Here is a 144,179-nt window from a genome sequence, read left to right as displayed (position 1 = left end):
TTTCCTTTCTGAAAAAGAAGGATTGTTTTTGCATAATTACGGTTATCTAATATGACGATAAGTAAAGCAATTTATACACGTATTAAAGCAATTTATAAGAAAAGTTCCAAGCATTATTGCGATATCCTTATTAATTTCTTTTTTAAGTTCATTATTTAATATTTTATCTTTCTTTAATTAATTGCATGACGTAATTTATCTATTTATGCGGGATTAAATTTTAAATATTCCACGCTGTAAGCAGAATTTTTGCTTCGTGATGGTTTCTAAACTTTCTTCGCTAGCATTGATAAAGTAAACATGTAATGCAGCGATTTTAGTATTATATAATATCCGTGCCTTTAATAACTAACTAACTAACGGTCCATGTTAGACTATGACCTCACTAACAATGTTTCTCCAAAGTCGCCTGTCTCGAGCTCGTCGTTTCCAGTTTCGGACCTTTATAATCTTAAGGTCTTTCTTCACCTCATCTAACCATCTCTTGGCGGGCCTTCCTCTTTTCCTTTGTCCTTGACATTGCCCCTTGAATATCTTTTTAGTGCCTCTGTTTTCCTCCATTCTCTCAAGGTGTCCAAGCCATTGAATTCTCTTTGCTTTTGCATAATTGATTATATCTTTTTCTTTAAATAGTCTTGAAATTTCGAAAATGTATCGCCTTCTCACAAATCGCTCTCTTTGACAGGTCTAAAAATAGTTCTAAGAGTTTTTCTTTCCCAGGTAATCAGCATTTTTTTCTTGTTTTGGGATTGGAGTCCATGTCTCTGAACGATAGATAACGGTTGGTCTGATTATAGTTTTATAAACCTGAAGCTTTGTTTTCCTCGTTATTACGTTTGATGTAAGCAATTTCTTAAGTGCGAAAAAACTGTGATTTCCAGCATTTAGTCTTTGCTTAATCTCTGGCGAAATATCATAGTTTTCAGGGACAAGTGAACCCAAGTACTTAAATTCCCTAACTTTTTCAAATTTTATCATTTCATTAATTTGTAGTTCTGTGTCCATATCCGTTCCCTTACAATCCATTATCACGCATTTGGCCTCTAATAACTATTCTCGAAAATTATGAGTTAATTTTGTCAAAAATAATGTTAACTATAAAAATTGAGGATTGTGATAACAAAAACATCGCAACTGTGTCCAAAGACAGAATTCAATGGAAAAATTTATATCCCTACTAAAAGGGAGAAATCAAAAACTCTGCACTGCTTAATTCGCCAAAATTAAATGTAAAATTCTAATATCATAACTTCTCATTTACTGGAAATCCCTTACTCATTTAACATGTAATCCCTCACTTATTATAATGTTATTTTACTTGAAAACACGCCGAGTGAGGTTTATTCCATAAATATAATAAAAATTTTTTGTATAATCTTTTAATCGGATTTGATGTACTTACATTTGAAAACAGGACAATCCCTCCTGTTAGTCTTACAACTCCGTCCGCATGCATGCCTACTCCCTGCACTTTAAAGAAAGAATTTTGCAGTATGATTGACGATACACATTATTGCAGTTTTAGATATTGAAGATAAGATAACTTCCATAACTTATATAACCTTACAGATCTATTGAATAAAAAATGATTCTCAAAGGGAGTTTATTGCTCGCTTTCACAAACTATCTACTCATCTGATGTTTCTTATTTCAGGTGAGCACGGTGGATCAACGTGAATACTTTTCCTGGCATGTAGAGGTGACATTATTGAAGTAGTACAGATTTGGAACTGCATATTAAACTATTAAGCACTTTATTTTCTTTGCTGATCACGCTCACTCACGGTTTTGAAATATTTTAACTTAAACTTAAACTTAAAAAGTTTTAATTAAACTAAAATTAACTCTTTATCTGTTTTACTGCTATTTATTGTTCTATCTCTAGCATACAGGTAATTGTAACAATTTGCTAGCATGCAGGCAAAACGTAGAGCACAAAAGCAAGAGGAAATGACTAAACAGGAACGCAATATTGCGTCAAAGCAGGTCATGGTTAAAGAAATAAAATTGAGATTTTTTAATAATTGCCAAATCATTAGACAACTAAATAACACGAGTTCATATCTAACACGGGGTGAATAATATTATGTATATATAACTCTTTTTTAGGTAAAACATTTTTTGATAAATTTAAAAATGCAAAGACACTTTGATAGGCAAACTATAATGGAATATCCAGTTGCAAGCAAATTCAACAATGAAATTTGTAGCAGGGCGAAAGTAAATAATTTTTAATATCGGGAACTATAATTATAGTTATAAAAATATTAGTTCCAGAATTAATTATTTTCAGAAATATTGAGCATGACTCTGTTAACTATGGACTCACATAAATTAAAATTCCAAAAGCAAAAAATGTAAAGTTATATACTTTAAGCCAAAAATTTATAGCACGGCTAAAAAAATCGTTTTTGTCTACTGAAAATTATAACAAAAAAGTGATACCATTCATTTATCTCGATTATATACAAAGCATTTAGTACATAATGTTCTCTTTTTTTACTTTGCCTGCTAGCAATTATTACAGAATAGTGATATAACTTATTTATCTTGATTACATACAAAGCATTTAATAAATAATGTTTCGTATTTTTTTCTTTTTTGCTCGGCCTGCAGAAAGTTATGACATAATAATGATTTCAATTATTTATCTTGATTGCATACAAAACATTAAATCAATAATGTTTCTTTTTTCTTTTACTTTTTCTGCTGAAAATTTAACGAAATAATGATATCTATAATTTATCCTGATTACATAGAAAGAATTTAATCGATAATATTTCTTTTATTACCAAGTAACCCAGGTTGGAACTTTTAGTACAACTAAATTTCGCCCATAATTTACATATATAAAGTAATTCAGTATTATGAACTCTTGGTTTACTTTTAGTATTTTTACGTACATTTACTTGAATATAATAATAGTGAAAACATAAAATAGTTCAAAAATTTTGCATGGCAATTTCCTAACCAAGCTTTTTTCAAAGTAAGTATTTTTAAGTTCAATTACAAATTTAATACTTTAAAAATTAAAAAAATATTGATTTTTTTAAAATGAATTAACATTATTATATCGTAGTACCCTGGATATAATATGCGTGGAATATTGTTTTTTTCGCATGCTTATTGTCTTGATAAACTTATATCATATAGAATAATCAGTATTTAAGTATACCATAGGTTTCTCGCTTATTTTCTTTAGAGATTTCTAATTACTGTTTAGTTAAATTATAACAGAGCAGGAATTCGTTTTTCTTTTATATTTCTCCGGTGTTTATTTTCTATAGTTCTCTTTATTTTCATGGGGGATTCGCAAACTTTCCGACGTAATTGCAAAAGTTTAACATTAAAGCTCTATAAAATCCTTTAAATCCAGCAATAGCTTTTTTTCTTGCAAAATCTTCTAATCCTTTGAAAATTATCTGTGCTTAGAAACTGATCTTATTTGATCTTTGTTTCGTTTCTAAAGTGTTAAACATTTAGTTTTAAAAAAAAAGTAAGAAATATTACAAGTTTTTTCTAGTTTTACTACTTTCAATCCGCCTACTTGAAAGTCCTTAAAAGTTCTTATAGTTTTTGTCTTAAAAATTAAAATTCAATACCTCTAAACATGCTTAAACTATAATAAATAACTGCATTATATATTGAATAGTTTGAGTTTTAAATAAATTGCAAAACAATTCAACTGGAAACTTGACTGTTGAGACAAGAAACACAAACTGGACTAAAATCATTATGGCGTAGTCAAAACTGCCTCTTTTTTTTACAATTTATGCATAAAATGTATCTAGTTGCGTAGCCAGATTACATTTATGATTTTTAACTTGTCTTGAAGTTTTTGTACACGAGGAATATTTTTAGAGCTAAACTTCAGTAAACAACATATTTAAAATTAAATCTTAAAAACGACTTACTTAAAAATAGAAACTACTTCCTTAATTATAAAATTATTTAATTTTAAGATCGTCGTAAAGCAGCTGACCCAATTTTGGGATTACGACTACGAATGTTCAACTCCGTAGCCTTGTAATTTTGAACCCAATCCAGAAGACAAGAGAACACTTGGATTAAGAATTGTGAGGAATGTATACTTCGTAGAGGACATTTTGATGAAACTAACCAGCATTTGCGTAACATGGAGAAGAAAACCACGGAAACCTCCCACGGTTAGCCTGATGGCAAGGGGATGACTCTAACCCGTAATTCGTTAAACCTGAAAATTTTAAACGTCAGCACTGTGGTCGGGGTGAACCTGTTGCGGAATTCTTATCGACTGACAGTCGCAGGGATTCGAACCCGGTTCTACTCATTGAAAGGCGAACGCTCTATCCCCTGCGCCATCACAGCTCATTATAAAATTATTGTACTAAACAAAAATCCAATAGAACACTGAAAACAAAAAAAGTATGGTCAGAACTACTTAAATATTGTAAAATACATCGTGTTTCTGACTCTATGGGAACACCGAAAAATGAGGTAATATTTATTTAAGTGCTTTGGTAATGATTTTGGTAAAATTAGCAAGAAAATATGGTTTAATAATAAGTAATAAAATTTGGAAAATGTGGTAAAATTTTGTAATTTCATCGGATCTTAGAGCATGGCAGAAACACCATTTATTCGATTGAATTTATCTTTCAGTTTTGTATTTTTTGTTACATCTGTGGTAATAAGAATTGTAATTTTGAAATCCAAAATTTCTTGTAAACCGTTACCATATGAATGGAAAAATTACCAAATTATTTAAATACTGTATATTTTGTTTTTATTAACCGAAATTGTGCTTGTTTTACCAGAAATGAATATAAATAAAAATTAAAATACTTTAAACTGAAAATTTTAAACTTTGCCCTCCAAAGTTAATCGAGTACCTCAATAATGCATTTATTCATAAAAATTAACCTTTTTAAAAATTGCAAAAATTTTAGACAAATAAACATATTTTAACTTATTTTGTTGCAGATTTAGGCCTTTAGAGTTAAAAATTCTCCTTAAATACGATATTGAGCTGCATGAAAAACCAAAAATTATATTTGGGCTAGAGTAATATTTATTAATAAGAACATTACAAAATTGCTATATTTCTTTAGAAGGTCCATTATGACCAAATTGATTTTCTCAAAAATAATTATTAACCTATATATATATAAGAAATCATTAAAACTTGCCCATCTTTGATTATATTCTAAGAAAAATATACAATATCACTTTCTCCTTTTTTATCGTAATTCCTATAAAAAAAAAGTATAAAAAAATATTCCTTATTCATAATCATACAAAACACGATAATTAAATTCGTGCTCTCTGTTCTTGGAATAATGGAATATCATTCGATTAATGCATAATTATTAATTACGCCAAACAAACAAAAAACAGGCCTTTTTTTTACAAACAATATTTACTTCATTTTTCAGTTAGAAAGATTAGGTTTATAGCAAAATTAAATCATTTAAATAATTATTTTTTACGTAATTAATGTAATTGGAATCATTTTCTATGCTCTAAATGAATAAATATTTTCAGCTGTGAGGCAAAACAAACAAAACAATTATTGGTTTTCCATTTCCATAAATAACGGAGAAACAAACAGGGTGGAAGATATTAGAATTTCTTTAAAAATATATTTAAGCATTTTGCATAAGAAATAATAATATAGTCAGACCTCGATATAAAGTCACCCTAAGGGACATCGCAAAAGTGACCTTATAAGCGGGATGACCTTTTAACCGATTCAATAGCAGTTCGTAACTAACCACGCAAATAGTACACATTATGATTTTTTTTAAAAATGGTAATATAAACGAAAATAATCTGCCATAAATTAAATATTTAAGTCAATAAATTTTAACAGTATAAGTAAAGAATTAAAGGAAGTTAGATTTTTAAAATTTTTTTTTTAAAAAATAAAGCTGTTTGCAAATTTCCTCAAAGTGAACATACATACATTACATCTAACTTTATCTAAAATAATCATTTACGCAGGTCTGTCTCGTTTTTGGTTTCATTTTTCGAACAATGTTTTCTAGATTTTGTAATTTTTCAAAATGCTCCTTAGTTCCCTCATGGTATGTAAAAAAATTTCGTTTGACATTTTTTGCATTGAAGGCTTCCACTTGCGTTACAGCTCAGTCTCAGGATCACTGTCATTGTCCTCACTGTCTACAACTAACGAAAATTACTTTTTTGCGTGTTATTGGACAGCCAGATCTCCAGACCTCAACCCTATAGAGCATATCTAGTACGCTTAGGAGAGGCAAATTGCAACACCCCTTTGAAAACCATCGTTCAGTGTCTGAAAACTGTGCTACTGGGTGACTGAGACAAAGTGCTACAAGAACTCATGAACTGCCTTATTTACAAAATAAGACCACGGAGTGAGCCCTGTATGTCTGTAATAAAGGGCCATACCCCCTCATAAACCATTTTTTTCTTTACAATTTTGTAGCCAACATTTAATACTGTCCGACTCCTATGAGTTGATGGCACCCGACGATAATGCTGGCGTATTATAACTGTGGAATGGTTATTATTTTTGTATTATATCAATCTGTGTTCAAACCATATTTCATTAAAATCAGTCCAAATAGTCTTGAGACAGTCGATCAAATATAAAAAATTTTCTTAATTGTGTCACCATTGTATAAACCCAAAAATAATAATGAGTGTCATTATTTTTACAGCTAAAAGCAGATAAAACATAAATGGATAAAAAATAACAAATATGTTTTTAAATAATAAAATATTTATAACACATTATAAATCAGATTATTGAAATAACACAACAAAATCAAAAAACCTAACTACAGTTAGAAGGTTCTAATTGAAATTTTACCACAGTTTTCGATTATTTTTTCTGCTCTCCAAGTTTTTCAGTTTCGAATTCTCCCGAAATTCCAAACAAACAAAAATAGATTTATATTTCAAGATAGATGCAGTCGTCGGTAAATCTGAAATTGACATCTAGCTATATATAGATGTTTTTTCAAGAGCTCCATCTTAAATCAGCGAGTTTATCGGTTTATTATCAAAAATAAACTATCAATATAAAATTCGATATTTTATTCTGAAAGTTCATTTCAAATTATTTGTAAAAACTGGAATACAAATATTTTTATAAGTCTTGACTTTTTCTATTTTCAAAAATGCCCATTCCTTCTTCAAAATTTAAAAAAAAAGTTTCATTTTTATCAATTATTTTATTGCATTGGCTTTTGTAATTATATATATTTTAAACTATAATTTGGAATAAAAAATAACTTAACAGAGTGAAATTGAACGCAATTCTGAAGATATTTATATCACATTGTACAAAATCAAAATTAAACGGATAAAAAAATTCCGGAAAAATCACTGTACTATATGGTAATGACATTTCTGAGGACAAAAAGCATAATTCTGCTAATACCAAAGTATATTGTAGTTAAATCACTCGTTTGGTAATGGTTTGCCGGTTTTTCCGTTCATATGGTAATGGTTCACCGGTAATTTTGGTTTTCAAATTATGATTCCCATTACCACATATTTAGCTAAAACAACAAAACTTTAAAGTAAATTTTGCAGAATAAATGGCTTTCATGCCATGATCTAGGATATCAAGACAAAATTACTGATTTTCACCAAATTTTTCTACATTTACCAAATTTTATCACATATTATAGAACTATAATTTATTGTTACTCTTACCAAACTCATTACAAAAACATTTCGGAAAAATTACCGGACTCTTTGGTGAATGAAACACGGTAAATTTTGTCATATTCAGGTATATTTGACCATATTTTTTCCTCAGTAGTCCATGTATTCTCTGATTCGCACAATGATCCTATAACCAAACTACAATAGAAATTCAATTTCGTTTCAATCATTTCTTTTCAATCATTTCGTTTTTGTCTCAAGATTATCCGTAATGAATTCTAGTGAAATACCAAGCAAATCTAAAACTAAATTTTATTTTAAAATATTAGAGATAAACAATAAAACTAGAAATAATATTCAAACTATATGACCTTTTCATCAAACCCTTAACAAGCTTGACAGAGTTTGTTGTTGAAAGCAAACTATTGAAATCAAAATCGAATTTAACGTGAAAATAGTAATGATATCAAACAATATCTATTTTCAACAAACCCTTATCAAATTAGCAAACATTCTATTGTGTATTGATGAAAACAAACAATCTTTATCAAAATCGAATTTTGACTAAAAATTACGTGGAAATTCTCGAATGTTTTGGAATAAAAATATTTCTATTCGATCCTAAGGTTTGTTTTTCGTGAACTTATCAACATAAGGCGGGAAATAAATTTGATTCATTTTTACTAAATCTATAAATCTTTGAAATATATTTAACTAAGGTATTAATTAGTTTCACCTTGATGACCTTTTCATTTGCTCTATTGAAGCTATATGAAGCCTTTTTATTAAAGTGGCTACTTAAGCTTCATTAAAAGAATTTAATTCGCTTGTGAATATCTAACTTCTATTAACTTTCTAGTTAAGAATACGTGTTTTCACAAACTAACCGTTAACCAGACATAAATTAAAAATTATCTCTGGAAACAACTTTCAATCAATTCGATATTCCTCTTTAAGTAAAGATGTAAGGAACTATGGATATATATCTCCATAAAAAATGAATTTATTTCTCTGTTTTTGGAGAAGGATATATTACATCTATTGACGAAACAGCCACGAAAGTTCAGTTAATTTTCCGATTAAGAGCTTATGAATAAAAAACAAAGAACTCCCCCGTTCACCAACGGACAAAGGTTCAACATTTTTAGCACTGATTCAATCTTATTTTAAACTCTAAAAATCTTTCACCTAGTGATGACAAATTTAATTCCAATAATAATGTCGGGTAAGTAATCAAGCTTTTGTAACCAAAGAACATCAAATATACGCAAGAACAAACGTATTAAATGATAGAAAAAGAAGTAAATGAATATTTTCGAATTAGTAACAGTGCAGTAAAAGTAAGGGGGAAAATTTTATCATTATAGTAATATTTTTATGAACTACCTTACGCCAGTGGCCACGGGGTGACTAATTATATTGATGATTAAAAGATAATCTGCCTATCACTATCAAATTGCTAGTTTTTTTTCGAAAAATCACGTAACGCGAATTTTATTATTATTTTCTTTAATGAATATGGAATTATCATACAATATTAATTATCATTAGCCTCAATAATAATAATGGTGTTTTATTTTATGATTATCGGCATCGAATTTTTGAACAGTTCCTTTAAAAAGATAAGTACCTTTTTTTCTATTAATTTTGCATTTCTATATAAGATATTTTTTTATCTCTATTGCTAGTGATTTTAAATTATTTAGTTTAATAGCGACACGTTTTAAAAGCATAACTATAAATAAAGTAAACATGTGGTTTCAGATAACATTTAATACTAATTTGGTAACGTAGTCCGCCTATACTACAATGATCACAGTGACAGATAACCTGGCATAACAAATACAAAATAATTATATAATACAGAACGCATAGATTAGAGCTATTAACTAGCAAACATAAATGATGTTCTCTTCAAAATATTTGAAAAAACAGAAGTATATGAAGTTAATTTTGTAATACCAAATCATTTCACCATATTAAACGAACTTAAATATTCCTATATACACAAACAGGTGAGCTAAAATGGTAGCTACGTTATTCAAAAGTGCTAAACATTAATTAAAATGTACTTCTTTACCAAGACAGCAATATAGAATGTTCAAAGTAATAGTTAAAATCTCCGTTTAAAAGAGTATTTTCTTTAAGAAAAATAAAAACATTATTCATGAAATTTTTTTTTAAATAGTCAAAGACGAATAACTAGTCGGATATATATATATAAATATAATAGAAATAGTTTATAAATAATAAATGGAAAAGAAAGCAGCAATACCTTTCATCTTCCATTTCTTTGATTTTATTTTTTGTTGTTTTAAAAATATTTTTTATATAATGAAAGAATTTTAGGTCTTCTAAAATGAAAGTCAATTTCAGAAGAATTTCTTTGGTGCTCCTCTGCGTTTTACCTTTTATTGGCTATCGAGTACTGTTAGAAGAACTGATAAAATTTTAAATCAAATACTTTTCTTTCAAAGTTAAAAGTGCCTCGAAATTTAATTAAAATATGGGAAGTTGTTTTCTTTCTTTGTAAGAAAAGTTTACTTTTACCCCAATGTTTTAAGCTTTTTAGATCTCTGTTTGGTGCTACGGTTTGTATAACAAGTTTAATTTTCCGCATCATCCCATTTTTTATTTCTTTATTTTTAAGATTTTGATAGAAGTAATAAATATATATTTTTTAAATTTCTGGGCATTTCTAACACTAATGAATAATTTGCATGTATTTAATCAAACTTACTTTTTAAAGATAGATTTTTAAAGATCTTCAAAGATATTTTTTTCTAAAATATTCTTACTACTGTAATTTGTTAATAGAAAATTTGCTAATAGAATAACAGAATAGAAAGGCATTAATAAGTCTAAAAAATATACAGTACTTAGAGCTTGAAGAACTAAGTTGGAATTAATTAAACTATTATAATTTGATAGTTTAGGAAGCAAGTTAGCAAGTTTAGAATGGTATTATTTGCGCTATATTATGGTTCATGTGGCCATTGTATGTGGCTTTACTAATAAAATATATTTTCTAACAATTCATTACTTGAATTTTATTTCGTGTGATTTAAGCTAAAATACTTCACTGCTAATTTTTTAACCATTAACAAAATAATTAAATTAGGAACACAAAATTTAGAAAAAATATTTATAAAATTTAATACTTTTACTAAAAAATAAAATAATAATTCAGTTTCAATAATTCATGGATCATAATATTCCCATTCATACACTTTCTTATAAAATTATGGTATAAAATACCAGCACAGTGTGTTCGTCATCCGTAAAATCCATTTAAAGTAAAACGCATTTTTCATGTGAAATATTTTACCATCATTTTTACATAAATATTTATTTAATTAGAGGGATTCATTTATTTCACGGTATTCTTACCTCAAAAATTACGTTGAATCAGATTTTTTAGTTATCACATTTTCTGATCCACATATTCCGATAAAAGTGCATTTTACGGTAAAAGGCATCCGGCATCCTGAGTGCCAGTCTTTTTAAGCGGAATTTGATCCGGAATTTTTTACAGCACAGCACACGCCACATTTTAATTTTTTTAGTAATATTTCGAAATAATTTACTAGAAATTAAGTGGGTCGCTATAGATTCGGTTTCTAAAAAGGAGATTACAATATTTGAAAATTCGGGAACCTCAAATTTATGATTTGAATCCACGATTAATAAAATAAGAAGCTTTTTTTTTCAATTACAACTTGAAGCTTGTTGATAATATTTTTAATAACTCATGGATTAATAAGAAAATTGAAAAGGCAGTAATAACTGCGCGATTAATATAGAATCAAATTCATAATACGTACCACATTATTAATTATTTTGCGATAATTAATAAAAGTAAATATGAAGATGGAGAAGGTTGCAATAAATTCAGTTTCTAAAAAGGATATCACATTGTTTAAAAGCTTGAATCTTTGTATTATCGTTCACCTCAACGGTCAGTATAGGGAATACCGGGCACTTACCTTAAAAGCATTTACCTTAAAAAAACAGTATTGGATATTCTGGACAAACCTATAACGAGCAGTGGTATTTAACCTTAAAAAAATCATCAGTGTACGATACGCAAGTGCATACCGGGCAGTGGCAAATGACCTTAAAAAAACATCAGTGTAAGGCAGAGGTCGCCAAAGTGGTCTATATAGACCCCCAGGGGTCTATTTAACAAAGCGGGGGTCGATCTGAGACAGGGGGTCGAATGGGGGTTGATCCGAATCGGAACGGTCGATTGTGGGTCGAAAAAAAAAATAGTTCTCAATACGCAAATCACACATACCAAATTAAGTACGTAAAATGTGTGAATTTTTTTTATAATTGAATCAATATCAGTTTCTTTATAAAGCACAAATTAATAAACGTATATTTATTGGGGTGAAACAAGTATTTACGTACCACCGCGCAGTGGCACGAACTCAGCGCAGTTTATAAGTCATATGCATATGTGAGCTTGTCCAAATGTCACGTGTGACGAGCATTGACGTTACAAATGCAAATATCATACGCAGTTTCAGCTATCTTTGCAAACTGTGTTGAATATGTGCAGTGTCATTATTAAAACTTTTATAGCTTTGGATAATTAGTTATTGTTTCGATAAAACCATTCGTTTGGTTTAGATATCAGTTTTAATTATCAATGCACTAAAGGAAGGTAAGCATTAATAATATGGATTAGTACACCCCGCGACAAAACTATTGCACACTTTGTATTTTTTTACGAAAATTACAAAATAGACCAATTTTGACGAAAACTAAAATTGACCCATTTTGAACCCAATATAGCGAACCTTGCAAAAAATACCAGGCACACCCATCTCATTGATCAAGAATCAGTAAACCTTTAGTTACTTTACTTATTATATCTACTTATGCATAATTACTTATTATTTAATAATAATGTATTTAAATTTCAATATTAATATATTTTTCCTAAAACTATTGTTACACAATGTACTATTACTTTAATAAATGTTTAAAATCATAAAATAAATGTACAAACACAGTATCTAAGAGAGTTTTATTTTAATTAACAGAAAATTACTTTTGTGGGGGTCGATGGAGATTTCGAAAAATTATATAGGGGTCGATGATCAAAAAAGTTTATCGACCCCTGGTGTAAAGTATACTGGGCAGTGCCACTTAACCCTAAAAGAGTCAGTGCAGCGTGAATGGGTTGATGGGTTGATTAATCAGGATATTACAAAATAATAAACAGTGACTATTATCGATTGAATAATATGTTTGATGTTTGGCCAAAAATAGTTCAACCATCGCTTACGGCCCTTTTCAAAAAGGTTAAAACTCGCATTAATTTTTTAATTGAAAATATCAATTGCAGAAGAGATCGAAATGAGATATCATTTTAGATTATGCTGATGTAACTGTCTTACAATTTTTTTAAAGACTTACGAGAAATTGAAAAAAAATACAATATCTATGCCATTTCACAAATAATATCCCATGAGAAAAAGCTGAATTAACGCACAATTAATAATAGCTTTTTAGCAAGGCAACAATCCCCGATCTAAACTGCCCAAGAAACCTCTCCACAATAGCTAGGCTACGTACTAGACATTTCAAAGGTATGAAGATCTCACGCTCGAATATAAAATTCTATCCCATCTGCAAGTTCTGTCCTCATTTGCAACTAACTCCAGATCATGTTTTTGACTGATAGGCCATTATCGGCTCCCTCTTTCAACTTGGAGCACCCGCCATCGAAATTCTCCATGGCCATCGGTCTCAAGAGCTTGAAAATATTGTTATCAAGACTTTTGGAAGACTCTAATTTTTGTACTAGCACAGTATGCATAGACACGGCAACAACAACGCACAATTCTCTAGATATTTACTGAAAAGATTTCAACAATTTAAAAAAAATAAAAGTATTTCAATAGTAAAAAAAAAAACTCGTTTCAGATTTTTATCACTCTCAGAGGGCTTTGGTATTACCTAGGTTTTTTACCGCAAAGGCTTGGTAAAAGTCCGAAATTAAATCGCATTAAAGAATACATTGAAATTCTACCAAGTCTTTTCGGAAAATCCTAAATTTTTCCAGTAAAACCTACGATTTACCAGACTGCGGGCTTTTACGGTAACAGTAATATTATAATGAAGGATTTCAAATTTTCGACTGTTCTCCAAACTCAGTAAATCAATATTTTTCTTCAGATTTTGCGTGATTATTAATTTTTATAATTAGGAATACTTTGTTCTTCTACTAAAATTAATTAATATACATGCATTTTTCATCAATAATAAAAAGAAACTTTTGATGGGATACTGGTACAAATTAAGTTATGTAGGGGATAATGGTACAAATTCCAATCATTTATGTAAAAAAATTTTAATCATTTCATCACATAGTCATCTGACTACATGATATATAGTATGTTAATGGATCCGTCATTAACTGATTTTAAAGCGTATTCGTGACGAAATTAGTCATTCAGTATTTCTAGTCAAAATCCATTTATATTCTACCTTCTTTGAATAATTCATCCATGAATATTTTATCCGTTTGATTTCCACAATCAGACTAATTTGCTTAAGGAGATTAGAATGATCCTAATTTAAGTATTCAGTTGATGTAGAAAAGAATAAATTTTTCCCTTCGTTTAAGATAGTTAATACTATCCAAGCTATTAAATTCCGAATGGCTTCTTAAAATAATTCTATAAGACTAGCATGAACAATAAAAAATAAAGTGAATTTCAAGTTTCTTTATATTTTTCTTCTCTGAAACACGCCATTATTAAGCTTTCAGGCAAAATTGATCTTAGACTGTTTCAGAAACAGTATAAAAGTGATTTATGTATAAAGATAAAAATAATATTGTTACTATTAATATAATATGATATTAAATGATATAGTATATAATATTAAATAATATACAAAATATTCATCCTAAACAATTGCTTTGCGATTTATTGCATCTTACTAATTAACGATTACTGTTTCTAAATCAAATATTTTAAATAATTATATATATATATACATNGAAGTAAAAAATCCTATTTAAATGGACAATGCACTTAGCAGCAATATAAATATATATATATAGATAGATAGATAGATAGATATATACATATATATATATAATTATAAATATATATATATATATCCCTAACTTATAATGAGGAGCACAACATTTCGTGACCACTTTGATAAACGCACGCTCTCTGTCTCATAATTAATAATTACCATTAAAGTGAAAAATAAAAGCAGACAAAAAGCTGAAATATTTCTTTAAAAATAAAATCTTTAAAAAAATGGCGAATTTTGACGAAATTTTTTATTTAAATAAAAATGCTAAATACAATGAGCAATATTAATTATCAGCATAAATTCATTAATCCAAACTATGTAGCTTTAAAATAACATTTAAACTCTTTAAAGAATCAGATCAGAAACGTTATTCATTTTCTCAAAACTTCGATCTTTCTTTTATCACATTTCACATTACGTTCATATCAATAATAGACAATGAATGATAAAGTGAATTAACGAAAACTAACTTTTCAGAAATCAATAAATGTTAAAAACTTACATCAATTGTAAAAACAGCTTATCATTTATTTAATATGCTGTAAAAACTGTGATGTAATATCTTTCCAAATGTGATGTTGAATAACCCAAAAAATTGTGCGACAGAACACTTTTTTACGAGTTAACACTACATCAAGCGTTCATATTTACGATTTAAAAAGTATAATTTAAATCTAAACACCAAAATTTGGATTATATTATACCAAACTCTCGCATTTTTACTCCTTTATTTTCACTTCGGAAATCACCAACGTTGGTGCCATTTCAATTTAAGAAACTCCAAAAAGAAAATCGTGTTTACAATGTACACTGGTGGACAAAATTAAGAGATGGAAGACATTTTCCCAAATATCTCAAAAAATACTGAATATAAATAAATGAAATTTGTTATGGACATAGCTAATTCCATGATAATATAGTATGCAAAACAAAAATGAAAGTGCCATTCACTAGCAAGACCTATTGCCAATAAATCCAATGTAGTCTGATGATGACAATAAAAGTGAGGCTGAAGATGACAATAAAAGTGAGGCTTGTAAAGTGTGTGTTGCCTCAAGTATGGTGTATGGTTACCCCTGACAGACAGACAGCATGCACAACGAGTATGCATGCTGTTAATAAAGGAGTTAAGGAGGACTTGTGGAAGACCCTCCCTTTCATCCACCAGAGCAAGTTTTAACTCCAGAATGGTTCAGGGGGAGGTTGGCGCATCGCAATAGCTCTCCCAAGAGCATCCCAAGCATGTTCAATAGGATTCAGGTCAGGGGATTTGTATGGCCAATCCATTCGTTGAATATCCTCGCTTTCCAGAAACTCATCAACCATGAGAGCCCTATGTGGTCGAGCATTGTCGTCCATAAAAATGAACTCAGGGCCAACAGCGCCCCTGAAAAGACGCACATATGGCTCTAGGACCTCCTGCCTGTACCTCTGGGCATTCACGGAACCATTGTCAAAAACATGGAGCGGCGTGCGGGAATCTTGCATGATCCCTGCCCAAACCATGAGTCCTCCACCAGCATAATGGTCCCTTTCGATAATGTTGATGGGATGGTATCGGGTTCCAGGTTCCCTCCATATCAATAACCATCCAGAATCAGGTTATAGACTGAATCTGGACTCATCAGTGAAGAGAACATTAGCCCATTGAAGCTGTATCCAATTCTGATGTTCTCTTAATTTTGTCCACCAGTGCAGAATAAGTTACAAGAGTCCATTTTCAATGCATATATTCATCAACAGAGACAAAAACTCGTCTTTAAATATGCATGTATGCTCTTTATTGTGTAATAAGAATAATTATATTTTAATTTTTAACTCTCAGAGAACTGCATTAACTGATTTTATAATGTATATATTCTATCCGCTTCCATTCTGTTAAGCCTAGTTTGAATTTGTCTAAAGTTTTTCTCCCTGATGTTTGATTTGCAAACTAGTTTTATTTTAAGAATTAGAGAATAGATGCATTCTAAATTAATGATTCTTACCATGTATTGAGTTGTAAAAATAACTTTACTAGCTCTTATGTGTATCTTATCTTACTATAATTATAAATTTTAATATCATTGAATAAAAAAATTAGTGTCGACTATTTCGCACCAAATTTTGCAAAAGAACATTGGTGTAATGAAAATCTAGAACGAAGAGTTAGGCACAGCATTCCACTTCACCACTATAGTGTAAAGTAGTTGCCACCTTTTTTGGCGTTGAGATACACTAAAATTTTTTACAGTGTAGCGTTATTTCAGGTGATGACAGAGCCTTCAAAGAAAACTTTAAAAACGCTTTCCTGAAAAATTTAAGACTGTGGCATATCATTACACTGGCCTGTACTCTTAAATTAAAATTCTTTTTTAAAGAATTATTCAAAGCAAAAAGGTAAAATAGAGCATATCATTTTCGCTATCTACAATATCAATCATTCATATCACTCTTTAAAGAATTAGCATTCATACATCCCATTTCTATGCCTAATTAGAAGAATATACCAGAATTAACGAATTAGGAAATCTAAATCCTTTATTCTCTAATTCAATATTATCGTGGTTTCTGATTGAGGACAACTTTGCTATAAAGGAAGTAGTACTACATTGTACACATATGCTATACATTAATATTCATTATCTGTACAAGGGATGCCAACATCAAAGGCATTGTATAGTCAACATTGTAGTATTGCGTCATTCATCAGACAACATACTATATCACATAATTCTATAAATGCACTATTGTGTAATTTGAATGACATATAACATATTAGTTACATAGAATGTAAAGTGATGCATTTAATCATGCCTTTGTAACCCAAACAGTTCACATGTTATGGAACGATAATATTTTCTTACAACCAGCTTATTAAAAAACATTTAGAATCTGCTGTTTTACAACTTTAAAATCAACAGTTAGAAATCATGGGGCGTGATCAACCGTAATACCGTTCAAACTTGCTGTACCCTTAGTATGGTACTAAGTTGAGCTATAATAAAGTAATTATTAAATTATTTTGATTAATACTATGGCTAACTTTGAATGGGCCCATATTTTAATTTAATACTTTATTAAAATTGAGACGCATTCATACCAAATTATGATTCAAGATACCGATATTATGGTACAGCATTGCAAGGATACTTTTGAATGTGTTTACGTTGACAGTATTTTAACAAATCCCATGTTAAAACTACTTTTCGAATTTCCCTTTTAAAAGAACTGATTAACTGTAATAAATATGAATCTCATGGAGCTGCAATGACTTGGTCCTCAGTAGTGGCTTCCCACCCATCTGGGAAATAAAGGTGGCCAGTGCGCAATGCTGACTACAATCTTGCCTTTGGTTACGAAATTGTGGAGCCTTAACCTACATAACCCCCCTGGCCCTCAACAGGCTGCTGAAGGAAGGCTTTACTTTTTATTGATAAGATTTCTCATGATTCACAATCTCTATAGTTTGAAGGATGAACTTTAAAAAAGATAGTTCGCTAAAACAAACTACATTTTAAGTTATAAATTAAAAAACCCCAAAAGTTCTTTTTCTGAATAAACAGAATATTTTTTAATTTGTGCAATATGTATTTTTTTTTCCTTAGAAATTTCTGAATTATACGTAATCTGATAAATGTCGTTTCAGGATTATAGTGATGAAACTGGACCAAAAATTTAGCCCTTTTATGATAATTATTTACCATATCTCTGTAAATATTTTACCGAAAGAAATTAATAAATCTGTGTTTGTTCATAATTATAAAACCCGTCATATAAACAGGTCGACAAATAATTTTCGTTTGTCTTTTTAGCCTCCAGACACACTAGGAAATTACAAAAAGACTAAAAAACAAGCTAGGAAATTCAATAAAGTAATAATAATTCAGATAATACAGAGTTATTCATAATTCCCTCCTCCTGCAAACACCATTTTTCTTTACTACAACTATCTTCAGTGGTACATGTTACTGCCATCTACCGGCAACTGCTTAAATTAAAACTTGAATACTTTAGGAATAATTTCATATGTTCTTTTTTGCCATATTCGTCTTCGTTTTTTTACTATAACGCTTCGAAACCCTGGAGGGAATTATGAATAACCCTGTATAATAATAAAAAATGAGCATATTTTATCCCTTATTTCCTTTTTTTACCCATTAAAGATTTAAGATACATAATTGGTGATCAAAAAAGAGGGAGAAAATTGGAGGATCGAAAAGTGTATACATATATAAGTATGTAGAAAAGTATATTCATGTTTATAAATAATCTTATATATTTTCGATAACGAAAATCTCCACGAATTGAAACTTTTGACTCTCGTTTTAAATTTAAATTTTAAATATTTTCACTTTAACTTTCCATTTAAACTTTTTTGTATAAATTGTTTTTAATGCGTCTCGGTGCTGCTGAAATAAAATTCTGCAGCAAATAAAAGTAGGACCTTATTTTGTGATCTATTCAGCAGATTTAAAGCTTTCCTAATGGGCAATTTTTTGACTATTCTACAGTTATTTATTTATATTTCAACATAATCCCACTTGGTCTAGTACTTTTGGCAGAGCTATACTGAACAACAACTTCAACAAATCGTTATTTAAAAATCGTTAAAAACGTGTTCCTAGACTTTACTAGTCTCATTCTAACTAATATGACAGTTGGCAGTAAACGTGTTTTGGTAATAAACAAAGTGAAACAGTCAATTGCCATTCCCTTGGGGTACATTGAAACAGTAGGTGTCCTTCTAAGAAAATCCAGGAAAGAAGTTTAGTATGTTATTTGATTGTAAACTTGACAGTAAGCTCTTTGTTTGTTAAATTGGGGAACAATAAAATAAACTACGCAAACTCGCTCACTCGAGGAAAAAATTTAAAAATAGACAATTGTATTATTTTTTGCTATTTTCTTTCTACAGAAATGGAAAATACTCTGCTTTAAGGATTTATTGTAATGTTATGTTTTATTTAGTTAAAGTTCAGTAAAATAACGAGAGTGGAGCATTCTTGAAGATCTGGGATTTTCCACATTTCCTAGAATAACATCAAAAACCACTGATTTCCTCATTAACGCTCAGCGTTCTCGTCTAAAAATAGTTCTTTTATTTTCAAAAATGGAAAAACTAGTTGTTCAAACACTTTATTAACGACTTTTAAAGTAGGAAAGGAAAATATTACTTACTATACTCCAAAGCATCATACAAAAATTCTTTTAACATTTTAATTAGTTCGTTCGAGAAAGACGTTTGAATTACTCTTATTTGTTTAGCATTAGCTCTTGCATAATTTATTTTAGCATATTTAAAAGATAATGTTTGCTAGCTTACATTTCTAATCAAAAACAGAGTTTATTGCCTTTTCATCTGTAATTAATTATTTTTTATATTTTATTCAGTTAAGCTCAAGCATCATTGTGTATAGCATCTTAGAGATACGTCCCCTTATTAGTATTCCTGAAAGTTATGCGAAATCACTTGTTTATTCCATTTATAATTAAATAATTGACAATAATCACATGGGTTATGTGTTATCACGTAGTTGTTCATGGCGTGTTAGCGTTACAGCTTTAAAGCTTTATTTTGTCACAGTTAATGTTACAGCTTTAAGCGGGGACTCCACCCTGAAATGGAAAAATATTAACGTGATCCTTGAATTTTTTTTAAGTAATAAAGACAATGCAGAGACTCCTTGTTTTTTTAATGTTATTTAGCTACAATTTAAGTCTATTTTTATTTTTTTTATTTTACAAAATAATAAAAAATAAGTTGGTGGCAGCTCCGTGTGTGGCTGGTCATCAAGAAGTAGCGCCTCACTGGACTCATGGATTTAGAAGTCCTGAAACATAGGAAAACGATTTGGTTTAGATTTTCTGAAACATAAAGACATTATCTAAAAAGTAGCATAGCGGTTTTTTGATATTCGCAAAATTAACAAAATGGCAACAACTTAAAAAAAAGTTTAGTTTTTCATTAAAAAAATATTCATTAAAATATTAATATAAAATCGGAATATAAAATTATCAAAAAAATCCTAAGCTACTTTCTAAAGAATATATTTTTACGTAATTTGAAATAAAGAACAGCTTATTTCGTTGAATGGATCATGAGAAAAACGTTAGGCTAGGTCAGAAAACAGCGTTTTGAGAAAAACGCGTTTAAAGTTTTGACTTATGTTCAAACTAATAAATTATTAAATTAGTAATGACTAACCTTTATTCTGCAATTCCAGGTCCATATATCGTCAACAGAATGGATGAGACACAAAAAGAATGTCGCCCCTCCTAATCCGGCCAAACGGGCCTTTCTGCCTGCTTAGCGACAACTCTCTACTTTCCGGTATAACTTCCAAACGAAGTTAGGTACCGAGCACACGCTTTAGACAGACATTAGGAAGGGTACAAAGATTCGAAAAATGCAATAAAATGTTTTTCGAATTTTTGAAATATTCAGGGTGGGGAAACATAGGAAAAGCTTGAAGCTTTATTTTGTTACAGCTAACGTTACAGCTTTAAAGTTTGAGTCACGCAATTTCCGAATCAGATTTAATTGGATACCTGCAAGTAACGTGACGTGTGTGTGTCGAAACTGATTGGCTTAACTTACGCCTGACATCGCTTTCAAGTATTCAATTACACTTTTAAGACTTGTTTCCACAATTCTGAATTAATTTATTAATAATTAATTTATTAATAATTAGTTTATTATTTGTTCACTTATTAAGCCAAAATTTACATTATAGGAAATGATGATAGGAATCATGTAAAATGGTACTTTTTTGACGAGTGTGCTTTTCCTTAGAAAACTAATATTAATATGAATGTAACTTATTTAATTACATTAGTATTTCGCAAAAAAATGAACCACGATGGCTCAATGGTTAAGACACTGAACTGTGCGAGTGAAGAACAGGGGTTCAATCCCCGGTTGCCGCTTGAAGCCCACTCAGCTTCAAATCAATGGGTACCAGCTTGTCTGGGAAGTAAAGGTGGCCTGTGTGCAGTGCTAACCACATTGCTACAATCATACAGTGGGTCTCGAAATAGTAGAGTCTTAACATCTACGACCTTCCTGGCTCACAACGGGCTGTTGCGGAAATGTTTTTTTTATTTCTCAAAAAATCTATATTTAACTACATAGATGGAAACGCGTATCTCATTTTTTACAAAATTATAGATTTTGTCACTCCATTTTCTCTGTACCAAAAATTTGTTGTATTATTTGTTTTATTTATTACTTATTTATGCTTATTTATAAGAGATTCCTCTTAAAACACACTTTTTCTACACCTCTTTAATAACTAGAAACTATGCAATAGTGTAAAGCATTCGATTAAATAATTTTGCGACTGTTGAAAATAATTCATTTCACTTCTTCTTCGCAGCAGTTAAATTTAATCGTTTCTTTACTTAAAAACAGCTTTTAATTTAGAGCTTTCAACTTGTTTAATTTCAAAACATTAAACAATTTTTATGCTAAACTCTTAATCAATTAAACTACGTTTTTTTTATATTGAAATAAAGGTCTGATATATGAAACTTACTTTTATTGAAAAATACAAAAATAAATAAAGCTGAACCTTTTAATCTCATGTGACAAATAATAATTATACTGAAAAAAGAAATAGAAATATTTTTCCTTATAATTGTTTTAAAAACTCTACTAAATAAATACCAATTACGTTTTTTAAAGTCAAGAAGTATATATTTTGTTAAAATATACTTGAAAAAATTATAAATATATATTTGAATAGTTTTGAAACTTTTTTTAGATAATTGTTTGGAAGTATTAAGTTAATTTTTAAAGAAATAAAATACTTAACAAAGCAAATATTTACTTCAGCATATAATATTTTTTGCTATATTTTATTCAATCGCACATTCAATTCAATTAGCAGAAGACTATTTTCGTCCCTATGCATCTTGAATTCAAATTTGAACACCGTTAACATTTTTGTTTTAAAGTTAAGGATAATTTGTAGTTACATAAATACGGAAGTATTTTTATTTTAAAAAGAAAATTAATTACACAATTAGCAAATGACTTAACGTTTTTTTTTCCTAGTTGCATTCAAATAAAAATTGTTTTACCTTACTATGAGCAAAGTCAAATATTTATTTTGAAGTTCTGTATAGTAAAATAAATAAGGCAAATTTGCTTTGTTTTAAAAGTTTAATACTTTTTAGTTTGAAGGAAGACACTTAGTATTTATCTATTATAAAATTAAAACATTTTTTAAACACCAAGCCTAGTTTTACAAATTTTAACCTAACACAAATTGAGGAAAAAGTGAGTACCTTTTATTTAGGTTATCAGTGCTTGCAATATAAGTACTACCACGTACGATTGGCATTTTAAAAAATTTAAGAAAACTACAATCTTTCTACAGTTTTGCACGATTAAGAAAGAAATAGGATATTGATTGTAACTTATAAGAATCGATTTGATATAGTCTCAGCTAATTTTCCAGATATCACATTCATTTTATATAAAGTTTATCTTAAAATATGTTCCAAGAATTTCGTGAAAGTTTTTAAAGAAAATACATGAAAAGTCGGTGGTTTATATTATCTTTCCATTGTTATTCGAAAACCTGAGTCAGAACCAGAAAACTTATACCTAATAAGGCATTTGTTGGTCATTTTTTTAATAATCCCCCAAAATAATATTTTAACTTTTCAGAATTAAAGAAGTGGTGTTTTATATGTATTATTTTTTATAAAATATAGTTAAATTCGAATTTGAATAAATTCCAATTTGAATTTTTTTTCTTAAAAATAGTAAATTTTAATTAATTTTATTTTTACTGTATAATAAAATGGTATTTGATTATTTATATTGCTTTTCAAAAGGGTGATGTTATAGATGTTATTGATGTAACTGCTAAGTATAAAACTGATATTTGGTACTGATTACAAGACTTAATCCATTTCGCTCTCAAGATCTGTAGTTAAAATTATGTATGTATATATATANATATATATATATATATATATATATTCCATTAAATAGTTTAAAATATATGTGATATCTGAAAGTACCGCATTTGATCAAAACCAATATATATAGATTTTTAGGATGAGAAAAAAATAAATTCGATCTATTTTCTCTCATAAGTAAACCTTAAAATGCTGTTTTTAAGGTTTGTCAGGAAGTATTTTTCATGCCCGTAAATTTATCTGAAAGCGTAATGTTTAAAATCTTTGTGTTTGTTATAAATATAAGGTATTAAATATTTGCTCTAGTGATAAAATTACTTTGTGTTTCATTAGTTAAGACTTGCTCAGAAAATGTATTTCTTTAAATAGACTATTTTTTAAAGTAATAATTTTTAAGTAAGCTACAAATTATGTTTTCAATGTTACAGTTAAAATTGAAATAAAGCTCTATTTTAACAAAGATACAAATACCTAAGATACATTTTTTGACTAAACAACAGTAAACGTAACTAAAAACGTAAAATAGGCATAATGCATAAGTAGTTTCAAACGGAGATATCTCGAGAAAGGCTTCTATGAACAAAAAATAACTAGTAGTTGTAGTTCTTTTAAGAAGTAGTAGTACTTTATTTAATAGTAATAAGTACTTTGCACGATGAGAAATTAGCGATGGTTTGGGAAGCATTCCTGAAGATGATCCAAAGACATACCATCACAATTGTGATCCCCTATAGAGGGGATGACTGTCCTGCTTTGGTAGCCCGATGACCTGGTTTCAAATTTTGTACTCAACGGTAAAATCATTTAACGAGCCATTTAACCAATGCAGCAGTCTCGCGGTCCTTTCGCAGGCGGTTCAAAGTGGTTATCCACTCTCTCGATGCTTCACTTCATTAATTTGCTGGGACTCATATCTTGCAAAGAGTCTACTGAAGGACTATGTTGTTGTTTTTGACGTATGCCTGTTTAGGCAGAGGGGGTGCCATTGCTCTTGTTTTCCAGTGGCGCCATCTATGACCAAGAATTCGACTTCTGCCACATCATACGTCACACCCGTTTATAGGGCGAACCCATTCATACGTCCATTCATTCATCCACAGATCGTAATTTTGACCTAAATCAGAGAGCGATCGATCTCCAATCCAGTACCCACAGAGGTTTTGATTTGTTATGGGAACATGGAGGACTTTTGCGACTCGACAGATTTAACGTGCATTAGTCACTTTACTACACGGGGAGTTTTCGGCCGGGGGGATTCAAACCCACGAACTCTCGGACATGGGTCCAGCGCCCTACCGACCAGGCTATCCCGGCCCGAGGGACTGTGTTACGTGTGACACCAAACTCCACCATCATCCTAAAACTAGAATATCTTCAAGATCGGTGGAGAGGGAAACAAGAGACGAGGCTAAAGCATCAAGTTTAAAATAATTGCCTCCTTATCATTTTAACATATTGCTTTCGTGTATCTTTGGATCTGTGATCTGATGCGTATTCTAATCACATGCATATTCTTTGAACTTTCGGTATATTTAGAATTGATTTTTTTTCTTCTTCCTTTGAAATTTAAAAGAAAAGAAAACAATTTTACCAAACATCTGCAAAATGATGGAAAATTATGTAAAATAATGTTTTAGCGAAATTAACTGAAACCTTATCCAAGAATTTCAGCACTTTAAAGTGAAATTTTGAGAGTAAATATTTTATTGTATAAACTAAATAAAGTTCGCAAGATTTAAACATCATTAAGTTTAAATTTTATGGCCGCATTCTTTTTAGTTAATTGCAAATTTCCATCGGATAAAAATATCATAGGAGGTTAAAAAAAATGAACTTGTAGAAAATTTAAAGCCCTTAATTAGCGATAAGAGCAAATTTCTTTTCTGTATATTTTTATGCATTGTATAAGTTTCCTTTAATGATCAATATCTAAATCAGCTATTTTAAAGAATAACGATAAAAAAAAAGGCAAAAAACGAACTTTTATCATAAAAGATTATCATAAAAGAGTATAAAAAAATATCAATATATGAAAAAAGAAAGAAAGTTGAAGAATAAAAGTCAATTTAGAGAGTTTATTCCCTCATAAGCTAATGGTTTCAAAAGCCTTTACTATTTGTCATTAATTACATTTTCACTGATATTAAATAAAAAAAAGGGACTAGTTTACTTATTATAATAAAATTAGTTGGTAGGCTTAATTAAAGAGCTATTTTTCAGAAGCTCTTTCATTAAATTTGTAAATTGCCCATATAATAAAATTTATTTTTGTTTTCAGTTATATAAAAAAGTATTACGCAAAAAACCTTTAACGTGGTTGGTATAAATGTCTTAATATTCTTCCGTCATATTTGTTTATTCTCAGATAATTATGATATAAAATCATAATATTTCAATTTACATTGCTAGCGTCATTAAACAATAAGCAAAAAAGTACAATAAGAACAACAAGTAAATATCAATCTCCTATGCATTTTGGTTTAAGTACATGAAACCTGCAAGAAAAAAGTATTTTGAGCAAGAAAACCTTTAGAAAAGACCATCAAAACCTGTCCCAACGGCCGGGCAAACCACTCCCCCAAATAGGGAAGGGATCAAATAAGGAAACGCGAAAAGATTCCAAACCAAAAAATATTAACAAAACAAATAAGCAGATTAAAATGCATTCAAAATATTGTAGGGCTCCTATTGGGTACACATATTGGGTTAGGCTCACGTGTAAGCTCTTTTTGACCATCTCTGAGAAAGATCTACAATCTCGTGTTGCAGTCAGAGTGCACCAAAGACGATGCTATCACTGATTTATTTTTAGATTTATTGGGCACACATATTGGGTTAGGCTCACGTGTAAGCTCTTTTTGACCATCTCTGAAAAGGATCTACATTCTCGTGTTGCAGTCAGAGTGCACCAAAGACGATGTTATCAGTGATTTATTTTTTAGATTCAAAAGATAAATTAGAAATAAAATTATTTTAGGAAACATTAAGCATCTCAAGCAAACAAACTTCTTCTCATTTTTTAAAGCCAGCTAATTTTCATGATATAAAATCAAATGCAAGCTTAAACAAAAAAATATAGTTGTTTATTTATTTAAAATAGCTTTATCATTCATAATTATGTGTAAAGGAGTTACACATTATATCAGTAGATATCATTTTTATTAACCCTTAATTTTATTCATCAATCCGGTTTTCATGACGACAACACAAGGGATATTTCTGCACCCAGAAAATGACACTGACTAAAACTTAATTCTTGACTAAAACGAAAAATAATCTATAGTTCGTTCACCGGGAGTTGGCATTTGGCTCCACTTTCATCACGTGGTATCCGACTATACTATTTCGCTATTTTTGGGAGAAGGAAGTGAACAATATTGAACAAGGTTGCTATCTGTCGATCGTATGACAAAAATATTTATTTCGCAATATTTATGTGCATTTTTTTAACATTAAATATTTCATAAATTTGATGATATTTCTCTTTTTTGAGTGAATAGTTTATCCTTTTTGAGACATTTTACTGCAATATATTTAATTAGCTAGAGTAACGAAAGGTATAATATCAGATGATGAAGCGAAGTAAGTGACTAAAAAAGAATTCATTGTTTGCGTTTGACTCACATTAAGGGTTGTCTGAATTTCAAACGCGGAGACGTTTCTCCACCCTTGTTGAAATGAACTCTTCGTCCGAGGAGGTGGGGCCAAGTGTCAACTCCTGGTGAACGAATTATACCTTCGATAACAATTTGAAGTCAATGGAGGCTTTACTGAGAATCGTGGGTTACGAGTTAAAACAAATCTGATTGGCTCACGGGTCTGCAACAGCTAGGAAAATTGAACTCAATCCAATTCTTGAAACCAGTGCGACGGCGATCGAGAGCAGGGAAGAAATGCGCATGCGTCAAATTTCTGCAACATGCGATTTGTGGCTGTTGCAGTCGGTATGAAGGCCTCTTAAGAGGACGCCATACAGCGGAAGACAATTTTTGTCGCAAATTATCTTACTCCTTTATTACTAATTTAAAGGAACGAAAAAGAAAGTTCAGGCAAACTAAGAGTAAGTCATGAAGTTTCAATAGCTGAAAAAAATACTTCAAAACATTAAAATGCAAGCAAATTATTAGAAAAGATATTCTCCGTTACGTAATCACAAGTTATCTTCTCATAATTTATTTTCAGTCGCATATTTTAAAATTTTCTTTTCAGTATTTGAAACTTCATGTCTTACTCTAGGTTTGTCTGAACTCACTTTTTCTATACTTTAAGTTTTAAATTAGTAATGAAAGAGAATTTGCGGCGGTAATTATCTCTCGCTGTATGGTGTCCTCTTAAGAACAACCAACCTCCATTAACTATATGAAACAGAGTGTGCTCCAGAGAGGATTCACTGTAATAATTTTTGGAAAAATACAAATACTATTTTTAAGGAAGTTCTAATGTTAAAAGAAGATTTAGTTTTGAGTAAATCAAAAATTTATTTTGAATTAATTTTCTTTTTATTCAAGCAAGTTTTTATTTACTTCCTCAGCTAAATGACACCCTTTACTTTCTCATCAATTTTAAACGAACCCTCATTAAATCTCAGTAAAAGAAACAGTTGAGTTATAACTTTCTCTGGAAAATTTCCTACAATTTAAAATCAATAGAAAGAAAAATATAGGTATTTTATTATATTTAAGTTCGTCTTTCCAGCCATTATATTTAACACTAAAACGGCTGACATTTTTATCTACCTAGAACGACCATTACTGTCATTTTTACCGGAATAAGCAGATTTTGCGGTCATTTTGACCGCAATATGAAAAATGAGCATAAATATTTGATCTGAAATTCAAATATAATTATAAAAAGTTAGAAAAAGTCATTTTTAATAATTTTAACATTCGACTCTATTTTTAATGATATTATTTGTAATACATGAAAAATTGTCTTTTTTCTGGAAAAATTATTAATTATAAAGCATTTGATCGTTGAGCTACCAAAACGAGGGAGCCATCCCCTCCTCTGAAGATAAAAATTGTGATGGCATGTTTTCGGATCATCCTCGGTGTTGTTTCCCAGACCGAACAGCCCAATGCGCTGCTCTAGTTCGACATAAATAAACAAATGCAACTATTAAAACTACAAAAATAAATACATTTTAGTTGTAAGTGTTAGCTTTTGCATTTTTTATTACCCTCATTATGCAAGTGTTTCTGACTAAATATTAGATGTATGCTTGTTTATAAAGACAGATAGATATTATATATGTAGGGAAAAACTATGAAAAGATTGAAAAAAGTGTATAGTTGGGTTATGTTTGGGAGAGTAAAATACTCTCGTTGATTATGTTTTCCAGAAAGTAGTGTGTTGTTTGATTTAATTTGTTTTCTTTGCTTAATGTTTTTCTTGTAAATTCAAAGATGAGTCTTCAAATATGCTTGCTTATAACTTTCCACTGCACATTTATCTATTCCGGAAAAAAAAAATTGGCCGTAATTTTACCAATTTTTAATATGTAAAGGATACTAAAAACAACTCACCAAACAATATGTTATAATTTATAACCAACGTTGTGAAATTCCGTAGTTAATTTTAATTTTCTCTTTCGTTTCATATATCAAATATATAAATGTCTTCGATTAGCATAAGTACACGCAATTCTTTTTTATTGATATACAAACATTACGGTTTTATTTCTAAGAGCAAAAATTTAAAAAAAAAACGAATTTTTTTCATAACGTTTATATAAATTAATGCAAAAAAGGCGTTTTTTAAGATTACACAATTAGTGACGATTCATACTCAGTTTTCCTAATTTTAAATACTATCAAAATTTGAAATCTCAAAAATATTTAATCCAAGTCACAAATTTTTCTAAAACTTTCTTTTCATTTAAACAGCTATTTTTTGCAATAAATCAGAAAACTAAACACAATCATATTCGGTTAGGGATTTCTCCAAAAGTATCATTCATAAACTAGTTTTAATTTACGTAAATTTTTTTTTTTGTCTTCAAAAAGAATTTTTGTGCATTTTACTGTTGTTTATAACTTGTTTATATTTCTATTATTTAAAAGTTAATTTCCATGCGAATAGAAGAAGTTAATAATAATTTTAAATTTTAAGGTGAATTATAACTTAATAAGATCATTTTACGTTTTTAGGAACTCTAATTACTTTAAAACGAAACAGATGGCAGCACTAAAAGAAAATGGTTTCTGAATGCAAGTAGAATATAAAAATTAACGCTAAATTTAAAAATTTTGAATTGCGAGATTATACTGCAAAAAAAATTCAATCTTATATATTTGGGGGGATTTATAATTTAATATTATCATATGCCATCATATCATACATTATTTATGAATGATTATAATTCGAATGACAATCGAAACTTTTAAAGAAAGCTATTAAAATACTTTTGGCATAAGAATATTAAGTCATTTGAGAAAATAATTTTTAAAAAAAAACTTATTTCTGATAGGAAAACATTAAGAAAAATTCTCAAGCCCTTATAAAACTTTTATCAAATTCCACGTATCACTTCACTTAAGTGGCGAATTTCATCACTCATCTTTCTTTATTTTTATTTGAAGATGTTTCGTCAAAATGTTATCAATTATTCTTAAGACAGTCAAATCGAAGAAACGAGAACTTAATTTTTAAGTGTTTGTGATATCGTTTTTGTTTTCCATGTAACAAAACAATAGACAGTTGAAATTGACATCGGTTGAACATTCTCAAGTAAGTTACAATTATTTGACGTTTTTGAAACAGTAAACTAATTCTCAATTTTTATTCGTTTACTTAAATATTTTACCATAAAAATTTATTTAATTTTTTCAATTTATAATTTCTACAGATTACGAACACATACTAATTTGTGAATAGTTTTCAAAAAGTTGTAACGTATTGTGGCATTTGTGAGTTAAATAAGTCCTTGCGAACTTAATTAAATTACATTTTCTCAAAAAGTGTTCGCTGACTTAGCATGAAAATCATTACTCAATAATGAAGAATAAAAAAAGTTTTAAGGTAAGAAAAAGCGATAAAGCAGTATTTAAATACTTGAATTTAAGAAAATATTGATTCCACATTACAAGATATTCGTATAACCATCGTTTATACTACTTCAGTTTGTTTTAGCAACGTTTCAATGACTTCCCCAAAGGCATACATCTCCGAAGAAAATATGGGATAAATTTTTGAAGAATAACGTTTCTTTCAATTATTTATGTTCATTATTTTATCATTGTTATTTTATGTTATTATTATATTATGCTAATGCTGTATTTCGCTTATTATGCAAAAATTATCATGTAATTTTAGCTATGCACATTTCTACAACCTTCATTTTTACTATCTGTTTTTGCGTTTAAATTATTCAGTCAATTTAAACTCGCTCATTTGTAAACTTATTAAAAAGCGCTATAACTCTAATGCAACTAGATACCGATTTCTGGAAGAAAAAATTTTCTTTTCAATATTTTATTCTTGTTCAATTCTTATTAATATTCGCTGTGCAAATTTATGTGATGAGAACCTTAACTGTTCCGAGAACATTTTAAGTTTATTTTACACTAGTGGGTTATGCCCCTGCTTGCTTCGCTCACTTATTCCTACGATTGGTACAATTATTTTTTACTTATTAATGATAAATTGATAGCTACATCAAAATTCAAAAGTATTCAAATAAAAGAAATTCCAAAACTTTTTATTGAATTTACATAGATTTAATTTCCGGTTAATTAATTGGAAGAAAATTAAAACCTGAACTTCGTTACCATTACATCTTCATCTAAAACTTTGTTTTTTTTAAATTTCGATTATCCGCGAAAACAATTTGCTTAAATATTTTTCACGGGACAGATAACAATGCAAAAAGTTTATCCCTAATGAAGTTTAACAATTGTGAATTCATTATTTTAATCGCATATGCTCTTAGGATGCAGTTTTACATAAAGCTGATGTTCGAAGTTAATATAAATTGGTTACTGTTTAATAATCTTAAAATGATTGATATGTTTAGATCATTATCATCATCAATGGCTCGACAGCCCAGGGTGGGCCTTGGCCTTCTCAAGAAGTTTTTTCCACGCTAAACTTTTTTTTGCTAGTGTTTTCCATACATGTTTAAATATGTTTATCGTAGAAGGTTATATAGTAAAGAAATGTCATAGGTATATTTTTTAATAAAGAAACACCACTTTTAGTTTAAAGCATTGATTCGCAATAGTAATCAATACAATAACCTTAATATTAGCAGATAATACTAAAATAGGATGATAAATTAATATTAATGGTAAATATTAAAAAATAGTGTAAAGAATAATTATTAAATAATTAAAATTAATAAAGAATAATTATTAAGTAATTAAAATTAGTGTAAAGAAATTTTTGAAAAGTAAAAAATGCCATTATAAATTTTATCATTTTTATGCTGGTGACAAATAAGGAAATTAGGGTCCTCATGTAAGATTTTGTGCATTATGCTTTCATTCATTTGATCATTTTTCATTGAGTTTATTTTTTGTTATAAATATAGAATTTATAAATTGGGTTATTTTGTAAGCACAGAAGTTTGCCAATTTTTTACAAAAGGTAAAAATCCAGCCCACTTTTCCTCAAAGAAGTGGTCTTGAAATTCAAATTAATTTTAGATAAACTAAATAAAAAATTTTTAATAAATCTCTATCCCTAAAGTATTTTAACATAACATTACTGCAAAACGAAGTGACTTAGTTTGAAGAACAGTGATTGCTGAAAGAGAGTTGATGCTTCAAAGCAAATAATTTTACATATCCAGCGTTTTGTAATATTCTTGGAATAAGTCTTCCGAAAATTGACACCTTTCTCGAAAAGGGTTAAATTTTTTTATTTTCTTAAATTATCAACAATATATTTTGTAAAGAAAAAATCCTTGTTCCAAGTGTGCCTGAATTTTCTGTTCTGTTTTCAAATAATTATTTCTTACCAATTCATAATATTATTAATTATGAAATCATATGAGGGATTTGGCTCAATATAATGGTAAGCAACATTTTCAAATTATTCAGAAGAGCAATTTTAAAGAGCCTTTTGCTAAAAAGCACTACAATGTCATGTCAGCAATACATTGTGTTGTTAGTAGAAAATTTAAAAAGAACCAATATGGAAGCTATACTAATGAACAGTTTAATTTTTTAAAAAATGCGGCTTACCACTAAATAGCTAAAAACCCTTCATATTAAATTGATAAAAATTCGAAAGTGACAAGGAAGATTAAATAAATTTTTATTTTTCAGGTAATGCTACAAAATAGATCCTGTTGGAGTATTTCAGAGCTCTGAAAAATGCGCTTATGCAAACCTTTCGTCAAGCAAAAGGATAAGCTGGTCAAAATTCCATTCAAGAGTATCATGTTTGCAGAAGTTCTAATTCTCGGTATCACACTGGCATTAAGTTATATCTATTACTCCCATCCTTCGTTTTACTTTCATGTTTCACTAGCTGGTCTCATTGCCATATTGTCACTAACAACTTTTTGGTAAGTTATTCTTCGAAAAATAAATATCCACTTATTATAAATCGAATTTTAAATATTTGACTCCTTTTTCTCAGGAACTATTCGACCGATTTCAGCCAAGTTTTGTATTTTGCTATGTAAAAATACATACTTTAAAATGATGTAAAATATTGTACAATTCAAAAAATTTTTCGACTACTATCTAATAAAACAATAAAAAAATTATAAATATTTACTAAAATGTAGTTTTTGCATAGAATTATCTTTCTAAAAACATATTACATAATTGTGCGCAAAAATTTTTCAATTCGCTTAAAAATACGCAAAAAGTAAAATTATCATTAAGGGGTCAAAACTTTGGATCGCTCTCCTGACCAAACTATGGGATACTTATTTCCCAGATTGCTGCTGCCCTTATATTTTGGGGGTTAGAAATCCGAATCCGTGGTGAGAAAAAAAGTATGTTTGTTCAGAGAAAGTGCTTTTTGTGCCTGATTTCATTACTTAAAATATTTTTTGCACTAATTAATTAGCATATTCGAGGTCATTTCTCAAACTCCCATTATGTTTGAGGCCTAGAAAGTGAATATCCGATCATTAAATCAAAAGTTAATTAGAGTGGACCGTTTTTTTTTCGTTTTTTTGGAGCACTGTATAAAAACAAAGTCATGCAATCATTAAAAAAGTAATATTTGAAACATTCCATTTGTTAATATTTTATGAAAAATCTTTTAGCCTTGATTTTAATACATAATGGGAAAGCATTTGTAAAAATGATGGCTTCAATGAACGTTACGCTTAATAACTTTTGATCTAATGATCGAACTGCGTTGTGCAATTAAAATTGTTTGAAAAGCTATTCTTAATTAGGTTAATTAATCTTTGCTAGTGATATTTCCATTTAAGCTGGCCATAATTCGTGTTCAATATCAGACGCAAGACAGATCAGTTATTTATTTATTCTTTTGACAAAATGAGACTCTCAAAATATTAAAAGGTCTTCGCAATCTAGGAAAAAAGATCTAAATAGTTTATTCAAATGAGTGGTCTGAAGTTTTCTCCCTTTAATATTAATTCTACTTCAGGCAGAACTGTTGAATTTTGAACCGAATCTGTCAAACAGTTCTTGAGAAGAAAAAAAATTTACATGACAGTCTTGATTTCTTTTACTCCGAAACTATTTGACCAATATCATTCTAACTTTGGAGTTTGAAAATTAAAATTACAAGTTTAAATCAATGTTAAAATTAGTATATCTTACAACTTAAGAAATTTTCAATCATCATTAAATTATTCAATAAAAAATAACCATTATATTTGAAACTTTTAAATATTTTTAAATAAGTTTAATTGCGTGCAAAAAATACTTTGATTTTCTTAAATAATTTCAGAGATATGCTGGAATAGGAGGAAAAAAAACTATATTTCTAGCCACTCTCCTGACTTAACTAAGTCCATAGTTTCCTCTTCAGAATTACTCCACAGTATTAAGTCCTTATGATTTCGTATTTTAAAATGCGTTCTGACGAAATTATTCGATATACAGGGTGTCCCAAAAGGTCGTTTACAAACTTAACATGCTGGTCTGTCATATCATGATGAACAAGATTTACATAGGAACTTGTGTCCGAAAATTAAAACTGCGACCGCTAGAGGGCGATAATTACACGAAAACGGGAGAGTGGGAAAAACAATTATTTCAGGCGTGGACGTTGAAGGAGAAGGATGAATGAGTTTAGTAAAGCAGAAATGGAAGACATGCATTACGTATACGGCGCCGCTGATGGAAATGGACGAGCCGCGGCACGGACGTACCTTGAGAGCTTCCCAAACAGACGTCAGCCAAGTCATGTTTTGTTTGGACGATTGTACCGCTGATTATGTGAATCAGGTGCTTTCGTAGCACGTAGCAACATCGGTCGAGAACGTGCTACACGCACACCTGTCGTAGAAGAAACCGTGCTACAGGAGTATGCCATCAACCAGCAAAGAAGTCTCCGAGAAGGTGAACGTGTCTTGGGTGTAGCTCGTTCCACCATAATGCGCATACTGCGCGATGACATACAACACCCTTACCACTTCCAAAAAGTACAGGCATTGTGCGCTGACGATTATCCCAAACGCATTGCATTCTCACGCTGGTATTTGCAACAGCGAGTCGCACAGCCAGATTTTCCATCATGGATTTTGTTTTCTGATGAATCCTGCCTTACACGGGATGGTGTCGTGAACCTGCACAACATGCACGTATGGGGGCATGAAAATCCAAGATGTACACGTGCCCATGCACATCAACAACGTTTCAGCGTAAACGTTTGGGCTGGTATTATTGGTGACATGTTGATTGGCCCTTACCTTCTACATGAACGCCTCGACGGAAATACCTATCACATTATTTTAGAAAGAGTTTTGCCGGATCTGATGGGTGACGTTCCAACCGTAAAAATTCGCTTACCTATCATTGACATTATCATTGATGAAATCCTGTAAATAGAATTCCTAGAATCCTGTAAAAAAGATTAATTATTTTTAAATTCATTTTGCAACGATTGCGATAAACTTAATACATTTTTTTTTTAATCTTATTGTACTTACTTTTATCTTTTTTTCTCTATGCTACAAATACAAAAGTTTTAGCAATTCGAACTTATATAATAATATATATAATTTATATATAATAATAATAAAAAAAATTATTGTATAATATATAACTTATATACATATAATAATGTTTATAACTTATTTTTTTAGATATCTAAAACTTGCTGTATTTATAAGTTGTAGAAGTATCCTTCTCAAATGATAACGCTATGTATTATGTATTATTGTACTATTTTTTTCTTTTTTTGAAAAAAAAAGGAATGTAGTTTTTGTTGCTAGTAGAAATTTTTGAAAATAAATTTTTGTCACAAAAAGGCTGCGTTTTGAAAAGCAAATTCAAAAGAATAAACAAAATTAAGTTACACTTATTAATACTCAAAACTAGTCAACCCAATTAAAAATTTCAGCGTACAACGAAAACTATAATTAATGTGAGCATTGAGTTCAAATTTATAGTAAATCGGATGTAAATTGTACTAATTAGAGATGCAGCAAGTAAGAGTAACATAGTTTCAAGTCAATTGCGTTTTACGTTTTGGGATCAATAATCCATATAAATATCCTGCAATTTTGCTACTAACTGTAATGCATCAATATCAAATTCATAAGATACTTTTTCTCCACCACTTTTAGTAGTCTCAAATGCTACTCTATCCCTTTTTCTTGACTATCTACCTTCATGTGACGCCTCATATTTTATTAGAGTATCAGCCGAAATTCGGTGGTCATCTTCATTTCGATCACATTTTCTTGCTGCTGGGCGTACATTTTTTTCAAATTGTTCCAAAGCTCTTATTTAAGCTGCGAAATCTTCATTAAAAATTATTGCAGCTAAATAAATTGTAATTTAAACTAGTATTTAGACTTAAAAAGTCATTAATTCTTTTTTTAACATAATTTTATTTCATAACCCTCATTGGACAGCAGACCCAATTTCGGGTTTACGACTACTGATGTTCAATTCCGTAGATTTGTAATTTTGAATCCATTCCAGAGGACAAAGGAGCTCCTGGATCAATTATTGGGAGAAATTCGCCTTCTTGGAAGACTTTCTTGATGGAACTAAATCCCATTTGCGTTACATAGAGAGGAAAACCACGAAAACCTCTCACGGTTAGGCTGACAACATGCTGACTAAAACCCATGATCTGTCTAGCACTTAGGGTATTTTTACGTCAGCACTGTAGTTGATGCAAGCCTGGTGTAGAATTCGTATCGACCAGCCATCGCTAAGATTCGAACACGGTTCATCTCATTGAGAGGCAAACGTTTCATCCCTTGAACCTCTTTTTAACATAATTTAAATAAATTATTTCAAAATAGTCAAAATAATAGTATTTCACTAAAATATTTTGATAGGAGTGAGCACAATCATTAAGAATCTATGGAATGGAATTTTAAAAAAACTAAAATATTTTTTTTACTTAAGAAGACAGTTTTGTAAAAAAGTTTTGCAAAAATGTATTGATGAAAAAGCTAATTTTCCTAATTAAGAACTTTTCTACGGTGAATTCTTTAGTTTGGACATAGCTTCAAAATTTTGCGTTATATTGTGTGAACATAGCTTGAAGTGAGACATCAAAAAATGAATATCATTGAAAATGAGCGTTTAAGAAAACTGTGACAATTTTGCTTAATCATTTGAAAAAATAATGTTAATGGCATAGTTATATCTAAAAATTGATAGATCTCAAAATGCATATTTAAGAATATGGAAATATCTGTTTAAGTAAATGATCATATAGAATTTGTATATACTTGATAATGTACAAACTTCGTTTGAAAATTGATATTTTTGGAGCCCTAAAAAATAGGTACTCATTCTCAAGACTTACCAGCCGTGAATGAGAAAACTGAAACACATTTGAAACAAAATGCGTAAAATTGCCACCAAAAAAAGGAAAAATAAAGATTAAAAATAACTAGAAAAATTGCGGTAGCCGAGAAAGGCAAACATGAGGATTTAAACGTTCTAGAGAAGTGGGGAGGAATTCATGTCATTAGCTAAGGAATCGGCATTCATAAGAATAAAACAAAATTCCAGTGCATCTCGCTGAGCTTCTACCCACATACGTCACATTAGCTCATTTGGTGCTTCAGAATGTTGTTTCCATTCATATGAATGCATATTGCAACGAGTGTTTCGAATCACCTCTTCATAGTGCTTGGAAATTCCACCTGCTCTGAATTGCCTCTCTCAGCTTTCCCATTTTTTAAGCTTTGTTTTTCATTCTTTTTCTTATTTCAAATTTTTTTGTTGACAACTTTTGAATTTTCTGTTTTTTCTGTCAACTTTTCCTATCTTTATAATTTTTGAAAAAGAAAATAGAAATGAAGTTTTTACACAACCAAACTTATCTTTCCTCTTCAATTTATAAGGATTATTTATTTCATGCTGAATGAATAATGCATTTTAAATAACTAATTGGTGAATAATGATTATTGATTGATTGATTTGATCATTTACGTCGCACTAGAGCTGCGCAATGGACTATTGGCGACGGTCTGGGAAACATCCCTGAGGATGATCCGAAGACATGCCATCACAATTTTGATCCTCTGCAGAGGGGATGGCCCCCCCGCTTCGGTAGCCCGACGACCTGCACGCGAAGTCGAGCACTTTAAGGAAGAACAGTTTAACGAGGACCAATACCGCACACCCTCGGTCCCTACGCAGACTGATCCAATTGGTCATTCACCCGCACACTGACCGCAGTCAGTGATGCTTGACTTCGATGATCTGCTGGGAACCGTGTCTTAACGATCAGTCCACTGCGGGACGAAAAATGATTATTCGCAATGCTAAGAAACAAAACGAATTTTCATATTATTTCGGTATATTCTCTTCAAACAATTCTGCTTCCCTTAAATAAGCATTTTGAGCTATGTTTATTTCTTACCCTTAACAGACCAATGGCGCCTTTTAAGCAGCATGGCTGTTCTACATACAGGGTTCATTGCTTAGCATTTAGAGGCACAAATCATTTTATTATTTTTATGGCGCTTATTGTTGCCACATGTGGTTGGTTGGTTGGTACTAATGCCACTTGCCACACGGGCAAGCCCGCTTGGTGAAACCGAGAAAATTTAAGGCAGAGTGCGCGATTCTTGTTTTTCAGTGGCGCCATCTATGGCCAAGAATTCAACTTCGCCACACCATACGTCACACCTGTTTATAAGGCGAACCCATTCATTCATCCACAGATAGTAATTTTGACCTGAAACAGAGAATGATCGATCTCCAATCCAATACCCCCAGAGGTTTTGATTTGCTATGGAAAAATGGAGGACTTTGCGACTCGACAGAATTTTAACGTGCATCAGTCACCAACTACACGGGGAGTCTTCGGCCGGCGGGGTTCGAACCAACGAACTCTCGGACATGGGTCCAGCGCCCTACCGACCAGGCTATCCTGGCTGTGGCCACATGTGCTATCATTTATTAATTAGTAATTAGAATTAATTATTAAAATTAATCGTTATAATTATACCTGGTTGCAAATAAAAATTGAAGTACTTCTGGACCGTAAGGAGTTAAACATGCATTTCAAGCTCCTAAACTGGCATTTTAAACTTTGTTGCTTCTTAAACGCGCATTTCAAGCTAAGTCCCTTTTTTTTATTTTGTGCATCTATTTTTATATATTTTTACAATATGTCCAGGATCAAAAAGTTCCGAATAATTTGTTCATTATTATTTTACTTCTAGTTGCTGGTTGCAGGTTTTGTTTATTTGCAAGCATCAAGATGATCAAAATAGTTTAGTAACAAAGTCAACCACTGAAAAAGATTACCAAACGTCAAATCCGACGAATAGCAAGAGTACTACAGTTACTGTTTCCGCCAATTATCAGTAAATGTTTATCGGACTTAGTTGTATTTATTTTTTAACTAGCTCCATATCAAGCTTCACATTGTATCAGTTATCTGTTCCAATCATTTTTAAATAAAATTTTCATAACCAGTTTTATTGACTACTTTCTTACATCAAATTTTCATATAAAGAGTAATAAAAAAATTTTTATCCATCAGACAGGATATTAAATATTTTTTTATATTTCCAATGAGCTGTACAATCGGTCTTGCCGATGAGCAGACCTAGTACGTTCTCCAGAGGTGGTATCCACTCTTTCAGGACCACCACAATGGGTGAGATACCGTCAGTCATGTTAATTTGGACGTCTAGTTTCTGCCACACTAGATGGCAGCACCGAGACTCTATTTGGATACTAAAGTGCACTAGGAATTTAATTTTTCCGGAAATGCCAGGAGCCAATAAGGCACTCCTGGTATCTTTTACATGCCGCGTAATCATACGACTTGGCTGCTGAGGATTTTCTACATCCCGAAAATCCGGTGTCTGGGTCGGGGATCGAACCCGCAGACTTGGGCTCAGAAGACCGACGACAAACCAACTGCGCCACCCAGCCACCGGATATTAAATATGAAATGTAACAATTCACAGACAATTTCTTTTTTTAAAGGTTACATTAAATATTTATTTTACTATCGAATCATCATTTTTTTTAAGTTTAGAAGGAAAATTTAACTTTATTTGCAAGCGAAAATTATTGTTAATCTCGAAAAATAAATTTATTTATAGCCTGCTTAATAGCAAATAGTCTATAAATCAATTTATGAAAATTGAAAAGCAAAAAAATTAAAGAAAATTGAATTACGAGCTAAATAAGTTTTGTAAAAAGAATTGTTAATGAGCATTACAAAGAAGGCGTATTAACATGGAAAATAAAGATTTGAAAAGCATGTTGTTAAGAACTCAATGAAAGTTCACGATAAGAACTGCTAATAAGCTTAAAAATATGAAAAGAATAAACAATGAATAAGTACTGTTAATAGACAGGGAAACTAAAAATTATTAACTAATTAAAAGTGAAAAAAAAAAGATTTCCAAGGATTGTACTAGTTAAACAGACTGATACTGCTCTTTGTTTGGATGCAGTGGTGAAGGTACGCGAAAACCGATGCAGCACCATTCCGGTTTGAAATCAGGAGGGGAAAAAATCCACAAATGCCTTAATGATGTTCATATATTTCTTTCCTTTTTTTAAATTATTTTCTTTTTTTTCATATCATTCTTTTTTCTTTTTTTTTAAATAATTTTGTTTTCCACTATTTTGTCAATATTATTACAATCTTGTCAAAAATAATTTCTCGAAAAAAAGGAGCAAATAAAATATAAAAAAAATAATAAAAGTTACAAATTCTGACTCTAAATTGTTGGTTAAGTATAAATTATCAGTGATATTTTATTTAACTAGATTATTTTGATTTCAGACTCATTGCTTTAAATTTACTGCAGTTGATACAATAACTATTGATACTATTGATAACTATCAAAACCTCTGGGGGTACTGGATATGAGATCGATCGTTCTCTGATTCAGGTCAAAATTACGATCTGTGGATGAATGAAGTCGAATTCTTGGCCGTAGATGGCGCCACTGAAAAACAGGAAGCGCACACACTGCCTTAAATTTGCTCGGTTTCACCAAGCAGGCTTGCCCGTGGCAAGTGACATAAGAAACAGCAACAACAAACACAACTATTGATACTAATTACGTATAACACTTTAAGGTCAAATTTAAAAAGAATAAATCTCAGTTTTCTGCCCTTTATATTTTTTATTACGGCTATCTAGATATTTCATTTCGGGAGGGGTTCAGAATAATTGTTCTTTTCTCACAAAAACTACCGATCTGAAGAACAAAAAATAATTGGACAATCACGTGAAAACAGTAACAGGCTTAGTTAAAAAACAGTGATACAATTTTAGTACGGGGCTGGTGCATTAAAGTGAATTCTAAGCCACTAAAATGCAATCAGTGACAACGCATTCTGATAGGACCGCCAACTTTGATCTCTGCAAATAAAGCCCTGGTATAACCAATGATCGACAGTGACGCTTTCCAGTATACCATCTGAGCAACACTGTTACTATCTAGACAGCACTATTTAAGCAAGATATTTTAAATTAATGGATTTTATGTAAAAAAAAAATCTAAAACTTACGCAGCTGGAAGATTTTAACATCTTATAACTCAATTAACCACAGCGACAGATCAATATTAAAATTAAGTTGCATGTTTAGGTTGACATTTTATTTATTTATTTATTGGTACACATGCAGGCTTGTGAAGAAAATGCAGGCTTGTGTACTCAAATACATAAACACAGCTTTTAAGCTTTTGTCAAGTCGAAAGACACATTGTACAATACAGAAGAGATCGGCATGAATATGCATCCAGGTTTACGATGGAATTCGAACCCTCTACCTACATGCTACAGAACGTTTGATGAGTGATACTGCTTGACCAGGGTGGCCCCTTGGGTCTAAATGATTGAGATATTAAAGTACCGGACCCTACTAGAGAAAGTCACAAGTTCATGGTCTGAAATCAATAAGCAGCTTCTGTTTTTAAAAAGCAATAACGCGCAATCGTTTGATCTAATATATAGGCATGTGCAGGTACATTCATTACCGCCGCACTAGGACTGCATAATGGGCTATTGGCGACGGGTTGGAAAACTTTCCTGAGGATGATTTCGGAGACAAAATGCAAATGTCACATCCCGTTTTACGGGGAGGACACATTCACACACTATCCATCCATCAGCAGATTGTAATTTAGGCATGTACCAGAGCGTGATAAATCTCTGATCCAGTACCCCCAGAGTATTGCTTTGCTTTTGGGAACTTGGAGGACTTAGTGAACCTGACAGATTTAATGTATACCTGTCACGATTTTGTGCTAGGGTGGTCCTCGACCGGCTAGGATCGAACTCACGACATCTCGGACATAGGTCCATCACCCTACCAGCCAGGCTATCCTGGCCTCCTTAATGTAATATATAGTAGCAATTTCAGAGATACTTCATACATACAAACAGTTCTTTAGAGAAAAGCTATATTCGATGCCTACTTTCTGTTTTCCTGAGACTTTCAGGGCATAGACGTTTAATCTTCTCTTTTCTAGTTTCATATATTTGTCCCAGGTGTCCATACAGCCATCCAACATATTACGATCTCCATGATGAAATTGATCTTAGCTTAATCCTGCTTGCATTGTATACTTTGCTCTTCGAAGCGCTGAAGAATTCTTCTGCATAGAAATATTGACGGTTGAAACATGTGCACTTTTCAAATCGGAAACTCTTTGTCATTTTATTTTAGTAATTTATTCTGTATTCATTAATTTATTCATCTGCAGATTCATGAGTTCGTACAACTTTGAAGACATTGTCAAATTTAAGAATAAATAATACAAATTACAAAAGAATTACCCCCCAAAAAAGTAAAATTTTATGTAGTTTTAGGAGAATTTCAAAACCCCAACCTTTAAGCTTCAAAACATTTAACGTATGTTTGTCCTACATTTAAAGCACTGGTATGCGATAAGTTCTTTAGTGACTTCGGAACACGAACCTGTTACATTTTCTGAAATCCGAAACCTTATTCACTCGACCTCTCTGGTATTTGACTATCTTATCTCATGCTTAGGAGGGCTTTGTGACCGAGGGGTGACTATTTTACGCCTAACACTCAGAAGTGTGGAAGTAGCAGATGTGAATCCCTCTTTATTACAGGATGTATCTTTTTATTGCCTTTCTCTAACTAGTTCTATCATCTTGGAAAGGATTTACCGAAGTCAAGCATCACTGGCTGCGGCAAGTGTGTGGGTGGGTGACCACTTGGATTAGTCTGCGTAGGGACCGAGGGTGTGCGGTATTGGTCCTCGTTAAACTGTTCTACCGTAAAGTGCTCGACTTCGCATGCTGGTCATCGGGCTACCGAAGCGGGGGTGCCATCCCCTCTGCAGAAGATCAAAATTTAATGGCATGTCTTCTGATCATCCTCAGGGATGTTTCCCAGACCGTCACCAATAGCCCATTGTACAGCTCTAGTTCGACGTAAATGAACTACGAACCACGAACGATGAAAAGGATATATAGGCCGCTCATTGAATTGAAACTACACACGTGCACGCATATGTGAACAAATAAATGAATTAATCTTATCTCATAGTACCTAGCATTGGACAGAAATAAGCAATCGTAATTCTAATTAGTCTCGAGTAAATACATCCTTTTAGTTAAATCAAATCTCTAGTTTAACTTGACTGTCAATTTTGGAGATTAGCCTACTGATGTGCTTTAAATCAGTTACTCAAACATTTAACTGAGTAAGTAAAAATATTAAAACAATTTCGTGCTTTTCTAAATTGCTTTTCATAATTTTGTATCGATTTATTTAAAAGACAAGTTTACTATATATAATTGATAAACAACATTAACATTTGAATGTTTCGTGTTTTTGTTCATGTTTCGGCATGCTTTTTATGCTATTTAAAAGCTGAAACTCATTTAAATTATTACATTTTGTATTATCTTTAAAGATAGAATTAATTTTTATAAAAATTTTATTATAAATATTATTTATTATATTAAAATTTAAAATGCATATCTAAATGTACGTTTCTAGAATAAATATTACAGCTTTGATCTTTTAATTTTGCATATTTTTAGATCATTAAATGTCTGAATTTTCTTTTAACATAATTAGCTCATATTTTAGAATAAATGTTATGAACAAAACTAGTAATGTTTATCACAGAGTCATGCAGTGTTGAAAGTTAGTGAACAAAGTGAATCCAAATAAACTGAAATTAATGAAATACTTAAGAGTTTCTTTCTAATAAAAAAATTTAAAAAAAGGATTCTTTAGCATACACAAGTGAATATGTTATAGAATGTACGTTAAAATATGTTATGGTATTTTATTTATTTGTTTTTGTAGTAAAAAGGAAAAAACGATAAAATAATTATAAAATCTGCTTTTATTTTTTCATGTTTAAACAGTTTGTGCTATGTGAAATAAAAAATCATCCGTATAACTTTTGATTTCATCCGATTTTCTCATAGAAAGAATCTTTTTAGTCCGAAATTGTAATTTTTGATCTCACAATATTTTTAGTTAGGAAATCAGATACAGAAACGTACTTTTACTGAGTAAATTTTTTTTCAACGAATGGGAATTTTTTGTCCTTAAAGTGCGATAGATGCCCAAATTATGGCAAATATTGACGAAATAGTTTATTCATGAGAGTGGGCAAAAGTTAAAACATAATGCAATGTACTTATTTTTTCACATCCTTGAAACTCTGAATTTATGCTAAAATATTTGTAATTTCTTTTTGTTATTTAATATGATATAGATCGAGAAAGTTTTTATTTGGAATATACTACATAAATTTTATAATTTTAAGAAAAAATTTAAAATTTGAAAGTAATCTGTCAAACAGTTTCTGAACTGTAATATTTCGAAAAAAAAAGTTTGATTTTTTTTTCTCGAGATTCTTTTTGTTAGTTATATTTAAGTTTCGGATGTTATTTGAAATCTGAATAGTCTTAAAAGGCATGAAAGCACATCAAAATCTTCTAAAAATTCCATTTTGTATAAAAAATTCAATTTCGTAGAGAGAAAATTCTATTTCCTATAGAAAAAAATCTATTTCCTACAACAAAAAAATCTATTTCTTACAGAAAAAATTCCGTTTCCTACTAGAAAAAATTCCGTTTCCTACTAGAAAAAATTCCGTTTCCTACTAGAAAAAATTATTTTTGTACATAGAAAAATTCTGTTTGCTACAGGAAAAATGAGAATGTTTTTTGCCTAGAGCATAGATTTATTCTTTGGTAAAACAGCTTCACTATATATATAGATGGTGCAAAATTTTCATTCTTTCAAACAGTTTCAGAAATACGTAAGAAAGGAAATTACGTACAAGACCCTAGATATTTTAAATACTCTCCGGAATAAACCATTGTGGGATTGTATTATCCAGATTGCAACCTCTTATATTTTGATTGTCAACAATTCAAATCCTTAAGGATAAAAAAATGTTTAGAAAAAGCAAGTTTTGTATCTGATTCTGTATAATGAAATATTAATTCAATATTAATTATCTTATTAGAAAAAACACAAAATAAATAATTATTAAAAATTTATTTTTAAGCGGAATATTGAAAATAAATTTTACACCTTTTGAAAAAACTAATTTTATAATTGCGTACATTTTTTTTATTTCCTAAAATATTGGAGAAGTACGCAAAAAGTAAATTTAGAATTAAGTGATCCAAACATTTCGACCATTCTCCTGACTGAAAAATTGGGTTATAAAACATTTTAATATGATATATCTGATTTCTGCCTTATACTGATTGAAGTATAAAATACTTATTATGATCTTCCGTTTATATTTTTTCAAAATTATATTTCATATTTTTTCACTTTTATTTAATATTTTTCAATAATTAAAACTAATACGGAGAGGAATGTTTTTACGGTTTATTGAAAGAAGCAATTTCAAAACGGATATTCAAATTTCAAATAAAGGAATCATGTATGTATTTGGAAATACTGTTTAAAGATAAATATTTCAGTTTATTCATTAACCTATTTCACAAACTTTCTTTTTTTACTCAAATATTTTTGTACAACATGAACTTTAACGTAATTAAATAAGTTGAATTTTAAAATAGTTTTATCGATGCTGTTACATATAACTATCACAATTTTAATGCATTTTTAAAAGTTTTTCAAATGTGTGGTGCTAATACTTATTGAAAGTAAAATCATTTTTTCTTAACTATACTAAACTGAAGATGATTTTATTTAGGATTGACAGATGCTTAGCATGAATGATTTTTGAAAATTGTTCATACAATTACTAAACTGATAATCTTCATGACTAAATTAAAAAAATGTTTGACACTTACCATTGACACTAAAACAATGTAGAAAATATAAGATTTTCCTTTAATTGATAATTTGAAACAGATTTCTTTAAGCGGGAAAAGTGGGATAAATTTTCCTCTTAAAATTTCAGTTTTTTACGCTTAATTATTATTCAAACTTATTCCCATTTCTATTAAAAGCATTTGTTGGAGAAAAATATTTTTTTTATACTTTCTAAGAACTGACTTAAAGTCAAATAATAATGAACTGCATAAAACCTAAAGAGAAACCTAAGAGTTTCATTTTTGCTTCACGTTAAGTAAACAATTAAATCAAGGTTTTGAAATTTCTAAAAATCAATATTAAAATATGCAAAATTGCAATCAAAAAATTCAACAAAGGAACGAGGAAATGTCACTCTTGTCGTGTAATTTAGTCAATCAATTCCTAGTTTATCTAATTTATTCTTTAACTGCCATCTTTAATTACTACTTTGAAGTCAAAATAAAATTTTGTTAATTTTGAATATTTTATATCTAAGTTTCATATTTTCATCAATCTTAATTTTATTACTTTTTTTTCTTCTGCATTTCAGGCATGCCACCTAAAGGAAAATCAACAAAAAATAAGGATGATATTCAAAAGGGATCATCCAATGAAGACTCTTCTAAAAGTAGAGTAAAATTCCCTATTTTAATGTACAGTTCACCAAAAAAGGACCACCCTAAATAACATTTGTTCAAATAATCAAATCTTCACATTCTAAGACTCATTTTTAATGGTAGGGGGCAGGGAACGTGTCCTTACATCAGAAAGGTCCTGGGTTCGAATCCCGCACAAGGCATGGATGCTTCTTTCTCTCTCTGTGTGTTCTATGTCCTTTCTCCTTTGTGTGTGAATGTGACCCGCCCTATAAACGGGTTGTGGTTGTGTTGTGTGAATGTCGTGGCAGAAGTCGAATTCCTGGCCATAGATGGCGCCACTGAAGTACTGCGGCATAGTTTAATCAGGAGAGCGTTTCAAAGTTTGGACCCCTAAATGTTAATTTTACTTTTTGCGTATTTCGCTTTGTCTCTAGAACTTTTTGAGAGAGTTTTAAAAAAAATTGTACACTCTTATAGAACTCATTTATCCAAAGATAGTTCTATGAAAAAATTAAATTTTAGAATATATTTATTATTTTCTATCATTTTTCATTATTTTATTTAATAATAGAAGAAAAAAATTGTACTGTAAGGTATACAATTTTTTATATAATTTTAAATTAAGTAATTTTACATGGCAAAATATTAAATTTGAGCAAAATCGGTTAAATAGCTCCTGAAAATTGGAATTCTAACGAAGTCATATATCTAAGGACTATTCAACCAATTTCGCTCCAATTTTGCATTTTGCCATGTAAAATTCCGTAATTTGAAATTATGTAAAAAATGGTATACGTTACAGTTAAAAATTTTTTCGGCTATTATTAAATAAAATATTAAATATATTCTAAAATTTAATTTTTTCATAGAATTATATTTGGAAAAACGAATTACATAAATGTGTGCAAAAATTTTTCAATTCACTTAAAAGTTCTCGAGATATGGCAAAATGCGCAAAAAGTAAAATTAACAGTAAGGGATCCAAACTTTGGATCACTCTCATGTTCAGACTAAGATGACTATATTTCCCAGATTACGGCTACCCCCAATACTTTGTTGGTCACAAACCTAAATCCGTTAAAAAAAATCAGGTATATTTATTCAGAGAAAGTACGTTTTTGTGTTTGATTTCGCCACATAAAATGTCGTCTGCACTAATTAATTAGCATATTTGAGGTCACCCCTACGAACGATTAAGAATGAGTATTCAGGATGACTCGTTTTTCATTTCGCGCACTGTAAATTTCCTTTTCATATTTTCTTTAAATTAGTTCTTGTGAGTGTAAAAAAAGCACGAATTTTGTACAATTTTTTAATTTGTTACATTTTTAAGTAGTATTTCTCCAGAAAAAAATTTTGTATAAATTAAAAATATAAAAATAAAATGAATTATCTTTTTAACTATGCCAAAATCACGTTTAACCTCATTGGAAAAGAACTTTTTTGTCGGATACTGCAGTTTAAAAAAACATTACATCCTGTAGTTGAATGATTCAATAGAAAAAAATGTATTTCTCGTACCCTGACTTTCTTAACTGGCTTCAAAAAGTTTTAAAAACTTCTTTTACTTCTGGAAAAGTTTTCTCACTTACTAGCTCACTTTGGCACCTGTTCACAACCATTAAAAAAATTAAGAATCAACCTAGAAACAATAGCACGAAGAGATATTAAAGCATCCTATTTTCCGATAAATATTCTCTTGCCATAATACAGAATGGCAATATGGAAAAACGGAATTATACTAATAGTAGTTAAAAAATTAAATGCTATGATTCCAGTTTAATTTTTAGTATCAAGTTAGTTCCAGTTTAATTTTTAGTAAAGCAGAGAATTGAAAGGTTTCGTCCCATGAAAATGACGGAAATTCATTCATCATCTGCGAATCATGTAACTAATGTTATATCGATTACGTTTCTGATATAGTTAAATAAAATATTTTGTGTAGTTAAACATCGTGTTGCCCAGGTTGCAGACCTAAATCTTTTGACTTATTTAAAGTTAATCCTCTATCACTGCTTAAAATCCAGCTCATATTACTTATTTTTATTTGATTTAACTGTTATTCAGTTGTTTTTAAAGTTCTGTGTTGATTAAGTCTTGATTCCAATTAGGAAAACCATAAAAAAGAATTAACTTTTTTTTATCCTTACCCAAATCAGATAGAATGAAAGATAAAAAAAATTTAAAATACATAGAATTACCAAATAAAAATAAGTTTTTCTTTTTAAATTTCTCTTAAATCTTTTTATAGACCTTGAGTCTTTATTCGTAGGGTTTAAGACTCCAGTTTTAGTATCGTTAAACCATTCAATTCTATTTTATTTCAAAAAAAAAAAAAAATTTCTATCAGGCTTAGTTTGCAACTCCATTAGAACAGTCTAAAATTATACCTAATCATTCTTATTTGGTGTGCTTATATACGACTTCAAACGTAAATAATATTTTAATCAGTGTTAACTATCTCATGTTTTTAAAAGTGTTGGTAAAATCCTTCAAAACAAGTTTTTTATTTCAGATCCGCCAAGGGATCAAGAGGATTCTCAACCTGGACCATCTACTTTAGAAGATTCTTCTAAGAGTGAAATATGTTTGAAAGCAGATAAATCTCCTCCCTCAAAAGAAGTTATAAGAAAAAGTCCAGTTTGTGAGCTAACTTCTGATGAAATATTTGAGAGAAGCGTGGAAGATGATCCAGTAGTATATGAAGTAAAAAAACTTCAAGAAGCTAGAGAACCTTTTGAAAAGATTCTCATGTTTCATCTTGGAAAAAAACGCTTCACGGATGATCAGCGAAAGAGTTGGATCATGACAATAAATAAGAAAAGAAGCGAACGAAGTTTGAGTAACATACCTACTGAATACGAGACAGAAGCCTCAAAAGAAGTTGCACATTTGAAATTTACAGAAGAAGAAATTTCAAGTTTCTGCGATAGATTAGATAAAGACGACTATTGGGATACAACAAGTATGTTTTATTTAAATAAGTATATAAATAAAAAAGTATATAAGTAAAAAAAAGTATTAAAGTATAAGAATAAATAAGTATATAAAATGATTCCGAATAAAGTCAAAGGTTACCAGGTTGAAAAGTAAACAAATGTAATAACGTTAGAAATTCGATGTCAAAAACATCAACACTTTAAAGTAACTTAAGTGGGATCTTAAGTTACACTATAAAGTAACACTATAAAGTAACTTAAGTAACTACAGTGTGTTGCACACTTCCTGTAACTAATTCGCATGAAAGCATTTAAAGGGAGTTTAAAGTTATATTGTAGCATTCATCCAGATAAAAATAATGCGAAGTAGTAAGGTTTGTAGTGATAGATAGTGATTGCACTGTTCCTTAGAGACCTTTCTTACAGCTAACAAAACATAGTCACTTATCAATTTTGTAACCACTAATGATTTCCTCATCAACAGCAATGGATTCATTGAAGATCATTGTTTGCTTCACCTGGGTGTTTGGAAAATCTATAAGAATGAACACCAAACGCAGAAACTTCAACACTATCTGTTAATAGTTTATCCTAAATTATGTTTACTATCGACAGGAATAATTCAAATATTCACTTTATGCTCACCATCAGCCACTTAAAATGGCCAGGCTGTATGTAGCGCCATTCTGAAAGCATCCATTCCAGCATGACTTTACATTCATTTTAAATGCCCAAGTTACAACACGCTAATCAGTAGTGCAATTATCTTAATTTATAACCTGATTGGTGGCCTTTCTATCACCACGAGATTTCTGACGCTTTTATCCATGTCCATTTTTTATTCGTCAGCTCTTATATTTTTGTTTTGAGATATTTTCATAAAAAAATAGACTGTGCCATCTACTAGTTTAAAACCTTCGCAATTTGGAAGATCTATAATTCAAACAATAGAAAAAAGATTGGTATTATGTAAATTATAGAATTCCATAAATTTTCAATCTAACGTACAGAGCTCTATTGTTGAAAATGCCTGCAAAGATAGCTAAGGAAGAAAGGTGAATGTGATTGGTGGAGTTGCGCAGATAGAAAATAGAGTGCCGAATTAACTCTGTGGTGCGTGTTTGAAGAAAAATGAATCTATATTAGTACAAGACGGTTAAAGTGTCCTCTTATTTAAAGGTTGAATGCAGAAATTTGGACTCTGAAAAGGGTGTTAGGAAAGTAGCGATAAGAAACTCTCTTCTAGGATAAATAAAAGTCAAATTCGGTGAACATATTTAATCATTAAGGGAAAAAATCAACTATGGGTAAGCAAAATTTGGAGAAAAAGTAAAGAGAAAGTAAAATTTAGAAACTGAAATAAAATTATTTTTATCAGTTTGTTATCAAAGACTTTGACTTTCCCTTTGTTAGATGGGGCAAGGCAGTTACAGTTAAGTTATTACGTTGATTTAAGATTTGAGATAGTAAGTTTAAATTTAATGTTAGTTCTAACTTTTACTCAATGTAAAGTTCTGATTACATTCCGCTTTTTACTTTCATGTTTGCGTCAGTTTTAGCAATGATTTATCCAGTGTAAATTCTATACAAATTAATCCAAATAGCCTAAATTTCTTAAAATTTACGTTTCGATCAACTGTAATTCGTTGCTTAATAAATTTTTCTCAATCCGAATCGTATTTCTTTCAAATGGAACTTTTTTTCTAGATTACCTCCGGTGATAAAATGAACAAACGAAGGCTCTTGCAGTAGTTTTAAAAAAAACAACTTAAAAAACTATTTAGTTCTAGTACAAATTAATTAGTGCTGCTAATTTATGTTATAGTCTGGCACTTAAGTAGAATGCTATCAGATTAAAAAAAACTATTTAAATTAAAATCTACAACTCTAATTTTTTTTAATGGCAGGTACTTGGGTCGATTTCCCATTGGCCTCAGAAATGCCCGAATTGCTACTCTCTTATCTTTACCCAGTAGGCACATTTGGCAAAGCCATGGCGGTGGAGTAGCGTCCCACCCTTTATACAATCACAAATCCGTTTATAGGGCTGGTTAGACTCACACAATCACACAGAAAAAAGGACATAGAACACACACATAGAGAGAGAGAAAGTTACATCCATGCTTACGCTGGGATTCGAACCCACAACAACTGGTCCAGTACAGACACCCCTAAACCAGTAATTGGCTACAACTAAATACCAATTTTCTGTATTTATAATTTTTCAATTTTTCTTTTACAGAACTTAATTTTCACTCCTAATTATAAATTAAATGCCATTCATCCTTTTTTTGTATCAGAATCAAAAGAAATGTTAGTTCCTGAATCCGAAACCTCTTCGGATTCTGAGGTAGAAATGGAAGAATCTGAAATTAAACCTCCTCACCAAACTCCTAGAAGATCCCCAAGGCACAAACCTAAGAGACCATCCTGGAAAGAATACAAGAAAGGAAAAAACTTCGAATCCGCATATTTTAAAGGGCAGATTGAACACTTCGGCGTTAAGAAAGTCATCAAGAAGATAGTGAAGATAATTTGGAGAAAGAGTAAGTCATTTCCTGCGAATATATTCATCAAAAATATCCAATCAAAACAAAATTCATCTTTATCATAAATTCATAAATTATAGTGACTAATATCTTATGTGTTTTAATGCTAAGCACTACTGCTACAGTAGAATACATTATTGAATAAAATGTGTAAATATCTAATAGTCATTTTTCTGGATCAATCAACCTACTTCCTCAACAGAAATTTTACCATTCTTTTAATAAAAGGGGTTTTTTTTAATACATTATCTTTCACGGTTGAACTGTGTGTGTCTTATCAATGCTGTTCCAACATTCACAGTGGCCAGCAATTCATGATGCACCATCGGTTAGCTTTAATTTTATGCAATTTAGAGAAAATACATAGTTCTTGAAACGGTGAAAATAACCAAGAATTAAGTTTCTTGTGCATGCATCACCAGACTAATATTTTATACTGTATAATGCCTTTGCTTTAAGTTCTAGGCACTGATAGAGATGTATAACGGAAAACTTTTCTTAATAACACTGGGGGAAAAAATTCCTTTCTAGCAGATCTTGGATACTTTCGTATCGTTGATTTCAAATCTGCAATCAGTTTCTCTCTTCAAGCTATATTTTTTTTCTTTTTTTTTAAATGAAAGTTTTAGGGTATTTTTTGTCTAAATGGGCAAGTTCAAAAACGTTTATGTAATAAGGTGTAATATAATTGTTGCCGAAAAACTTCGAGACGAGTTCATGCACATGAGGATTAAAATTACATAGAAACCCATTCCCGAAAATGTTGTCAAGACCCGTTTTACTTTACACAATATAAACACATAGTTTCAGGTAACTTTAGGAATACTAATTTGCTAACGTAGTCCACTTATGCTACCCTGTACACGTTGTTCATTGTGCTTATCTGACTTAACGAATGAGAATAAATTAAATATTTTGAAAAACGTACTAAAGACTCCTCTTTTAATAATGATAGTTGTAAGCTAGTAAGATCTTTAAAAAATTCGTCTGCAGTTTATTTTATACGAGGAACGAGTTCTAAGTCACTGAAAATTCTATTTTTCGAGCTTCTCTTAAGAACAATTTAGTTGAAATTTTCGAACGATTTTTAGAACAATCGTATAAAAGACGTGCAATATTTTTTTTATTTTTATTTTTATAGATATATAGAACAACCTTTTTAAGTGCGGGATGGAAAAAAAAGTAAATCTATGAATCGCTATTTAACAATACTGCGAAATTATGCACAAAACTGAAAGACATACCTAAACTAAACTAAACTCAGTGGCGCGACAGCTCATAGAGAGACAAGGCCTACTGTGCCCATCTCAGTTTTCTTGACCTTGGCCTCTGGAGTGCAGGAGCAGATGTTCCGGTCAGGTGGTTAGCCGAACGCGAAACCCCCAGTGTTTAGTTCCCAAACATGCTTGGTACTCATTTATCGACCCACTGAAGGGATGAAAGGCTGAGTCGACGTTGCCCGGCCCGAGGATCGAACCAGGGACCTGTGGCACTACAGCGCTACCGCTCAGTCACCGGGTGTCGAAAGACATATACCAAGAAAACTTAAAATAAAATTATTTCACATTTTTTTCAATTTATAATTGTTTGATGCCCTTTCCATTAGCTTTACTTTAAGCAAAACACATTTTTAATAGTTTATCCCCTCAAAATAATCAGTAATAGTATTCAGTATCATTTGGCATGATTTTGATGCTCGAAGCCAACTTGATAGTCAAATCAAGAAATTTTTTCTTTCTGGGAGCTGTAAAATGCATCGTTACATTGTATCTATATTAAAACTGAAGTTTTAATAAATACCAATTGTACTAATTTAATACTTTGTACTTATATTAGTTTATTTTGTATCTGCACCGTTTAACATAATACCAATTGTTAACTATTACCAAAATTAATTATCATTGGTGGCAATAGTTAGACAATTTTTAACGTTTCTCCTAAGCGAATTTTTTTTGCTATTTACTACATAGCTTTTTTTTATTTCAATTAGCACCTTTTACCAAAACTTATTCAGCATCATTGGGTCAATAATAGAATGGCGAGTTTTAACTGTCCCTTTAAACAAATTACTTTTTCTCAGTAATTAAGTTATTCAGTACATAGCTTATTTAACTATTTCAATTAGATCATATTAACAAAACTAATTAATTATCATTGACTTCAATAATGGTAAGGTATTTTTTTACAGTCCCGCTGAAATAATAAGTACCTTTTCCTATATTTTTTGTTTTTTCGAGCAAAAGCTTATTTTTTATTTCAATTAATACTTATTTGCAAGATCATGTTAGTGTCAATAATAGTATGCAGTCAAATTCTCACGCTTTTGCTAAACGATTTAATATTACTTCTCCGTTAATTTTATTTCTCAGAACAAAACTTAGTTTTTTTATTCCACTACCACTGTTTTTAAATTATTTCGTTTCTTATAAACATGTTTCAAAAGCAAATCTATAAACAAAAGAAACGGCTGTTTTTGACAACTTACGCGATACTAATCTGGAAACAAAGTCCACCCAAAGAACTTATACGCTTCGCGAAGAGTATAACCTTTATACAATCTTTGGTCCACCATTGCTACCGTATTCAAATTGATCATTGAGATTATCAGACATAACGTGTAAAAAATAATTAAATATTTGAAAATGTACGGTTAAATCTTTTTTTTTTTTGATATACTAAATCTATAAGGTAACAAACCTCAACTACACCACTGTTTAAATAATTAAAAAACAAAATCATCTGCAGTTTAATTTTTATCAATGACTAGTTCTGAAGCAATTTAAATATTCCATTTTTCAAACGTCTCCTCTAATCAATCTAATTGAAATGTTTGAACGATTTTTAGGATGGGCTAAAATTACCCTTTTCAACTACTTTCAAAATTTCAAAACAAACTGGTCTGGAGTTGCGAATGAAAGAGACACAAACTTTTCATTTCATTTTATTATTATAGATCATGAATTATAAAGGACATGAATTACAACTTAAGTGATCCATACATTTCATTCCTTATAGAACTGATAGAAATCCCGTGAATTTAAAGTTATGATTTAAATTTTTTAAGTTCCTATTTATTTTTCTCCTAATTTGCAACTGATGATTCAATATATCGTCTCAGACTTTAAGAGAAGTATACTTTCTTTTAGAAAAGCAGCAGTATATTGAAAAAGGTGAAAGCAGTTCAATTGAAGTTGGCAAAAATGAAGTACAACATTTGCTTTTTGAAGCAGTTGGTATGTTTTAACTGAATTTTTATCTGTCATTTCAAAAGTTTTTTTTATTATTTATTTAGTAATCGAAGTGACTATGTTCTACTTTACCAAAATTTTTTGTGAATGCTTTTGATGATGACACAATATCCAGAATAAAACAAAAGATATTTCTTTAAAAAAGTTATTTTCGTCAACTGTCAAGCCACAAATATAGGTTTATAAGTTTTTATTTGTAAACTCATTTTTATCTACTCTTTCATTTGAATTACTGTGTACAGAAAGAGCTTCAATTCTCCTTTTGTTGAGCTGGCAGCAGCTACGGATTGTCCACAGTATTTCATTTTTATTCACCATATTCCGTGTTTCATGTTCTTCATGGTATTTATAGAGGTTTTTTTTTCAACTTAAGATTCGGATAGAAAAATTTCCACTGGTGTAAACTAAATTGAGTAAGTCCGCATCTCAATGACCAAGTTATTACACATCAATATAGGATAGTTTCCCAAAGTACTTTTTTTCATATTTTCATTCATTTTTCAAGAGTTCATTTTTCGCAAAAAAAATAACACAAAAATTAAATTCAGAATGACTGAGTATTTTGAGTAAATACAAACCCGGAACGTCAAAAAAAAGCGTAATAGTCAAGTCAAAAGTGGTCCTCAAGACTTCCGGAAGGTTTGTTTTTTTAGGGTAGATGATGAATAGTTAAAAGTGATAATGAATCTTTGAAATTTCTTTTTAATTCTTGGATTTATAAATTTTATGATTTTATCTACCACTAAATGCTAATAAATCAACCGTACATATAAGAGCAAATTATAAAAACAAAAATAAGTGTAAGCCATAAGAATTGTAAAAAGTGAATTTTATTTAAAATTACGTTTCAATTAATCTTCTACCATCACTTGGGAAATTTTCAGGTCTGCTTTGGAAATCTAAAAAAGAAAACTATTTTCCGAACAGAGTGGAAAATTTCAATGCTACACTGCAAATTAACAACAGAGAAATAAATAATAGAGTAAGTGATATGCACTAAAACCAATCCTAGCTTTCGGACCAGTCTTCCACGAAAGCTAATTAGTCCAGTGCTTGATACTATTGCCCCTTTAACTTCTATGTTGAGTTTAAAATTACAAGACTGGTCAGCGGTCGGTAGCAAATGGATCAGCTGTTCAACACCAGTTATAAAATAAGAGGAATGAAATTTTTTCACAGTTTTATCATTAATAACTTCAATTGGATTTTATGTCTGACTAATGCTTAAAGGAAAATTTAAGAGAAATTTTATAAAATAATTATTAGGGTAACATATTTCTTTATTAACACGTTGAATGCCAAGAGGGTCACCGGCACTGAGTTTGTTCGCAGTGCCACGAGGGTCACCAGTGACCGGCGAAGCCAAGATGATTAGAAACACATAATTCGAGTAAATTTTTAATGCGTTTAATTTTTTATATTATTATCGTTACTAAAATGGTATCAAGAAATTAATGCAATACATACTGAGAAAATCATTTTGGCCAGACGGGCAAGCCATGTAAAATTAGGGTGGCATTCAACGTGTTACCGAGCTTAATTTTATTTTGGATTTGAAAAGTGATATGGGAAATATTATCGCGCTTATTTTATTAACATTTTCCTTTCTGTATTTCTATTTTATATATATATATATATTGAAAACAAAAATTGTCATTTTACTTTAAATTACGTAAATGCAACTGAAATGATAAGTAAAGAATGAATTATTAATTGAATCGAAATACATAGTTTTCAAAAATGTAAAATAAGGATTGTTTAAAAAAAAGTTTATCTGCGGAATCCCTTTAACCCTTTCTTCAGGTTCTGCGGAGGACCATTTGGATACCGCTGAATTAAACAGCGATTTCAGAATTATTCTCTCCTGGAAAATGATTTTCTGGATCCCAAGCATTACTAATAACATTTCTTCCTTTCTCTTAGAATTTTCTTATTGACCTTACTCAATTTCACTTTTTATTCTTGCTATCTTTGTGTCAGACAAGCTATCTAGTACCACTGTTGTTGACTTATTCCTCTTGGCTTTTTACTAACCGTAATTTCAATCAATTATGGTAAGTTTCTTTGTTATTCTGTCTGAATTTTGAAACACTTTTAGTGTAGTATCAACAGTCTCATTTCAATTTTTCATAACATTAATTTTTCTTTTTTATTTAGGATTTATGGAAAAGAGATATCTTGGGCAAATAAAAGCAGCAGCGCTCTCTATTTATCCATCTGAAGATGATAAATTCGAAAGTGTGTGCGAATCCGGAACTTATGATAGTCAAGATGATTGGTTTCCTAACAAGGAGACAGAGGGCTCCAAAATAAGTAAAATGTCAGTTTCCGTGCCTACTTCAACCCTAAAGGAATATGGTCTTTTAGACATATTGATTGCCACCCTTCCGATGACCTTAAATTGTAAGTTCAAATTTTATTTAACCCTTTATAGGGCCATTTTCTTCTAGAAACGCTATAAAATATATTTGAACTTAAAATATTTATGGAATTGAAATGTTAAAATATTTATGGAATTGAAATGTTAAAATAGTTACGGAATTGAAATATTAAAATAGTTATGGAATTGAAATGTTAAAATAGTTATGGAATTGAAATGTTAAAATAGTTATGGAATTGAAATGTTAGAATATTCATGGAATTGAAATGTTAAAATATTTATGGATTTGAAATGTTTAAATATTTTGGGAATTTAAGCGTTAAAATATTTTTGAAGTTTTATTTTTAAAAAAATTTATTTAAGCGAGAAATTCAGTTAAAATTGTAACTTTTTATCTAAAATTAACTTTATTTTTAAATCTTTTTTATGGGAAAGTAGAAGAAATTTTCAAAATATTACTTACTGTAATAAGTTAGCCGTAAACTTACGTTTCTTTGCTTATAAATAACCGAATTTATAAATTCAATGTTCATGACTACAAATAAATTCGATGAGAAAAGATTAAAAGAACGAGTGCGTAACTTACAAGTGAAAACAGCTAAACAGTGTTAGCCTCTCTTCTTGACCCCATTCAAATCGTTACTAACCGGTTTCCCACCGTGGTGCATACGTAAACGATGGAAACCGGCTTGACTGCGGTTTGAATACAGCTCGCAAACTGCTGGAAAATCGGGCTACTGTTATCCAAATTAATGTGAACACAAGTCCTTTTTTTTTCCCTGAATTATTCCACAGTTGGCCACACAAATTATAAGTACGAAAATAAAAATGTAAAAGGTCATCTCATTATAAAAGTTACTTCTCCATTATAGAAAAAAGTGTTTTTGATAATACTTTTAAAAAAAATTTTAAAGACCAGAAGAGAATTTAAGAGTTTTAAAAATATAAGAGGATTTATTGTATAGTGTTTCCTTCTTGCTAGTACATTTTTAACACATTTTTTCAGAAGATTTTCCAAACTACTTTTAAAATCAATTTTTTGCTAAAATTTCGGATTAACATTTTAAATTTTGAATTTCAAAATTCAAGTGCAATTATGCTAGTAAACATAATTTTCGGCGATTAAGAGAAAAAATAATTTTGGGAAACGCTATTCAGTATGTCTTCGGGAAAAAATCTCAAAATTTCGCATTTTTAAATCTTATTGGAACATGCAATTGGGATTTTCAATACCCAAGACGATCTCAAAAGAAGAAAATGCAAATAATTGTTTCCGTATAACGATGGGATAAATTGCTTTTTATTTTACTTGATAAATACATGTTTTTTAAATATTCATAAAAGAATTAAAGAAAAATACTGTTTTCATTAAATATGTAGCACTTTTAGTAGAGGCTATAAGAAAGAGATAGACAGTGTGTATAATCTCACAGTAAATTAACTTGCTACTTGAAAAAAGTTACAACGCTTTCCTAACAAAACCGCTACTTAAATTTTGAGTCGACGATTCATGCTAATATATTTACACATTAATATTCACATGAAGAAAATCTAAAACGTAGCTTTTAATTTTCACTATCCATAAAAGATTTATACTCCTTACTAGGACATAGTTCATTTGAAAGCACGTGTTTTTATGAATACATGTTTTTGATAACTTAAGCTATTTTAATAATTGGTACCATTTTCAATTAGATAATGATCCTGCTGATACATTGGAATTCGTAGAAATATTGAAAAGGGCCCGGAATCGTGTACCTGAACATATCTCTTTTAAAAATATTCCTACAATGAGCAAATCTGAAAGAGTTGAAAAACACAGCGGGAAAACAATTATATGTACCGCTCTCGTCGAACCACCGCCAGATTTCGAACGCTTGGAAAGAACTGGCGCCAAGGATTATCTGAAACAAATACCTACTCAAGATGACGAAGAATCTGAAACAAAGTCAATCTCTAATGGTGTAAAAAACCATTTGAAACTTGAGCTTAATGAAAGTAAATCTGAATCTCCGATGCAATTAGATACTGAGACTTCAGAAGATATGAAGTTTATAGATGAATCTTCAGCGGAAGAATCTGAAGATACGGTGCCATCGGAAGACAGTGATCAGTTAAAAAGAGGTCGCAGCCCTGTGTCACCAAATACTGCATCAAAAAAGAAAAGCCCTGAACAGTGAGAATGGACCTTAAGATAGAGATGCTTTTTGTTCATTTTTTTAATCTTCGTATTTAAAAGATTGTGTTTTAGGTTTATCTATGTTATGTGTTTCTAGAATATGCAATAAATATTTTCTGCTTATAGTCTATTGCTCTGAAATAATTAGAAACATGCTAATAAATTTGAAATCTAGTTTTATAATTTATCGACTGTTTCACATGCGTTCTCGCAGCAAAGCTAACTTTAACGAAATTTTAAAAAAATGTATTTTTATTAATAAACTAGCCGCCTAAGGCGCCCAGCTGTCCGCCACGCTAAAGGTTTTCACAAATAAAGTTTTTTAAAACATAGCAGGAAATCTGAAGATTAGTGGACAATTAAGGTGTTCCTGTCCTGCAATTTTGTCTTCATATCCAGATGAACAGCGACAAATATATCAAAGCGAAGCGTTCTATTTACGTATCGAATATGTTGCCACATTTTTAATACAAAAGTTAAACTTTTCTCTATTTTGATAAATGTAAACTAATGCGAACCTTACAATTAAATTATTAATTCCTTCGTATATTATTGGTTTAAGTTGTCGAAAATTAATATATCAATTGTAAGGTTCGCATTAGCATACATTTATAAGAGTGGAGAAAAGTATATGCATTTTTTAATAGTTTTTTGAATATGGCTCTTTGAAGACGAAAAAGCATAGATTTTCTTACAAAATGGCTGATAACTAAAAAACTAAACCAAATTTTTGAAAAAGAAAAAAAAAAAACTTCTTCATGTCAAAACACAATTATGTGCCGAGTTTCGTGCCTGGGTGAGGCTTCTGGGGCGATATATTGTGATTACAGACACACACACAGCCGCGTTTATTATTATGTATATAGATAACAGCGGATTAATGCTAATATTAATCTCTTAACCGGGATACAAATTTACGAAGAGTACTCGGATCTTGTTGAAAATGCATTTATCGTACATAGCTTGCATTTGCAGTGGTGCAACCTGAGTAGAGTTTTTAGTATTTGAACCCCTCCTTAGAACTGCGAATTTCTTTTTCTCTTAACCATCAATTTGATTTCTGAAATTCATCGATACGAAAAAATGATCTTACTACTAATTTTTATTTGTGAAAGGAAGTTGAGTATTCCGTCTCATTGAGTAAAGAATCACCAAACAGAATATATTATCATAACGACAGGCCTTTTTTTTTCTTTCTTTTTTTCAACCCCTTCTCATTTGTCAGAGTGACATTTCATAATGTGGGAGGGAAACAAACTATTTTGAAAATCAAACAAATGTAGAGTATGAGATTTCTTTGGTTCATTGAATAGAATTCATACAGCACCATTATTCTTGCTTAATGCATTTTTTAGGTTTTAACTACCTTACTATAATAGAGAAATATAATTAGAATATATTTCTTTGCAATATAATTAAAAGAAAAATATTCGAAAACTTTAATTCGTTGATTTGAATTGATAATATGTTTGATTCTAAAGTTGGCAATACGAAAAAGGAGTAATACTAACATAACTTCGCTTTCTAAGAGGAAGAAAAATAACATGCAACATGAATTTGAAGAAAATACTTGATTGTTAGATATCACATAGCTCTGAACAATACAGCTACCCCGTGGTTGGACTGCACAGACATCAAAAAATATAGAATCTACCAAAAAGCATTCCTACAAGGGGAGGAGACAAGATTCTGGATTGCATATTGAATCCAAACACCAGGTAAAAATTTGCATTTTTTTAATGGCATATGAATTTCAAATAAGATAAAAAGGCATAGTAAAATTATGAAAAGAATGATTAAAAAATGGATTTAACGGACTATTCGAAAAATAAATCAAAACTGGTGCACCGGAAAAAATATTTTTTGCAAGGTCCATTTATAAAAACACCACTTAAGAATTTTTTTTTAAATCTTGTGCCTTTAGTTTTAGTTATTTTAGTAGGTATTCAAATCGTTAATAGGTTAAAGTATTAAATTTGGTATTCAAATATTGTCTCAGTAACTTGGTCAAGAGAGTGCTGGTACTTTTGTACCCCTTAATAACCACGAAAGCATGCCACGTTAGTCCGACGGCAAAGTAATTCGAATCCATGTTCTGTCTACCAATGAGGATGTTTTACGTCAGAATTAGTATCAACTATCCACAGCTGGGATTCGAAACTGGACACCTCAATGTGAGGTGAATGTTATTTAAAATATTTTAGTGCTCAACGTTCATGAAAAGTAGAACTAAAATTATCAATTTGTGAACCCTCTCCCTGGAATTATTTATTGGGTGTGCCACTGCTCGAAAGCCTATTTTGCAAACTTTAGGATTGAGTAAGCTTTGTGTGTACTCTATGTAAATGTAGAATTCAAAGCGAAAATTCAATAATGTGAAAAATTAAAAACAAGCTTTCAAATTTTAACGAAGCTACTTTAACTATAATTTCATTTTTAAGGTCACAAACTCTTAACTTTTTTGTAACTTGCTGAACTAACTAAAACTTTTATAATTTCAAAATTTTCCTAAACTAATTTCGGGTTTTATTCAAAAATGTACTTAGTTCCTTTGCCAAAATTTTTTTAACAAGACCAAATCTAAGCAAAAAAAATAACAGTTTAGCACACTGTTGTGATGGTATGATGGCATGAATTGTGATGGCATGACGTACCCAGCATATCCAACCCAACAAATTTTCAGGTACTTGTTATTTGTAATAGTTTCAATGCTGTATGAAAAAGCGCAAACAATTGTCGCTTAGCTTTACGGCAATGAGACTATTTTTTAACAAAATTGATCACATTAATCATTCATTCAAAATTTGTATCATAGAGATTTCATTCAAAGTTATATCCATAATTATTATCCATCCAAAATTATTTAGTTACAGAACGAGTTGGGAGGGGGAATAAAAACTTTTTTTCAAAAAATTTGTTAGCTTCACTAAATTCGCGCAATTTAGCTTTCTTTCATTTAAATGATAATGACACTAAGTTTATTTGTAGAAATCTTTATAAAAACTGTTTTAAATATCGAAAGAGATGTCCTGGATGTCACTCAACAATTCTCAATTTCAGTTAGAAATTCTCTGAAAATGGATCAGTCACAAATTGACTCAGATTTGTTCTTTAAATAATGCTAAAATAAAATGGAGGTAGGTAATTTGGTAAAGTGGACGGATTGGCAATCAAAAGTCGATCTTAATTACCAGTTAAATATGTCATATGAATGCAAAGACTAATCTTAACTTTTTAACGTAAATACTCATTTGCTTGCTTCTGCTGTCTTTTAGTTTTTCAACAGAGCTATTAAGAAAAGTAATGTTTTTTCTCTAAAAGTATTTATTATTTTTATTTGTGTACTATTTTAATTTAAATAAATTCATAACAGTTAAAAGCTGTTTCGTTTTGGCGAGAAAAAAAACTTTTAATGAAAATGCATAGACTTGCTATAAATTAATTGATAACACGTCCTGCAGTGGCCTGATCGTTAAATTACGGCTCCCAGGAGAACATCGAAGTCAAACATTACTGGCTGTGGTCAGTGTGCTGGTGGGAACTACTTGGATCAGTCTACGAAGAGACCGAGGGAGTACGGTATCGGTCCTCCCTCAACTGTTACACCGTAAAGTGCTCGACTTCACAAGCAGGTCGTCGGGTTACCAAAGCGGGGCTGTCATCACCTCTACAAGGGATCAAAATTGTGATGGCATGTCTTCGGATCATCCTCAGGGATATTTCCCAGACCATCACCAATTTCCCACTGTGCAGCTCTAGTGAGACGTAAATAAAACTGCAATTGATAACATAGAGATTATTAATAATAACGAATAAGTGCGCAGTTAGTTTTCATCAAAAGTGCAAATTTGCTTCGTTATCCAGCAAAAGTGCCATATTTGTTTAAAATTATAGGATATGTACTTAATATTTTCATAATTTCCTCATGCTACTCATTTTCTTAAATCTGAGAAATACATTAAAACTTAAAAGATCAGAAAGAGCGAGCATGTAAGGGATAAAAATTAAATCCACTCTCACTTGGGAAAACTGATTTTATACCTACATATTGTCTTGATTTTTGACTGCATATATTTTAAATCTCGAAATAGTTGAAATTATACTCATTAAAAAAGGTGGACCAGATGTTCACCGGAGGCAGTAGTAGTTTATATAATCCTTTTAAGCATTAATAGTATGATATAAAAGTACAGTAAAAATTTGTTGCAATTAATGCTTATTAAAGAATTTAAAAGGCGAAAAACGGAGAAAAACTGTATGAATAATCTATGAAAAAAGCAAAACTGGCCACAGGTTTGGCAGCAGTACGAGTACAAATAAAATTAAAATTAAATAATTTTATTATATTTTCATTGAGACTAGATATAAAAAAAAGAAGAAGAAACAATATGAGCCATATTTTAAATTCTTCGGTTTTGTTCTATGCGTGCTATCTTCTTAACAGTTTCAACACATCAAAAGCTAGCCTTTGTCTCACCTTCTTCTCTAAAATTGAACAGACTGCAAATTCCCTTCATACTTGTTTATTTAACTTTAAAAAATAATAATCAATTGCAATCAATAACAATTCTCTTTTTGTGTTTACAGACATCAAAACAAATAAAAAATAATAATCAATATTGAATGTTGATAAATAAGTCGCTGGAAACGCTGCTATAATATCGAAAAACTTTGTGTAAAGGACGAGTTATCACGTCTCTAGCACGGAGTGAATATTCTTAGATGACGAGTTATCTCGTCATTAGCTATGAAAGAGGTAAAGGACGTCTGGCCACGATCCCGCAACCTACTCTATGACTTCTCTCTCGCCCTTTCAGTCCACTGCGCCTGGAAATTAGAAGATTTATACTATTTGCTGGCATACTCCATTTCGATATGAAGTTGGTTATATTTCAAGTTAGCACAAGTATGCTTGTAAACACTGGGTTTCTTCGGTGTCTTTTGCGCAACAATATAACTACAACTCTCACTGATCGTAGTTTGAAACAGTATCTTGATAGGCACAACATGAAATTTAGATATTTTCATTATTTCAGAAATCTGACAGAAATGTTGTGTAATAGCAAAGCTAAATTAAGAGACCTCTGAAGCCGGGATAGCCTGGTCGGTAGGGCACTGGGCCCATGTCCGAAAGTTAGTGAGTTCGATCCCCGCCGGCCGAAGACTCCCCTTGTAGTAAAGTGACTGATGCACGTTAAATCTGTCGAGTCGCAAAAGTCCTCTATGTTCCTGTAACAAATCAATACCTCTGGAGGTACTGGATTGGAGATCGATCGTTCTCTGATGCAGGTCAAAATTACGATCTGTGGATGAATGGATGCATGAATGGGTCAGCCCTATAAACGGGTGCGACGTATGGTGTGACAGAAGTCGAATTCTTGGCCATAGAGGGCGCCACTGGAAAACAAGAAAAGCACACTCTGCCTAAAATTTGCTCGATTTCTCCAAGCAGGCTTGCCCGTGTGGCAAGTGACATTGGAAACAACAACAGGAGACCTCCTGCGGTCTAAAGGAAATGACTGTTTGACATCATTCCGAAACGTCAAAGTATCTGGTTCAAATCCCATAGTACGCCAGGATATTGTTGGTATCACCTGCTCTTCAATCTGACAAAGGTTTATGAGACCTTCCTGACTGAGTGATGCTACCGTTCCGTCAAACACTCTATAGCGTGGAGGTAGTGGATTCAAATCTCCTCATAATCCTGAATTTATCTTTTATGATATAATTTCGAAACTTATGATATTTGCTCTTTATCTTGACAAGAGTTTATAAACCGTACTTTGAACATACAAGTCGGCACATGAGTAACAATAAATAAAGACTTGAAAACCGATCAAGCTCCCAAGCCTGCTAATTTATGAACGGATAAATAAAGAACCGGAGTCTATTTATTTATTAGACACAGTGTATTTTAAAATGCAGTGCGATAATGACGGAGCGAATCGTAACAACTTTCGAATTAAATCCATTGGTTTACTGGAATTACATATATTTGCAGGCTTGAGTGCTCAATTTAGGCTTATTAACCTTTTGTCAAATGGAAGGACATATAGCACAATACAGTTGTTGTAGCTCATTTACATCGCACTAGAGCTGCACAACGGGCTATTGGCGACGGTCTGAGAAATATCCCTGAGGATGATCCGAAGACATGCCATCACAATTTTGATCCACGGCAGAGGGGAAGGCACCCCCGCTTCGGTAGCCCGACGACCTGCACGCGAAGTCTAGCACTTTACGGTAGAACAGTTTAACGAGGACCAATACTGCACATCCTCGGTCCCTGCGCAGACTAATCCAAGTGGTCACCCACCCCCACACTGACAGCAGCCAGTAATGCTTGACTTCTGTGATCTGCTGGGAGCCGTGCCTTAACGATCAGTCCACTGTGGGACAGCACAATACAGTGAAGGATAGCTCGAAGATACATCCAGGGTAACAGCGGGATTTGAACCCGCTACCTTCACGCTTTGCACAACTTAAATCCATTCTTTTGAGAAACAATAAAGGGTCCCCCAGTAGGGAGGTCTCATCCTCCAAACGCTCTGCATAGAGATGGTGAATGCGAAAACCATGATTATATCTTCGTTACATCCCTCTCTACCTAGTGCTATATGATGTCTAAATAAAGTCACATGCGTACATACGCATGTGTAAAACAAGCAAAACTTTGAATGTTAGAAACTTTTATGAATGGCAGCAGATTTATGTTTCTTTCATAAACACTAACATGGTTTAACACATTCATAAACACAACTTTCATAATCATATTCCTTTGAGATGTTTTAAATTTTTGACCATTACTGAATTATAAACCGGAAGAAAATAAGGTAAAAAAAATTAGTACTAATAGTTATTTACTTGTAACTGCCTTTATAAATTTTATATCATTATTCTTAAATTATTGAGAGTTTAATTTTAATAAATGGAGAAAAAATTTAAAACCATTTGATGTAGAGTGAAAAAAAATTATTTAATCATTCTAAGTAACGTATCTTGATCTTTTTAATTCTTTTTTTTTCTTTTCAATTTCGGAAACAAAATTAATAACTGTTGTAATAAAATAATATGACTAATTCAATGTCTAGTGATAAATGTATCATTTGCTGATTGATTTTGTATCCTCAAGTTATAGTTTATAGTGTAGGGTACAGCCAATAGCTTTTGCTGTTCGCCACGTTGCTTTAACGAAACCCAGCATTTCTTTAGGTATGTGATGTTGACTGCTGCACGTTACAAATTTTTTCATTTTGGATTTATTTATAACATTGCATTCTTTACTTCGCAATTAGAGCAATTTTACATATGCTCTAATTTTTGTCGGTAGATTATGCGCTTGTTTAATAGAGTTCAATGACTTTAATTTACTTTAAGGGTATATAATATTTTCTAAATGTGACTTTATGATCTTAACTTTTTGTTAACGACTTTATTAACAGAAATAATATGGAACGAATGTAGAGATATAAATAGAACAACTTCATTTTAAAACACGTTTTAAATGTTTCTACGAGAAATATAAAATAAAACATTATTTTCCCTGTCTTAAACTGATTCTCATTCTCTCCATGCTTTATTCAAAAAAAAAAAAAATTGGTAATTAATTTAGATATTTTATTTAGATATTAGTTTAGAAATATACAGTCAACTCAAACATTAATTTTAATGTATTAAATTTAGCATTTGTTTAGGTATAAAATGAGTGACCCAATTTGAAACTGATAACGTTACGTTATGTATCATTTATTCTGTCTATAATTCTGTCAATCAAATTATCAATTATTGAAATTATTTGAATTTTGATCTCACAATATAAGTGTTATTTTTGATTGCTCTGTAAAAAGTTTTTTTTAATTATTTTTTTCGATGGATGCGATAAAGGTTACATTTTTAATCCACTACATCTCGTGAATTGTCAGATTTTTCAGAGTTTTTCTATCACTAATATGGGAGACGTGTGAAACTGACTCTATGGAAAAGCATACAATTCCGTCATCCAAGTTAACAGTTGATTAATTTAGCAAACTAATCAAATTCAGATAGTTCCGTTAACATGAGAACGCCACTTTTCTAGCTTTTTTGTCTTGGGCCATTCTGAACTTTTTTTCCACTATCTCTTTATTTAAAAAAAAAAATTTAAAAAAACACTTATTTTAAAAATTTCTATCACTTTTTTAAAAAATATCCTGTAAGAATCGTTGCCGATAGATGGCGCCTTCCCTCGAAAAAAAATACACTTTTAGAAGAGAAAACTGAACTATCTCACTTCCATCTTGGATTCTCGTAGGACAGACATGAATGTCTGGTAGTTTGGTCGGCTGTATTTTATAGTACATTATTTAGTGTTATTGTTCTATGCTGCTTAAAAATACTTAATAAAAAAGTTGCAGCTGAAGATTTGTTTCTTATATTATTATAAGTTAAGTCATCAACGTCATGAACAACGAAAGTTAGGGAAACACATACTTATCCCAATCAAATAAATACCCACTTTCCATTCACATCGCAAGAATCAAAAGTTTTAAACTTAAGATTCGCAAAAGTGAAATGTAAATTTCTTACAGCGAGTGATCAAATTAATCATACAAGTATTTTAATAACCCACGGTTCACAAAAGTAAAATATAAATGCTTAATTGTTTTTGTGTATGTCTCTAGTAGTATGAAGGAGTTTTTAAAAAAATCGTTTTGTGAGAACCGTGATAAACCGTATAAACATCGAAATTAAGCAAACGTTAAAACAATTCTTCTTGCCAAATGAATAAAATAAACACAGAAACTGCGAACTTCGATTGTTAATTGACATCTTAAGTTTCGAAAACGTTTTAAGACTTTTACGCAAGATCTTATGGAAATTTTTGATTAGACGGGCACAATTGAATTCACTTGTATATTTTTATTTTGTTTCATTTAATTTCTTTTTATTTTATTTAATTTTTATCAGCGTTAAATAAATTAAAATAAAAAATAAAATGTTGGAGGTCTACTGGTTGGCGAAGGTTTGGCGATTTTTCGCTTATGCCCGGCTAACAGAAAAGGTTACGTTTTTTATTTTAAAGAAAAACGTTACTTCCTTAACCTAGTTCCATACAATCCATTTGATTTCTCACCACTAATGCTAAAACGATAGAGGAAAACACGCATTTCAATTACAAATATCTTAGTTGTGAGCAGATTTTATTATTTAATTATAGCTGAATGTAATCCTGTAATAATCGTTCTCTTAAAAGAAACTTTTTTATGTTTCCACAAAGAACAATCGAAAGAAACTTTCTCAAGTTATCGTCAATATATGAAATGGCAGCATTCGATAGAATGCTGAGTCATTGTTCGAACGTCTGTCGTCTTGAGGCAAACTATGACATATAAAATTCATTATAAACCCAGTTATTGTAAAGAATTCCTTTAGGTTTTTATTAAATCATTCTTCAGAATGCTCAGGCAATCTCTATAACGTTAATCATTTCATGCTTTTAAAATCGATTTTACTTATTCAATACAATGGCTAGGTATTCTATGATATGCAAAAAATAATGCATTTACAGTGATATTTTTAATAAAGGAATTTAGAAGGTAGATCTTCATTATTTGGTAAATTTATCAGGTATTAAAAAGCTATGACTGAATCACTGATCCAAGTATTTTTTTAAACTTAATATTTTGAAAAAAGTGATATTAATTAATTAGGGCAATGAACAGCTCATATTTTCAATTATATTCCACTTAAATTGACTATAAATCTATCTGTTGTATTTGACTAAATGCATATGTGTGTCATGTCTATTTTAGGAAAAGTTAAAAGTAACAGAAATTCTACATGGAGTTGCGTGAAGACTGTTCTCCTAACAGTTCTGGAGTCCACGAGCAATCAGAAGTGGATGCCTGTCCGAAAAGATCACGATGTATCAACGAGCGTGTGACCATCAGTCTGAAAGATAATAAACAAAATTCTAATGAAGAAGCAAATCTAAGTAATAATCAGTGCTGTTCAGAGAAAATCACTAAAATTTTAGCTACTGTAGAATTGAATCAATAAATTGAGTCAACGAATCATCCGACCATACTCTACATATAAACTTATGCATGTTAACTTGTTGTTTTTTTTCTTTCAGATATGTTGAATAAGAGACAAAGTATGTAAAAAAATATATTATGAACTTTTTAAGCTAAATCTATTTATTTGAAACTGTACATTAAAAACTAAATATGCAGAAACAAAATATCTCATATTAAGTAACACTTTTAAACAAAATTGGTGAGAATTGTATTTAGTTACTTTAAAGCATTATTTTCAATAGTAATTTTGTTTTCTTTGAAAGAAAAAAAAATTCTTTTATCGAAAAAAAAATGTTAAATAAAAAGTTGGCACTTTGCTTCTATTAGTAATTCAACAAATCACATTTATTTATTAAAGCTAGTGTCTCCTAAAATAATTTATCTGTGTAGGAGCATCGCTTTACGTTATAATGTATCCACGAAATTTGTAAACGAGATTTGCAGTTGGAGTTTAAATTGTAACCGAAAAATTATTGTGGTTTTAATACTGGAAAGGAAGAAAAAAAACAATATACAATAGTAGTGTTTTATTTGTTAATTTATTAACTCTAGTATCTCCTATGATATTTTATCTGTGTGAGCTTCTATTTGAATTATTACTTATTTACTCAATTTCTAAACTACATTTATTGATGAAATATAAATTGTCTTTCTTAAAAATATTAAAACCACAAGGGCTGGGATAGCCTGGGTGGTAGGGCACTGGGCCCGTGTCCAAGAGGTCGTGGGTTCGATCCCTGCCAGCCGAAAACCGTAGTAATTGGTGGCTGATGCACGTTAAATCTGTCGAGTCTCAAAGTCCTCCATGTTCCCATAACAAATCAATACCTCTGGGGGTACTGATAATAACTGAAATAAAATACTACTTCTGAATATTAAGCTATTTTTTATTTCTATAAAGTGTTAAAACCACGATACATTTTTTTGTATTCAATTTATAATCCAACAATAAATCTGGCTTACAAACTGCGTGAACAAATTATAAATTAAGTCGAAGCTCCTATAATTATTAAATGTACGAGGCACGGAATCATTGAAATTCAATAAGGAACTCCAAGAGGGAAAAAAAGGCGATTCAACTGCTAAATTGTTTGCACAATAATGAAAATAAGCAACTAGCAATCCTTCTCTCTAGAGTGTCTCAAACCTGCTTTATTCGGTTCATATCTGATGGGGAACATGAAGGGTTAATCAATTTCAAGGATATTTTCATCGTCAAGAAAATTGTCCGGCATCCGAACACGATCTGTTCTCGATATTAACTAATGAATATTAGATCAATTCTCAGAAATAGATAAATTCTCAGCTTCGTCTTCAAAACCGACCTATTATCACAAATCGCATCAATTTCACAATTGGCTTAATTCCTAAGGAATTGAAACTTCTAAATATACCTTTTGCCAAATTTGATTCTAAAGATTTGTTTTGTCCCCTAAAAATAATATTTTTATGATTTCAACTTTCTCCCATAATTAAAATGTCCTAAAACAATGATTATGTTGATGTGTATTTGATTAACAGAAATAACTTTCGATCAATTGATCAGATATTCAAGGACTCAAGCTTAAAGTTCAAGAAGCAATTTATTTTAGTCTTTCATTTATTTAAAAGTATTTATTATATTTATTATTTTCTGGAAAATATCAACTATTAACTTCATTAACATCCGAAATATTCTTCGGAACCGATATTATTACTAATTTAATTTTTATCGTTTACTTCTAAATTATTATCCATTTATTAGCCCTCATGGTAAAAACTGTCTACAGATGGCGCTGCGAGCGCAGAGGAAAATAATTACTTTTTTTTTCTCTAACACCTTCAAATTAGTCGTAGGAATACAACTCAAGATGCGGCTAGCCGCAATTAACAGTCATTATTTTTCATCACTTTTTTATTTAACATAAGTCATTTCATTTTATATATATTCATCATCCTTATCACCTTGTAGTTTAGAAACAAATGTTTATTCAGATTTAAAAAAGGCAGTCCTTTACCTTATATTGAAAAACAAGCATTAATTAGATTGAACAAGTGCTAAATATCGAAACTAATCTTGTAGTGTATGAGCTTGTCTTAATTTTTGCTCAAACATTTTAATTTTCTGAAAACTGATTCCCTAGTTAGGGAATCAGGACGCTATTTAGGGTCTGTGATTAATTCCGCTGAAAACGGATACCCTTCAAGTTATCAATTCATTGAGATCATGTTTTTGAAACATCGTATTCAAATATAAAACTTAAGCCTAATACAAAGGTGTAATACAAACGTTACTAAGGATAATTGTTTTTCACTGATTCCTACAAAAGATTGATGCATGTTGCTTGTTACTCCGCCTACTAGATTCTAAAATCGGAATAGAACATTAAAAATTTCATTTGTATTCCTCAGCCTACTTTTACGAGATGCCGACCAGGTGGCCGAGTGGTTAGCGTGTCTGACTGCGGCAGCGGGTTCGAATCCTGTTCAGGGCATGGATGTTTCTTTCTCGCTCTGCGTTCTATGTCCTTTCCTCTTTATGTGAATGTGTATGAATGTGACCCGCCCTATAAACGGGTTTGTGGTTGTGTGCCGTGGGCAACGCTGCTCCACCGCCGTAGCTTCGCCGCAGGTGCCCACTGGCCAACGAGAAGAGAGTAGCAGTTCTGGCATTTCTGTGGCCAATGGGACAAACCCCAAGTGTCCGCCATTTAAAAAAAATTACGCGATGAATGAACAGGCTTGATATTCAAGGGAGTTTTTTTATTGATTAAATTTGCACGTTGTTTTAATCACTCATAAGATTTTTCTGAATTTTAAAAATTCGAAAAGGTCGTGTAAGCTTTAAATCAATTTAAGGAATATAGTTTTTCGTTATAAATATTTTAGAGTTGCTATGTTTTTAGTGTTATCTCCCTTTTTACTATCTTTAGCTAATGTTAAATAGATTTAAGAATCTTATGATAAATAGCACAGGTCATATTGCGAACAAAAAATTGCAACAACAATATAAGATAGCGTGTACTTTTGTCTTAGACCCAAAAATAGAACTGTTTTAGTCCGGTTGTCTTAGTTTTGTTTTTAGCCATTAACGTCACCCGTATTTCGAATTAAAACGTAGTAGTTCACGTTTTAAACTTCTACAATTTTATTTATTTATTCATTTTTTAAATAAATTGATAATATGGTTGTTTCATGCTAGTCTCACAATATAATTTTACTTTTTATCAATGGCTGTCCTACATTCTATAAAATTCCTAATTATCGCTTCGACTGCTTTTAGGTTTTTCCTTAGCCATTCTATAACAGACCTAGGCAATGCGTGAAATATTAGTAATTTTATGCTTTTATATTTGGTTTTAAGTTACGTTTAGTCATACTATAATAAGCAGTCCCGCAATGAACTGATCGCGAAGAACAATTCACACTGGATACGATTTTTTACATGGTGTGAAAATCACATACGAACGAGAATCTGATTGATGAGTTTTTTGAAGGTAAATATTTTTGACCACTCTGCTTATCATTCGCAAACGAAAATAATTGAATCCATTTTGAATAACGCGGACCAATAACCGGTCTTCGCCATCGGGTTTTGTTAAAAATCATTTCACTCAAACTAAAGTTTTATAGAGTATCAACCATTATAAATTTAAGACATTGATTTGCATGAGTGCTGAAGGAGCCGCAGATCAGGACAGATCTCCATACCATCATTGCTATGTTGTGGTTGTTAGAAATGATTTAATATAAAAAAGAAATTCTCAAATATCAACTTAAACTCCAGACATTGACAGCCTAGACTTAACAACACAGGTCCATGCTCAGTAGGATTTATATTTGAAATCTGAATTTATATTAAACCTAACATAATTTCAACTAACAGTATCATTTGTTATTATGCTAAGACAATATTCATCGTTCCAAGCCAGTTATGAAATGTAGAAAGAATATAAGAAACATATTTAAAACACAAAAGAGAAAAAATTTAACAATCAAATTTTAATTAGCTTTGCAGATTTTTAAAATAATATACATTGAACGAAATTGTGTAAGCGAAATTTCGCAGGAAAAAAAAATATATAAACATGAGTTTTTGCTAGAATACTCATGTTGAATTCACTAATGCTGAAATTCTATCATACTAAAACCTCTATCACAAATCTGAGAATAATATTTTGTCAGAATTTTTGAAATATCAAAATTGTTCGTGAAAAAACTATATGTTTATTGAATTAAATCACTAGCCTAAATTCTTTCAATGAGAACCTATCAAGTAAAGTTAAATATCACAAGTGTCAAAACTCAGATGAAATCATAGTTTTGAAAACAAACACAAACTTTAACTAATATCAGAATTAAAATATTAATGTTTATTTATGATATCAATTACAATATACAGGGTTAACATGAGAGCACAATCATCTACGCAATAAATATCTATATTAGTTATTAGTTGTTGTAGTTGTAGTTCATTTACGTCACACTATAGCTGAACAATGGGCTATTGGCGACGGTCTGGGAAACATCCCTGAGGATGATCCGAAGATATGCCATAACGATTTTGATCCTCTGCAGAGGGGATAGCAATCCCGCTACGGTAGCCCGACGACCTGCACGTGAAGTCGAGCACATTACGGTAGAACAGTCTATAGAGGACCAATACCGCGCACCCTCTGTCCCTACGCAGACTAATCCAAGTGGTCACCCATCCGCACACAAACCGCAACCAGTGATGCTTGACTTCGGTGATCTGCTGGGAACCATTTCTTAACGATCAGTCCACTGCGGGACATATTAATTATTAAATTTATATTTAATACAGAAAGCTTATTGAAGAATGAAAGAAAGCTTAGTCTTTTAATAAGCTTCATAAGCTATAAGAATAAGCTTTCTTTACAAGAAAGCTTATTCTAGGGAAAGCTAGGGGTGTTGGAAATTACCTAATAAGCTTTCTTTACAAGAAAGCTTATTAGGTAAAAAAAATTATTTTAAATTTATAATAAAATCTATTCAAAAATACTGATGAATGCCGACGATCTTGACAGAAGTAAATTGCAGCAAGTAAACAAATAAAAATAATGACGTCACACGAACTCATCAAATCGTCTAGATGCTTGGTGCACATTGTGCACATTTGGTAATACCAGTTTGAATAAAGGTACGACTGGTGCCGTAACCAGAGGCACTGGTGTAACTGGTGTTTTTGGCGAATGTTTAAGGGTGATTCAACAGCAAGTGATAGTCTGGCTAGGCAAAAGGGGGTGATAGGTTAAGCCTTAGACAGAAGATCTCGAAATATCGATTTCGTTTCGTTGATCATTAAGAGGCTCATTAGTTCTTTAATGAGGGCCCAATTTTTTCAGCTAGAGTGATTTGTTTGGCTTGGTTGTGGTGATTTCTCTTGGGACAAACATAGTCCGAGATGCTGACTGTGTGGTCTTGATCACTGTTACAACACCTGGGGTGAGTCCCGAGGCTTGATGCAGGCATAGCAGAAATAGCCGCTGTCATACTTCACACATCTCAGTGAATAATTACTATCTCGCTGCTTATGACAGAAGCCTAGGCAGTGATAACACGGTACCTGATATTTTCCTTCACGAAACCGCTCGACTCCTATCTTGCGGTCTTTGAGATCGGTCGTCCGGTAGATCTCTCTGTTGTCCTCCATGTCGGGAAGAATAACAAGAAAAAGAGGGAGGGGCTTTTAAAGCCCACCCTCTCGTTTCATAAATTGAACTATCTTAATGGACAAGATGTCGATTCGCAGATGATGATCACAAACTTCCTCAGCTTCGGTATCGGCTTAAATTCCTCTGCGTAAAACCTTGAATGTTTTAGGAGTTAACTCAGTAGTTGAAGTATCAACATCGGTGGTTTTCTCGTCAGAGTTCTCATTCGATGCATCTGCCAGGTGCTTCTCCGCGACACTCTCGAAATTGGTAGTTGGCTCGAACAGGACAGGAGTTGAATGATTGAGTGGATTACTAGCCTTCTTGATATTTTGTTACTTTCCTTTTTCCGGCTTGGAAGAAATAGGGGGAATGTGATATGGATACCTTCGTGACTTGTTCTTTAAGTTAGATCGATGGTTCATTCTATTTGTCGATGGATGTCTGTAACTCAGGAGACTCAGCTACTTCCAAGTAGATGTATTTTCCGTTTTCCAAGGTAATCGGAGTTTCAAACTTTGTTGATTCCAGAATATGGTCAATCGATTGCTTGGGTCTTATAGCTCCCTCAGGTGGAATGAAGTCAAAAAGTCGGTACAATCCTCTTTCTCTACCGGTTCAAATTAAAATCCGTGTTTTATTTTCACAAATGCCGCCAAGAGTTATTTTGTATTTTTCCATGTCGGGATAGAGGATCGGTAACTTGCGTGTCCTTCTAGATGGGATTGACATTGTCTTTCCGCCACGTTCAAAACGTTGTGACGACATAGTAGCACAGAGCTTGAATATTACAAATCTTTACTCTGTAACGTCCCGAACGAGCTATCATCTGCACATTTTTGCGTGCAGTGAGAATGACCCTTTTAAAAGAATTTGTGATTCTTCCGCAGCGCCATCTGTATGTCATTCTAGTTTCCAGCTGCAGTTAGAAATCTTAATTTTAACTGTATTGGCTTATTTACAAATGAACACAACTGATCTTAATATTGCATAATAATTTACACAAATAAAATGCTATCCTTTAGCAATTTATTAACCATTCGAAAAATTCTAGGTAGCTCTAGTAAGTTAGAAGCTTATTAATGTGATTATAGTGAAATTTAATTTCATTTGTTAATATTTCTAAATGACCGGGTATATCTTACTTCTGTTGTTCCTTACATATAGAAGGTCATTTATCATTATAAAATAATATTTTGGTCATTATTTAATTCATAAAGAGAAAAAATAGTTTAAATTACGAAGCAAAATGTATTTTAATCTAATACTTTTTAAATTCCCTGGCCTTGCCTAGACCATGCAGCCGGCACCGCTCACTTATTAAATGGTTATATAAAGAAATAAAAAATTCTCTAACTTTTTTACCTGTATAAACTAATTTATTTCAATAAATTGGATGGAGTTAAATCTGAAATTTTCAATGGATAATCTTTTGACTGAGTAAATCTGAAATTTTCAATGGATAATCTTTTGACTGAGTATTTAATAAGAAAATTCAAATATCCTACTAATGCCACCTTAGCCCTAAAAGAAATTAATAAATTTTTTTATTCATTATTATTAATCATCATTGCCAAATATTTCACTCAGTTTCATAGTTCCAATGCACATGTATCTTAACTCCAAAAAATTGTCAGTTTTTTTCTCCATTTCCTTAAATACAGCAAAGCTTTTGCAAGTTGAGAAAATTTTTAAAAAATAGGCATTCCTTGCTTTTACAATCTGATTACTTTCAAGACTTATGTCATATGCTAGAACCTTTAAATGGAAGATTCCTTAGAAATATTGTTGCAGTTTTTTTTATATATTTATTTAACCAATGTACAAAATCAGGGGTCTGTCCAGGCCAAATTTACTATGTTACCTTCACAAATTCAACTTTAGGAAAAACGGTAGTTTCACAAAATACTTTATCTTAAAATTTTATTTTTGTATCCTGTAAGAATTGATAAATCCATATGTTTACCATATTTTTGTGTTGATTTTTTAATATAATTTTTAATTTTCACAAATTATGTCGAAATCTTCATAAAATAGGTACCTCTCAGAAAAAACTAGACAAACCCCTGAAAATATAAGAGGTAGTCAGATTAAATGGAATAAGTTTTGTTTCTCTTTGTTATATAAACATAACTTTTTTTATAATTGGGGCTCTTAACAATTTTGCATAACCTGTAAAAAGTGCATTAAATCTATAATATATTGAATAGGTATTTTTTCTTGTTAAAGAAAATTATTCCTTTCTGATTGATTTAATTCAATTTTTGTTTTGTTAATTTTCAGGTTTGAATCAATATGTTTTGCTTGGATCATCATCCAAAGGATCATTTTATGTAAGTTGCTGTTCACTGTTTCTTAATTTTCATTTTATATACTAATTTGTTCAATACTTTAATTCAAAATTTAATCCTACTTTTATTTGTCTTATAAAATTGTATGTTTCAAATTGTGATTTAGTAATCTTTTTTAGCTTTTATTTCACTATAATTTTCTTAATAAATTATCCAATTTAAAATTTATGAGATACATTTGCAGGAATTCTTAAATGTAGTTGATTTTTAGTGAAAAGCATACCTAAAATTATCCAGGTAATCTATTTTTGAGCGCTACAAACATAGTAACTTTTATTACAACCTTCATGTTTTTCAAATATTTTCAAGGGATTGTTTATTTTATATTTGATTTGATTACTCATTATCTAATCAAATTTGTAAGAGATCAATTTTACTTCTAGCTTCCAAGTGTTGCTGCATCAAACCTTTTGAATATATCTATTAAAAGATATCTTGCTACCGCAACTGTTCCTGGTGCAAAGAAAGTTTTTCAACGGGATAAGCCTCATTGTAATATTGGAACAATTGGTCACGTTGATCATGGCAAAACTACACTTACAGCAGCAATTACAAAAGGTGACTTAACGCTTTTCGATATTTATGTTCGATAAATTTTTATCTCTTGAATGATGTCCCTCAGACTTACTAATTTTCTTAATCCCAATTTTGATCTTGAAGTTATGAATTTTTTTTTTTTTCAAATGAGTCTAGGCACTTTCTGGTGACCCTAGAACTGCTTTTGCAGCTCTTTTAAATAGCTTTTTTTCTCTCTCTTTAGATATTATGGACGTATAGTCTGACTTTATATATATTTATTTAATTGAATATATATATTTATTTAATTGAAGAGTTACTTCTTGAATGACTGGTAGTACAACATAATCATCCTGTGAAACATTTCAATGCTATTTGGAAATACATTTTTAGCAAATTATTTGTAAAATATGTCTATATATTTACGCACACAAATATTTATACACATACACTAACCGCACCATCAATATACTGTTGAACCATCGTTACCCGCAATACTGCTTGAATTCTTCTTGGCATAGATTCTATGAGATGGTGGTAGGAAGAATTTGACCCCATAATTAATGAATCGTGCTTTTTAGTTTTAGATTGAATGGCACTAGATCAAGCTGTCTGATGCCCCATTCAATCTTACTACAAATTTTCAATTGGATTGAAATCTGGTGATTGTGCAGGCAAACAAAGCAAGGTTAAGTCGCCGTCATGTTCTTCAATCTATCTGACGACAATATGAGCTGTATGACAAGGAGCATTGTCTTGCTGAAAGTATCCATCCCCAGCAGGGTACACTATTAACATAACATCTGTATGGTGTAATTGAAATTTTGATTCATCAGACCACAATACCTTTTTCCAGTCATCTAATGTCCTATCCTTATGCTCCTTTGCAAACTGGAGACTTCTGCTCTTGTTCAAGGCTAACAGTCGTTGGCTCCTATTACCTATATGGTGTAATGTGTGGCTCACAGCTCGTTCAGAGACTTTTGCAGTTGCACCTTCATTAAGATTCCTATTTGACATACTGTTGCTCTTCTATTAGACTGGACAACTCTGGCAAGTCTCCTTTCAGCTCGAGCATTCAGTAACCTGTAACGACCACAAGCCTGACGTTAAGACCTGATTTTATGCTTTGTAATCCACTCTCTGTACGCATTAATAACTGCTGCTCTCAAATACTTCAGAAGAGCTGCCTTTTTTCTAATACTGGTTCTGACGCTTCGAGCGCCTGCAATCATTCTGCTTTCAAACTCAGTTAAGTCACATATTTTGCACTTAACTCCGCATGTAACACAGTGCAATTGATGGTTCACTTTAAACCCTATAAATGCTCCTTCTTTCCCTTTCTATAAAAGATATGCCGCTATCCCTTAGAACTCAGGATTTTTTTTTTCAGGAAAAGATTTTCTTAACCACCTGTTTTAATGAAAAGTCCACTTCCCATTTATTTAGTTTTTCTAATTATTTAACTTTAATTTCATTCTTTTATTATAGTAAGATTTTTCTTATTTTGTCTAGTTATATATATATATAGTTAGAATTCTCATGATATGTAAAATAAAGCTTTCAAGTTGTTTCTCAACTAATAATTTATTTATTTATTTTTTTGAAGAAAATTTATGTACAGAGATTATCTTTTAGCTTGCCTTTAATTATTTTTCAAAAACTTCAAATCTTTCTATTTATTTTGTGAAATGTGCATATAAAATAGTAAAAGAGAGTTATTTAAAAATTGAGGGTCAAATTCAGTTATTACATAATATTTCACTTTGATAACTTTTAACAGTGGTAAGAGAGTGCTCTTTGAAACTCAAAGTGGTCTTTTCTGTGAGGAAGCATCCTGTCCTTTTTTATTCTTAGAGAGAACTCTGTATACTCTTGTGTAATCAATATGCTTTGGCTTAAAAAGCTTACCAACTTTGCTGACATCTTTTGCAACTTAAAATAATTAAATCTATCATTAAGTGCACTTCTTTAAATTTATAGGTAAATTAAATTTGAAGAATCCGTCCTAAAAAAAAACAAACTTTGATCCATTGTATTGCGATAAATGACTTTGAATGCAGCAATAGCTTTTTGCGAGAAAATAAGTTAATTTCCTAATTTACACAATTTATTCTTATCTAACAACTGAAATATATAATCTTTTTCACAGAGATACATGTTTAGAAATATTTTTAAACTTTGCGTGAATAAATGAAACTCAATTTTCTTCTCAAGAGAATATTTCTAAAGATTATTTAAATTGCTTGCAACTTAGTATTACAAATGAATTTGTTTTTTCAGAAAGAATAATAATAAATTAAATTTTATTACTTTGTGCTCAATATCTTTAATTGTAATTAAGATTATCTTAAAGATAAATGTAAATCCTGATCTAGAGCTTGGAAGCGACAAACATTAAGCAAATTTTTTAGTTTTTTTGCCCAACATATAGTCGTAAATATCCCATTTAGAGGGACACACACATTATTTTTTTTAAATTTCTTTTTTTTTTTAAGAAAAATAAAAAATATTAATACCTATTTTATCTAAGGTTGTTTAATAAAAATGGTTTTTTTCATAAGAGGGAAAGAAGAAATTATCGTTAAAATGGATCCTTCACAAAATTCTTTTAAATGAACTCTTTAAAAAAATAGATCACAGTTAAACGGACTTTTACAACAACTTTCCTTGAAGAACATTGCTTGTGTGTTTAATTCAAAGTTTTGAAATTAAAATTCCTTTAAAAACTTGTTTTTTTTTCCACAAAAACTTGACCTTATTTTCCCCTATTAACGAAAAGGCCTTGGTAGAAAGAATCATACATTCAACATTAATTGTAGATTCACAAAAATTGTAGATTTTTCATGATTTCACAATGCAGGACCTTTTATTTAAAGAAACTGAAATAACCTCTGTTGGCAAAGAAATGTTTGACTAAAATACAGGAGATTTTTATGTCTCCTAGTAAAATACTATATACTTCATTAATGGTGGATAAGTTAGGAGGTGTTAACAATAATTAAGATGAAACATTAAAAATTTTATCAGAAATTATTGATCTTATGGTTTAAAATTGTCTTACTAAAACTTTTTTTTTCTTACTTTATTTACTTTGTATGTCTTTTCTTAGTACTTGCTGATAAGAAGATGGCGAAACTTAAGAAATATGAAGATATTGATAATGCTCCAGAGGAACGTGCTCGTGGTATAACAATTAATGTTGCTCATATTGAATACACCACTGAAAAGAGGCACTATGGACATACAGATTGTCCAGGGCATGCAGATTATATCAAGGTAAAATAAATTAATTTTTTTTCTTTTTTTTTAATTTTAAATATTCACTATTAAATTTTCTTCTAACAACTTCTTTTTTATCGTTTTTGCTGTTTTATGTGTAACTGCTTGAAAAATTTTAAGAATTTTTATTTGTTATTTATTGAACAGTTTTTAATCTGTGTATAGTTTGTTGAATATCATGTCAATGCTATATAATAAAACAGCTCATTTATAGTCTGAGTAATTATAAAAATATTTTCATTATGTTCATAATTGTTTTTAGTTTGTCATTTATTGATTATTTATAATAGGAATTATATGTTATGCATATTTGATTTAAAGATGCAATATTATGTAAAAATTGTAAACTTCATAATTTTTACCGAACAAATTGCTGAAATTGTTTGGAACATTTTACTAATTAATAAAACTAAGAGGGTCTGTTTGCTCCACCCATCAACTGCATGGTTGTCTACCATTCATCTCTTTTCTTCTTTTCAAGACATTGTTTAAAGAAAAAAATGATCATTTAGCTTATAAAATATGTAAATATTATGATTTTATTTGTAAGAAAATTTTGTTAACATGTCAATCATAATGAAATGAACAGTTACTTGGATTTGATAATAAACAAGCGTACTCTTACAAAAATATTAAAATTTCGAACAATTGATACAATTAACCTTATACTGTGAGTTTCTAAGTGAATAAAAAATTTTAATATACCAACTGTGATGCATAAGTGATAAAGAAAGTTTTTGTTTTTAATTTGTAGTATATTGAGGTTTAAAAATGTTTTTATAATATTTTATTCTATATTTTTTTCAAAGAATATGATAACTGGCACTTCACAAATGGATGGTGCAGTCCTAGTAGTTGCTGCAACTGATGGAGCTATGCCTCAAACTAGAGAGCATTTGGTCTTAGCCAAGCAGGTAATTAATTAGTCATTCTATTTATTGAGTTTATTAATATACATTTTTATGTTTTTATTAGTTCATGAAAATTAGTGTCATGGGTCAAATGTGTCATATTAATTGAATAAAATTGTACGTGACCGAGGCAGCAATTTCTGAGTACTATATGTACTTTAAGAAAAGTAACAAATTCAAGCTCGGAATTATAAATTTAATAAATTCTATTAGTTTCATTCTAAGATTTTAAACAATCAAAAACTGATTTAAATAATAGATACATTGTTATTGTGAAGTTATTATAGTATTGGGAAAAGAATGATGGAATATCTCTCAATTGCTATTGCTGCACTGATTACAGGTTACTTAAATTTTTTATATCAATTTAGCTACTAGAAATTATTACAAATTCAGAGTTAGTTTTTGTACATATATATTGCTCTTTTCCATTCTATGAAATTTTTATATCATAGAAATTCTTAAGTTTTATACTTTTATTATTATCATGGACTTTTTTCTTTAAGTATGAAACCTCTCACACGGTATCTCTGAATTCCAAATTTTTTATATTATCAAGAACATTCCTTTTTAAAATCTTTGACATAACTTTATTAAACATCTTTTAACACAATGACTGATGCATACATTTACAATGAAATCTCCTTTAGGCCAGAAATGCCGCTGTACTCCTTATATTTTGATAATGAGAGTCTCTGATGGTCACAAGACTAATATCTGGCTCGATTTGTTTCTATTGTATCATGTCAGTTGCTTCGCATCGCTTTCTGATCTCGTCACTTTACATGATCAGTTTAAATCTGTCGAGTAAAGTGAAGTATAACTTAAAATCTTTTCCCTAATTTGTTTCAATTTTGAAAAGAAAAATGGAAAACTTATTTCTTAGTGAGTCAAATAGAAGTGAACAAGATAGCTTTTACGAGGCTCGCGATCATTTTCTTAATAAATCCTTTTTGTATTGCTTTTATAACAATTCAATAGTTTTGTTACTTACTGTAAAATATCTTTTCTAATGCATACAAATAACTTTTTGCAAGTAGTCAAATAAGCGTCACCCGAATATGGGTGGCACAGCAGTCATCGTGTTAAGGCGATAAATTCCTTTATATAAATATGAACTAGCAGCCAGTGCTTTTTTTATGTTCTCTTTTGTTGTATATAAGTTAAATTAAGACGGACCATTTTGTTATGAGTGGGTGAGATTCTAGAAGTTAAGTCTAACACATTTATTTCCAGTTCCTTTTCCATTGAAATCTACATTAATTACTATTACTAAGTTATATAATTCTGGAGATTAATGGTTCATCTGTCATTCAGTTAAGTTTAATGATAAATTACTGAGCAATCGATAATTACAACATTTTCTCTGTAAATTACCTGAAACTAACTTTATATAAAACCAAGGGAAAGACATGGAATGCCATATTTACTCATTTTTTCTGATTTTAGTTTTTCTCACCTTGCTAGAAGAAGAAATCTCTTAGTATTGTGTCTGCTACATTGTAATATTAAATTTACTTTTAGTATTGTTTTTAGTAGGACCAAAAAGTAAAAAATTGCTGTCAGTTTTTTAGAGGTACCTAAAGACACCCAAGAGTACCCAGTGGGTTAAAAAATGCCATATGTTGAGCTACGTAATATTAATAAAAATTATATTATAAAACTTTTTTTTTTCAAGTAAATCTTCTTTGTTTCATTTATTTTGCCTATAATTTTACTTGTAATTACTTTTCGTATTACATTATTCTCTTGAAAATACAATATGATAAAATGAAATTTTTTACCTTCAAATTTTGTTTTTTTGAATTATTATTATTTATTTTTTTTAGTTTCTCTTTAATGTTACAATTTCTTTTATTTTTTTATAGCTGATTTGTCAGTCTTTTATTTTATTATATCTTATGGTTCTGTTATATTTATAATTCTCTGCATCTTTAATATTTTTATAAATGTGAAGATTCTAAAAAAAAAAGTTTTTGTCTGCGCTTTTATTGCCTTGAATTATTCCTGTAAATACGTTAATATAGAAAACTAAGATTTTCATTGTTAAATAAGTAAAAGCATAATTTAAAATAAAAAAATTATTCTCTGTCTCACTCTCTCTCTCTCTCTTTTTTTTGTCTTCCACTATATTATTTTTCTAGAAGCTGCAATTCTGAAATAGGTACCTTTGTTTTTATTGACATTTGTTTTCTTTCACTGCCTAACTTGTTTCCTTATTTTTTTCTTAAAAATAAAAAAACTTGTTTTTAGTTTTTCTTTTTTTTTGGGGGGGGGGGCATAATTTTTTCCAGTTAATACACTAATATATAACTTCAAAAAGTTTAGTCTTAAATAATAAGAAAAGGTACTTAAGTAAGATTACATTTATCTTCTGTTTTATTTTCACTTTACAATTAAAAAATTTTTATTTATCTTTAATGATTTTTCTGAGCTACTTTAGTTTTTTCACCCTTTACCATTATTATTTTTTTATTCAGCTTGATTACGATGTATTTTTATTATTATTAAAGCATGTTATTTTTTTTAATAAATGAGATATTAAAAATCAAGATTTTTGCTCTCAATGGTCTGAAATTTATGCATATTTTTCATCAACTTTTCATATGCATTTTAAAGTATATTAATTATATGAAAATAAGCTTCTGTTAGTTTAATTGGAAAATTAAAGAATTGCAAATTATTAAATATTGAAAACTCTTATGTTGCAGTTGATGACTCTGTGAGATTGCTACAAAAATAATCATCAAGCAAAAATGTAAATAGAATGCAATTTGGCTAATAATGTTAATTGATTGGTGTATTTTAATGTTGTCAATCTACAGAATGTTACAAAATTTTGTTGTTTATGCTAACTTTCATAAAAATTACATTGTAGTTTTATTCACTTTCTAAAATAAATTAAAATGGTTTGCATAATGCTAAATGTAATACGTAAACACTGTTTTGACCATTAAAATATTATGTATTCATCAAAGGATGTGAAGTACGCCATTACAAGGGAAAAGGAAGTCTAATTAATCCTTTTTGTCTGTATCTAACTGCATTAATAGGCACCAAATATCTCACTCTATTTAATATTTATCCTGTAATAATTGTGTATATCTATTTATTATTCTCCTAAAAATAGTTATTCGTAGTTTTTGTACTAATTTTCTTTTCTTTATTATTCAGATTGGTATTGAACACATTGTTGTTTTTATAAATAAAGTAGACAGTGCTGACCAAGAAATGATAGAGTTGGTGGAAATGGAGTTAAGAGAACTAATGTCTGAAATTGGCTATAAAGGGGATGATATTCCTTTTATTCATGGATCTGCTCTAAATGCTTTAGAAGTGAGTTAGCTGTTATTTTTCATTTGTTTGATTATAATTTTTAGCCCATTTACTTCCAGTTATTGATATTATTAAATATTAGGGGAAAAACCCAGAAAAAGGAGCTGATGCAATTATGAAGCTTCTTGGGACTATTGATGAATATATCCCTAATCCAGTTCGAGATCTTGACAAACCTTTTCTGCTACCAATTGAACATGTTCATACAATTCCAGGTAATAAGAAAAATATTATATTGTGCATTTTAAACTTTTTTTTTTTTTGTAAGATTGAAATTATAACTACTTCTGAGTTCAGTTCTCCTTTTTAATCAGGACTAGAATTATTCTAGACAGGGTTGGCTTTTTGCCAGCAGAAACTGGTTTTTGCCATGCCAGTGGCAGAAATTGGTTATAACCGGTAAAAACTGGCAGAAACTAAAAAAACTTCTATATTAGTTCTGGTAATTGCTTAATGACATTTTGTTTAAGTAAACTGAAAAATGTAACTCCATGTAACTGTAACAAACTTTTTAATTCATTGTTTGCAAATGTATATTATTTTGTTTATATTAAATATAAAGAGTGCAGCATATCAAATATTTACATAAAATAACGAATAAAGTATTGTAATAATAAATATAAATACTAGATTTTAGTTTATTATATTAAACTCTGCCGGACTTGGAGAATCTTCTCAAATTTCTCCTTCGTGCATAGCAATTTGAGAAATTGTTTATCTTCAAAACTACATCAAAACTTACCTTTAGTTATAGATTACTGCAGAGTGCAAACAATGTAATATTTGATCTTGAATGGTGATAATTTTGTAAATAAATTGTACTTTGTTTAGCATTTAATTGTTTTTTCTATGAATTATCCATTATATGTCAATCTCAGTACTTTTATGTCATTTTCTGAATTTCTGCCATGCCAGTTTTAACCGGTTTCTACCAGTGGTTTTAACCATCTCGGCAGAAACTTGCTAACCTAGATTCTAGATAATAAAATATCCAGAAAATTTTTCTTTGTTGAATTATTATTTTTTTAAAAGATACTAATTATTAAAAGAACATTGATTATCCCCTGTATAATGTTTCCTACTATTTTTGTCTTTTAATTCTTTTGCTACTGTACACATTGATCAGTTTTTCTTTTTAATGCATAACTATTTCCTAAAACTGCAATGCTTTCAAGATGTGATTATGTTGAAAACTGTCGAGAAACAAAACTGAAATTATGTTTTGTCTTTCTGTTTTCTTGAGAGATATATATTACTTTAGATAGTTTTATCTTATTACTCCAGTTTCAATTAGGCTGAGCTGCATTAGTTTCAAATATTTTTGTTCCTTAGGGTAAAACGTGCTTTGATTTTCTGAGGCTGCATTGATTATTTTGAAATCAAGAAACACTTAGAAAAAAACAATTTGCCTGTTAAATGTTATGTTAAAAATTAAAACAAAATTTTTCATCTCCGTTGACTGTCTACTTCTGTAATTATTCCATAATTGCAATTATATTGATAAAATGAATGTTGCGGCTGTAATAGGCTGTAACTTAAAATTAGATAATTTTCTAGGGGATGCATTCGAAAATCTAATTATAATATAATGAGTCATTTTGCTCAGAAAAGTAAGCTTTTCTGGCATTTCCCACGCCATATATATANTATGACATTTAATTATTATTTGTGAACCTCTTGCACTGAGGATACATGTGTTGAAAATAAATGCCTTTTTATTCTAGTGTTGATTATTTTTATGTATGTTCTTGGACTAAATAATCATAAGAAATAAATATTTTTAAGGGCGTGGAACAGTCGTCACTGGGCGTCTTGAACGGGGCACAATCAAAAAAGGAATGAAGAGTGAAATAATTGGATATAAGAAACAGTTTGATGCAACTATAACAGGTATGAAAAATTTTGCATTATACTAAGCGCTATTCATAAAATAACTATTTACAGAAGCATTTACTTATGAAAATTCTTCATTCAATTATAAAGAAAGGAATTCTAATTTTGATTACATAAAAAATATTTGACTTTTTAGTAATCTGAAATATTAATAGAAATTTTAAAATTAGAAAAAAATTATAATGGTTTAGTTTAATGACTCTTTTGTTTAAATAACTAAATTGCATCAAAATCAATATAAAAATGCATTTCTCAAATTTGCAACTTAATTTACGGAGACTAATTTTATTTATACTGTCGCTTCGATCACTAACTCTCACTATTACTGGCCAATCATTTTTATTGTATTTACTGTTACAGTGTCATTAACAGACTGTGTTCTGTGACATCATAATCTAGAACAAAAACTTTTGTTATATGTAAAGTAAAATTTATCTGTTGTTAAAGAAAATAAAACTTTTTTCCTGTTACTTAAAAATCAATTTTTTTTTAAGTATTCCTTATAAAAAAAATAAAAAAGAAATTTAAGTTTTTTCTGAAAATCATAAACAAGTTATGAAATTGTGTAAAAATTTTGTTAAAATGCAGTTTTTACCTCCACTTCTCATGATGAATATTTTGAGATTCAGAATTATTTTTTTATTTATGTTTTGTAAAAGGAATATTTAGATGTTGCTACTAGTAAGCATTTCTCAAGGCTGTATGGGCTTAAAATTACTTTTTCTCAAAATTAAAATACAGTAGTTTTTACCCTTGTTATGTAAGAATATTAAGTGTTATTAAGTATTTTTAATTACAATTGACCTAATGATTGTTTTCTGAAATTTATTGATTGTATTAATCCAATACCCTATGTATTATTGATTTTTAAAAAAACTTAACGTGAAATACAAATCTTGACAATCTTTCTTTTATCAATAGCATTATTTGAAGAATATTGTTTCTTCATTTCAAAGATTTGTTTTTGAAATGTTTTTTCATTGAAACATTTTGACAAAATAGGTATTGAAATGTTTAAGCAAGTTTTAGAAGAAGCTCAAGCTGGTGATCAATTGGGTGCCTTAGTGAGAGGTGTGAAGCGTGATGATGTTCGACGAGGAATGATGCTGTGCCAACCTGGTACTGCTAAGCAACATGATTTCTGTCAGGCTCAAGTGAGTGAATTATCTTTTGATTTATGAATCTTAGACATTTTACCTCAGACTCTTTTTCCCTAAACTTAATCTTTTTTTTTTTCAAAGGTAGCCAACTCTTTAAGATATTGAAAAGAATTTCTGTATAAAATTTAAATCATATAACTATTTTATTGAAATCAACTAGCTATTTACATTTGTTCATTCAAGGGTTCTACTTTCTTCCTGGGAAATACAGGAAGTCTATTTGAGTTGGGTGCAATATATAAAAAAAATTCATGTTGATAGCTGAAGAAAAATGATATGAATAGTAAAATATAAGCTTAAATTTCCCATAAGCAAACAATATAACCTTTGCTAGAAATTTTATTTTTCAAAACTAGTAAAATGTATTGAAATGCCATATGCAAACCATTCAGGGGGCCATTTTTAGTGGAATAGAGACTCCGGGCTATACTTATTAACTTTGAGCTTTGTAAAATCCGCGCACAGCCAGATATTGTAAGACATAAAAATTAATTAACTGAACTGGGTAGTATATATATTTAGAATGGATTCCACATTAAAGAAGAAAAAAAAATTCTATTTTTAAATCATTAACAAACTATAAAAATGAAAGACCTTATTTAAAATGGATAGATTCAGTGGATACAGACTTTCTTGTTATCCAGGAAAGAAAACAGCACTCAAGTGTCAGAAATAGAACACAGCAGAATAGGATGGATTTAAATAAAGGCATTGGTCCAATGTGGGATGTCTGGACAACTATGATTAGGTATGAAAAGGGTCCATTTAATTGAATCAAAGATTTAAAAGAACCATTATTAAGCAATGCAGAGGAAAAATTCCGGATTTTTCGCTCCCCCTTGATCCGGAAATCCAAGGTCCGGAAGATTCAAGAAATCATTGATCACATTTATGTATAAAAATTCTTTTATATTTTATTAAAAATATTGTAACTAGAATTTATACTTGGCATCTCTTTCATTTGTAAATATTTTTTCTGCTAGAATAATAAATGTGATGAGAGATAAAAATAAATTTGTACTAAATTATTAATTTAAATTGCGCTGCATATAATTTATTTAGAATTTCATATTGTGAAAATATCAATGATTTAAGACAATTATTTTTTTTAAATGCGTCATTAATGATTTTACTTGAGAAATTTTCAGGATTTTTTTAGTTGGGCTCACAATCACTCCTGGTAATGCATAATCATTTAAATCATAAAACTGTAGTCAAAATTATATTTTTCAAATTTTTACCTCTTAAAAATTGTTTGAGATAAATGTGTTGATAAATTCAAAAGCTTAAGTAGATTTGTATCAAATTCAATAAATTGAAATTTTTTTTAAGAAATTTAAAATTTTTAAGTTATTTAATGGCTTATAATGTTAAAGCTTTTAAAATAAATCAAAGCTGCAAGGCATTGTGCTGTACAGATGAAGCACCCATGTCCGAAAAAGAAAAGAGATGGTGCACACTTTCAAACATATTAAGGGCGAGTAGCACAATTATCAGGTTAAGTAGTGCATACTTAAAAAGTTGCTATCAGAAAGAACTGAAGACACCCTTAAGAGGAGTGATGTCCAGTTAAAAAATAATTGGCTGGAAATATAATGAAATAAAGCCTGTGATTGGCTTAGGGAACTCCAAATGATAAATGTAAGTAAAGAAAAGTTTCACCTTTTTCTGACTGGAAATTTGAAAAAACTGAGTCTTAAACTAGGATTCTATGACATTCTTCTCTAAAAAGCTGTGAAAAACTAGGAAACAAGCAGTGAAAAGAGAAACATTGACTGGATGCGAACTGTAATGTATTCTTTGGAGAAAAAAAATACCAATGGAGTAGGTAAAAAAAAAGCAAGAATGTACCAAGTACATACAACAGAATATAAATAAAGAGGATGTTAAGGATGAAAGTTATTAGTTAAGGATGAAAAACTTACTAGAATCTCTAAGAGAAGTAAATTTGAGACTCAAAATGTTAAATAAATAACCACAAAAAAAATATTTAAGTTATGGAAATCTCGTAGCTAAATGAGAAGAATTTTGCAAACGAAAACTATCGGCAAAATAAAGAAATTATTTTATTGAATGGATATAATAAATGAAAATGTGTAACCTTACGTAAAATGTTGCTGTAACAAAAGACTTATGTTATCTCTTTTGCAAAAAACTTCAAAATATGTTTTATTTTACATTTATCTTTGGAATATTTTTTTTTCTTTTTTTTTTTAGATTTCTTATGTAAAAAAATTTTTTTTATTAAAGAGGCAGTACGATATTCCCCTTTTTCTTTTATGTTACTTACCTTGCATTAACCTTTTGAATTACTTTTCCATGGAAAATGTGCAAGTTGGCCAATTAATGTGAATGGTGCTTCCCCCACTCTCTACTGAAAAAAATTCTCTTTCAGGTGTTTATTGTGATGCTTGTGGTTATTTGAGACTCATGATCAGCGTTTAACATGAAGAAAATGAAATCAGATAGGAATGTTACATCTGTGTCTTAAGAGATAGGGAGGCAATTCTAAGAATGGAAGCTCTTGGGGTGGTCAACAGTAGTCTTCTCTTGTCAGAAAATATGGAAAAAATGACAAAAGATGATAAAATAAGATTTTTTTACATTATTTGAAAACAAATAATAAATGGAAAAAATAAGGTTGAAATTAGGGGAAAAAATAGTTTTACTGGGGTTTATCGTATCAGAGAATATCGTAATATTGAGAGGAGCCTGACATTAATTCATATGCGAGTTCGTCGGAACCACGGAACATCATTGTAATAAAGGGAGTTATTGTTGTATTGGATATCGTTGTAGCGAGAGTTCACTGTATGTATATATATATATATATATATATTATTTGCACACAAGTACTACTACAGGATATTTGAGGTAGTCTTTTGAAATGTGTGCAGAATGGATTAGTGTCCCCTCACTAGAGGACAGGTTGATTTCGGCCAAATTACATTGAAGCATCCTATAGAAACAAAATGATCCATGCCTATATCATAGCCAAAAAGAATTCCTCCAATAGAAGCGATGACGGCAGAAAACACTACTAACGAGTTGTTTTTTTCAACAGCACCTATAGAAATAAAAGAAAAATATTAAAAGACAATAATAATTAATTATTAGTCGATCAATTTGTGTTTTTGGTTTAAAAAAATATTTTTTCGTAATTGAAGCTTTTTTTTTGTTCAATAAGTGTTGTCTTTATAAATAATTTCTAAATTAATAATTTTGAATACAATTCATTTCCCAGAAATGTTTAGTTTAAATAAATATTTTCTTTCTTAAATCTCTTCAAAGAGATTAGAATTCAAAGAGAATAGAATCCCTTCTATTATCCTTAGCCCTGGTTTTCACCAACATTTTCAGGATGATTATTGTAAAGTGTAGAATATTAGGGGTCTGGTTCATTTCATCGACAATCACTTCATCGACAGACAATTTCATCGACACACCATTTCATCGACTAGGTCATTTCGTCCACATGGTCATTTCCTCGACAGAGTCATTTCGTCGATAAGGTCATTTCGTCCACATTGTCATTCCGTCGACAGCGTCATTTCATTGACAGGGTCATATCTTTGCCAAGGTTATTACGTCGACAGGGTCATTTCATAGACAGGGTCATTTCGTCGACATTGTCATTTCATCGACAAAGTCATGCGTAATTCTGAAACTATTTTANATCCATTTGCTTTAAAAATTTCTACTTTGGTTCGCTACCACTAGAAAGAATTATTTTCAAAATCCTCATAAGTTGGAGGGTATATATATATATATATATATATTAAGAATATTTTATTCATGCTGAAAAAACATAATTTAAGTAATATTTCAACTGTTTCATTTTTCGCCATATTTTTTGTACCAGATTTAGAAAAGATGACTAACTTGTGATATTCTGAAAACCTAGTTTTATCTTTTACAGTGGTAGAACATTTCAAAATTATATGAATCAAATGCAAGTCGTTTGGTCAAGTTATACTGATATTGAATTTGTTGACTGAAGATACAAACCAGATAAAGTTGTACTTTCAAAAAAAGTTTTTGTAATTTTCTTAAAAAAATTATCAAATTGATCACTCAGCTTGTTTTAAAAACAATAGATTATTGTTTTAAGTTTAAAAGTGTCATCTAAATAAATTTAATTTAGAAAGTGGGAATTTATTTCTTTTTATCTTTATTACTATTTTACATATGCAGAGGTGATTGTGCTTTGGAAGAAATCCGGGTTTTTCGCTAACCGCGATCCGAAAGTTTCTGGAAATCCTAAGTTCAGAAGTTTCAAAAAATCACCATTCACATTTATAAATAGAAACTCTTGTATATTTTATTGAAAAATATTAGAGCTAGAATTTATACTTGGCATCTCTTTCATTTGTAAATATTTTTTCTGGTAGAATAATAAATGTGATTAGAGATAACAGTAAACTTACGCATAATTATTCATTTAAATTATGCTGCATATAATTCATTTAGAATATAATGTTTTGAAAATTTCATTGATTTAAATTTATAAAGATATTAATTTTTTGAATGATTTACTCAAGACATTTTCAGGATTTTTGAATTGGGCCCACAATCACCCCTGCATATGCTATTTCCTGATTTAAAAAAAAGTGATATCTAAAATTAGCATTTTTCAACTTAAAGATACTTAAGATAGACGAAAAACCAATAGAATTGTTCACCCTTGCTTTTCAAAGTTAATTATAATTTTTTTCAACAAAATTTTTAGCTTGCTTTTTTTTAAATTTAAATTATCTTGTTGTTTTCCAGAATCACTATGAAGTTTATCAAACCAATGGTTATGGAGCATGGCCAACGATTTACATTAAGAGATGGTATGACTACCTTTGGTACTGGAGTTTTTACCAAAATCAACCCTGATCTTAATGAACTTGAACGAGAAAAACTATTGAAAGGTAGAAAAAAAGAAAAGAAAGCTGCTGCTGATGCAGAACTAAAGAAGTTGGCTGGTGCATGAATTTGATTATTTTTAATAGTTGTACATTATCTTCATTATCTGTTCTTCATTCTTGCTGTTATTTGCAGAGAATGCTATGAGATAGGAATAAACTGTTGTGATGTTAAGGTATTTACTCTGATTTTTTGTGCCTTACTTAATTTGACTTTTTTATTATAGTTTATCCCTTAAGTTTTTGTTTCATTTAATGTTTCGTAAATTACATAAGCAAAATTTATTTGCAATTGAACCAATCAAATATTGATAGCCAAGGTTACCGCAACGGAGATTTAAGTCCATTAATTCGAACAGAATGATCTTTCTCTTTCAATGCTTATCTCTTACTTTATTTTCACATGCGCTTGACAAGATCAGCACTGAGAGTTTTTTTTCCTCACTAAGATTCACCTGCTTACTGACCCCTCGGAACATGCAACTTTTTTTTGGGGGGGGGATCGTTTCATGATATGGGCTTGAGCAGTGATGGCTCAGGGGATAAAGCGTTCGCCTTCCAATGAGGTGAAGAGAGTTCGAATCCCAGTGATGGCTGGTTGTTACGAATTCCACATTCGGCTAGCACTAAATACGGTGCTGGCGTGAAATATCCTCAGTGGTTGACGGATCATGGGTTAGAGTCCCCTTGCCGTCAAGCTTACCATGGGAGGTTCTCGTGGTCTTCCTCTTTATGTAACGCAAATGTGGGTTAGTTCCATCAAAAACTCCTCCAAGAAGGCAAATTTCTCCCAATACTTGATCTAAGATTTTCCTTGTCTTCTGAATTGAGTTCTAAATTACAAGGCTACATAGTTGAACTTTAGTAGTCGAAAACCCAAAAATTGTGTTGGTTGTTAAACGACGTTTGGACTTACATATTACTTAGAAACAATTCTTTTGCCTTTCTTTCTGATTAATGGTAACATTTTGAGGAAAACTCTAATCTGTGTTTTTTAAGAGGACCTAAACAATTCTTACTGTGTAAAACACTGCAAATTAATTCAGCCAATTGCAAATAAACTTGATGAGTATTGATTAAGTTTGGCTGGCTGCAGAACTTGAGACCAAATATTTTTTTAATGGTTTTATATGTTTTTGAAAATAAGAGCAAAAATATGCAGCTAGGTAAATGTCATTAAAAAATAATGGATATGTTTTTTTTTTTTTGTAAGAGAAAAAAATATTAAAATGGGCAATTATTTTTTACATTCTGAAAACTTGGTCTTTAGTAGAATTTGGTGTAATAGAGTTAAATTGTTTTGAACTTTCACAAATTATCGAAGTTACAACATATTTTTTGTCAAAAGTTTTGGTATAAAATCACTACTATATAGTGATATTAACAAAAAAAATGCTTTGAACTTGTAAGCTCACCGGACAAAAAATTAGTCACCCTTAGAGAAGTCATGAAAAAGATCATTTAATAATGTGTAACACCGCCTTTAGATTTGATGACCGCCTGGATTCGATTAGGAAGTGAGCCCACAAGGTTTTGCAAGTACGTCAAATCCAGTTTAAGCCCCTCGTTGAGGATTTGATTGCGCAAATTCACCAAATTGTGAGAATGCTGATTTTGGCATTTTACCCGTTGTTCTAACATGTTGCACAAATTTTCAATTGGGTTCAAGTCAGGTGATTTTGTTGGCCAGCCGAGATGTAATTGAGTGTCTGAGTGTTCATAAAACCAGTCACATATACTTCCAGCCCCATGAACTTTGCTGTTGTCATCTCGAAAAATAGAGGTATCGACAACACACTTTACGTGAAGAGTGTGACTGAAAGGCTACTCCTAATTGTCCAGAACTTTCAAATAAACATGTTGGATCGTGTTAGTTGCCCCCTCAGTTAGGAGCCCAATCCATAATAAGATTAACACCCCTAAGTCATGACGGACCTACCTCCGGCTTGAACCTATGCTTGCACTCAGTCAGGATGAAATGCTTCATCTTGTCTGCGTTGCACTTGCAGATGTGCTTCTTTTGAATAAATGCAAAAACGTGATTCTTCAGACCATATTACATTCCGCCAATCAGCAACTGCCCATGTTCGGTGACTTCTAGCCCACTGAAGTCGCACAGCTTTATGTGCAAGTGCGAGCAATGACCTCTTACGAGATGTTAGGCTCCATATGTTCATTGCATGGAGCTCCATTCGCAATTTTTTCTCACTAAAAGACTGGGATGGATCTTCATTTAGTAACTGAAGTAAATCCTATCAGTTTGGAAGCGATTTTGATTGAAAAGTCGTGAAACGCGTCTCCGGTCACTTTCATGCAGGATCTTTTTCCGACCACAATTCTGACGGCATCTTTCATGACCACGTATATTACACCACTGCTTGTAGACACGTTGATCAGTCAGCTTTGAAACGCCAACAAATCCAGCAACTTTATTCACCATATAACCATTGGCACGGCCAAACTCAATTGCCCCTTTTTACCACTCTATCACATCCTTACTCTTACCCATATTTACACACAATTTCCACTTCAAACAAAAATATCTCACTGATAGCTACTTGTCTTTGATCAGGTTGAAGCAGAGTGCATGCAGTTGAGCATGTCACTTGACCACTGCGTCATCTAACGAAGCCTAAGGATTCATCGATGTTTGCGCACTAGGATGACTAATTTTTTGTCCGGTGAGCTTATAATTAATACTATAGAGGGAGGAACATAGTTTATAACCCTACAAATCTCTCTCATTAAGTAATTTTTTTCTTTTTCAATTTTATTAGTTGTGACGTAAATATGCTCCAACTAAATAAGCTGACTGTATGCATTCAGAACAGCTTCTACAAGATGGCCAATTTGAAACGCTTCTTCAAAATTTTGTAACTGTAAATTCTTGTGTGAATTTTTTTAAAGTTGCAACTTTTTGCAAATTACTTGGCGGACTAATATTTTGAGCATTGTCCACAAATTAAGTTTTTATGTTGTTCATCAAAGAAACTACCTGCATATCGCTTTGACTTTTCTAAAATTATCAGTAATAAACATAATAAAAGCTTCTTTTTTTTTCGGAAAAGAACTGTTTTTCATGCCTAAACGTCTTGGAGAAGACATTAAGAAATTTTTATGAGGAACTTTTTATTTCAAATCATGTGTTAATATCTATAATAAAATTGAACTATTTTATGATATTATTCTTCCTGAAAATTAGGGTACATTTTTGTGTTAAAAAATACTATTGGAAATACAGCAGAATCTTAATATTATTGAGGACTCTTTTTATAATGATATTGAAATAAAAATCAACTATTTTTTTCTTTTAATGGCCAAAATGACTGTGGTAGTAATTCTAGGTTTGTAAAAATGTTGGTCTTTTAGATTGGCTCATGAAGTACTAAGTATTGCATGAATTGGAATGAAATAGGTATGACTTTGTTATTTACAAGTAAAATTTAATACAATAGGTTTATAATATTAATTTAATTCGATCGATTCCAATTACAAGTATAAATATTTTTATGAGATTACTACTGCCCCCCTTTTTTATGTTATTTTACTATTATAATTTGAGTGCTGAGTTGTTTTACATGTGATGCAACAAAATTGAGCAACCTTTTCAGCTTGATAAGTTTTACTAATTATAGTACTGATGGTTACATAAGTTGGTGTAAAGTGATGATTTGAAGTATTCAGAACTTATTAAAAAATCAACAAAGATTAAGTACTTATACATTTTATTAGTATCACTTTTTAGGATTGGGACTAAAAAATTATCTCTTTGGTCCCACTCTTAAAACTTATTTTTGTCTTTTAAAAAATCAAAGCTGTTCCAATTAATGCATTTGTTTATGACCAGCTAGTTTTTTTCTGAAATCGTATTAATGTGCATTGAAATTTATTTTAACCGAGAAATTAGCGTTGCAAAGAAAAAATCTATATATACTGTATGCATATCAATATATACTACAACCTATTAATGTGCATTGAAATTTATTTTAACCGAGAAATTAGCGTTGCAAAGAAAAAATCTATATATACTGTATGCATATCAATATATACTACAACCTAATACACAAGATAGAATTTTTTATCATTTCAACTGCTCTGAGAATCTAGTACTTTTGCTTGATGCTGACTTAAAAAAATTATAACTGGTTGGAGGAAAAAACAGTACTTTGAAGCTAACCGGTATAAAAAGATTTAAGGTTCCTTACATGCAACATTTTACATTTCTTTCATGCTACAAAACATTTCACGCATTTCTGTATAGGGATTACACATTATATGGGAACAGTTCAAGGAAAAACCCTGCAGTAGGTATCGGCATTTCCAGAATTTTTTTTTTCAATAATAAAATAAGTATAAAAAAAAAGTGTTAAACACATATACTAAATTTTTTTAAGCTATACATTGCTACAATTACCTTAAGTTTTTGAGCTTGACCACTTAATTAAAATTTGCGATCGAGCAAGGGCTTGTTTTCAAATTCAACTCAGTCCATTTTTAAATACATACATAGTAGGTTCCCCACTTTTGCTTACCAAATCTGAATTATTTAGCAATCTGAGCTCACTCGTCTATATTTTTATTTCTCTTATGTGGGTATTTCTAAACTATTGTGGTCTATTTTAATTCATTTTGTTAGGTTGTCTTAAGTAATAATTTAAGTGTAATAATATATACAGGGAGCTACAAAATACTGTTACAAATATCTAATAATTTTATTGTACAAGTATAAAATAGAAAATTATAAATTCACAAATACCTTAAAATAATATTATTCGAATCGACCATCTTTATCAATTACAAAGGTAATCTTTTACAGTAATGTCCGATGACGGCACGAATTAATTTTTAAGAGGTAATTTGTTCCATTCACGCAATGAAGAAACTCTGAGTGAGTCCTAACTTCTGTAGTGCTTAGTATCAACTTTAGACTCTTATATCTCATGAATACACTAGTCTATAAAGGTTTTAGATCCAGCGAAGAAGGTGACCAATTGTCTTGCTTGATAAACTTCAGGCAATTGACATGGAGTAAAGCCAGTGTTTTGGCTCTGAGCGATGATGCAGAATCTTGCTGAAATATTCAATATTTTTTTGGATACTATCTGTCTGCATGTGGCATTAAAAGTCTATCCAATACTTCCTTTTTGTAATATTTAGCACTGATTTTTTCCCCTTTATCGATGAATTTCAAAGAAAATTTTCCTTTATCATATACTGTATCCGAAACCATTGCAAAACTCTTTTTCTGAAAGCATTGTATAGTTCGAATATTTTCAGGTATATAATCATTGAAGGATGCTGAATATACAACATTATTTTTAGCGTCATAACTTTGTTCTACACAAAATATTTTCTCATCAGAAAAGTTCTTTAAACTTTTTTGATACCGTGCCAGTTCAGTAATTTCTTACATCTTAGTAACCTTTTTAATTTGTGTGCTGTAGTCAAACCTTAAAAGTTTTCTTTTGCAATAAGGGCGAAAACCCAGGTTTTCATTTAATATAATTGTATAGTTCTACAACTACTGCCATTGTATTAGCAAAACGTTGTTTCTTTTAATGCGCTCTTTTGTACGAACTGAACTTGAATGACCAGACATGGATTGATCTTTACTGCTATTAATAACCAGTAATGGATTTATAGTTCTATGTAAAAATGTTCTGTTAAACCCAAAAGATTTTAACTACAGAAAGTCTGCGATCAAATAGCTGTTTAACCATCTACCTTTTCAATTCCATTATTAATCTGATTAGAAATATTTTGCTTTAAACAAAAATCATCTGCACTTAAAGAAAGTGCTACTCGCAGGAAAGAAAGCAATTGCCTTACCAAATGTTTAAAATTTACTCGTATTTGTTGGAATGATTTGGTAGCCACTGTGTTGTCTAATAATTTTGTATTTTTATCGATATAAAAACTTAGTTAAGAAGTAATTATTTAGATTTATTCTTGATCCTTTCTAAAATAGCTGTTGAAATTTTGAACATAAAACAGTGCCATGGTACCGCATACTGTCATGCCAATTATTGGTGGCAGAGCAATAACTTCTCTGGCGGACCCTTTTCGAGCACTATCATACAGATTGTTCGATTTTCAAGTTATTGCTCGAGAAGTGTGTGAGGACACTTCCCGAAATGAAATATTAGGATGAGTTTTCTATCTTTTCTCACGACAAAGATGGAAATAATTTTAATATTTCTGCTGCCTACTATGCTGAAGTATCTCGAAATCAAACTTATGATGGTTTGCATCATTTAAGATGGCTGCTGGTGGCAGATTTAATTACTCCTAAATTTAAATACTTGAAGAACTTTGACAATGTAGCTAACATCTCTTGAAAACAAATATCAAAATACTTCCGTGCAGACAACAGCTAATTGGATAATAATGTATTTTGATCTGGCTGTATATAAATTGTGATACTCTTTTCAAAATAAAATGTTAATTCATTTCGTTCATCAAGGACCACGAGTAGTCTATTACTTTATTACAGTTATTATACCTTATATCCCGTGCTGGATTTCAACTATCGAAGGTAGTGGTGCCCTTATATGTTCAACTCCATTTCCAATGCATCAAGAGCTAACTCAATATTTTTTTTTATTTTTAAATATTAAATTTATAGCATATGATAATATTACTTGGTTGTTGAATCTACATTATCTCTCTATATTTCAAAATCATTAGCACCGCTCTTTTGGTTGCACATCTTTGTTACATTTTGTCTTGCTGTGCAAAAACTGTGAGACTCAGGAAAGAACTCAAAATTAGGATGTTTAGAAAGATGTATAGGGAGTATGATGGAATAAATAAAAAATGACGTTAAATAAATAGTTCGAGAATTGTTAACTGTTAAACTTGCAGCAAAAAATATGAGGACCTCTCTGCAGTCCATAGAAATGGAATTACAGAATTGAAATTTGACGGTCTTAAAGAACCATCTTTGTTGATGATTTCACCACGAGTTTTTTTCGGTATTTTAATTTGATTACATTGTGGATTTGATTACAAAAGTGATTACATTTTTAAGTGCTTTTTTCGCAAATCTTTTCTAACTTTTTTTGCTATGCGTTTCGCTTTCTTTTGTTACGCAAAAAGATCTGAGACTCAGAAACTTAAAATTCGGAAGGTGTGTTGAAAAATTTACAAGGAGTGCAGTATTATAGAATTAAAAAAAAAAAATATATTAGTTCGAAAATTGTTAACTATTAAACTTGCAGTAAAAACAACACAATGTTGACCGCTATGCAAACCACAGAAATGCAATTACGGAGTTTAAATTTGACGTACTGAAAGGGTCATTTTCATTTATGAAGTTCTTTTCGAAATGCTAATTTGTTCGAATGTTTTTGCAATTTATAGTTAATTTTGAATGATTTTTTTTTACAATAATTCCATTGTTGTAAAAAAATTTATCTCCCTCGAGAACTTCATTTTATAAAATCACGCTTAACTTGATGTTAAAAGTTACAAAAAAATAATATAATGAAATAGAAATTGAGATATTCGATGTTGCCAGACATAATTCTTAACATATAGGAACTGAAAAGAGACAAAAAAATTTTCTGTTGTATGATAAGAGGTTATCGTTATGTATTGTTAATAAGTAAAATTAATTCTTAATAAGTAAAATTAATTATTATTCAATACTTATGTTCTTGTGTCACACATTTTATATTCCTAAGATTAAATTTTAAAAAAAGTACTGTTGAGTATATAAATTAATTTCGTTTATTTCATTACGATTGGTAAAATATGCTTACATAAAATTAATGTTAATTATTTATTATAACAAATGATCTTTTTTTCATCGAATTTTAAGAAGAAAAAAAAAGCAATGATGAATGAGGACCTACCATGGGAGTTGCTCCAAATTTATATAACAAATTTAAATATCTTTAAGACGTATTGATAGGGTCTAGAAAGTAGAATTTTTCTTTAGTTGCCCAACTCATAAACTGCGATTCTTTGAAGGGGGGAGAGAACAAGGATGGTGTAACATTCCCGTATTGAATACTGCCCAGAGTTGGTTACGTATTCGGAAAGCTGAAATCTTCTATCTATATTCCTTGTTAAAACAAAATAAAAACATAGCTCATGAAGTCATCCAATATGGAGATAACTAACAATAATTGTTTTCAAATCTTTTGATTCTAGGTTAAAGTAGGTGTTGAAATCTGTCCTATAATTGGTTAAAATGATGTGTGATACTAATCTTAACCCTCTCCAACATATTAAATGCCTTTGGGGATAGACCTAGAAATTTGACACACAAAAAAAAGCCTAGATAGCAATTAGGTAAATAGTTGATAGGAAGTTAGGGAAGATTTTTTTTACTTTGCAGATTTTGATCAGCATGAAGCAATGCAAAAAAAAAATATTTTGGCTGAGGGCTTCTGTAGATTCTGAACAACTCCAAGCAATGTTTAACTAATAAAAAGAAATTATTTGGGGGTCCTATAAGTTAGAGCCTACCTGACTTATACATAGATCCTCGTCCCATATTACGAATACTTCATTTTCGACCTTGCAGTTCTGTTATTACTAGCTTATAAAATTACGAGGGGAAGTCCGAAAATAAGTTTCCCCTCAAGTTATCTCTTGGAAGTCGAACTTCGATTGAAAGAAACAAGACAGCGGTTGAGCATGAAAGCTACCCTTACACAATTGGGCAACATTTGACCTCTGTCTGGTCCCACACCTTTGTTGATGGACTGGAACTTCTTGAAGGTTGAACCATCAATGTATGCAATACTATTACACTCGGTCGAAATTGAAGGAGGCTATTCGGAAAAAGTGACTGCTTGTTGTTGACTGACAATGCGAGACTTGATTGCAAGCGTCTTGATCATTGAGCCTGTTCTCACACACAAGGCTTCCGTCTTGGAAGAAGTATCTCAGCGGAACGTGTTTCAGAAACATTCTAAAGTCGCATAAGCCATTCAGCGCTTCTTTCGTACACATTTTCCGTTTATAAAGCGGTATGACAAGTGTCTCAACTTACTTCGTAATTATGTGGGGAAATTATATACGTCTTATCTTTAATTTTTTCAATAGTATTATAAAGAGTATTAAAAATACAACGTAAAGAAAGAAAGAAACAACATTGTCGCAAACACTTCGCCTACTATATTTCAGCTCTAAAATTTTAAAAAAAGTGTTAACAATAAATAATTCTATATAATTATTACTTTATGGTAAAGTTGAGTTCGTAATTGTTTCTATTTACTTGTAAGATTGTTTTAAAAGAATACATTTGAGTTTTGGCATAAATAAAATGGAATAATCGGGATTAATATAAAGTGACCACATTTTTATTGAGACAAAGCGGGACGAATGGGATGAAATGAGAATTACAATTTAGTTATATATATTTTATTGTATACATTCATATACTTGTACAAAAATGTATTTATTATTAATTATTGGTATTTATTATTAATTATTTGTAAATAATAATAATAATTTGAACTTCATGATTTTTAATCAAATTAAATTTTTTATTTAAAAAAAATTATGATTTTCTTTCACGGTCATATTTTTGATCCGAGTGAATACTTTGCAATAAATTTGGATCATTTATTAAATTGTCGTGAAATATTTCACATGAATTGGTCAAATTATATTTTACACTTAATATAGATTTTAAAGTTTTAATGTTCAACGGCGTTTTTTCAGTTGTCCGTATTTTATTGATACTAGAAAAACACGCTCTGGTGCTGCATTTGTTCCTGGAAGGGAGCGCGCGAATTCTACAATTTTCAAAATATTTTGATGAGGAATATTATTCTGTTTAAAATGAAGGAATAACTCCGTCCATTTTTTGTCTGTTTCCACATTTGCAGACAAAAACATTTAATTTTTTCATCTGTAACATATCTTTTTACCAATGACAACTTCATCAAAAACATCATTTTCGCAAATATTATTTTTCGGCAAAAGGTTATTAATATATTCAAAAGATTTTTCCTCATATTCCCATAAAATCTCGTTTTTTAATGTCATCCAATGAAAATTTTTAATATCTTCGAATTGATCTGTCTATTCTTCAAGATATTCCAAGCAGTTATTATAAAAAAAATTCACATGTTTCAGAAAATCAGGTCGTTTAATGGCACCTTGTTCTTCCTTGTTCTTTTCGAATAATTAAAGGAAAGTAATCGTTATTAATTCTTTCTCTTAATTTTGTTTTTAAATAATTGATTTCATTTAACATTTCCGTAATTGAAATTTGGTCCCCTTCAATAATTTTCACAGCATTGTGAAATAATGTAGCTTGGTTGTGGATGAACTGAAGCCAAATTTGTGATGTGTCATTTTCAAAAAAGAGCTACAATATTCTCGGGCATTTATCTTGTGATAAAAAGTATGATTTTAATGGTTAGTATATTTTTAAAATATTTTCTACAGCTGGTAAAAGAGCTAGCCATCGTGTTTTGCTGTAACCAAGAATTCTTTTATATTCGATTTCTGCGCTTTCACATAAATCCTTCAAACTTTCAACAAGCACAGTATATATATAAAAATATGAATAAATGTTTGCAATAATATTTTCAGCATCAACTGGAAGTAAGTCAGACGCTGTTTGAATAGTATTATGTAGAATGTGCGCTGCACAACCTACTCCAATATTTTTTTGGTTCAAATGTTCGGTAAGTTTCGTAAAAACGTTATTGATGCCTCTTCCAGCTTTTCCACCAAAATTTGCGCTAGTGTTATTCGCACAATAGGCAATAATTTTATTGTTCAAATTATTCTTTTTTAAAATAGTACTTATTAAATCAAAAATTATTTGTGAAGTTTCATCAGGCAATGAAACAAAATCTAATATTCTAATTTTAATTCCTGTTTCTGGATCAAAAAATCTAACACCAGTGAGAAATAATTTTAAATCTTTGGGGTTGAAAGAATCAGAATATATGGATATAAATGCGCATTTTTCTAATTCTTTCTGCAATTGTGAAAACGAATATGGTGAAAAAACATTACAAATAATTGCTTCGATTTTTGTCCTTGCACATGCATATTTTTTGTCGTATAATGTTTTGATCACTTGCGACGTACAATCCATTGATCTGAAACTTTGATTGTGGTTTATGGTGTGGAAAGCAAATAGCCCTTCCGCTAATGCTAGCTGTTTTTCCGTGTTGCCAAAGCTAGCACTGCGAAAAAACTGTTCCATTATAGACTAGGAAGCGGCATTATTAAAAAATCTTTTGTGCCTCTTTGTCTCTAGATGTTTAGTAATATCGTTTTTTCCACCATGTGAGACCGAAAATTTAGCATAAATGGAAATTCTCTGCTCAACTCTACATTAAATTTGCATTCTCTTTTTTTACTCATCTTTTATTTTGTGGGTAAATACTAGAAATAAATAAAAAATTTACTACAAAGGCTAAAAAAGAGTATTAAATTTTACCTCATTGACCGTTACTACGACTATTGCTCTAACTTTGTCAATCAAATAATGGGTCAAACCAAACGTCAAATTGAAAACAACAAACGTCACTATCTAACGGCAGTCCGCACTTATCTGAATTAAGCCGAGACGTAACGACAATGATCGAACGCCACCGAGTAAATCTAACTCGGTACATTGCCTAGTTTAGTTAACTCTGCACGCATTTTATGCGTTTTTTATGTATTTTTTATTTCTTTATATTCACCATAATACTTAATAAATAATAGGTAACATATTTTTACAGTACATTTAAAATAAGAAATGCAGATATTTTCTAAAAAGCGGGACATTTTTAAAAATCGGCGGGACGCGGGACTGTCCACCAAAAATCGGGACGTGTGGTCACTTTAGATTAATACGATGTGCTAAGAAAAGAGGCACTATAAGTTCATTTATAGTGCTGGAAAAAAGTATAAAGTCGCAGAAGAAAGTGATAAAACGTTTATGTGCCATAATAAGATTTCAACACAGTAAGTTGGAAAAAGTATATTAGTATTACGTCATCAATCAATGTGAGATCCTTTTGTTTTTGATTACATTCATCAAACTCGCATTCATGGACCCAAGAGTTCGTAAAATGCTGATATCAATATTGTTCCAAGACATGTTGATTGCATCAATCAAATCCGATTTGCTCTTGACTTGTCAGCCAAATCTGTAAACGTCTGCTACTAATATGTCCCAAAAATTTTCTACCGAATTTATATCAAGACTATTATCTGGCCACTCAAAGAATTTTGTGGGAGTGTGTTAGCTCAACTATAAATATACATTTCAACAACCAAACAATTCAATTAAACATATTTTATTGCTTTAAAATATTGAATCAAACCGAAAGGAAAATATATTTTATGCAACAACGTTTGTTAAAGACTTTTCATATTCTAAAACTTTTATGTTGCCAACATAATAATTTTAAAAAAATACTGAGCTACAAGTTCAAAGTGCGATACTTATGCTTACCATCATTACTCCCTTGCCAGTAACTGTGTTACGATATATAAGTAGAATATATGACACAATAAATGCATAATAACAAGCAATACGAAAATATAATTTAAAAAAAACTATACAATTACAGAAAGCAATCCTTATACCAACTAAATCAAACTCGAGTTATGAATCGTAAGAAAAAAATTTCACTAATTATCTATTCACTTTCCATAAATACAAATTATAAAGAAAATCGAACAAGTTATTTTATATTTCTTCCTGATCTACTTGTTTTAAAACTTAAATATTTACTAACTGTTCTATCGTTTGAAATTTTTTTGAATTTGTCGTGTTTTGTGATGCGATTTAATATGTATGCTGGTTTAAGTCGGTCTGTTGAGATACTGACAAGTTTCCCTTTGCTGTCCACCAGGAAGTTTGATACTTTTTCCATAAACCATCTGAGATAACGAATGCTTACAGTGAGAGCGTATAGCTGCTCTGAAACCAAGTAATACTGTTACTAATGTATCAGTCCACTTGATGGAATTATGAGCTTTTATGGCTACTTTTAACGTACGATGTTAGCGCTCTATCTTTCCATTGCCCTGTAGTTGGTAGGGAGTTGTCCTGTTTATTTTTACTTCACATAAATTTGCGAGTGATTTGAATACGCCAGAGTCAAATTGAGGTCCACGATTGGTGGTTACTCTATAAGTATTGATTTATTGAAATTACATACATTTGCTGACTTGTGTGCTCAATATAGGCTTATAAGTCATTGTCAAGTAGAAAATACAGATAGAACAATTCAGAGAAAGACATCACAAAGAATACATCCAGGGTTACGGCGGGATTCGAACCCGCTACCTCCACGCTTAACAGAGCGTTTGGACCGGCGATACCGCTCGGCCAGGGAGGCCCCTACTCTATAAGGCACATGAAGTTGAGCTATCAAATTTTAATAAAAGCATTTGTCTATAGTTTCAGCCCTGGTGCCTGTAATTAGAATCGCTTCGATCCAGCTTGTTTGGCGATCAATACATGTTAAACGATAACTGTTTCCTTTGGATGAAGGTAACGGTCCAGTAAAATCAACGTGAACATCATTGAATCATTCATCGAGTAGTTAAAATTCTCCAAATTGTGATTTAGTGTGTTTAGAAACTTTGCATTTTTGACAATCAATTCAGGTTTGTTCGTACAACTTTTCTTATTCCAGGCCAACTGAATCTTGTTTAATTGTAGATCGGATACCAGGGTGAGACAAGTTGTGTATTTGTTGGAAAATTTTAGATCTATATCGTTTAGGAATATATAAGGTCATATCATGCTTGTAGATATGTCACATCATTATGGAATAATTATTTGATTATCCATGTTAAATCGTCCAAGGTTTTAATCAAATGCTCTTAAAATTTAATTTTAATTTTGCTCTCAAAAAGAAAATATCACATTCTTGGATGAAAACAAAACTTTATTAACTTTTCTTTACGTGCACACTGCAAAAGAAATTCTGCTGTTCTGTTCTAGGGTTGCATTATTTTTTATGACGGATTAGAGATGATTTTATTCGCCACAGAGTATTTAGAGGAATGCAGAGGTTGTTACTTAAATTTCAAGGATGTATTGGTTTTTAGAGGTCGTATCATGTTTGTAGATATGTCACACCATAAAGATTTAATGGAATGCAAAGATTGTTGCTTAAATTTTAAGGATGTATCGGTTTTTGTGAGTTGCTTCAACTCCTCATTATTTATTTGATCTTCAGCTATTTTATCATAATTTATGATTGAGACTTGTTCAATTCGAGACGTGTTTGTTGAAAAATGTAATATGTATTGTAAATGTCCGACTTGCCTTGGCGAAGCTTTGTCATTATTTTGGTTGAAAGCGAAAACCTATGGCTTATGATCTGTAAGTATAGTGAATTCTCGTCTATCCAATAAATGTTTGATAGAAAGGTATATGCCTAAAGTTCTCTATCTTAAGTGCTGTACACTTTATGAGCATCGTTTAACTTTTTCGAATAGAAGGCCGTTGGTCTCCAAGCACCATCTTCAAGCTTCTCTAAAACTAATCCTATCGCAAAATCTGAATAAAGACAGCATGGCAATTCAAATACTGGGTAAGTTAACAAAGCAGTATTAACTAAATCCTGTTTACTTGTTTCAAACATGTCCGGTCCAGACAATTTTTCGTTTGTCGTTTTTGTGGAAAACTAAGATATTCACGGAGTACTGCTTGCGTTTCAGCCTCGTTTTTCAAATAATGTCTATAATAATAATATGACCGAGAAAAGTTCGGAGTTCTTTGACAGTTTCGAGCTTTTTATACTTTAAAACAGCTTCGACCTTATTTGCAAGTGGTTTTGATCCATCTGAACCCAATTTATCAACTGCTATGTCTGACTTGGAAACGTTTATTCTAAAGCTATGTTTGTCGAGTCTGTCAAAAAGTAATTTCAAATGTGTTAGATGTTCCTTCTAATTTGAAGAAGATATCATTTGATGTCGTCAAGATAAGGGGAAACAAAATCAAGTCCTTTTAGTACTTGTGGGATAAAATGCTGAAACGCCGAAAGCACGTCCCTTAGACCAAGACTCATTAAGTTCAATTCGAATAATCGAAAAGGAGTGATTATTGCAGTTTTTTGTTCTTCTACGTTTATAGGAATTAGTAAAATGCTTTAAATGAATCGAATTTTGAAAGTATTTTGGGGTTTGTTAATATGTGATAAAGATCTTCATTGCGCGAAATGGGATATCTATTTAGTATTGTTTGATTATTTAGCCATCTATAATCTCCACATGGTCTCTAAGACCCATCTTTCTTTTTGGAGATTTTTAATTTTGAAGGATCTGCCTTGGCTTTGAAAATACTAGTTTTCCTGTTATGGTGATAAAATGTCTAACCTCGTGCTTGACTTTTGTTTTGACAAATTTTGGTTTGTTAAATTTGGATACGATGAGAATAAAGTTTTGTCCATTTTGGCGATCGTATCAATGCTAATAGGTGAAATTTCTCCTTTCACACTTAAACGTTTTGCACCGTCAAATAATCTCTAATTTTTAGTATTTATCAATAAATTGAATTTGTTTAGAAAATCTGCTCTGATGATGCCTGTATTCACTTTCGTGATAATAAAAGTAAAATTACACGATCGAAGAAGTCCTAAATTAACAGTTAACATTTTAATACCATATGTAGTAATTTCGGATCTACTTTCAGCATATAATTCATAATCATTCGATATTTTATTATTTCCGTTAAAGAGAATCAAACTGACATCATCACCACTATCGATGAGAAAGTGTAATCCCGTATTTCAATCTTTAACATACAAACATTTTTTTTGGCTGTCTCTTATTTCTTCTGCAGCAGAATCAGCTGCCAAATCTACTGCTTTAGTAAGTTTTCCAAGACAGTGCTGAAAGTGCAAGGTTGGCGACATTTTTCGGGTAAACATTTGGAACTAAATCTAAAACGGTAAAAACGAAATTTACCTTCCGGATTTTATCGCCTGAGAGAATGGCTTCTGCTTGCGGATTTCTTTTTATTAAACTGTCATTGTGTGTTTCCAGATTGTCTAAAAGATAATTTGGGATTCAAGTACTGAAATTTTGGTTTTCAGTCCTTCCAAATCGGTACTAGTCGTGGGGGCTGAATATAGTTCAGTTCTTGGATTCATCTCTAGAATCTTATCAGCCATAATTCCTAAATTATCTAAATTTTCCACATTTACAATTAGGATGTTTCTTATTGATTCCGGGAATTTTTCCAACTTTTTTTTTACCACTGAGCACTTTACCTCTTATGCTGACACCGCCAAGTAGCTTCATCTTTCTCAACATTTGGCAAAATAGAGGTATTTTAGCAGCTATTCTGTTTGCTACGGATTTGGCAAAATAGAAGTATTTTAACAGCTATTCTGTTTGCTACGGATTTATTATCAACGCTTTTCGAGTCTTCGTCTTTCTCTGCTATTACCTTTTCGTATTCCATTTTTAGTTTTTGCCTTTTTTCAGGCCACCAAATTGTGGGAGTTTGCTTAGCTCAGCAACAAATATGCATTTCAATAACAAAAATAAAATTAGCATATTATTTGCATAAAAGCATTAGTTCATTTGACGACGGCGCCTTCGAAAACCAGCCTTACGATCGGAAGAGAGAGAGAGAGAGCGGGTTACTGCATTTTTTTATATTTCATTTTCAAGAAATCAGAACGCGGTGCGTTATCATCCATCTATATTATATGAAGTCTTAAGACTGATAGCACCTCAAAATACGTGAGCAGAAAGCTAAAAGGACTTTAGCTCTGTACCTATTAGCATAACAGTAACAGACCCCGTGTCAAAAAGGTAGAGGTCTGTCTGCTGTGTGGCCATCTAGGATTATATCTACTCACACCATGACTCCCTCTGAAGGAAAATGACGACTTTCCGCGATATTTTTTGAATGAAAATGAATTCCATGTTCTCTTGATGAGAATCAGTGTTCAGAGTAAACCAAAACTTGTCAGAGAACAGCATTGGCCCAATGCTGCCAACTTCAGTGTTGAGGTTTCAAACTCCAGATTAGGTGGGCCCGTTTATGCGCAGGCTTGAGATAAATGACAAGTACTGGTCGCCTGACATACAGACCAGCATCACTGAGTCACCCATAAATTGTTTTCTCCGAATCTCATACTCCTATGATGGCTTTGTTTACCAAACAGATCTTTCGCACGACTGTCACGCAGTTACTGCCAAGTATCGGTCATGACTTACAGTTGTTACGCTTGGTAGACCGTGTGCTGACCGTTGGGTAACATCTCCCGTACTGTAAAGCCACTGTCTTGAGATTTCATACTGAGGCACATTCAAAAGTTGATACACTTCGGTTTGAGATCATTCCTCAGCATTCCATTATTTCTTCCATCGATAAACATGTCCATTTGGCGTTTTTCGTTTGTGTGTGTGTTGGTTTTTCGAAATTAGATTATAAATAGGAAGTCAGATTAGTTGAAAATTATTTATTGCCTGCTATGGAGTGCATAAAACAATTTTTTTACTTAGAGGAAAAGTATAGAAACTTAATTATAAAAATTTACTGAAAATAAAGGAAAATTTTTTCTTTTGTATTGGCAATTTTAAGCCTGATGGATAACCCATATATATAGACTCGTACTTTCAGTAACGGTTGCCTCGGTGATTGCGAGGTCTGGTGCAAAATCTATTTGATGTTACTAAACAATTAAGAAAATTTTTTTTTAAAGTTTTGCATTCAACTTGTAAATGCAATTTTGAGGTAATGAGGATTAGCTGATCTACACCGAGGTGACAAAACGCATGGAATAGCAATAACATTTGGCAGTAATGTCTTGTAAAAAAAAGTTTTTATGGATAGTGCACTGGCGGGACTTTAATTTGTGTTCAAGTTATTCATTTGAGAATGTTTCTGATGTAATTATGGCCGCAAGACGAGAATTAACAGACTTTAAACGTGGAATGGTAATATGAGTTAGACGCAACATTCCTATAACTACAGAGTTGAGAGTATCAGGAATACATAATGTCAGGCATAACCTCGCATTATGGTCAACGTAGTGGCAGACCGCTTGCATTTAATGACCGAGAGTCGAAGTGTACGTAGAAATGATCATGCTAGTTAGGACAATGAAACGTAATTTGGCTGCAATAGAATATGGCAGCAAAAGGCCGACTCGAGTGCCTTTACAAACAGCACGACATCACACCCAGTGTCCTTCCTGGGCTTGTGGCCATGTTGGTTGGACCTTAAGATGACTGGGAAAATGTAACTTAATCAGATGAGTCACGATTTTAGCTGGTCAGAGCTGATGTGAGAGTTCGAACGTGGGGTAAACCTTACGAATCCATTGACTGAAGTTGTTTACAGGGCACTGTGCAATCTAGAGGTGTCTCCATAATTATGTGGGCTGATTTTTCATGGCATGGGCTGGGTGCTATGGTCCAATTGCACCAATCATTGACTGGTAATTGTTATGTTCAGTTACTTTGACTTGCAACCATTTATGGATTTTATCAACTCAAACAACAATGGGATTTTTATGTGTGACAATGCGCTATGTCATCAGGCCTTAATTGTTTGCGACTACTTTGAAAAACATTCTGGACAGTTTCAACGGATGATGTGACCACCTAGATCGCCCAACATGAATCCCATCGAACATTTATGGTATCTAATTGAGAGATCAGTTCAGGCACAAAATCCTGCACCTGCAACACTTTCGAAATTGTTGACGTCTACAGAAGCTACATGGCTGAATATTCCTGCAAAAGGCTTCCAACTACTTGTTGAGTACATGCCATGTCGAGTTGCTACATTTCGTAGAGTTGGTCCAACACGATATTAAGAGGTATCCTATGACTTATGTCATTGTCACCTCAGTGTTCATTAGTAAGCAGCAACAACATCATTAAATATCATTCAAAGTCACAATCACAACATTTAAAAATTATGGAACTTTTTATAAATAACCGTTTTTTGAAAATTTTTACTTCTTTAAAACTTAGGATAGATTTTTTTTTTTTTTTTTGGTTAAAAATGTAAGAATTTTGCTTGATTAATGCCAGCTGAGAATGCGTAGCACTGCTGTGCACACAATATCCACAGTGGCTGATGGATCATGAATCTTCTTGCCGTTAGGCTAACTATAGGATTTTTTCATGTTTTTCCACTCCATGTAACACAAATGCGGGTTAGTTCTATCAAAAAATCCTCTACGAAGGTAAATTTTTCCAAATACTTGATACAGAAGTTCTGGATTCGGTTCAAAATTACAAGGCTAGGGAGTCGAACATTAGTAATCGTAAACCGAAAATTAGGTTGGGCGTTCAACAACGGTTATAAAATAAAAAATCATCCACATTAGGTACAAACTTTATCTTTCGAGATCGAGTAATCATTTTCTTAGCGAATTTAAAGGAGAGAATTCTCACATCATTGTGATAAAATGGAAAACTTGTTTTCTACATTTGTTTACTGCTTTTTAATATATTATGCAAGCACTGGACCCTGGCAAAGAATATAAGATAGGGAGGAAGGCTAGCTTACATAGACGTAATGTAAACCAGTCCCCAAGTGTTGGTACATCACAAGAAGGAAAAAGCAACATTTAGGGGCATAGCATTCTTAAAACGGATTTACATCCACCTCTTCCCAACCACTGCCAGGACAGGGGAGGAGTAGGAATGTTTTTTATTTTCATTTATTGCTGGTTTCTTACTGACATTTGCTGTTACTCACACTTTTCTGACTCACCTGGTTCTTCAAAATATCAGCAACCCATTCTAAATTAAATTCATATTTCGATTCAGCAAATCAAAAAAGTTTTTTAAAAAAAACTAATCCACGTTTGATTCAAAAAGCAATGAAAAATTGCATTGCCCCAGTTATAACCTGCAACTTCAAGCAACCTCAGTCCTTTCAAATGTAACATTTAATGCTTTGAAGTCGTATTAATTTTATACATTGTCGTCATGCTAGTCGGAATTAATTTTTGTCGCAAGAACATAGTATTCAGGGTAAGAAAGAAAAACGCTAGTACATTTAAAAACAACTAGGATTATATAATTTTGAGTTGCGCATATTTTCAAAGCCTATCGACTTAAGTGAACAGTATTCTATACTTATTTTATTGTACTGTTCAATACTATAAGATCAGTATGATTTTTCTCTTTGGTATCAGACATGCGACTGGAATGGTAAAAAAGCTTTGGTGACTGATAATCGAGACACTGATGTTTGGAGGAAACTAGGACAAAACTTGTCCTAGTTTCCTAAACTAGTTCAAATGATAGTCCCAATTTTGAAAAAAATTTCTGTCGATTTTATCAGAATCCTTGCTCGTTTAATTTTATTCCTTTTCTTTTTGCGACAGACATGTTCATTCAAATCTCATATTTCATACCTTTGTCTAATTTTTTTAATGATAATATTGTTTTCTCCTTTGTTGGTAATTTAACGAAATGTTGCTCCAAATATTAATAAACCCATTATGCTCGAATGAATGGGCTGCACTGACGAGAAAAGCATTCGCATTTGAAATGTGATTTACATTTCAATATTTCATCTGTTAATTTTCGCTTTGGAACTAAATTAAGGATATATTACATAAGTTAGTTAGAACGCATATCAGCATTTCAACATTGTTAGAACATTGCAATATACACCGAAGAGCCATTACATTATGACCACCCTGCTGATAACATGTAGGACCACTTTTAGCCCTCGAAACTGCTAGCACCCGCCGTGGCATTGATTCCACAAGGTGCTGATAGGTGGTCTGAGGTATCTTGTAAAAAGCGCTCACCAACGGGTCCTGCAATTCCCTCACATTGCGAAGCGTGGCAGCACGAATTTGGTTTTCCAAGTGGGACCACAAATGCTCGATTGGATTTAGGTCAGGTAAATTTTGGGGCCAGAACATGACTTGAAAGTCACTGGAATGTTCCTCGACGATTCGACCCTTATGACTTGGTGCATTATTCTGTTGGTAAACACCATCCCCCGCAGCAAAAACTGTTGCCATGAATAAGTGAACCTGGTCTGAAACTATGTTCAAGTAGCTTACAGACGTCAGGGATTGTTCTTTGAGGGTTATGTGTCCTAATGTGCCCCATGAATACATTGTTCCTGGGTGAGAAATCATGAAAACCTGGGCGAGCCCATTGTTGTAGATGGAGGGTGGTCATAATGTAATGGCTCTTCGGTGTGTTGCTATATGAGCAGCACTTTCGCAGAAACTCTTATCTGTCAAAAGTTGTTAAATTAAGTGAACATTTCTTCCAGTTAATAATTACTTTATAACTAAAATTTGAAAACATTAAGTAGGTTGTAAGAATACAGGGTAAGTACAAGTACATGCTTTGTATTCCCATCAGAGTAGCACTTTAATTCCCTTCGACTTCACACGAAACATTATAACTCAAAAGTTGGTAAATCGAGGGAAGATTTCCTTCTGTTAGTAATTACTTAAGAATTAAAATAAAGATAGATTACTCAAGTTGTATGAACTGAGAGTAATCCCCGGCATTGTTTTACTGTAAGTACAACCCTTTAATTCTTTCCACTTTCACAGGAATTTTTATTTTTTAAAAATTAAAAAAGTCAGTAATTAAGAATCTCGGAAATCGGATTAGTAATTTTAAATCAAATTTTCAAAAGATAAGAATTTTCAAAAAACCGTTGTGTACTTCGGTCTTCACAAAATAACTGCAAATTTAGCAATTTTCGTTTGTCAGATAAAATGGATATTTAGAAAGTAGTAAGCATATATTTCGAAGTACTTAAACTTATCTTTCTTTTTCTGCTTATAAAACATATTTAAGTAACAGTTATTTTTTTAAAAAAAAGCAATTTTTAGAGCTTTTTTTAAAAAAAACAAACGTTTTTTTTTTCAATTGCTAAACAAAAATTACTGTTATTACATCCACTATACCATTTTTTTAATTCAAAACTTTTCCCGCTTGTTTCATTGTTATTGATTATTAATTACTTGATTTGGAATTCTAATGTGTTCATCAAAGATAAAAAGGTCACTTTTAAAAAGAGAAAGGGATTTTAAATTATTGACTTAATAATCATCTGCTTCAAAAAGCTATTTTGAGTATTTTGTTCCATGCACTAATTCGTGGGGGCTAGTAAAAGCAGCTGTTTGAAAAAGCAGGTGAAGTGAATATCGGTTTATTTTTTAAAAAGGGTATAAGGCTTCGTTGATTACTTATTAAGACTTCGGCAATACACCCATTTTCTGGAATGTACTCGTCCATAAGTTTAATCTTTCAAAATAAGATCGTTTGCTTAATTTAAAATTTTAATTTCAACACTTTATGAGAACAAACTCCTCTTAAAAATTTACTCCTTTCCATTTTTAGAAAGTTGCATTTCTCTTAAAGTAAGTAAAATATTTTTATTTTAAGATTACAGAAAAGTTATTAATTTATCTTTTTCTACATTAATGTCTAGTAAGAAAACGTAATTTTTTTTTACAAATGTATAGTTACTTTTTTTTACTAGTTTTTTTTAATCGGTAAACTTACTAATTTTATCTGGATGAAACATTTATTAATAAATGTTTTGAATTCAGAAGTTGAATCAGCACAGAACAGGGCATAAATAATAATAATAATTTTTTTTTTTAATTTAAACGACTTAAAACTCCTCATGCACCACAAAGTATAGCATGAGGCTTACAGTTGTAAGTAGAAAACAAAAGGAGAAAAATTTACAAATTTACATTAAAAACAAAATTCCGCAAGGCCGCAAGACTTTCAATACTTTTGACCAGTTCTGATAAGACAGGTGGCCAACAAATTGAAAGACGTCTCAAATCAGTCTTTAAATTCATTCGGGCACTCGCATAGAGACTACAGTGAAGAAGAATATGTTCAGCATCTTCATCAGCATCACCGCAAGCACAAATTCCACTGGTCTGCAGATGGAAACGAAATAAATATCTCTTAAAATTTCCATGGTTTGTTAAAATTTGGGTCAATTTAAAATCAGTTGCAAAGAATTTAAATTGCAAACAATAATAATAATTGCAGAAGGAATAACCCTGCAGAAAATAAAATCTTTCTCTTCCAATATAATAAATACTGCCATTAAAGTTGGTTATTTATATTAAACTCTTTAAAAGTTAGAGCTTCTATGAGAGAAACTTATACCATATAATCATTGATGATTAAAGGAGAAGTAAAAGGGTATAATAAACTACAAATATTCTTAATTCAATCTGAACTGTTACTAATATTGCTAAATGCTTGAATTAAAATAAAGCATAAAGTGAAGAATGTCTTAGTGTTCCTCGTAATTTCTATTCGAAATTTTTTTAGTGATTAGGGTTTTGTTTATTCGACATTTTTCCCCTTTTGGTTGTTTATTTTTTCGTCTTATAAAGTTTATATTTATTTATGTGGTTCACACCTTAAATATGAAAGCGTAAGTTTAAAATTGTGTTTGAGAAATACTGTTTTGAACTCGGCTCGAAAACTAAGTTGCGCGATATACCCGTGACGTGCATTTCTTACCCTTATATGCCCTGCCAGGCATGTAAATATTCAGTGATATCGTAAAATACCGAACTCCCTTCAAATTTTGAAGAAATCCTTAGAAGGACCGAATCAACGACACCGACGGGAGGGAAAAGAAATAAAATCAAATATATATGATAAGACCTAAACATTATTGAATTTAATTATCTAAATAAGAATTTATACAAAGTCTTATAATATTTTATTTCTCTAGCAATGCTTATTTTTATCTAAAGAAAAGTTTATAGTTACATAATTTAAAAGCGCACATGAAGTGCCTTGTGTTTATCGAATATATTTCATAAAATCAAATATATTTGATTAATTTTTGAATAATGGTTGATTGGTGGAATTTGTCTTATGCACATAAATATCAGAAATCATAATTGTTCAAAAAAAAAAAGTTAATAATTATATTTATTTTAAAATAAATACTTTCGTTTTAAAATGCCTTTCTTCTTGATTCAGAATATTTTATTTTTTAATTATATTCACTCACAGAATATTAATATTCACTCCCTGGTGTCCATGAAAAGGACATAAGAATAGCTATCTTCTTTTAAAATTAGGTTTTATGTCTTTTGTTATCCATAAAAATCATAATAATGCATCCAAAATAAATTTTCCTTCTTTTCGAAACTACTAAAGTTCAAAATTTCATATAACATGCAATAACTGTATTTTCAAATCTATTTTCGCTTCAAATCCTGTTTTTGTTTGACTAACTTTCTGTTTTTACAACGATGAAGACATCAAGAATCGTCTTAAAGAAGGTTATATTTTATTTTTTCAGAAAAATATATTCTTTTCTAATTCAAGGAAACTTTGAATCGTCTTTATAGTTCTTGAATAGCTGGTTCAGTAGCAATTACTAAAAATATACGTTTTATAACAATAAAATTAAAGATAATTAATTACTATTTTCTCTAATCATTATTTTTCGAGCTCGTGAAAATTTAAGAAATAAAGCACAGTTTTGCATGAATAGCGTAATAAAATCTCTTACTTACTTATTATTATATTTAAAATAAAGAAAATTTGAAAACCTAAAATTTCTGCAATTTATTTAATTCCAGTAACACAGGAATCAAAATACATCGCTTATTTAATTTTTATGTAAATTTTAAAGAAGTTGGACATTTGATATTGTTGGTAAAATACTACAAATATGTGTATGAAAGTTACGAGCAATAACATGTTTTGGCCATTCGAGCCGTAGTTTTGTTAGCAGTTACATCATGAAAAAGCCACGCATTTTCGCTGTCTCCTGATATTTAAACAGCGACTCTGAAAGGGAATTGGGTGCAAGAATATCCTTAACTTAATCAAACGTCATTCAAATGGTTAAATTTAGAGATTTTGATATGTTCCAAAAATGACGGCATTCTGGCGATAGAGAATTTTTGGGAATTTTTTAATGCATATCTTTCTAAAAATTAATACTTATTAACTTCTGAAAATATTCTTTTAATTGGCATTTTGACTTTTTAGAGCTCTTTGTGAAAGAGTGATTTCTACGTCTTAAAATTAATAAGAGAAATCTATTTTAAGCTTATGATTTAATATAGAAAGACTCGTATGAGATATTCCATATTACTGTAATATTTTCTTATTTATTTTTTTGTATTGTTTTGGATAGATAGTTTGCTGTCTTTAAATTTATTGAATATATTTACTTATTTACCATGTTTAAGCAAAATGCAGTATCATCTTATTTTAAATTGCTCCTTGTACAGCATCTGTTACAGTCAGTGATGACTCGGAGAGTCAGTGTATCAGTGATGACTCGATACATGCATCAGGTTTATTCTCTTTTTGATGTAAACTTAAAAGATCCCGTAACTGGGAATGCAAGCATTAGCAATGGACCATATCAACCTCAAAAAGGTTTTAAAATTAAAAAAAAAAGTTCTTCCAAGATTCAAATGCTTTCAAAAGAATTGGTACCATCAATTTTCGTGTTTAGATTTGCGAAAGTTGCTGCTTTCTGTTTCTGTTGTCGCAATTTTTCCAGGAACAAATATAGTCGCGACGAAGATAATTTTGTGACCGAAGGTCCATCAAATTGGAAAAAAAATTTAGAAAAATTCAGAAGGCATGAATAAAAACTAAATGCATTTAAAATCCTTGCAGTTCTCTAATCTGAAAGTAAAGTTAGTGACTAAAGCATTATCGAAAAACTATCTCCTTCTAAACAAGTCGAAGAAAGCCGTGTGTATATAGATTTTATATATTATAGAAAAAATATTTTATCCCTAATCCTAATACTGCATTTTTCTTATCTTCTCCCGAAGATTTTAAAGTGTTTATTATCTCGTTATTTATTATATAAGTATTTATTATTCCGGTATAGACTTAGTTATTTCAAACTTAAAGGTAAGATTTTTGGAAAATAATTGCAATAAAATTAAACTGATATCAGAATTACTTTTGAACTGCAAAAAATTACTTAATGAGTCTAGCGCAACTGTAATTCCGAAATTTCATAATTTAGATTCAAGCGTAATTTCTCAACTAAAGTTTTACAGAAAATTTGCTTCATTAAACTTTACTTCTAATGAAAATTTAATAGGTTTACTTACTTATTTAACATCAATTGTGTAATAATATTCCTTTAGTTCTGGAATCATAGCCGATTACAACATCAAGCGCGGAGCGTATTTTCTCAACTTTAAGACGATTGTAAACATGCATTCGTTATACTACGACTGATGAAAGATTTCCTGGACCAGCTGTAATACTATGGAGCCCGAAATAATGAAAAAATAATAATAATAGACCCAGAAGGACTCAAAATGTTGACAAATCATTTTGCCAAATCTTCACTAACTCTAGTTTAGTTTGTTTCCTGTATAAAAACATATAATAAGGGCTGAAATGTATGTTCAGCGTTTCATAAAAGCAAAATTAGCTTTAAAATCTCAGAAATTTTCTTGAATGTGAACTGAAATAACTCGCATTATTTCTTTTCAACTTACTTTATTCTATCAGTTCAAATTTTTACATGCTTGAGAATTTTATACAATTTGGTTTCAGTGTTAATAATTGGTTTCACACATTGACTACAGTTTTGGTTGTAACTTGAATTTAAGTTATAAAACATTTTCAGTAGTTTTTTTAACAAACTTTGCACTAATAAATATATAATGTAATATATAAATGTAATAATATATTATAAATATAATAATAATATAATCAAAAAAATTAGCATGCTATGAATATTTATTTGTTTTTGAAGTATTTTTTTAATAAATTTATCACTGTAAAATAAACGTGTTATGGGTATGCTGTGGACCAATTTTTGTGGACTTTCTTTTTTAAAAAAAAAACTAGAATAATTAAATTTCCCTTTTTTTTTCTTCTCCTCGATAAGGCCTATCCTTTAATTAAACAATTAAGAAAGATAACTAACCAATTAAAAAACAAGTATTAAGTTTCTTATTCCAAAACAACCTTTCAATCTTTATTGAAAAATTAGACAGATTTGTACTTTAGATTATGCAAAAGAATTAAAAATAAGTTTAAGACTACTAGATTTTGATTAAAACACTATATTTTGTTGTTAAAATTTAAACACCTTTAAACTAATTACTCATCTTTCGAATTTCAAAGATCACTTTAAATATTTTTATCAACGAATAACCTGAAACTTACCTACTTATAAAGAATAATTTGTTATTGATTCATTGTCTCTATAAAATTGAAAAATCATAACCTTACTATTAAGACCAGGTTCCAAAATTAAGGAAAAAACTTTTAGAGAGTGATAATATTAGAGAAAAAAAATATGTGAAATATTATTTCTTTTTCTCTCGTTTCTTTTCCACCAGAAATTCTTATTCTTTCTTTTAGATTATTACTATCTTATTAAGTATCAAAACTAATGTGTTAATCTTTTTGAAAATTTTGAAAATGTCATGAGAAAATATTTCTGAGATCATTTTAAGCATATAGGTTAAGCATATTTCCGAATAAACATAAAATGAAATATAAGGTTTTGATGTATATTTTTTGTTATTACTTAAATTATTATTCTATCTCTTCAATCGTTATTCATTTGTGAATCACATATAGTTAGTTATTTGTAAAAACTAAGGTACAAATTTCTTGACGGTGCTCGAAAAGCCAATGACAAAACTACTATTTTATAAAAATTGAGTTTACTCATATTTCTTTCACTTTTGAAATTATTGTTTTTTATTTTAGATCCTCATTCCTTTGTCCTTCATGTATTTACACGTTTAAAAAGAAGTGTGTTGGCCATTAAACCATTTATGACAGAATATAAAATAATATTTTTTAGGAGGTAACGCTGAAAATTTTTAACTGAATGATAAAATTTTATTACAACTTTTCTATTCTTTAAAACTTAAGATTTATATTCTTCAAACTCTTTTCTTGATCTTAAAATCTTTTTTCTTCTTCTATGAATATAAAACTGAAATTTCTTCTATGAAAATGAAATGGCAATCCACCCATTAAATTAGAATAAACCCGACTTTCACTTATTCTTTTTAATTTTTCTAAATTTTGATTAGATTAGTTCTCGCTTAAATGCGTCACTCATCTAAAACAAAGCAAGAAAAAAAAAACCTGTTTCTCAATTATATAAATTTTATTATGAGATGTTAGGAGCGATTACTCGCCAAGAGAGGTGTGACAGGGGTGATTCCCAAGATCATTGAGAACAGATGCGCGTTTCTCAAAGAGGCTTAGAGGAAGGGCAATACCAGTTGATAGAGGATTAACAAAACACCGTCTCCGTATGAAGTCCCAGCATCCGCATCCCCCGTCGAAGCCATGCTGCTTCTGTTGCTCCTAGTGGGCACGGTTTTGTGCCGGCCCAGTGACGGCTTTCTCAAAGCTTTTACTCCTCTATTGGAGGAGGATCCTTGTTATGATGATGGGAGTAATCCTCGACGATGCATTCCCGATTTCGTAAATGCCGCTTTTGGGCGGTCAGTAGTGGCCAGTAGCACTTGCGGTCAGCCACCCATGAAATATTGCCGAATGGACATTGAATCCGGTTCCCTTAATTGTCAGGTGTGTAATGAATCAAATCCCCATTATTCATCTTATCTCACGGATCTAAATAATCCAAGTAATGTAACATGCTGGACATCGGGTCCAAATCCCGCGGAGGTTGTTAATTTGACGCTTAGCCTAGGGAAAAAATATGAACTTACATACATCAGTTTGCAGTTTTGTGGGTTAAAGCCAGATTCTATGGCTATATATAAAAGTATGAACTATGGGGAAACTTGGCTGCCTTTTCAGTTTTATTCAACCCAGTGCCGTAAAGTGTTTGGTAAAACAACTAGCGTACCTTTAACTAGATCTAATGAACAAGAGGCTTTGTGCGCCGATGCCAGGACTGGCATCGAACCTGCCACCGGTGGTCGTGTCGCTTTCAGCACATTAGAGGGTAGGCCATCATCTTATGACTTTGACAATAGTCCAGTTTTACAAGACTGGGTGACAGCCACCGACATCCGCATAGTGTTAGTGAGGGTGAAGCCATGGTCAATGGCAACTGTAGCCCCAAACGACACTGAACTAAGTTTTTATAGTGTGTCCGATTTAGCCATTGGTGGTAGATGTAAATGCAACGGACATGCATCAAAATGCATTACTGATGCTAATGGTTCTTTAATTTGTGATTGTAAGCATAACACAGCTGGAAAAGACTGTGAGAAGTGTAAACCGTTCCATTTTGATCGGCCATGGAGTCGAGCAACTGCCCATAATGTTCATGAGTGTGTGGGTAAGTCGAGTCTTATTTTGTCATAAGATAGTAAATTTTTCAAACAAAATATGATATTGAATTAAAATTTATCAATATGTTCTTTAATTTTATTTATTTTTAAATTTACAATTCATGTTCTTTTTGTCCATGGAAAAAGTTCGATAACCAAAATAACTCTAATTTATCTGCATATGGTGTTTTTAATAATAATTTTTTATGATCTTTTATTCTTTTAATATACATATAAAAAAATATATAGTTTAGCTCTAAAATTTCCAAAACAATTGGACTTATTGCACTTACTTTTTTAAAATTCTAATACTATTGATTATTTTTTAATTTTTTTTTTAAAGGCTTTGATTTTTCCACTATTTTTTTCATAAAGGAAAAGAAAAAATATTTAAAATATTCTAATTAAATTTTTTAAAACACAAAATTTGCCTTTTTCTCTTATTCAAAACTGCGACAATCTCTTATCATTTTCAATGAAAGTAATAAGTTATTTAAGGAGAACTTAAATCTATTGTTGCCATTTAATACTTAAAACTTTATTTCATAAAGTTTTATGTTCTCACACAAATAGTATTTATATTTTCTTTCTCAGACTGTAAGTATGCACAGTAAAAAAATATTTTACACATTTTTTATAAAATGTATATGAAGAATTATTTTTTTTAATTCATTAAAATTATAAGAATCAATACTTTTTATTTCCTTAAAAAATTTTTCTTAATTAATTATTTATAGGAAATATCGTCTTCGATATTCAAAATATTCATTTGATACACCACATAGCTGAAAGAATTGTTTTGATAAATAGATTTGAAAATGCATTTGCAAAATGCACATATGTTCAAAAAGTTCGTACAAATAGCCATTTGAGTAGTATCAGTTATTTAATGCAATTTTTTAGAGTGATGCTAACAAAACTGATTGTTAACAAAACTTCTTTTATAAAACTAACATCTTCTACTTCTACGTTTCTTCAAAAAATAAATAATTTTCTCACGCTGTATGCTTTATAAAAAAAAATTTGGAACTTTCTATGCTGAACATAAAATATAATACGAATAAAAATTAGCACTCTTTAAAAAATGCTGTCATAGATAATTTGCGCTCAACATCATCAATATTTTAATGTGATAATTTACTATGTACATTAATTTTTTGAAAACTTATGGATGTTTTTTAGAATTGGCTTTACTTCAATAATAATCGGATATACCCATCGATTCTTTTTCAGTTTCATTCATGATTAATCAAGCTGGGTATCGACTAAATCAAGAGAAAAGTTAGCAATTTAGGATAATATTAGTTTTTTCAGTTAGAAATGTTAATCATAAAAAAAAAATTTTAATATAAAACAATGAGTATAATTTTTTTAATTGATTAAAATTTTTAAATTTGCTATATTTTATGAAAAATTTTGTGTGTTTTTTTAAATGTTTTTATTCTTAACGGCTTCAGAAATGATTACCATTATATTTTAATACTTATGCTCAATTAATAATTAAATCAATGCTTTTTATTTCTATTTACTGCATTTTTCTAAAATAAAATAAATTTACTATCTATAACTTTAAAAGTAAAGTAAACTTGTATAGAGTATCGTGATGATTGCATAAAATTATTTTCTAAGTTTGTATCCCAAATTGTTCTTATTATACAGACAAACTAACCGTGAATGATAGTGGTCATTTTCAATTGACTTAATACTTTATAATAGTTAAATCTAAAATAAAACATGGAGTTGCTCAGCACAACGAAACATCGACATTTGTGAAATCAGTTCCACAAATATAATAATATCATAACATAAGTAAAAGTAAAAACATAACTAAAAATACATATTAAAATGATGTAAATTTCATTAAAATTAACCTTATCGTCTAAAGTTCAATATTAGCAATGAAGTATTCGAGGTTTGAATATTAATAATACACATGCACTTTTCCTGCAAATTGAATAAGAAATTTTATTTGACAATATTCAAAGAACTGTTTGCAACTTTTAAATACTTTCTTCATAACACTTTCTTTATTGGCATGAATAACTTCAAATATATTGAAAAAATTGGTTTGAAATGTTTAATGAATACATATTGAGTAATCGTGCATATTGTGTTATTCAAAATGTCGTCGAATTCGTTAGATTTACTCATCATTTTATTTTATTTATTTATTTATTTTTCTATGAAAATTATAGTTAGAATAATTTTTCATTTCGATTTGGCATAATAAATAAGTTTTACAGCATTCGAAATCAATGGGATTATAATAACGTAACATTTTTTAAAATTCCAAACCGATGGAAATTTGAGACATTGATAATTTATTGTAGGGCTTTATGCTTGTATAAAAATGAAGTTAATATTAATGAAGTTAATATTAATTGAAAAAGTATTTATTCTGAAGTCACCTGCAAAATTGGTTAATATGACAATCTGAATTTTTTTGGAAAAATTTTAAGCAAATCCAAGGAAGTCAATTCAATAATTTTAACTAAAAATTTTATTAATTGTATTTGATTAATTATTACTCAGTATATAAAATTAAGAAACTTTATTTCTTCATTTGTGATGAAAAAATAGTTTTTTTTATTTAATGATATTTGTTTAAATAGTGTAAAAACCTTGGATGTGTCTTCATTCAAGGTTAAAAATGGGATGTGATATATACACCTCTTTTTGGGCTTGGTTTTGGAGTACTCAACAATTTTAATATCTCGGCATCACTAAATACTAAATTAAAACACCACATAGAGTGATAAATTTCATACTTAAAAATGATTTACTAATTCATGATTTGATATTGAGTTTATTTTAAATACATTTCTAAGAGTCAACTCTAAAGAAAGAAAAGTAATTTCTACCCCACTTCTGTGAATTCTACGTAAAATAAGAATTTGAAATAATTCATATTAGGGTCTCCCAACTTGTAGGCCACCAAAAATATAGTGGTCTTCAAAAGTAAATTGTGAATTTCCTTTTTTTACTTCATACTTTGGACATTTTTTGTTTTAAACTCGTAGATTATTATTTAAATTTGACTCGTAGATTATTTCCGTGTATTATTATTTAAATTATAAATATCATTTGTATAGATGATTCATATAATTATGAATAAACTACGGAACTCTATAACCTTTCAATAACTTTTTCTAATTTCAGAGACAATTATTTTTTATATAATTTATCCAATAATGGGTATATTTATCCAACCTTAATTTCAAATTAGATCCTTTTCAGTCTGTTAATCTTCGGTAAAGCCTTGGAAAAAAATTGGAATACTCCGATTTATACCATTAGAATACAAAATAGAAAAAAAATGCGGGGTTTTAACATTTCTGGTTGGTTTTAATTGAGAATACAATGCTTAATAAGCTAGAATAACTAAATGTTCAAGAGGAGATAAATTGATTGAAAATTATTCTTAATAGAGAGATTAAGTGAAAATTAATTTTTAAATTGAGTTGGCCAAATTAGAGTATAAACCTTACAAAACCTAAAGAGTATACACTAAGAAAAAAAAAGCATTGTCAAAACTACCAATGTTTGGTACATTTTACCATGTTTCTGGGTCTATGAGAACATCAAAACCCTCGGACATTTTTACCGAAGAGATCGACAATGAAATATAATTTTATAATACGCGATAAAATTTGGTAAATGTGGTAAAATTTGATAATTTTATCATAACAGTTAAACAGTTAGCATATGAACGGAAAAATTACCAAATCAATGGTTTAAACACCGTATATTTAAGTTTGATTAATTGGAATTATGTTTTTTCTTTTACCAAAAATTACATTACCATACAGTACGGTAACTTGACCAGAATTTTTTTCTCTGTGTGGAATATAAAATGTTGTGATTCATCAAGTTTTTCAAAGATCAAATTTAAAATTTAAACTTCCTTACTATAAATTTTAAACCAGATGCCTGTTACATTACATTGAACTGTTATTTCATGGAACAAATCAATCACTTGTCAATTGCTTTTACGAGTGTTTAATAGCGCAGTTCCGTTTCTTGATTTATGTCTCATAAAAATATAATGTGATTTTTTTTTTGTTCATAATTTATCTAAAGCTCAAGTCGAACTTCAAATAAAATCAAAATAGTAAGAAATGAAATCCGTCATAATCATATCAAGAATGAATATTAATGGAAAATGAATTTCTTTCTTCCTTTCCCGTAACTTCTTTAGAGAAATATATATACATAAAAAAATGATCTAAATAATTATAGGGAAAGATTGGTATTTGGGCAGTAGAAATACAGGAGTGGCAAAAATTCTTGTAACGATATTAAATTTTATGTCATGCCGATATGTAATTTTAGGTCATTCCAACATGAAAAATCTATAATTCTTTATAACTTAAAGATTAAAGAATACATTTTCAATTTTCTGATAAGATCATCAAATCAGCCTTAAACTCTTTGCATTGAAGGACTACATAAGCCTAATGCTAAAAAAAATATGCCACTTATTTTGCATTTGATTTTTTCCTGGACTGCTTTCTCAAAAGTTCAATATGATATGAAATTTAATAGTAAAAGTGTGTTATGATAATAATTTTCTGATTGCTATTTCTGTTTTTACATATTTTAGTAAAAGACTACAAACGTTCCATTAAAAACTTTCAACAATTTATAAAAAACAAATCTGGATCTTCATTTCAAATAATATTTCGCTACTAATAGCATTAGTTTATTTTTATATATTTTGCTATTTTTAACGATGTACACAGTAATTAAAATTTGCAACCTCGAAAAACAAAACAATATTACTTAATCAAAAATTATTTTTTTAAATAATTTTTCTGCGTTAATAATATTTAATGTTAATAATATTTAATGTTAATAAAATTTGTTATTTTGCAATTTTTCCTACCACTATCCTCTTTGAATTAAAAAAAAAAAATTCGTTCCATATTTTTTCCAAAATCAAGCGAAATGTGTTAAAACGTTACGTTATATGATTACTTTTTTTCTGATTATTTTCTGTATGTTGAAATAATATGTTTAATATGCTGTTGATTTAATATGCTGAAAAAAAAGAGGAAAAAACGATATCTCCGTATCAATAATATTTTCATTTTTTTATCAATAATAATCGATTTATCGATTTGTTGCTTATAATAATAATCGATAATATTGTAAACAATATTTTTTTTTAAAAATTATTATTCATCTATTCTACCATTATTTACTTAGAATTTTTTTTAAAAAAAAATAATAAAATTTTGTAAGGTAGCGTATTATTTAGGTCGGAAATAAAATGTTTTTACTGTTATGAGTTACTATGTTATGATAATATGCTCTTTTGGATTACATTTTTATTTATTTAATATGTTGAAAGAACATGAAATCACAAAATTAATGAATTACTCAATCGCTAAAATTTATTATCAAAACAATTTTTATCTCTAGACAATATTTAAAAAAACCAGTGCTTTTCCAAAATTTTTTGCGATTGCGTATTTTTTTACGTCAAACGCAAAATGTTTTTACTATTAAACAATACTTAGCTATGTTTTCCTGTTTCTGTTTACTTTTTCTTATAATTAGCATAATGAAAGAGAAAAAAAAACAAATAAAAACTCCTCAGAATGAAATTGTTTAATTAATGTATTTATAAAATCAACTTACAAAATAATTTTTAGATATATATACAATAACTTTAAAAAGTTGTTATTTTTCAAAGTTTTCGCTTACTATCAGTTCAGATTTTTCTTTTTATGAGATAGCAATTTTTATATCGAGAATAAAATATTTTTATTTTCGAAATAAAAGCCCATCAGATGTTTACCATTATAGATATATATACAATAACTTTGAAAAGTTGTTATTTTTCAAAGTTTTCGTTTACTATCAGTTCAGACTTTTCTTTTTATGAGATAGCAATTTTTATATCGAGAATAAAATATTTTTATTTTCGAAATAAAAGCCCATTAGATGTTTACCATTATAGATATATATACAATAACTTTAAAAAGTTGTTATTTTTCAAAGTTTTTGTTTACTATCAGTTCAGATTTTGCTTTTTATGAGATAGCAATTTTTGTATCGAGAATAAAATATTTTTATTCTCGAAATAAAAGCCCATCAAATGTTTACCATTAATGTAATATTTTACTTTAAATTAAATATTTAAAACACGAAAAATTAACTTATAACTTTAGGTCAAGAGTAAATGTTTGTACCATAAAATTACTATAATTTTCTGTTTCTGATTACTTTTTCTAATATTTAATATTTTGAAGCAATATAACAAGAATTTTAGCAATCAAAATTAGTGAATTAACGGCATGCTTTGTAAAATTGTTTAAATAAAAAACGTTTTTTTTTTAAACTTTTCCAATCTGCTAAGAATTAAAAAAAATATTTTGTGACGTAACGTTATTATTTTTTATTCATTTCTTTTTTTCTTTTTTTTTTTTTAAGTTGAGAGTAAAGGCACCAATAAGCATTTCATTTTATGATAACATCCTCTTTTTGATTATTTTTGGCTTCATTTAATAATGTTGGAAAGTATTTACTAACTTAAAATATTCAATTTGAATTTAGAAAAATGAATAAAAATAAATTTGCCTCAAAACATATTCTATATCTTATGTATCTACATTTTATAGATTTTTGGCACGAAAAACTACCTACCATACCTTCCATAAATCTGATCTATGAAAATATATCCTCATTCATGTCCGTATGGGTGTAAGGGTGTAAAAGCTACACTGTTAGCAATTTATGGGGAAAAATGGTTAAATAACGATTTATTTAATTGTTATTTTACCATATTCTAACAAAACAGTCAAATAATCATAAATCAGATGGTATTCAAACTGTTAACTGTAAGAAAACCGTTTATACCGTTTTTGAAACCATGCTAGTTGTAAATGGTTAAAAAACCGTATAGTTTTGTATTCTTAGTTTTTAACCATGCTAGTTGTAAACGGTTTTATAATCGTAAAGGTAAAAACTGTTCTTTAGTATAAACTTTACGGTAAATTTTATGGGCGGACTGTTGTCGGTTATTTTAACATAATTTTCGTTTGAAAATTCTAGCAGTGTATGATTTTTTTAAAAAATTAATATTGGAATAATTACCAGCTTTTTGTTTTATCTTTTAAGAGTTACACTGTTAAAAATTTTCGAGCTAGAGCTTTAATATTATTCAAATGTTTTGTAACCTTAATGTGTTGTAAGTTAAATCAGATTATCATGCTTTTCTTTAACTAGAATGCGCAAACTTGATTCAACTTGAGCAAAAACATGGTTCTATTTAACACTTTTTTTTATCGTTGAGCAAACTTACAATGTTTTGTGATTCAAAGTACGAGTATCATGGCTCAACGTTCAGCTGATTTTTCTTAGAGTGTAAGAACAGCATACATATTTATTTTAATCAGAGCTTCGGAGTTGGTAGTTGTAATGCTAGACTATGACTTGCTTGATACCCCAACTCTTATTCCGACTAATACTCGTTTAAAATTTCTGCCAAATCTCAGAAATATATTCATATTATTATAATAGCATTGTTAGTTTCATATTATATATATCCATTTTTATGCACGATGAAATAAAAGGCAAATTATCTAAAATTACATTATAAGATAAAGGTTGAAATAAATTTTAAGAATTATATTTGTACAAAATATTGCATTTGTGTGAAACCATTAGAAGAATATCACTCAATTTTAATATCTCACACACACTCGGGCATATGTTAACGTTCAAATAGTTTACTGAATATTCATAAACTAAGAAACTACTACATGTGACACACTAAATTCATTCGCATATTTTTTTATTAACTTAATTACTTGGAGGAAAACTTTGATTTCAAAAATAATAAAGTAAATCATAACTTTCTCATAATTCCTTTATTAATCTAAATTAAATTCCTCAATAGCTACAATGATTTTCTGTTTTCTTTTTCAATAGTTCCAAGAAACGTAAGCTAAAAAACGTTCAATTTTGTTTGTGATACGTAATAGTTTAAATATCTGTCACATTTTTGATTCAAATTTTTGTTTAAATAATTATAAATATTTGTCTATACAATAATTTTTATTATATCACATTTTTTCCTGTTTTAATCTACAGGACCTAATTTTAAGTCGGAGTCTTTACAAATTTTTGCTACTCCAATACTTGCAAAATTTTCTTCTGTTCTGGCTCAACAAGCCAGAATTCTTCATGACAAAAACAGCTCTTTCGTTCTTTTTTTTTTTTTCTTTTTTTTTTTCAAACAGAAGTTAGTAATACGAATAATGCGCCTTGAAAGTTCTGTCTTATTGAATATATTTTTCACCTCACTAATAGAGGTGGATAATGTAATACATTTATCAAAATTGTTTATTCACTAACAGCTTATCTTGATTTCTTAGAAATAATATTTTTGTATGATTTAAGTAACATAACGTAAAGTGGTCGCAGAATTTAACTATTACACTATAAAAATTCCCTTTCAAACTACGTTAAAAAGTACTCATGCTGTCGGTACTTTTCACCGTTAAATTCATTTTTATCGGAAATGTTACGGAACAAAAAAAAAATCTTATATACCATAATTTTTACAGTAATAATTACCGTAAAATCACTCAATCATTCTGATTAGATAAATATTATTGTAAAAATTACGGTATAATATTTTACAGTAAAAATGGATTTTGCGAAAGATGCGTAAAAAATGCTGGCTTATTATTATTTTATTATTTGATCCGGAGTTCGTTACAGTGTACATGAGAGTATTATATTTATTTAAACTTTATTTTCAAGATGGATGCTGCTTATACATTTATGTATTTTAGTAAAAAAAAATTTATTTAATTTTTACGATATATTGTTTTTAAGCTGAGAAAAACAGGCAAAATTAAACACAAATGTAATAGTTTCTTTAAGTAACAATTAGACAATTTTCTTTTTTAATTAAAGAATTTGAAAAAAACTCTTATAATCGCGTTTTTCATATAGTATTACCAAAAAATGGATAGTCGGTAGTCATGTTGTAGTTTTTCTGACACTTGCACAAGGTATCAATTACGAACTAATCAAAATGAAATAAGCAAAACTGATCCCTTTGCCAAGCTGAAAAGGGCATAATGTTTGCTAGATCTAAATAAATTTTGGTGAAAAAAAATATTGTTGCTCCTTTCCTCTATTTTTATCTTATAATTTTTAATGAAATGCATTATTAGTTTTTAAGATTCTATTTTGTGAAAAAGTGTAGAGTTTAAAAACTAAACTAAACTTATCAGGTGAAATTTTTTTAAAATTTAAATGTAAAATATATGTTGTAAATATCTATTATAAATGTATATCAAATTTAAGATTTGGTCCCGGCAAAAAAATCTGGTAAAATTACCATACAGTAATGGCATATAATTCTGGTTAAAACCAAAATCTATGATATTTAAACCATTCATTTGATAATTTTACCATTAATATGATAACGGTTCACCGGAAATTCTGGTTTTCAAAATTATAATTCTTATTACCACTTATTTATTAAGAAAATACTAAACTGAAACGTAAATTTAACCAAATAAGTGGTTTACATGCCATGTTCTAGGGTATCATAAAAATTACCAAACTCAGAAAATATTACGCAACATTACCACAAAGCTTTTACCTCAAACTTCTTATTATAAAACTGTCTTTCGTTGTAAATTTTTTTCGAAAATTCTTACCGAGCCTTTTTGTAAACAAATGACAGAGCTTTTTGATGTTTTTTTAACCATACTTTTTTCTCAGTGATCATTTGTGTTTAGTTATATTACTTTCTATTAAGTAAAAATGAATTGAAGATCTTTGGGCCGAACTAGAATCAGACAAATTTATGGTAATTAGTATCATGTTCATGAGTTTTCGTGAAGTACAATGAAAGCATTTGTTTGTTTAGTGCTTCGAAAATAGCTTCAAGTGTCAAAAACATAATTTATTTTTTTAATCAGAAATGAGGTGCGCCAATTTCAGCAGAATGTTTTAAACCTTTCACCCCAACAATCATTAATTTTTAACAACCGGTTGCTAAATATTTTTATAAAGAAATTTAGATCTTTGATATTTTGAAACTTGTGAAGTATGAGACATAAAATCGGTATTAAAGATATATTGTATTTTTTGCTCTGTGACCGTCCAAGTATTAATGATAATTTTGAGGTCATTGAATCAAATTTAGAAGAAAAAAAACAACAACAAGTATTTCCAGTTAATTTATCAAGGATAGAATGACAGATGGAATGAAATGAAGAACAGCATAAGAAGTACAGTTTTTTAAAGGATTTAGGAATCAAAAATTTTTATAATTAAGATACATATTATTTGAATATTTTACTAATTTTAAAGAAACTAAAATCTAATTTAACAGTTGCCCAATTTAACAGTAACCCAATAAATAAAAAAAAATTTCATTTGATCCTTAAGTATATTCGGTTTCAATAAGTTTACTTTATTATGTCCCAAGCATGAAAAATGTATAATTAATCAGATTTTATTTTCAAAACTATCCAAATGTGTTTACTTACTACCGTCAGATGGGGTGACTTTGTGCAACGAGGGGTGATTTTATGCAAACTGTTAATTATTAAATAACTAACATTATAATAATTAGAAGCAAAAAATTATGCATGATTTATTATCTCAATTGATAAGACATTTAAAGTATAACGTACCTTCCTGGCCAGGATAACTAGAACTTCTTCAACTGAGCAGACTTTGCAACGTTAAAATTTTTTAAACTGTTTGTAACTTGAGCTCACAATTTTTCAAGAACGATGATGTTTACATTGCCAATTCTTGGTAAACCATTAGTTCGTTATGTTGACAACTCAAATCAGTTGATACCGAACTTTAAAAAAATACCACTAGATGGCACGACGCAAAAATTGAAAAAGTGACAGTTTGTCCAAAGTCACACCATCTGCTTGTACGTCTATGAAAAAATTTCTGAAAAAATAGGGATAAAATTGCCAATGTTGTTTTAGAATAACACGCAGTCAAGCATAAGTTACAATCCTGCACATGAATGATTTTTATCAGTAAAACTTATGAATAGCCTATATTATCATTATCATCCCGATCTTGGCTCTACAGCCCTGCCCTCGTTTTAGATATTGAACCATTATTTTCTTGTTGGTAATTTCAAGTTCATTCTTGAGATATGTCCAAACCATTTGATTCTGTTGATTTTTATCGTTTTTCCACTGTTTGTTTCCCTTTTTTTTACCATGCATAAAAATGCGTATGTAATTGACTTTTAAATTCAATTTGAGTATAATTTGAACTGAATTTAATGTTGAAATGAATTTAATATTGAAATGAATCTTCCTTTAAAAATGCATCAATAACAATATGATTTGAACTTAAGAAATGTAGAAAAATAATTATTTCTCTAAACATTATTCTGAAGAAAAAAAATGACAGCAAACATACAATTTAAAATGTCTCCGAAACTTAGTATTTGACTGTACAAACTTAGTATTTGACTCCGAAACAAAAGCTATTTGACTGTAGAAAAATTGAAAACTTCTTTCTAACCTTATTTATTAAAAGATAACTGTTTGAAAAGGAGAGTGTAAAAAGTTCTTAAGTACCTCTCGAACATTATTTTTGGAACAAAAACTGTTTGAAGATAAACAAAATATACATAACGAAAAATCAAAAATATCTCTTAGACATTATTCTCGAAACCAAACTATTTAGAGATGTCACTGTAGAAAAATTTCTCGTATTTTTAGGATTACAGTAATGTATTTCTTAAAAATTTTGAATATTGTTCGCTAAGTAGTTTTTTTTTTTTGCCATCGATTTATCGCAGCAAAAATAATTAATAAATGTCGTTGATTAATTTGTTTTAATCTCACAAACATTCACGTCTTTTTTTTCTTTTGTAATGTTTAATTTTGAAATGTTAGTGTTAAGACACTGAAATATATAAGAATGTATTTTTTCTAAATGTAAAAAAAACAGCTATGTATCAGCAAATTGAATTAGCAAACGTGGCTATTTTTCTCCTTCGAATTTAGTTCAAATATAAATAATTTGAATAGCTTGAAAAAAAATTTTTTCTTTAATTGCATAACAGAAAGTTAAATAAATATAAATGCGTAGAAAATTACTAAAAGTACAACAATTTTTTATTTAAATTCCTATCAATTTGTATTTATGTAATCTTTTTTGCAAAAAATATGACAACTCATATTTTTTTGTTATCGTTAAGAAGCATTCAACTTGTATTTTTTGTTATAGTTCAGAAGCATTCAATTTCTATTTTTATTATCATTAAAGAAGCATTTAGTTCGCAATTTGTGCTATCGTATGTTTTTGCTATTGTATTTTTTGTTATTGTTCAGAAGCATTCAATTTCTATTTTTGTTATCATTAAGAAGCATTTAGTTCGCAATTTTTGCTATCGTATGTTTTTGCTATTGTATTTTTTGTTATTGTTCAGAAGCATTCAGTTTCTATTTTTGTTATCATTAAGAAGCATTTAGTTTGCAATTTGTGCTATCGTTAGGAAGCATCTGACTCGCATTTATTTTATTTAATTATTTATTTTTATCGTTATCGTTCTGCATTTAAACCAAAGATTCTTTACTTTAGTAAAACCTTCAACAATAGAATTCTTGCTAGATCATTCTAATTCCGACCGTGCAATTTGTTCAAAACATAAAAATGAATTAAATTAATAAAAGCGACACATTTCCTGCTGACATACTCTTATTTTATAGCCCGAGGTGGGCGTGTGGGTGTATAATAGCCCTCGGGCTAGACAACCTATCATCTTTTATCTGATACTGAAAGGGAATATGTGTATTAGCCCCTTTACCCTCAAACCCACGTTCTTTTCTTGTCACTTGTCCTTCAGCAAAACTGTATTTAGCGTAAATATAAATTAAAGTAGCTTACTTTGAGCATGAACTTACTTTCAATTTTTTTTTTCATTTGATTATTTTTTTCAAAAAATACATGAAATAAGGTCTTAGAAAAGACCTAATTTAATGTATTTTTTTTTATAAAAGGAACTTTAAAAACCAAAACAATTCTTGATAGATAAATTTAAGTTGCGTACAAACGACATCTTTAAAAAAATACAATATAAGTCATTTTTACTATCCTATTATTTTATATAAATTTGAAGAATGAAACAATTTAATCTTAATATAATAAAATAAAATTCGAATGAGCTGGTAATTTTTTGTATTAATCATATATTTTATTTTTCAGGGAAATGAATTTGCTGTTTACCTATAGATGTTTGTATCGTACATCTATACGTAAACGCTGGATTTGAAAGAAATATGCTGTTTACGTATAAACAGCTATACATCTTTACGTAAACAGCTGGATTTGCTGTTTACGTATAGATGTATTGCTGCTTGGAATGTTCGTGTCGAATTTTCTCTAGTTGCGTATGATCACGAGTGAAGATATCAAAATAAATGAAAGCGGATAATATGCTCAGATATTTTAGAAGACGTAATTCGGCGATGTATTACTTCCACTTAAACGAATTAAATAAACGATTGAATAAAAAATTCTTGAATTATCGAATCGGAAAAGTATTAGACAGCTTATGTGTCTTTCACAACACGCAAAAAGTTGTTACGGCCCATTTGGGATGTTTTATTTCATCCTCCATTTTTAAAATGCCTCGTGCATTCAGGGTTGAAGCTGCTTCAATGATTACAAAACAAGTTATTAACTTCAAATCTTTGGTCGAAGTAAAAATTTCTGTAGATGTAATTTTCACCGAAAAGTCTGAAAAATTATTATTTTTAAGTTTTTTGCCCGAATAATACAGTTAGAATAGGGAACAAAATATTATTTAAGTAATTTAATAAAAGTGCCATAAAATTTTAGTGTGATGCACTTCAATTTTCTTTCAAATCCAGCGCGAATTTTTTCGTCAAGCCAGTAGTTTCTAAATATTGTGATTAATCTTTTACTCTTTGGTTGAAATAACTTCTATAGAAATATTTTTCGCCCAAAAGTATAAGAATTTCTGAAACTGAGAAAAATAGTATGGTCAAAACTACCAAAATATGGTAAAATTTCTCGATCTATGGGAACACCAAAGTGCTCAGTAATTTTTGCCGAAGAGCTTTGGTTAGATTTTAGTAAAATGAACAATAAAATATCGTTTTATGATATATGATAAAATTTAGTAAATGAGGTAATATTTACTATACCTTAGAGCATGGCATAAGCCTAGCCTAATACTAATATACATTAGGGCATGGCATTTGTGATAAATAAGCATGGCATAAAAACCATGTATTCCGTTAGTTTATTATTTCAGTATTTTTTACTAAATGTGTGGTAATAATAACTAGAATTTGCGATAAATCTTTGCCATATGAATGGAAAAATTACCACATTTGTGGTTTAAATACCGTATATTTTAACAAAAATTATGTTTCTTTTTCTTTACCAAAAATGTTTTTACCATACAGTGCGATAATTTATTAGAGTTTTTTTCTCTGTGTGGTAAAACAAGATTTTTTAGTTACCTGACTGATGTAATTAGGTTGTAGAATAAAATGTCACTTATGTAGTTTAATAACCGTGCTATCAAATTTAAATGGGCCTAGTTTAAATTTTTTTTGTCCAAAATCTGCACGAAATTTCGATTTTGTCAAAAGTGTAGTTATAAACGTTGTGATTAATTTTTTATTCCTGAAACTCATTTAAACACTTTTTTTCTCTTTGTTTCTTTAAAAAGAAATTAAAATTCATTTTTGTAAATAAATAATTCTTAATATATGAGTTACTAAAATAACATATGTATTTAATAAAGCATCACGTGTATTATTATTTATAAATCTGTTATATGAAATAATTAATGTGTGTTTCAAGTATGGTAAGGTTAAATCTAATTACAACTAAAAAACATATATCTAAATCGATGTTTAGTTTTTATTGTCTTAAGAGATGGCAAAAGTTTTAATAATTTGAATATTTTTAACAGAAAAAAAGTAAGGAATCGAAGTAAACTGTAAAATCAAAATAAAGTTATTTATATCTTGATTTTATTTCCATACATTTAAGATTCTTAAGTATAAAAACATATTTCTGAGTTTTATCATCATTCTAAAGATAGAAGAATATAAGATATTTTTTTCAATAAATAGGTAAAATAAGTGCACCTTTATCTTAAAAAACTTTCTAAAAAGTTTTCTAAATACGTTTAACTTTTTCTGCATTTGAGCAAGAAAAGAGAGATTGAATTTTCAGATTATTCGTGATTATGCGATTATTATTGTTATTAATGCATGTTTTTTGATTAAACATTCAAAATACTTATAATGTTAATTTAATGTTAGTTTTAATGTAAATTTGGGGCAAGATTATTTAATCTTGCCCCAAATATTTTTTTCAATTAAAATATTTATTTCTTTATGCATAGGGCCAATGTACTCATATGAGTTTATTAAATAAAATGATTGAAATAAAACTGAAAACATTTGTAAACTGCCTTTTATTTTATGATTAAAGAATACAAACTGAACTTCATTTTTATTACAATTACATATTATTACTTTATACTTAAACATAAACTCAAATAATAATAAACTTGCTTTTAATTTTGCAAGCAATAAATTATATAAATAAAAAATAATAAATAAAAGCATTTAATTTGATTGGATATTAAACTGCAAGCGATATTTAAATTGAAGCTTAAAAATATTTTTTGCTCACGATTTTTTGAAGGGAAATAATAATTTATTTCTATTCATAATTATTTTTTCAAATTTCGAAATAATAAACAATTATTTTTATCATTATTGAATTTTAGTCTTCATAGATTTCCTCAAAACACTTCAATATTTCAATTATTTGTTCTATATGATCTAATTGGGTACTTGCAACTCGAGTAGAAGTGAAGTGATTACGCATAATAAAGTGATTTAATTGGAAACCTGTAAGCTGCATCACGCGTGTGTGTAAAACCTGATTGTCTTCTGTATCGACAAATATCTCAATTTACCTACAATGACATTACTTATAAGTATTCAATGGGATACCTGCAAGTGGCGAAGTGTGGGTATCTTGATCCTCATTGGTTGTTGAAACAGGGTATTTATTTACATTAGCAACTGTTCTTTCGTGTTTCTATTTCGTGTAAGCCAATGCCGCAACTATCAATTCCTTTCAGTGACAAATTCTGAATTCTTTCACAAAGATTTCAAACTTCCTGATGCAAATGGGATACCTGCAAGTAACGTAGTGTGGGTATCTGGATTTTGATGGGTTGATGAAATGTGACATTTGTTTACATTAGTAACTATTCTTTCCTTTCTATTTCGAGTAAGTCAAGCCAAGCCCGTCAAGCATCAATTTTCTTAAATGATACATTCTTTATTTTTACGCAACGATTCTTTCACAAAGATTTCAATTCTTTCATTATATATTTTCACTGAGACTTAACACAATGGCAGTCAGGAAGCCATGTGGAACATTAACAAACTAATTATGCATCGAAGTTGCCATTTACTCAAAGCAAAAATATATCATGGTTACAATAAAATACATAAGCAAATAATAAATTCAAATTAAATAAAAGAAGCCATGTGGAACATTAACAAACTAATTATGCATCGAAGTTGCCAGTTACTCAAAGGCAAAAATATATCACGGTTGCAATAAAATACATAAGCAAATAATAAATTCAAATTAAATAAAAGAAGCCATGTGGAACATTAACAAACGAATTATGCATCGAAGTTGCCAGTTACTCAAAGCAAAAATATATCATGGTTACAATAAAATACATAAGCAAATAATAAATCCAAGTTAAATAAAAGAAGTAGATGAGAAAGAATTGTATTTCAACTAATTCGATGAACGATACGCCTCTGTATATGATTGACTTAACGTTAGTTAACATTCTAACTTATCTAGAGAAACTTAGCTTCACTTATATCCTTTTGCTGATAAAGATTAGCTGGCGCTGATGTCATAGGTCACGTGTATGGGTATGGGAGGTCTTCTTCTTCTTGAAGTGCAAGCACCCAATTCTATTGATCTGAATAAATTCTAATGATTTAATTATTTACTTATTTTAATTTTCTTACAGATTCTTTAAGCAGTACTATTTAATAAATTTTTAATACAAGCTTTTTAATATTATAATTTATAATAATAAGCAATTGTTATGGTGTTTCTAATTTTAATTGTAGTTTTTCTCCGAATTAATAAAATCGCTAATTCTTCATACTAACTGAGAATGGCAACAGCTTTATATAAGAATGGTGCTTTAATTGCTAGTTTCCGGAGAAATAAAGCATCAGAGTTGGTTGTAAGTGCTTTTTTGAAATAACTTACATTGCCCCTAAAATAAGTTTGCTAAGCATCATATCCAAGACGAGATTCTTTGCGCAGTACTATTTAATAAATTTTTAATACAAGCATTTTATTATTATAGTTTATAATAATAAGCAATTTTTATGGTATTTCTAATTTTAATTATAGTTTTTCTCCAAATTAATAAAATAGCTGATTCTTCCTACTAACCGTGAATGGCAACAGCTTTATATAAGAATGGTGCTTTAATTGCTAGTTTCTGGAAAAATAAAGCACCAGAATTGGTTGTAAGTACTTTTTTGAAATAACTTACATTGCCCCTAAAATAAGTTTGCTAAGCATCATATTCCCGACGATTTTTTTCTCAAAGTAAACCTAAAAAAATCGCTGAATAAATTTTTGTGAAACTGAAAGAAATGGAAACCTTGATTATTAATTGGCATGACTAAATTGAGGAAAATGCTTTGCTCAACGTTCCCCTTGTAAATAAATATACAAACGCAGTAGAGCGTGAACGGAGATGGATAATGCTATCTCAAATTTAACACATACTTTGACATATGAGATCAATTTGAGAAGTCGTTATAAACGGGAAAAAAATTACTACTAACTCAATATAGAGATTTCTTTGTAATGAATTTGTCATAGATGAACACGGATTACCTTTCAAACCAACACATTACTTGATCATGATTAATGTAATTTTAATGAGCAAGATTACACTTTTGAGGCGAAAGTCTTATGTGTATTAGTGGTTTTATACATTAGTTATAGCACTTGCAACCAAGTTTTAACGGGTCATTTTTAAATCTTCTAAAAACATCAATGAATTATAATTTAAAACGTAAAAACTTCGTTTGCTTCATAAATTATAATGGTGGAAAAAGCTATTGAAAATAGGCGCTCATTCTTAAGACTAACACTAGGTGTGATTGAGGAAAAAAGACGGGAAATATTTTATATAAATAAAAAAACTTAGAAATACATATCGTTTTTATTTCAAAATTCACAAGCCGTTAATAAAGGGGGAAACACAGAAAACATTTCATTCGAAAATAAAAACTGGAAATATATATTGTTTTGTTTTCCTCATTCACTCCTTGCAAGTGTTGAGAATGGGTGCTATTTTCGAGAGCTCAAACCATGGTAACGTTTCTCAACTTTATAATTTTTGAAGCAAATAAATTTGCTGAGTTATCAAATATATCTTTTAGGTTTTTTTGCTGGGAGGAGTTATTGCTTTTATATTCCTCGATCATTGGTTTTAAAGTGCCTCCAAGTTTTATTTACTCTTTAAAAAAAAAAAACTTTTTAAATAAAATACTTGCGTTAAAATTAAACTTTGAATGGTCGTAATTATTTGTAACTTAGTTTGGATTCTACTTCTATAGATGAAAAATATTATTCCCACTCAAATTAATTCAGAATAAAAATAAATATTTTATCCTCAAATTTCATGATGCTCTCACAAAAATTATCATAACTTGTAATTGTTTTCTCTTCTTTCATTACTTTCCAATGTAAAACAGATATTCTTCATTACACGAAGGAATATTTTACTTTATAAACTGAATACTTACTATTATAATATTTCTGATTTTCACTTTAAAATGAATACCAATTATTTTGAAATTGATACTTTTTGTTATAAAATGGATACTTATTATTTTAAAACTTACAATTTTCATTTAAAAAATAATATTTTCCATTATGAAACGGCAAATTTCCGGGATTTGTTTTTCTTCTGAAAATATTAAAACAATTCTACAGTTTTACCGTTAAAGCTTTCGTTCTATTTATCATTCTCATTAATGAAACAATATTTTATGTACTTGTGAAATGATAGAAATCACGATATTTCTTGGAAATCTTTTTTATTCTATTTTTCAAACTATTTTTCAAACTTTCACGAAAATTAATGTAAAATTAAGTGAAGTAAAATAATCGAACATAATTCTGGGAAAAAAAATCTAACTTTTGTACAAGTTAACACGATGTTGGCAAAATAATTGGGATCATGCTTTTAAGAACTATTTTATTGATTTAGTGAAAAATAAAAGGAAAACATAAATATTTTTCGCTTTTTAAACAAAAATATTTGTTTAAAAATTTAATATTTTTTAATAATAATAAAAAAATTAATGACAGAGATATTAAAAAGAAATAATCAATAAATATAACAGATTAATACAGTCAAATACAAAATAAATGAATAAATTGCAGGTAAATACTGTTTTATGTTTTATTAATGTTGAGCTGATGACAGTTAGACATCTGGATCTTCTTTTTTTTTTTTAAGTTCCTCATATGTCACAACGTTTCAACGATTTTCAATGATTGTTGATCAGACACAACAAAGGATTTTCATGCATAGTTAGATATTTTCAAGGAAAGTAAGTCTTGTACTGACTTAATCTTTTTATTCAATTTACAGAAATGTAAATAGCGCAAAATAATAAAAATATTGTTGCCTATGTTTCCATAAAATATATTCGTTCTGCTAACTTAAGAAATCTTTTATTAATCCATGTAAAATTCCTTATCGTTCCATATCATACAAAAAATTTTAATAAAGAATGTACTTGTCAACTGATAGAAATCACAATATTTCTTGAAAATCTTTTTTATTTTATTTTTTTGCATTAAAATATATGTCATATAGAAATTTTCAATGAAGAACGTAGTTGTGAATTAAACCAGGGTATCATTTCACTGCTACTGAATTATTTTCTTTCCTCTTTTTTTTCTCAAGTAAGCTGATAAATAACTGTTCACAAACGATAGATCCCATTTACAGATCTAATATCTAAATAATCTATGCATCAAAGTAGTCTAAATATCTGTTGATATATATGGTCGATATAATGGTCGAGCTGTCGATATAATGGTTAAGCTAACGAATTTGTAATGAGAACTACGAATGTAAAACAACCTCAACCTTTAGTTGTATAGTAAATTACTTTCATCATGACTTGTTACTATATACAACCCGTTTTTCTAAGGAAAGAAAATATTAGTAGCTAATAAGCTTTAGTTTAATGAATTTGATTTATAGATATTTTTTCCAGCAATTTTATATTCTATAATTCTTTATGAAATATTTGTTCTGCTGGTTTTACTCAAAAATTAGCAGCATTTTTGTATAGAAATAGATTTATGTTTTAAAAATATTTCGCCATATTATCTAAACTTTTATTTAA

General features: G+C 30.0%; 3 protein-coding genes and 2 long non-coding RNA genes across 6 annotated transcripts in view; all 5 read left to right on the top strand.

Annotated features, from left to right (window-relative positions):
- Positions 1-30,192: 30,192 nt before the first annotated feature.
- LOC107450626 (uncharacterized) lies at positions 30,193-39,671 on the top strand. The gene is made up of 3 exons (XR_001584965.3): positions 30,193-30,342; positions 32,883-33,124; positions 39,413-39,671. It is a non-coding gene; the product is annotated as an uncharacterized lncRNA (long non-coding RNA).
- A 4,030-nt stretch (positions 39,672-43,701) lies between these two features.
- LOC107450646 (uncharacterized) lies at positions 43,702-60,522 on the top strand. 2 transcript variants are annotated; one of them, XM_016066493.3, is made up of 7 exons: positions 43,702-43,903; positions 47,054-47,131; positions 49,618-50,067; positions 52,342-52,587; positions 55,737-55,823; positions 57,996-58,241; positions 59,914-60,522. In XM_016066493.3, exons 2-7 carry the CDS (start codon positions 47,056-47,058, stop codon positions 60,396-60,398), a joined length of 1,590 nt encoding a protein of 529 aa, XP_015921979.1. In that variant the 5' UTR covers positions 43,702-43,903; positions 47,054-47,055; the 3' UTR covers positions 60,399-60,522. The 2 variants fall into 2 exon arrangements, with proteins under 2 accessions (XP_015921979.1, XP_015921980.1); XM_016066494.3 differs by lacking the exon at positions 47,054-47,131 and having other exon boundaries at positions 43,761-43,903.
- Positions 60,523-66,964: 6,442 nt separating this feature from the next.
- Positions 66,965-70,479, top strand: LOC107450628 (uncharacterized). Its single transcript, XR_001584966.3, has 2 exons — positions 66,965-67,230; positions 70,189-70,479. It is a non-coding gene; the product is annotated as an uncharacterized lncRNA (long non-coding RNA).
- Positions 70,480-77,020: 6,541 nt separating this feature from the next.
- LOC107450643 (elongation factor Tu, mitochondrial) lies at positions 77,021-94,647 on the top strand. The gene is made up of 10 exons (XM_071183483.1): positions 77,021-77,172; positions 78,393-78,442; positions 78,844-79,018; positions 82,089-82,255; positions 83,068-83,172; positions 86,344-86,505; positions 86,588-86,720; positions 88,291-88,395; positions 89,401-89,556; positions 94,231-94,647. The coding sequence occupies exons 1-10, from the start codon at positions 77,121-77,123 to the stop codon at positions 94,257-94,259; spliced, it is 1,134 nt and encodes a 377-aa protein (XP_071039584.1). The 5' UTR covers positions 77,021-77,120; the 3' UTR covers positions 94,260-94,647.
- A 27,894-nt stretch (positions 94,648-122,541) lies between these two features.
- The window catches only part of LOC107450632 (netrin-1), a 99,250-nt gene continuing 77,612 nt past the window's right edge, over positions 122,542-144,179 (top strand). Inside the window, exon 1 of the mRNA XM_016066465.3 lies at positions 122,542-123,683. Within this exon, the coding sequence (XP_015921951.1) occupies positions 122,720-123,683 (964 nt within the window). The 5' untranslated portion in view covers positions 122,542-122,719. The remainder of the gene's footprint in view (positions 123,684-144,179) is intronic.

This window comes from Parasteatoda tepidariorum, chromosome 7 (genome assembly GCF_043381705.1).
Source record: "Parasteatoda tepidariorum isolate YZ-2023 chromosome 7, CAS_Ptep_4.0, whole genome shotgun sequence".
NCBI lineage: Eukaryota > Metazoa > Arthropoda > Arachnida > Araneae > Theridiidae > Parasteatoda > Parasteatoda tepidariorum.
This window is presented reverse-complemented; position numbering and strand designations above follow the sequence as displayed.

Excerpts from the sequence above, each read along its gene's own strand:
- LOC107450643 (XM_071183483.1), top strand. The coding sequence starts at position 77,121 with ATGCTATCCTTTAGCAATTTATTAACCATTCGAAAAATTCTAGGTAGC. Across the intron at positions 78,443-78,843 it reads CATCCAAAGGATCATTTTAT|CTTCCAAGTGTTGCTGCATC; the intron begins GTAAGTTGCTGT and ends TTTTACTTCTAG. Across the intron at positions 86,506-86,587 it reads CTGCTCTAAATGCTTTAGAA|GGGAAAAACCCAGAAAAAGG; the intron begins GTGAGTTAGCTG and ends ATTAAATATTAG.
- LOC107450646 (XM_016066493.3), top strand. The coding sequence starts at position 47,056 with ATGCCACCTAAAGGAAAATCAACAAAAAATAAGGATGATATTCAAAAG. Across the intron at positions 52,588-55,736 it reads GAAGATAATTTGGAGAAAGA|AAAAGCAGCAGTATATTGAA; the intron begins GTAAGTCATTTC and ends ACTTTCTTTTAG. Across the intron at positions 55,824-57,995 it reads TTTGCTTTTTGAAGCAGTTG|GATTTATGGAAAAGAGATAT; the intron begins GTATGTTTTAAC and ends TTTTTTATTTAG.